This window comes from Malaclemys terrapin, chromosome 13, assembly GCF_027887155.1.
Source record: "Malaclemys terrapin pileata isolate rMalTer1 chromosome 13, rMalTer1.hap1, whole genome shotgun sequence".
NCBI classification, from domain to species: domain Eukaryota; kingdom Metazoa; phylum Chordata; order Testudines; family Emydidae; genus Malaclemys; species Malaclemys terrapin.
The window spans coordinates 40,583,333-40,706,511 of record NC_071517.1 but is presented as its reverse complement, the minus strand read 5'-3'; the positions used below and the strand labels follow the sequence as shown (position 1 = coordinate 40,706,511).

The following is a 123,179-nucleotide window of genomic DNA, read 5'->3' as shown; positions in this document are numbered from 1 at the left end:
TGTTCACACAGGGAAGCAGCAGGGTGGATTTGATTTAAATCACTAGTCAGGAAGACTCGATTTAATCATGGTTTTCTACATAAAAATGTATTCTTGTTGGCTGTTATAATCTTAATACATATTCTTCACAACCAGGGCCAGTGGAAGGATGTTTCGCGCCCTATGTGAAACTTCCACTTTGCACCCCCCCGTCCCTGAGCCCCCTGTCCTGAGGCGCCCTCTCCCCGTGGCAGCTCCCCTCCGCCGCCTTGAGGCGCCCCCCCCCCGTGGCAGCTCCGCCCTGAGGCATGCCCCTGCGGCAGCTCCCCACCTCCCACCCTTAGGCACCCCCCCGCCCCAGCTCACCCCTGCCCCGCCTCCTCCCCGAGCACACCGTCGCTGCTTCACTTCTCCTGCCTCCCAGGCTTGCGGCGCCAATGAGCTTATGCACCGCAAGCCTGGGAGGCTGGAGAAGTGAAGCAGCCACAGCGTGCTCGGGGAGGAGGTGGGGTAGGGGTGAGCTGGGGCGGGGAGTTCCTCTGCGTGCCGCCCGCCCCGCCTCCTCCCCGAGCACACAGTCGCTGCTTCACTTCTCCCACCTCCCAGGCTTGCGGTGCCTGAGCTGATTGGGGAGGAGGTGGGGCGCGGAGTTCCCCTACATGCCGCCCCACCCCCCTTGCTGCAGGCGGCCCTCTCCGTGCTCCACTGCCCCAGCTCCCTCCGCCTAAATGCCAGCAGCGACTGGGGTGGCCAAAGATCCGGCTGCCACGGTCGCTGCCGAAGAAAATGGCACCCCCCAAATCCTAGTGCCCTAGCGGTCGCCTAAATGGTTGCACCGGCCCTGTTCACAAAGAGAGATAGCTGTAGGTTTCATTTTTAGAAGGTACACACTGTACATTTTTAAACAGTGATTTATTTTGAAAACTTTTCAGATGAGTTTTACAGCTATATCAGACAATGAATGTTTGGTTATTTCATTACCAAAGGTAATTGAAGCAGATATTTATGAAGTCATTAGGAGTGAACTATCTCCAATTCAACAGGTTAATCATTAATAGTTGGAGGATTTTCTTGCCATGCTGTATTAGGAGGAGAACATCACCAGACAGACATTTAAATTGTTTTATTTAACTAAAACAACAACGTTCTGTATTCTGGATTTGTTTCTTCAACAGCAAACGTATAATATTTTAACAGAAAAGCGAATGTCCCTCTCTTCTCACATTTGTCTCCAGACTTCTCCTCGTCCAGATCTGTTCTGCCTCCAACCGTCTTGTATTCATTTGAAACTTTGCAATTTTGGAGAGCTGTAAGGGATTAACTCTGTACACAAATTTGCAGAGGGACAATAGAGGTGAGGTCTGTTATTTCTCACCTCTATATTTTAATTTATTTTAAAACATTTTTACTGTTAACAAGCATGTTACCTTTGGAGACACAAAGCCACAGTTTGAGAACTGGCAAACTAAGCATCTCTGATGGTATCTTCTAGACTGAGCACTGAGTCCCATTGGGTAAATAGAGAGATTAACCTAAGTAATCTATATAGAAGCCTGTGGAACCGAATACGACTGGGTCCTTAATGCATGAACTAGAGGAACTCATTTACAAAACTTTTTTTAAACATGACATGTCTATATTGTCTCATACTATAGAATTGGAATTTATAATCCCTATTCCATGATGAGAGATCTTTGAGCTACAATATATCTTAATTAAAACTATCTTTAGATAAAATAGTTTTTGAGGAAAAAAATTATCAAAAAAATCCAATTTAAATAACAAAAATCTGATTTTCTTGATTTTTTTTTTTAAATCATTGATTTTTATTGACCCTGGGAAGCAGTGTAAAACATGCCCTGGGATGGAGAATTAAGCAGTTCAGCAGTCCAGATTGTACCCTGGGGAATGTCTCACACCCGCTGTCTCCTCGGACCATTGCGCCTTCATCATCCTGAGCCTGAAAGGGAAGCTAAGCTGGACAAACCAAAGAAGAGGAACCAGCCGACATCCTCAACTCCACCGACGTTGGTTTTGGCTAAATCCTGAACTCCCCCTGGCATGGGAGACTTGAGGTTCTGCTGCCAGCCTTCCCCTCATGCGTCTGTTTCCTTCCTAATGGTCAGGGGTGCAAGTAACTTAAAGGACTTAGCCCAGGGGTGAGCAAACTTTTTGGCCCGAGGGCCACATGAGGGTTGTAAAATTGTATGGAGGGCGAGGTAGGGAAAACTGTGCCTCCGCAAACAGCCTGGCCCCGCCCCCTATGCACTCCCTCCCACTTCCCACCTCCTGACTGCCCCCCTCAGAATCCCAAACCCCATCCAACCACCCCCACTCCTTGTCTCCTGACCACCCCCTCCGGAGACTCCCCACCCTAACTGCGCCGCCCAAAACCCTCCCGCCCAACCCCCCTTGCTCCCTGTCCCCTGAGAGCCCCAACCCCTATCCATCCCCCTATCCCCTGACGGCCCCACGGGACTCCCACTCCCCATCCAACCCCCCCTGTTCCCTGACTGCCCCCCGGGAGGTGCTGCCACTTATCCCACCCCACGTCCCTGTCTCCCCTACCATGCTACTCAGAGCAGTGTGTCTGGCTCCACACAGATCTAGACACACTGCTCTGCGGAAGCGCACAGCTCCACCCCCAGAGCGCTGCCCACGCGGTCAGACTTTGTTTGTCATCAGGCAATCCACACAGGAGAGAGACCCCACAAGTGCTTGGAATGTGGGAAAAGTTTCATACGAAGGACAGACCTTGTTTATCATCAGGCAATCCACACAGGAGGGAGACCCCACAAGTGCTTGGACTATGGGAAAAGTTTCACATGGAGATCAGCCTAGGTTAAACATCAGAGAATCCACACAGGAGAGAGATCCCAATAAGAGCTTGGATTGTGGGAAAATTTTCAGACAGACATCACACCTCATTAAACATGGGAGAATCCATACAGGATCTAAACTTCTGTGACACATGACAAGAAAGGATTAAGGAACTTGCATGTAATTGACTCAGATCAGGCCTTGTTACACATCAGGCAAGCCAAAGAGGACAGAGACTTTATTAATGCTTGGGATGTGGGAACAGCTTCAGTAACAGCAGAAATCTTAATAATCATTGAAGAATGCACATAGAAGAGAGACGCTATAAATGTCTGGACTGCGGGAATGGTTTCCATTGGAAATCAGCCCTTAATAAGAAAAGGGGGAGTCAGATGGCACCTTAAAGACTAACAGATTTATTTCGGCATAAGCTTTCATGGGTAAAAAAAAAACCACTTCTTCAGTGAAAATTACAGATAGAGGCATAAATATACTGGCCCATGAGGAGAAGGGAGTTACCTTACAAGTGGAGAACCAGTGTTGACAAGGCCAATTCAGTCAGGGTGGATGTGGTCCACTCTCAATGACTGATGAGGAGGGGTCAATACCAAGAGAGGGAAAATTGCTTTTGTAGTGAGCCAGCCACTCCCAGTCCCTATTGAGGCCCAAATTGACCGTGTTAAGTTGCAAATGAATTGTAGCTCTGCAGTTTCTCTGAAGTCTGTTTCTGAAGTTTTTTGGTTGAAGGATGGCTACTTTTAAATCTGTTATTGAATGTCCAGGGAGATTGAAGTGTTTTCCTACTGGCTTTTGTATGTTACCAATCCTGATTTGTGTCCATTTATTCTTTTACGTAGAGACTGTCCGGTTTGGCCAATGTACATGGCAGAGGGGCATTGCTGGCACATGATGACATATATTATGTTAGTAGATGTGCACCTGAATGTGCCCCTGATAGTGTGGCTGATATGGTTGGGTCCTGTGATGGTGTCGCTAGAGTAGATATGGGGACAGAGTTGGCAACGGGGTTTGTTGCAGGGATTGGTTCCTGGGTTAGTGTTTCTGTGGTGTGGTGTGTAGTTGCTGGTGAGTATTTGCTTCAGATTAGGGGCTGTCTGTAAGCGAGGACTGGTCTGCCTCCCAAGATCTGGATGGAAGCTGGAGGCAGGTAGGTAAACTTTGCGGTCAGTAGGTTTCCGGTATAGGGTGGTGTTTATGTGACCATCACTTATTTGCTGTGGTGTCCAGGATCTCTTGTGTGGACTAGTCCAGGCTGAGGTGGATGGTGGGGTGGAAATCGTTGAAATCCTGGTGGAATTCTTCAAGGGCCTCCTTCCCATGGGTCCATATGATGAAGATGTCATCAATGTAGCACAAGTAGAGGAGGGGGCTCTAAGGGATGAGAGCCGAGGAAGCGTTGTTCTAAGTTGGCCATAAAATGTTGGCATGCTGTGGGGCCATATGGATACCCGCTGACTTGAAGGTATAAGTTGTCTCCAAATCTGAAATGGTTGTTGGTGAGGACAAAGTCACAAAGCTCAGCCAGCAGGTGTGCTGTGGCCTCATCAGGGATACTTTTCCTGGCAGTTTGTAGCCCATCGTCATGTGTCATATTGGTGTAGGGAGCTTCTACATCCATGGTGGCCAGGATGGTGTTTTCAGGAAGATCACCAATGCATTGTAGTTTCCTCAGGAAGTCGGTGGTGTCTTGAAGATAGTGTTACCGAAATATCAGGTCCACCTAGCTGAGAGCCAATAACAGCCGGACAGGGATAAGGAAGACTTGCTTTATTCTGCAGAAGAAGAGAGAGCTTTGCACCTTGGTACAAAAACTCTGTCTTACACACATTTTCCAGATCCTTTATACACATTCAGACCAAGGTCCTTGCAGTGTTAACACTTGATTGGTGGTGGTCAGACCCGTGCTTTTGCTATCTGGTCAGTGAAAACCAGCTTGGGACCAGCTCCAACTACCTTAAGGCCTTGAAGGGAAAACAGTTGAAAAGTTCAGGCTACTGTGTACTTGAAGTGTCTGCTTCCCCCTAATGGCCACTGGTTGACATAAAGGCTGCTCTGTTAAGGGGGGGTGACTAGTAACTTTCACAGTCCCCCCTTCGAGCCTGACAAATTCAAAAATTGTCAGGCCCATTACGCAATTTGCAATCAAGCTGGAGGGACAGATACTGGGTTTTCTTATGGACAGCAGAGCTTTTGATCATAGCATTACATAGGCATTTGGCACATTGTATCATTGTCCAAATAACACATAGAAAAAAAGAAAGAAAAGAATCCATTTAACAATTGTTCGAAAGAGCCCCGTAAACCAGGACCCAAGGTCTAGAAGCAGGTTCTCAAAACTAAAGGTGTGATCAAGAGATACAGCATGGAAAACAACAGCAGCATTCTTAATGGCTTGTAAATCCTGCTCAATTAAGCCAGAATGATTAACATAGAAACAATATTTTCCCCTGATGCGAGCACAAGTTCCCCCCTAATTGGTTCATATGCTTGGAAGGAGCATTGAGAATGTTTGCACTTCCACCCAGAAAGTTTCCAAGTATGTCTCCATGGCCACAGATCAGATGGTACTCCTGATGTGTCTGTAAGGGCAGTGGGCCAAGCCTGATGCTCTAGATCATTCCGAATGGCCATTAGCTGGTCATTCAGGAAATCCTGAATTTCTGAACATGCTAGATCCCACTGCAATGCCTTCCCAGCCTCAGTGATATTCAATACCGTTTCTGTCAGCAACTTCTGGGTCATAGAACTAAGGGCGGAGATAATCTGTAACTCACCAATTCCAGCCTGTACCTGGGTTAGCTGTGCCCCAATTTCTCATCATGTTTTGGTTCTTAAAAATATTCCAAACTGCTGCTGCACTATTGGCCCCATCTCATAGGGATCCGGTCAAGTCACTTTTCTTTCTAGAGGAAATAACTCAAGCCCTCTGTTGTGCTAATCTAATGGCAGCCCCCTGTGAGCAATTTGGGTATGTAGAGGTGATCTGGAAATTGGATAAGGGTAATGAAAATTTAACAGTCCCTAGTGTAGTGTTAATCACAGTTCATTGATATCCTAATACATTTCTTTTTGGTGTAGTACTATACCACATTCCCAAGCATGGGTCCCACAAGTTTCTTCCTGCCAGTGTATAATTCTTTGTTTCTTCACCAGGGTCAGTTCTTAATGTCTCTTGTAGGCAGGAATCCCTGGACTTTGGTGGTTCCAATGAAGCAAGTGTTCCTTCTTCTCTTTTCCTGAAACAGTCATGGTTCAGCATTATACAGGGGAGAGGTTACTAGCACATCACCCTGTAATGGTTTTGCGTCTTCTAACAAAATTCAAAGGCACAGTAGGTCTGTTAGTGGACAAGGGAGAGGTTACTAGCACTTCACCTTGTCTTTTTTTCCTTTTTCCTGCTGTCCAGAAGACACAGCAGAGCTAGAAGGAGGAATAGGCTTATCAGTCGGAGAGCCCTCCCGAGGTGGAGGGGTCTTTTTACAGTGAGAAGCATGGGTCCAGGTAGGCAGTCCTTGGCACTTCACAGCAGTGTTGGTGGTTAACAGCACTTGGAAAGGGCCTTTCCAGCATGGAGCCAAAGCAGTCTTTTGTTGATGGACTTTACATAGACTCAGTCTCCTTGTTTCAATGAACAGCAGGGCTGCTAGGGTCTTTGGGTAGCACTTCTTTTATCTGTGAGAAAAGAAACCTAACGCATTTCATTAATGCCTGGCAGTGTTTTGCAGATCTCATAGTTGCTTGGGCACATTCAGGCCCCCCTGTTCTTGGCTGTCAGCCAAGTCTTAGCTGTGGGCATTGTCCTGGGATGGGGCCAGCATCTTATCTTTGGACTGAGCTTGCTAGTTATTTTTTTCCAGTTAACTCGTTCTGTTCTTTTTCCTTCTCCCCTTCTTGGGTTCTTTTAACCTACAAAGGAAACTTCCAGTCTTCATTCATACACCTTTTCCCAACAATGAACACATACACATTGCTATTATACAGTACATTAGTCTTATTATTCAATGTATGCCATGTACACCCTTCCAGTAAAAGAACTTTATTACAGAGCTTTGGAGCAACAAACCAGGACAAGCACACCCACTTTTGAGGAGTCCACTCGGTACAACCTCTGGTGTCCAATAGCTTTCCTCCCTCCCCAGCCCTCTGGCTAGAAATCTGAGGTAGCCAGAAGGATCCCATGGGCAATATGGGGAATGGGTTAACCTTCCATGTCCTTGCTTCCAAAGACTGTTGGTATGCAAATTTTAACAACAATTTTGGCCATAGAACACAAAAATAATTCCTATTGTGCCAGTAAATGCATGGTACGTTGAATGCTATTCAGCTGGCATCCATTTTCTCTGATGATCTGAAAGACATAAGAACAGAGGTCTACCCCTTCTGAGCAGTCAGTCATTGCTTAAAATATTTCCTTTATATACACATACTCTTGTTGATTTAAGGCAAAACAGAATTACCCCATATTTCCTTGTATTTGTTTCATGGGCAGCCCAGGTTTCAGTGGCTTCTACCTTATTAGTTAGAAAATTGCATTAATACAGATGCTTTCTGGCTTGCTTCCAGATCCAAAGCTATCCACAGCTTAAAGATTCTTATTTAAAAAGAAAAGGACACAATTAACTTTCCCAGACTTTTGATTGCCTTTTACTTCTAACTCCTGCTTTCAAACACCCAGTGATCTGAAAAAGACAACACAACCTATATTGGTAGGTTTGCATTTCTTTTACCTCTGCTACAATATACACTGCACATGTTCTGGGGAAAATGCACCTCCTCTCCACAATTCAATTTCCACAACACTAGCCACATCAATTTCTACACAAGGTGTAACTCTTTCTTTTTGAACACCGGGTAAAGACCATTTACTTAACATATAATCTGAAGGGCTATCCTCAGAGGGTTTTACCAGAGACCCACCCATCTGCCTGCTGACACTCTAACAGAGAATTACACAGAAAACAGAGGGAATTATGGCCTAATAGGATCCTATTACAGGAATTTCTACTAATACTGACCGCTACAGGGGACGGGACAGAAGGATCCCAATTCGACCTCAAGGCTTCATCGCACGTGATGGCTTCCACTCTGAGGAATTACGAATAGGAGGCTCAGTTCCATCCACACACCTAACGCCCAAATGTATAAGACAGAAATTCATTAACCGGTTAACCAAAACCAGAACCAGATAGTGTCTCCTTATCCTATTAGGACTCACCTTATTGGAACACGAACCCCAGAGGCTGCGGTGAAGCAGAGAAAAGGGGCGAAACACCCCATTGCTGCCATTCCCAGTTCGCCGCAGCCGTCCGGAGTCCAATGTCCGAGCTAGGAGAGTCCCGGCGGAGTCACCAGTAACTGTTACCGAAATATCGGGTCCACCTAGCTGAGAGCCAATAACAGCCAGACAGGGATAAGGAAGAGTTGCTTTATTCTGCAGAAGAAAGGAGAGCTTTGCACCTTGATACAAAAACTCTGTCTTACACACATTTTACAGATTCTTTATACACATTCAGACCAAGGTCCTTGCAGTGTTAACACTTGATTGGTGGTGCTCAGACCCGTGCTTTTGCTATCTGGTCGGTGAAAACCGGCTTGGGACCAGCTCCAACTACCTTAAGGCCTTGAAGTAGGGTTACCATATTTCAACAATCAAAAAAGAGGACGGGAGGAGCCCCGCCCTAGCCCCGCCCCTGTCCTAGCCCCGCCCCTGTCCTGTCCTAGCCCCGCCCCTGCCCCTTCCACTCCCTCCCACTTCCTGCCCCCTCAGAACCCCCAACCCTCCCCCCCACTCCTTCTCCCCTAACTGCCCCCCAGAACCCCCCCCCACCTAAGCCTCCCTGTTCCTTATCCCCTAACTGCCCCTTCCTAAGACCCCTCTCCCTAACTGCCCCCCAGGACCCTACCCCCTACCTGTACCCTGACTGCCCAAAACCTTATCCACCCTCCCCCAGAAAGCCCGCCCCGAACTCCCGACCCCCCCCCGCTCCTTGTCCCCTGACAGCCCCCTCCTGGGACCCCCCACCTGTACTCTGCCCAAAACCTTACACCCCCAACCCCCAGACAGCCCCCCCCCGAACTCACTGACCCATCCAACCCTCCCCCCTGCTCCCTGTCTCTTGATTACCCCCTCCCCCAGAACCTCCCTGCCGCTTCTCTGGCCCCCGGCCCCCTTACTGTGCTGCAGAGCAGCGCGCTCGGCAGCGGGGGAGGGCAGCAGGGTCGGAGCTCCAGACGAACAGCCGGTGATGTGTGAATGCAGGGCGGGGGAAGGGAGGGGGAGGAGGGGGGGTGTCAAGTTTCAGGAGGGAGGAGGGGGAAGTGCAAGCAGGGCTCTGGCTCTGGCTGTTGGAGCACCGGCTGCTCTGTAAGCCGCGCGCACACTCTGCATGGGGGGGGGAGGAGGGGACGTCCGGACATTGACAAATTCCCCCCGGACGCTATTTTTAACCCGAAAAAGCCGGACATGTCCGGGGGAATCCGGACGAATGGTAACCCTACTTGAAGGGAAAACAGTTGAAAAGTTCAGGCTACTGTGTACTTGAAGTGTCTGCTTCCCCCTAATGGCCACTGGTTGACATAAAGGCTGCTCTGTTAAGGGGGGGGGGTCACTAGTAACTTTCACAATAGCTAGGAATGCTGCTAGCATAGGGTCTGAGGAGAGAGTCCACGTAGCCAGATAATCCTGCTGTAAGAGTGCCAATGCCTGAGATAATGGGGCGTCCAGGATTTCCAGGTTTATGGATCTTGGGTAGCAGATAGAATACCCCTGGTCAGGGTTCTAGGGGTGTGTCTGCGTAGATTTGTTCCCGTGCTATAGCAGGGAGTTTCTTGAGCAGTTGGTGTAGTTTCTTTTGGTACCTCTCAGTGGGATCAGAGGATAGTGGCCTGTAGAAAGTGGTGTTGGAGAGTTGCTTGGCAGCCTCCTGTTCATAATCCAACCTGTTCATGATGACTGCAGCACCTCCTTGTCAGCCCCTTTGATAAGAATGTCAGGCTTGTTTCTGAGGCCGTGGAAGGCATTGCGTTCTGTGCGGTTGAGGTTATGGGGCAAGTGATGCTGTTTGTTCACAATCTGAGCCTGTGCAAGTCTGTGGAAGCACTCTGTGTAGAAGTCCACTCTGTCATTTCGACCGTCAGAAGGAGTCCACGCAGAATTCTTCTTCTTGTATTGTTGATAGGAGGGTTCCTTTGGGTCAGTGCGCTGTTCAATGGCATGTTGAAAATATTCCTTGAGTCGGAGACGACAAAAGTAGGCTTCCAGATCACCACAGAATTGTATCATGTGCGGGTGGGTGGTGGGGCAGAAAGAGAGTCCCCGAGATAGGACAGACTCTTCTGCCGGGTTAAGTGTGTGTTTGGATAGATTAACAATATTGCTGGGTGAGTTAAGGGTACCCTTGTTGAAGCCCCCTGTGGCATGTAGGAGTTTAGATCGTTTACTGCCCTTAACAAGCATCAGAAAATAAACACAGGAGAGAGAACCCATAAGTGTTTGGACTGTGGGAAAGGTTTCACAGAGAGATCAGCACTTCTTACACATCAGACACTTCACACAGGAGAGGGTCCTCATAAGTTCTTGGACTGTGGGAAAGGTTTCATACTAAGCTCACAACGTATTAGACATCAGAGAATCCACACAAGAGCCAGACCTTATATATGCTTGGAATGTGGGGAAAATTGTAACTGTAGCTCAAAACTCACTCAACATGAGAAAACCCACATGTGAGAAAGACACTATAAATATTTTGAAAGTAGGAAAAGTTTAATTGGAGCTCTCGTCTTATTGCACACCTCACATTCCTTCTTAAGACAAACCTCAGAATTGCCTCGACTGTCGGAAATGTTTCCTGTAAAAGTCAGCCGTTATAACACATCAAAGGATCCACACAGGAGAGAGACCTCATCAGTGCTTGGACTGTGGGGAAAGCTTCATTCAGCGATCACCCCTTATTAAAAGTCAGAGAATCCCCAGAGGTATGAGAGAGCCTAGGAATAGCCGGACTGCAGAAAAAGATTCAATTTGACTTCACACCTCAGTGACCCACACAGAAGAGAGGCCTTGAATGCGGGGGAAGCATTAGGTGCTCCCAGAGTATCAAGCATCTAGAAATCTGTACAGGGAAGAAACCGCTGAGATGTTCTCAGTGCGGAAAACGCTCCAAGTGGAGCTAACACCATGTTGGACATCCGAGACACCCCCACGCAGCAGGGAAATTCTTTCAGGGCCCTGACTAGGCCATAGGAACAATCCCATTTCCTCGTTCCCACACACGTCAGGGGCTTTTGGCTCCCAAGCATCCAGCTGCCCATGACTGGGATGAGGATCCAGCAGCAGCCAAGCATCAGCTGGTCAGTGACCCACTGGCTCTGCCTGGTCTAAGCAAACCCCAGGCAGAGGAGGAGACGCCCCGATCAGCCCCTCCTCCCTGCTGCAGCCCTGGCTGATGGGCCACAGGTCGGGGAAGGGAGAGAAAGAAACACCACCAGCCCCTCCCTCTCCCTGGCTGAAGTTCCCCCCTCTCCCCACCCCTGCCAGCCAGGATCCCCCTGCCATGGAGATGAGGAGAAGGACACTTGGGCCAGACCCCACCTTCACTCTAGACACCTGTCCCCAACCCCCATCTTCCACCAGCCCCTGAGCTGGGCTTCCCCACTGACTTGAGCTGTTCCCTTTTGGGCAAGTGTCCCTGGGGGCTGGTAACTCCTCCCCTCCCCAAATCCCCCAGGGTGCTGGGCTCTGGGGGAATCAAATGTTAAGGGATCAGGACTTCGGGTTCTGAAGATGTCTCTGGGGATTGAATGGCTGGGGCTGGTGCAGCTTGATATCAGGGGGAACTGGGTGCGGGGGTATCGCGTGTTTGGGGATCATAGGATAAGCGCATTCAGACAGCACCACTGAGAGGCACTGATTCCCACAGGACCTTTTGTCAGAGGCCTGGAGATCCCACCTCTGCCTCCGCAGCATCAGCCTCTGAAGTTCTGGCTAGGCTAGGAGGTGTGGTCGGGATTAGCCAGCAGATCTCTGTGACCCTCCACCAGATTTCCTAGTGTAAACTCACTCTGAGCATCTTATGTGCTGTGACCAGTGTTGCCTCATTTTTTACATCCATGTGTGGAATGAATTTGGTTCTATGCACCAGTATGTGACACATCATCTCCATACTAGTTCATATGGGGGTGGGGCCAAGAGGTTTGGAGAGTGTGGGGGGACTCCGGGCTGGGACAGAGGGATGGTGTGCAGAGGGGTGAGGGCTCTGGCCAGGTGTGCAGACTGTGGGATGGGGCTGCAGATGAGGAGTTTGGGGTGCAGACTGCAGTGGGGAGAGGACTCCCCCCAGCCCTCTCTCACCACAGCTGCTTGGGACTGGGTGAGAGGCACCTCTCCCCAGCCGTGGCAGCTCCTGTGGCTGGGGTGAGGGAGGAGTTCCTCTCCCTAGCAGCTCCAGTGGACCTGGACCAAGCCTGGGGAGGGGCTCCTCTCCTTGCCTTCCTTCACGGCCCTCGATAGCCAGCTGGTCATGCCCTCCCCCTGTCCCACCGTGTCCTGCGTTGGCATGACAGAGAGTTGCCCCACTCACCCCACACTGATCCCTCTTGTGATAACCTCTGCACCCCATGTTCACCACTTGTGTAGGGTTATGATATTTTGTGTGCAAAGTGTGCCTGGTGAGGGATCATTGGAAAACTCATGATCTGCTGAATATTGTGCCGTTGAAATGCGTGTGACACCAGTGCATGTAGAATGGTGAGATTTTAATGTATGTTTGTTGCTAGGCTGACCATATTCCAGGTGCCCCAAAAGAGGACACTGATGGGGGGTGGGAGCTGATGGGGGGTTGTAGAGTTAGAGGTGCTGGAAGGGGTGCGGTGGGGATACTCATGAGGTGAGGGCAGTGTTGGCAGCTGTCACAGTGGCAGAGTGCTGGCAACAGCTGTCAGTCAGCGCCAACCTGCGGGACACTCCCCCAGGACTGGGAGTCTGGGCCTGGGTGAGTGGGATCTCGCAGCAATCAATCAGCTGTGGATGCAGGGCAATTGGCTAGTTGGGAAGGTGAATAATCAGGGATGTTTCTGAGTTTCAGCACTTGTGCTCTGCAAACACCCCCGGACATTTGTTGTTATGGCAAAACCCGTCAGCAGGCTCAAACAAGAGGATCTGTCCATAAGGACCCAGACATATGTCAAAGTTTTTGTTACTGAAATATGTCATAGTTCAAGGGATTGTCCCACTCAAAGTCCTGAGAGATGACAAAGGACCGACTGTGGGTGTTAGAAAACCCTTATCTGGCCGTCCATCACCAAGAGGAAGAAAGGGGTAAACAAAGAAATTTATAATTCACCTGAAGGATGCTTTGGAGCTCACACACACCAGGAAGTTGCCTGACCCCATGACTGTTGGCCCCTTACTGAAACTTAGTGCACAGGGGAGGGGTTGGTTGGCTTCTCCCAGTACCAAAAGACAGGAAGATGCAATGAGAAAAGAAAACCCTGAGGCAGGCAGGCCAATGAGGGAGTCAGGTGCCAGTTCTCTGTGTGAGCTGGAGCTGCCTGCCAGAGAAGGGCAGAGCTAAGGGGAGAGGAGCAGCCAGAGCTGGGTTGGAGGCAGAGGAGTAGAAGCACTGATGCAGAGGGGAGTTGGGTCTGGAGCAGTCTGGAGCTGGGTGTGGTGAACAGCTGGGGAGAGCGAGGGAGGGACCCTGGGCAGCGTGGGATGACATCATGTTTTCCTTTCCCCTTTCCCATTTTTTCCTTAATTTTTTTTTATTACTTGCTGTTTAATAAATCGTATTTGTTCTGAACTTTACGCAATGCTGAATAGCGGCATCGGGGATGCGTCCGGAGTGAAAAGAGCACCCCAGAGTGCGGATACGACATCCTAGCCTCTGTCCTGAGTGATCGCAACAAAATTGGGGCTGCAGACCCTGCAGGAATCTTGGGGCCAGCCTTGTCGGGGTTTCAGACACCAGAGTAGAAGGGGAGTCCTTGAAGTCAGGCAGGTCTCAAGGTAAAGGGAGTGGGAGCGAGGACTCAGCTCCTTTTGCTATTCGATTCTATCAGGGTGGTGTATAAGCCAGAAGAGTTCCCCACAATACTAAGACCGTTTCCCCTGCTTACCTCTGCATATTTATTGGTTTCTCGTAAAGTTAGTTAGGATTACAGGGGAAAGTGTCAGAGCAGCCACCAGTGAGAGTTGCTGGCCACACTCTGAGGCCACCACATTTGGTCGTGAGAATCCCTTGGCTAGATGCTCACGATGGGCCCTTCTGACCATAGAGCCTGTGAGTGGAACAGGAGCCGGACACAGAGATGCTGCAGCGCGGTGGGTTGATCGCTAGGACCCAGGAGCAGCTGGGAGGCGGCTCTGGGGGGAGCGATCGCTGGGCTCAGGCCCGGCAGCAGAAAGTGACTCGCAGCCGCTGCGGGGACTCTGGCTCCAGGCTCCTGGCGAGATCCCCGAGCCCCGGCGGCTGGTGCTGGGAGCCCGGAGCCCGGGCTGCAGCCGGGAGAGGGGAATCTCCAGCAGGGCCCTTCCCGCTGCTCCCCAGGAGCCTCTCCCAGGGCAGAGCCCCCAGCCCGGCCAGGCCCCTTCCCGGCCCGGCCCGGCCCCTGCCCCAGGGGGCCCCGCTCGGAGGAAAGGTGAGAGAGACCCGCCCGCCGAACACCCGAGGTGCAGGGGGAGGAGGATAAAGAGGGGCAGGGGGTGAGGGCAGGCTGGGGGGGGGGCGCAGGAGGCGGGTGCTGGGGATGCGGGGGGCAGGTTGGGATGGGGGCGGGGGTGCACTGAAGGGAACATGGGGCGATGCGGTGGGATTGTGGGGCTGAGGGGAGCGATGCTGGAATTGGGGAAGATGTGAGTGGGGGGCACTGCGAGGGAAGGGGTGTGTGGGGAGACTGGCGGGGGACAGAGGCAAAAACCCATCCCCCCACACCCTGCTCCCAGTGTGTTATTGTCAGACACACCCGTGCTGGTGGGGTTTGTGTCTCATGAGTTTTGGGGTCGCCCAGGGCCCTGGTCTGATTTCTGGGCAGGATTCACATCTCAGCCACACCGGAGTCACTGCTGCTTTGGGCAGGCAGGGAGTGTGGATGGGCCAATGGGATCAGCCTCTGCCTGCCTGTCCCTGGGGGCTGCTGGGGAGTCCAGGGCAGCTCATTCTTTAGGTGATGCCATCAGAGGGCTCCTGCTGCTCCTAAGGGAGAGGAGTTTACACGGAAGTGTGGGAAAATCCCCCAAAGTGGCCCCTTTAGTTCTGCTTTTTTTCTAGCATTTGCTTCAGAGATACTGTTACTGGGAGGGTCTGAAGAGTTTGGGAGGGTATCACGGTGTTACATGGACTGAAGCCCCTTCTGTAACCTCCCCCATCGTCCCTCTTGCCCTGACAGGCTGAGGAATCACGTCCACGTTTTGCTCCAGATGGGCCCGTCTTCCATGAGACAGGGAAGGGAAATGTCTGTGATGGAGCCAGCTCAGGTAGGGGATTATCAGGGAGCTCCTGGGCAGGGGCAGGGAGGAGACAGGGTGTGATAAACCTGCTGATTTTCTGAGTGGGCCCATTGGTGATGGGGGAGGGGAGACGGGACATTCCCCCATTTCTCAAACAGGATATAACACCATTGCACAGGGCTGGGAGTGAGACCCCACTAGCCACAGGCTGCTGTGAAATATGAAGGGAAGCTGTTGGGATTCCTGTCTCTGGCTCAGAGCTCTGCTTCCCGTATCAGCCTGTGTCTCGCAGGTGTGTGGGAAATGAGGAGACCCTGCCCTGCTCCGTGTGCTGGGGGGAGACAAGTAGCTCTCACCTTCTCCCCATCCCCTGAAGCCTCCTGGCTGCTCTGAGCAGGGTGGGGGTGGGATTCTGCTACTCTGTCGCTCCCAGAGCTTCCATATCTTTATCTGTCCTCACAGATAACTAGTGGGATTGTGGCTGGAGCATCAGGTAATGAGTGGGGGCTTTTGGTGTTCCAGATGCCAGTGACCTTCGAGGAGGTGGCTGTGTATTTCACCCAGGGGCAGGGGGCTCTCCTGGACCCTGCTCAGAGAGCTCTCTACAGGGACGTCATGCAGGAGAACTACGAGACGGTGACCTCACTGGGTAAGGGATTCTTGTCCCCTCGGTTATTCGAAGTCGTGGGGTCTGCATGTCTAACTCTGTTCAGGTTCTTCCCTGGTCAGTTAGCTCAGAGGCGAATGGGTTCCATAATGCACAGCTGCCGTGTGAGAGAGACTTGCATCTCTGTGCCCTCTCCAGTGGGACATGGGTGTCAAAACACAATGGACAAGCTAAACCATCCCCACCCTCCAGCTTTCAAAGGGGCATAAATCCATCATTGTCCTGTCTGTGTTGTTTCACAGCTGCACAAACAATCCCTGTTCACCTCCCTCCTTGGGAATAGCTCCAGCCATGAGGAGGGCTCTGGGCTCTGCAGGTTTAGAAAGAGGCAGGGGTTTAAGTCCAGAGCTGTGTGTGAGTCAGCAAGGCCCCCAGAGTGCACAGATCTTGGGAAAGCCTGGTGAGGGTGTAGTAATAATTCAACTCACCTCCCCAGATAACTTCCTCTGCGCAAGAGACTCAGTGACCATTTTCCCGTCCTCTTGGATTCCACGTTCCTCCAGCAGAGCGCAGGGACAGGTTCCACTCACGGAATGTCCTTTCTGACAAATACTCCACCAGTGCTCCATGCACCCTAATCTGGTCTGATTTCACCCTCTGCACAGGATTCCCCCTTCCCAAACCTGAGCTGATCGCCCGGCTGGAACGAGGGGAAGAGCCCTGGGTTTCTGATCTCCAAGTCTGCGAGGAAAGAAGGCTTCTGAGAAGCACCCGTACAGGTGAGGACTGACACAGAAACCATCTAGGGAATGAAGGAAAAAGGTTAGGATCCCAAAATATGGTGTGAGTAAGCACCCTCAGTTCTTCCTCATCTCAGTCAGGACAGGGCTTCACTCATCAGATATAGCTCACGCCATTCCACCCAGCCTCTTCTCTGCAGGAGTTTGCTTCCCAGCTTTCCTTCCCTGTGAGTGTTTGGGTGGGATGTGGAGGCGGAGTCCCGTTGCTCAGTCTTTGTGTTGGGTTTTCCCTTTGTGCTATTCCTTTTTCTCCCGAGCACAATGACTCCTGTCTGGATTGTGTCTCTCCCAGCAGGTGCTGAGCGAGGGAGTGAGAATGAGGCGGGGAATCATCATGAGGAAGTTCCTGGGGAACTGGAACCACAGGGGACCTTTGTGAGAAGAGCTGAAGGGAATTTTTCCCAGTGCTTGGAGCAGGCAGAAGCCTGGGGAAGTTGGCACAGGTCAGAGAGGCTTCTGGGACACCTCCCAGGGAAGAAAGTGGATGAATCTGTTAACGGTGGGGGAGGAGAGGAGGATCCCACAGCGCCGCAGACAAATCCCAAGAAAGAGACACCCTGGCACTACCTTCAGTCTCTCGAGTGCGGGAAATGTTTCATATCAAAGACACAAATAATTAGACATCAGTTAAGCCACACAGGGGAGAGACCCCACAACTGCTTGGACTGTGGAAAAAGTTTAATAAGAAAGTCAAACCTTGTTAAACATCAGGCATTACAAACAGGAGCGAGACCCCACAAGTGCTTGGACTGTGGGAAAAGTTTCACAAGAAGGTCACACCTTGTTTATCATCAGGCAATCCACACAGGAGAGAGACCCCACAAGTGCTTGGACTGTGGGAAAAGTTTCATACAGGGGTCAGACCTTGTTAAACATCAGGCATTACACACAGGAAAGAGACCCCACAAATGCTTGGACTGTGGGAAAAGTTTCATACAGAGGTCACACCTAGTTCACCATCAGGCATTACACACAGGAGAGAGACCCCACAAGTGCTTGGACTGTGGGAAAAGTTTCATACAGAGGTCACACCTAGTTCGCCATCAGGCATTACACACAGGAGCGAGACCCCACAAGTGCTTGGACTGTGGGAAAAGTTTCATAAGAAGGTCACACCTTGTTAAACATCAGGCAATCCACACAGGAGAAAAACCCCACAAGTGCTTGGACTGTGGGAAAAGTTTCATACAGAGGTCACACCTAGTTCGCCATCAGGCATTACACACAGGAGCGAGACCCCACAAGTGCTTGGACTGTGGGAAAAGTTTCATAAGAAGGTCACACCTTGTTTATCATCAGGCAATCCACACAGGAGAGAGACCCCACAAGTGCTTGGACTGTGGGAAAAGTTTCATAGAGCGGTCAGACCTTGTTAAACATCAGGCAATCCACACAGGAGAAAAACCCCACAAGTGCTTGGACTGTGGGAAAAGTTTCATACAGAGGTCAGACCTTGTTAAACATCAGGGAATCCACACAGAAGAAAGACCCCACAAGTGCTTGGACTGTGGGAAAAGTTTCATACAGAGGTCACGCCTAGTTCGCCATCAGGCATTACACACAAGAGAGAGACCCCACAAGTGCTTGGACTGTGGGAAAAGTTTCATAGAGGGGTCAGACCTTGTTAAACATCAGGCAATCCACACAGGAGAAAGACCCCACAAGTGCTTGGACTGTGGGAAAAGTTTCATAAGAAGGTCACACCTTGTTCAACATCAGGCAATCCATACAGGAGAGAGACCCCACAAGTGCTTGGACTGCGGAAAGTGTTTCATATGGAGGTCTGACCTTATTAAACATGGAAGAATCCACACAGGATCTAAACTTCTGTGACACGTGTCAAGAAAGGTTTAAGCAACTTGCATGTAATTGACTCAGGGTCAACGTTTAGAGAGAGATTTTAAAAGTGTGTCCACCTTAGATAGCTAGAGATTGAAATGTAAATGTGTATTTTCAAAGACTTGGAAGAAGAGGGCAAGTCATGTCTGGGTAACCTAATTGCCTTCTATGACGAGATAACTGGCTCTGTGGATGAGGGAAAAGCAGTGGATGTGTTATTCCTTGATTTTAGCAAAGCTTTTATATGATCTCCTACAGAATTCTTGCCAGCAAGTTAAAGAAGTGTGGGCTGGATGAATGGACCATAAAGTGGATAGAAAGCTGGGTAGATCGACGGACTCAACTGGTAATGACCAATGGCTCCATGTCTAGTTGGCCGCCGGTATCAAGAGGAGTGCCCCAAGGGTCGATCCTGGGGCCGGTTTTGTTCAGTATCTTCATTAATCATCTGGAGGATGATGTGGACTGCACCCTCAGCAAGTTTGCAGATTACACTAAACTGGGAGAACTGGTAGATACGCTGGAGGGTAGGGATAGGATACAGAGGGACGTAGACAAATTAGAGAATTGGGCCAAAATAAATCTGATGAGGTTCAACAAGAACAAGTGCAGAGTCCTGCACTTAGGATGAAAGAATCCCATTCACTGCTACAGACTAGGGACCGACTGGCTAGGCAGCAGTTCTGCAGAAAAGGACCTAGGAGTTACAGTGGATGAGAAGCTGGATATAAGTCAACAGTGTGCCCTTGTTGCCAAGAAGGCTAATGGCATTTTGGGCTGTATAAGTAGGAACATTGCCAGCAGATCGAGGGACGTGATCGTTCCCCTCTATTCAACATTGGTGAGGCCTCATCTGGAGTATTGTGTACAGGTTTGGGCCTCACACTAAAAGAAGGATGTGGAACAATTGGAAAGAGTCCAGCGGAGGGCAACAAAAATGATTAGGGGGCTGGAGCACATGACTTATGAGGAAAGGCTGAGAGAACGGGGATTGTTTAGTCTACAGAAGAGAAGAATGATGGGATATCTGGTAGCTACTTTCAACTACCTGAAAGGGGGTTCCAAAGAGGATGGATCTAGACTGTTCTCAGTGGTACCAGATGACAGAACAAGGAGTAATGGTCTCCAGTTGCAGTGGGGATAGTTTAGGTTGGATATCAGGAAACACTTTTTCACTAGGAGGTTGGTGAAGCACTGGAATCGGTTACCTGGAGAGGTGGTGGAATCTCCTTTCTTAGAGGTTTTTAAGGTCAGGCTTGACAAAGCCCTGTCTGGGATGGTTTAGTTGGGGAGTGGTCCTGCTTTAAGCAGGGGGTTGGAGTAGATGACCTCCTGAGGTCCCTTCCAACCCTGATATTCTATGATTCTAAGAGGGGTAACTGTAGTAGTCTATGTTTAGCTATCCAAAGTGTTCCTGTATTCTGTTAAATCAGGGATCAATAATTCAGTGATTATGCCCATGTCCCATGCCACTTGCCCAATTCCAGCTCAGTCTCTTTGAATTCGCTGGGGGTAGGGGCTGAAGGATGGAGGGAAAGTTTATAGCTGAAATTTTGCAAGGTTAGTGTTAATCGGATCTGTTCCGCTTTCCTGCTCGGACATTTTCTCTGGGGATCCCAGAGACGGAAAGGAGCAGGTGTTACTATCTTGAGTCCGCATCCCCATGGTGACTCTCTACGCTATCAATTATGAAAATGTGGGCAGAGCATCCCAATGGAGGCACAGGAATGTGTCAGGGGAGGCACGATCTGTGTGGGTTGTTGGTTTTTTTTTTTTAAAGAGCACTGGCTTTCAGCCCCAGTTGGCTGGGGCTCATGAGGAAGGAACAGGCCTATCTGGGAGGTGGGGATAAATGCTCAGGCTCTCAAACCCAGGTGGAGCAGCAGCACAGAAGTCGGGGTGGCAATGGGGTGATAAGTCTGCTGTGAACAGCGATATTGAGGAATATCACTCTTCACGTGGCCACCCTAACTTCTGTGCTGCTGTTGGAGGCCTTCAGAGCTGTGCACATCGCCAATGACTACTCTGCCTTTAGAGCTGGGTGGTGATATATGTGCTTTTCAAGGTGGGGGCGTAAATGACCACAGACACCAAGGTGGGGGTGGCAATGAAACACATCTGAGAACCACTGGTCTACACTCTTATGGGCACCACGTTTATAAAATGATAAATCTTCTGCAAAGTATGGCTTGTGAGGTATCATGGGAAAAGTCATCATCTGCTGAATATTATTGTCCCATTAAAATGTGTCTATCAGCACTGTCCATGGAGCTCTGAGAGTTTGCTGTATGTTTGTTACATGCTGTAAAGCTGGAAAACGCCCACAGACGAGCTCCTCCGAGACAATGTCACCTGCACACCAGCTCGGTGCTACGTGGCCAGTAATTGCTCAGCCGGCCGTTCACCAGCTGTGGAGCTGGGAACAGGAGAGTTACAATTCTCCGGAAGGACGGCTGCACGCTCACTTAGGCCACAGACTGATTGTCGCCTGCCCCCCGACTGGGGGATGAACCTCAAAGAGGAGAGTGGTATAAAAGCACAAGGGAGAATTGCCTCCATTTTTACCTCTCCTCTCCCATCTTTACAGAAGGCAACAAGATGGCTTGAAAGGCAACAGGGGCCTTGGAGTGGGGAGGATGGACCAGGGCTGGAAGGAAATCCAGGCTGTGTACTAAAAACTATGAACTGCCTGCAACAGCAGGTGGGGTGAGAAAACGTGCTTGCTTCGTATTTTCCTTAGGCCTTGGCTACACTTGCAGATGTACAGCGCTGAGAGTTAAACCTGACTTTGTACAGCTGAGTAGGGAAAGCGCTGCAGTCTGTCCACACTGACAGCTGCCCAGCGCACTGTCGTGGCCACATTTGCAGCATTTGCTGCGCCATTGGGAGCGGTAGATTATGGGCAGCTATCCCACAGAGCACTTCTTCCCATTCTGGCGCCGTGGGTTGGGGGAAGGAGGCGTGGGTGCAGGGGATTCTGGGTCCGGTCCCAACGCCCCGTTATGCATCGCTTCGCATCCCAGAAATCCCTTTGTTTCCATCCACCTTTAGCGCCATCTTTCAACGGTTTCTGTGCAGCGTGATCTGTCTGCAGGAAATGGAGCCCGAACTGGTGAGGCGTATGCTGACTTATCTCATCAGCACGTTACGTTTGGCTGTCGAACTATTCCTTAAGATCCAAAGTGACAGTGAGAGTGAGGAGTCCGACGATGCTATCGAGCCGCGTAACGCGTACGACACAAAATTGCTTGTGTTATCCATGAACATGCTCAGCACCGTGGAACACCGCTTTTGGGCTCGGGAAACAAGCACCAAGTGGTGGGATCACATCGTCATGGATGTCTGGGATGACGAGCAGTGGCTGCAGAACTTTCGGATGAGAAAAGCCACTTTCATGGGACTGTGTGAGGATCTCGCTCCCACCCTGCGGCGCAAGGACACGAGATTGAGAGCTGCCCTGCCAGTAGAGAAGCGGGTGGCTATTGCAATCCGGAAGCTGGCAACTCCAGACTGCTACCGGTCGGTCGCAAACCAGTTTGGAGTGGGAAAGTCGACCGTTGGAATTGTGTTGATGCAAGTTTGCAAGGCCATTAATCGCATCCTACTTAGAAGAACCGTGACTCTGGGTAACGTGCAGGAAATAGTGGATGGCTTTGCACAAATGGGGTTCCCTAACTGTGGAGGGGCGATAGATGGGACACACATTCCTATTCTGGGACCACCCCACCTAGGATCCGAGTATGTTAATCGGAAGGGGTATTTCTCTATGGTTCTCCAGGTGCTTGTAAATCACCGTGGGCGTTTCATTGACATTAACACAGGCTGGCCCGGAAAGGTGCATGATGCACATATCTTTCGGAACACTTGGCTGTTCAGGAAGATGCAGGCCGGGACTTTTTTCCCAGAGCGGAAGATCAGGGTGGGGAAGTCGAAATGCCCATTGTGATCCTTGGAGATCCCACTTACCCGTTAATGCCATGGCTCATGAAACCCTACACAGGGAGCCTTGACAGCAGCAAGGAACGGTTCAACTACAGGCTGAGCCGGTGCCGAATGACTGTGGAGTGTGCCTTTGGCCGTTTAAAGGCCCGCTGACGATCTCTGTATGAGAAGCTGGACTTGGCCGAAAACAGCATCCCCGCGGTTATATCCGCGTGCTGTGCCCTCCATAATATTTGTGAAGGGAAGGGTGAAAGCTTCACTCAGGCATAGACCTCCGAGGTTCAATACTGGAGGCTGAATTTGCACAGCCAGAGGTCAGGGCTATTATAGTGTCCCAGCGCGGAGTTGCAAGGATTAGGGATGCCTTGAGGGAGCAATTTGAGGCTGAAAACCAGCAGTGATATCTGGTGCCCTGCATGGGAGTGAAGTGCAGTAGTTCCAATCTTTAGGAATCAGTGTTTGCTAAGCAGACAAGCAGACTTGCAGTGCCTGTTTATTTCCTGGGCTAAGGAGTCTTTTACTTTATGCAATAATAAAAAATGTTTTCAAAGCCAAAAAATCCATTTATTAAAAAGAAAACAAATTTATTTATTGAAAAGAAACAAGGGGGTGGAGTGGGGATCGGTACAATCACAGATTCGCATATGTCCTGTCTGGTGTGCTGTGCAGTGAGTGCTGCACTTCAGGACAGCTATCCTGCATGGTGATGGGGGTTGAGTGCAGAGGGTAAGGGTCGTGGTTTTCAGAGCTGCGTGGTGAAGATACTGGTGCTGGAGGCAGCTGGTGGTGTGAAAAACACAGAAGTTGGGGAAAGTGGGTTGGAGGTGACAGAGGGGCACAACGGAAAGGGTTTTGGGACAAGAGCTGTCGGGGGTGGGTCGCGTTTGCATTTCTGGTACTGCTCCTTCTGCATGGCTACGAGCTCCTGGATAGCGTGTGCTTGGCGCTCCAGGATGCTTATGAGACGATCCGTGCTTTGCTGCCAGTGCTCCATGCTTTGCCTCCAGTGCGCTACGTTTTCCTGGCGGATCCTGCTTCCTCTCTCCCTCCAGTTCTGTGCTTTCTCATTCTCTTTAATAGATTGCCGCATCACTTCTTGCAGCATGTCTTTGCTTTTTCGCCGTCTCTTCCTGAGTCTTTGCAGGCTTTGAGCAGGCGATAAAAGGGACGGCTGAGGTCTCAAGGTTGATGCAGCTGTATAGGCAAAATGCAACATTTAACAGAAGCAGCATTGTTTATACCAGACAGAGTAGTGATTCCCCCCGCACTTAAGGAGTAGAAAACACACAGGGTCTACACAATAGCATAATTTTCCCGTCCGAAACAGCACACATATCCCACGGGAGCCTCAAAATGGTGAGTAAGGGGGACTGATTGTTTCAGGGCTGGGCTGCACTGTCCTCTGGGTGTCTGTGCCTTGGGGAGAGCCAACAGCTTCAGGGGGCACCTAGACTGAACACTGTCCAAACATTTTCCACAGGAGTTCGTCCTGGACGATATCTCGCTGCTGAGGGTGACCTGGGAAGCAAGGGAGGGTCTTCTACTGCAATGCGGCTTCTGCCCTGGCCCATATGCAGCTTGCCTGTGTGCAGCAATGGTCCCCACGCCCCTTGCGGCACAGTGGCGCGGACACGTTAGCCTGGCTGGGACAAGGACCACGGTGGCTCTCCTGATAAACCTGCGCAAGCGCATTGCACGCGTTCTGGATGAGACATCCGAGGACGTTACCGAGGCCGATTACCGTGATGTGATAAACCACATCAATGCACTATTCTTCATCTAGGCATGCATGCCTAACCCTCCTCTCCCAAAGAGCCCGCACAGAAAAAATTCCTTCCCGGAAAAAAACCCGCTTACCGGGAACCTGCCCTTCTGTTTGTCCTCCACCAAGTACCGGCCGCTGCGACTGGCTACCTTCCTCCTGGCTCGAGAAGAGCTCCTGGCTGCATGGCTCCAGGGACTCTGGGGTGTCTCCATCCGCCCCACCACCCTCACTCCCATTTTCCTCCTCCTCCTCCCCCCCCACCGGCTCTGAAGTGTCCATGGAAGTGCTCGGAGTGGAGGTGGGGTTAACCCCAAGTATCGCATCCAGCTCTTTGTAGAATCGGCAGGTCACGGCGGGAGCACCCGAGCGGCCGTTTGTGTCGCGGGCTGCGGTAGGCACTCCGCAGCTCCTTCACTTTAATCCTGCACTGCAGGGCATCCCAGTCATGGCCCCTTTCCATCATGTCCTTTGATACTTCCCGAAGGTATCGGAATTCCTATGCTGGAGCCCAGCTGGGACTGGACAGCTTCCTGCCCCCATACACTGGTGAGGTCCAGCAAGTCGCCATTGCTCCATGCTGGGGCTCGCTTGGCGCGTGGAGGCATGGTCACCTGGAAAGATTCGCTGATAGCACTGCACGCCATGCCAGGCTGAGCAAACAGGAAGGGGATTTTTAAAATTCCCGGGGAATGTAAAGGGTGGGTCACATGATTGGTTACCTGAGGCCAGGGCAGTAGAGTTTGAACTGATGACCAGAGTGGCTAGAACAGGCTTTGTGGGATACTGCCGAATACTTCTGGAGGCCAGTCACAGCGCATTGGATGGCCACGCTGGCGCCGCAGCACTGCAGCAGCAGTGCAATAGACGCTATTCCTCTTGGGGAGGTGGAGTACATGCAGCGCTGCAACCACGGAGATACAGCGCTGCAAATGCCTTGCCAGTGTGGACGGGGAGTGAGTTACAGCGCTGGGAGCGGCTTTACAGCGCTGCAACTCGCAAGTGTACCAAGGACTTAGATTGGTAAAATTTAGGATTTAAAATGCATGTTTTAATTTTATAGTTTTATCCGGTTCTGACCTTTTACATCTTTCTCTCTTGTAATCCCTGAAAACCCCCTTGCTCCAGTTCATAAACTGGTTTTAGTGTTTTGTCTGGATCTGTGTGTTTTCATTGAAGCGTTTGGGGGATTTGACTGGAGAGAACAAGGCTATGGCCTAATCCGGCCCCTTTATGGGGGCGACCCACTAATTACTGAGTTTGTCCAGTGCAGTGGACAGACTGAGCAGTCCAAGATGCACATTCCCGGGGTGCAAGGCTGGGAATAGAGAACTGGCTGATGTTGCTGTGTTGGTTGGTACATTCCTGAGTGTCTGGCTGGTCGCACTCAGTGCAGTGCAGCCAGGAGTGACTTTGAAGGCTGGTGGCTGTGTGGGAGCAGAGCGTGGAGGGGTTTGTTGTTCACACAGGGAAGCAGCAGGGTGGATTTGATTTAAATCACTAGTCAGGAAGACTTGATTTAATCATGGTTTTCTACATAAAAATGTATTCTTGTTGGTTGTTATAACCTTAATACATATTCTTCACAACCAGGGCCAGTGGAAGGATGTTTCGCGCCCTATGTTAAACTTCCACTTTGCACCCCCCGTCCCTGAGCCCCCTGCCCTGAGGCGCTCTCTCCCCGTGGCAGCTCCCCTCCGCCGCCTTGAGGCGCCCCCCCCCCGCGGCACCTCCGCCCTGAGGCGTCCCCCTGCGGCAGCTCCCCACCTCCCACCCTGAGGCACCCCCCCGCCCCAGCTCACCCCTGCCCCGCCTCCTCCCCGAGCACACTGTCGCTGCTTCACTTCTCCCGCCTCCCAGGCTTGCGGCGCCAATGAGCTTATGCACCGCAAGCCTGGGAGGCTGGAGAAGTGAAGCAGCCACAGCGTGCTCGGGGAGGAGGTGGGGTAGGGGTGAGCTGGGGCGGGGAGTTCCTCTGCGTGCCGCCCGCCCCGCCTCCTCCCCGAGCACACAGTCGCTGCTTCACTTCTCCCACCTCCCAGGCTTGCGGTGCCTAAGCTGATTGGGGAGGAGGTGGGGCGGGGAGTTCCCCTACATGCCGCCCCACCCCCTTTCTGCAGGCGGCCCTCTCCGCGCTCCACTGCCCCAGCTCCCTCTGCCTAAATGCCAGCAGCGACTGGGGCGGCCAAAGACCCGGCTGCCACGGTCGCTGCCGAAGAAAATGGTGCCCCCGAAATCCTCGTGCCCTAGCGGTCGCCTAAATGGTTGCACCGGCCCCGTTCACAACGCAGAGATAGATGTAGGTTTCATTTTTAGAAGGTCCACACTGTACATTTGTAAACAGTGATTTATTTTGAAAACTTTTCAGATGAGTTTTACAGCTATATCCGACAATGAATGTTTGTTTGGTTATTTCATTACCAAAGGTAATTGAAGCAGATATTTATGAAGTCATTAGGAGTGAACTATCTCCAATTCAACAGGTTAATCATTAATAGTTGGAGGATTTTCTTGCCATGCTGTATTAGGAGGAAATCATCACCAGACAGACATTTAAATTGTTTTATTTAACTAAAACAACAACGTTCTGTATTCTGGATTTGTTTCTTCAACAGCAAACATATAATATTTTAACAGAAAAGCGAATGTCCCTCTCTTCTCACATTTGTCTCCAGACTTCTCCTCCTCCAGATGTGTTCTGCCTCCAACCGTCTGGTATTCATTGAACGTTTTTTTGTTTTTTTTTTGAAACTTTGCAATTTTGGAGAGCTGTAAGGGATTAACTCTGTACACAAATTTGCAGAGGGACAATAGAGGTGAGGTCTGTTATTTCTCACCTCTGTATTTTAATTTATTTTAAAACATTTTTACTGTTAACAAGCATGTTACCTTTGGAGACACAAAGCCACAGTTTGAGAACTGGCAAACTAAGCATCTCTGATGGTATCTTCTAGACTGAGCACTGAGTCCCATTGGGTAAATAGAGAGATTAACCTAAGTAATCTATACAGAAGCCTGTGGAACCCAATACGACTGGGTCCTTAATGCAAGAACTAGAGGAACTTATTTACAAAACTTTTTTTAAACATGACATGTCTATATTGTCTTATACTATAGAATTGGAATTTATAATCCCTATTCCATGATGAGAGATCTTTGAGCTATAATGTATCTTAATTAAATTATCTTTAGATAAAATGGTTTTTGAGGAAAAAATTATCAAAAAAATCCAATTTAAATAACAAAAATCTGATTTTCTTGATTTTTTTTTTAAATCATTGATTTTTATTGACCCTGGGAAGCAGTGTAAAACATGCCCTGGGATGGAGAAGTAAGCAGTTCAACAGTCCAGATTGTACCCTGGGGAATGTCTCACACCCGCTGTCTCCTCGGACCATTGCGCCTTCATCATCCTGAGCCTGAAAGGGAAGCTAAGCAGGACAAACCAAAGAAGAGGAACCAGCCGACATCCTCAACTCCACCGACGTTGGTTTTGGCTAAATCCTGAACTCCCCCTGGCATGGGAGACTTGAGGTTCTGCTACCAGCCTTCCCCTCATGCGTCTGTTTCCTTCCTAATGGTCAGGGGTGCAAGTAACTTAAAGGACTTAGCACAGGGGTGAGCAAACTTTTTGGCCCGAGGGCCACATGAGGGTTGTAAAATTGTATGGAGGGCGAGGTAGGGAAAACTGTGCCTCCGCAAACAGCCTGGCCCTGCCCCCTATCCACTCCCTCCCACTTCCCACCTCCTGACTGCCCCCCTCAGAATCCCAAACCCCATCCAACCACCCCCACTCCTTGTCTCCTGACCACCCCTTCCGGAGACTCCCCACCCTAACTATGCCACCCAGAACCCTCCCACCCAACCCCCCTTGCTCCCTGTCCCCTGACAGCCCCAACCCCTATCCATCCCCCTACCCCCTGACGGACACCCGGGACTCCCACACCCCATCCAACCCCCCCTGCTCCCTGACCGCCCCCTCTAGAGACCCACCCGCCCCTAACCACCACCCCGGAACCCCAACCATTATACAACCCACCCTGCTCCCTGTTCCCTGACTGCCCCCCGGGAGCTGCTGCCACTTATCCCACGGCACGTCCCTGTCTCCCCTACCATGCTACTCAGAGCAGCGTGTCTGGCTCCACGCAGATCTAGACACACTGCTCCGCGGAAGCGCACAGCTCCACCCCCAGAGCGCTGCCCACGCGGTCAGACCTTGTTTGTCATCAGGCAATCCACACAGGAGAGAGACCCCACAAGTGCTTGGAATGTGGGAAAAGTTTCATACGAAGGACAGACCTTCTTTATCATCAGGCAGTCCACACAGGAGAGAGACATCACAAGTGATTGGACTGTGGGAAAAGTTTCATAAAGAGGTCAAAGCTTGTTCAACATCAGGCAATCCACACAGGAGGGAGACCCCACAAGTGCTTGGACTATGGGAAAAGTTTCACATGGAGATCAGCCTAGGTTAAACATCAGAGGATCCACACAGGAGAGAGATCCCAATAAGAGCTTGGATTGTGGGAAAATTTTCAGACAGACATCACACCTCATTAAACATGGGAGAATCCATACAGGATCTAAACTTCTGTGACACATGACAAGAAAGGATTAAGGAACTTGCATGTAATTGACTCAGATCAGGCCTTGTTACACATCAGGCAAGCCAAAAAGGACAGAGACTTTATTAATGCTTGGGATGTGGGAACAGCTTCAGTAACAGCAGAAATCTTAATAATCATTGAAGAATGCACATAGAAGAGAGATGCTATAAATGTCTGGACTGCGGGAATGGTTTCCATTGGAAATCAGCCCTTAATAAGAAAATGGGGAGTCAGATGTCACCTTAAAGACTAACAGATTTATTTCGGCATAAGCTTTCATGGGTAAAAAAAAACACTTCTTCAGATGCATGGAGTGAAAATTACAGATAGAGGCATAAATATACTGGCCCATGAGGAGAAGGGAGTTACCTTACAAGTGGAGAACCAGTGTTGACAAGGCCAATTCAGTCAGGGTGGATGTGGTCCACTCTCAATGACTGATGAGGAGGGGTCAATACCAAGAGAGGGAAAATTGCTTTTGTAGTGAGCCAGCCACTCCCAGTCCTATTGAGGCCCAAATTGACCGTGTTAAGTTTGCAAATGAACTGTAGCTCTGCAGTTTCTCTCTGAAGTCTGTTTCTGAAGTTTTTTGGTTGAAGGATGGCTACTTTTAAATCTGTTATTCAATGTCCAGGGAGATTGAAGTGTTCTCCTACTGGCTTTTGTATGTTACCAATCCTGATTTGTGTCCATTTATTCTTTTACGTAAAGACTGTCCGGTTTGGCCAATGTACATGGCAGAGGGGCATTGCTGGCACATGATGACATATATTACTTTAGTAGATGTGCACCTGAATGTGCCCCTGATAGTGTGGCTGATATGGTTGGGTCCTGTGATGGTGTCGCTAGAATAGATATGGGGACAGAGTTGGCAATGGGGTTTGTTGCAGGGATTGGTTCGTGGGTTAGTGTTTCTGTGGTGTGGTGTGTAGTTGCTGGTGAGTATTTGCTTCAGATTAGGGGCTGTCTGTATGCGAGGACTGGTCTGCCTCCCAAGATCTGGATGGAAGCTGGAGGCAGGTAGGTAAACTTTGCGGTCAGTAGGTTTCCGATATAGGGTGGTGTTTATGTGACCATCACTTATTTGCTGTGGTGTCCAGGATCTCTTGTGTGGACTAGTCCAGGCTGAGGTGGATGGTGGGGTGGAAATCGTTGAAATCCTGGTGGAATTCTTCAAAGGCCTCCTTCCCATGGGTCCATATGATGAAAATGTCATCAATGTAGCGCAAGTAGAGGAGGGGGCTCTAAGGGATGAGAGCCGAGGAAGCGTTGTTCTAAGTTGGCCATAAAATGTTGGCATGCTGTGGGGCCATATGTATACCCACTGACTTGAAGGTATAAGTTGTCCCCAAATCTGAAATGGTTGTGGGTGAGGACAAAGTCACAAAGCTCAGCCAGCAGGTGTGCTGTGGCCTCATCAGGGATACTGTTCCTGGCGGTTTGTAGCCCATCGTCATGTGTCATATTGGTGTAGGGAGCTTCTACATCCATGGTGGCCAGGATGGTGTTTTCAGGAAGATCACCAATTGTGACGAACTGGGCCTGTTCTTGCTGGGGTGTGTGAATGCTGACAGGCGAGTGTGGCTAGGATGGTCTGCATCGGGGGATGGGAGTCTGCCCGAGGGAACATACCTGAGCTTGTAACATGAGAACCCAGGAAGGGGTTGGAGGCCAGGTGACTCCGGGGCCCAGGAAACTGAACAAAGGCTGTGGGAGGGGTCGCTGAAGGCAGAGTGTGGGAAGCGAGCTGGAGAGATGGCTGGGAGGCAGAGATGGCTCTGACCCCCCAAAGGGGGGTGGGCTGGGATGCCCTGGGACCCCAAGCTGGACCTAACTGAGAGGTATCCTGTTGTCTGTGCCTGCAAGACCTGTCTTGGACTGTATTCCTGTCATCCAAATAAACCTTCTGCTTTACTGGCTGGCTGAGAGTCATGGTGAATCGCAGGAAGCCGGGGGTGCAGGGCCCTGAGTTCCCCAACACTCCGTGACAACTGGTGGCAGCGGCGGGATCTACTGCACCCCGTGGACGGCGCTTCCTGCAGTAAGTGACTGGGGAGCAGTAAAACGAAGGGGGATTGACGGGGACCAGGCGTGCTGAAGAGTGAGAGAGAGACGGTTATTACCCCTGGGAGTGTGTGACCAGCGAGAAGGACTTTTGCAGTAACAGGGTTCCCCGGGGGGATCGCAGCGAGTGGTCCCAGGGGCGGAGGAGTCTGCAGCTCGACCCTGGCAGAGAGGCGGTGACCTCGAGAAGGGCTGGCACACTAGGGGTCTCCCTGGGAACTGTGGGGAGCTGTGAGCACACAGGCCTGTGAGTGGCCAGCAGGAAGATGTATGCCAAGCGGCTTAAGAGCGACCTGGTGGAGCTGTGCAAGCAGAGGGGGCTGTGCATTGGGAGGCTCACCAAAGAACAGCTCATTGCCCAGCTGGAGGCGGAAGATCGCGCGAATGAACTGATCCCTGTGTCTCAGGGAAGCAGCCTGGCAAATGCAGCGCAGGCACCAGTGTCTGTCCCAGCTGGGAGTGGTCAGCCGGCTGCTGAGGGCTTCCCGAGACCCCTCCTTCCTATGCCTAGGGGAAGGGTGGGGAGGAGCCCAGCAAATACCGAAGGCGCCGTGACCCCCCCGGCCAGCAGGGGATCCCCCCGGCGAAGCCCGCCGGCCAGCAGAGGATCCTCCCGGCGACGTTCGGCATCCATGGAGCGGAACTGGCTGGAATGGGAGAAAGAGCTAAAACTGAGAGAGCTGGAGGATCGTGAACAACAGAGACAGCATGAACGGGAGGAGAAAGAGAGACAGCATCAGCGTGAACGGGAGGAGAAAGAGAGACAGCATCAGCATGAACGGGAGGAGAATGAGAGACAGCGTCAGCATGACCTGGAACTGGCGAGATTGAAGGGCAGCGAACCCCCGGCTGCGGTGAGTGAGGGGGGACCCAGGACTGCACGGAGCTTTGATAAGTGCATCCTGGCCCCACGCAAGGAGGGGGAGGACATGGATGACTTCCTGGAGGCCTTTGAGACGGCCTGCGAGCTGCACCGGGTTGATCCCGCGGACAGACTCCGGGTCCTTACCCCCTTACTGGACCCCAAATCCGTGGCATTGTACCGCCAACTGGGAGAGGCAGAGAAAGGGGACTACGAACTATTCAAAAAGGCCCTGCTACGAGAGTTTGGGCTGACTCCTGAGATGTACCGGGAAAGGTTCCGGAGTCAGGATAAAACCCCTGAGATCTCATATCTGCAACTAGCCGTCCGCATGGAAAGATACGCCAGCAAGTAGGCTGGTGGGGCCCAGACGAAGGAGGACCTGATTAAACTGCTGGTACTGGAGCAACTGTATGAGCGGTGCCCATCCGACCTGAGGCTGTGGTTGGTGGACAGAAAGCCAGAGAACCCGCGACACGCAGGGCAGCTGGCTGATGAGTTTGTAAAGAGCCGGTCAGGGGGTGACAGGGAGGAGCCCCAAAGGAACAGGCCCGCCGCGATGCAGAGAGAGAGTCGCCCTGGGACCTCCCAAAGGGGGAATATGGGGAATCCCCTCCCACGGGGAATGCCCAGCGTCAGGGACAACCGACCGGCTCGAGGGGACCCACGGGACATGAGCTGCTATTACTGCGGCCGAAGAGGCCACGTTCGGGCCCAGTGCCCCAAGCTCAAGGACAGACTGAGCAGACCGAACCCGCACCGGGTTAACTTGGTAGAGGCCCAGACGGACGAGGGGCAGGCTTCTCACGCAAGAGGGGCTGGCAGCTTATCAACTGCTCAAGAGAGAGAAGGGCCCCAGGCCAGCTTCTCTGGGGGGCCAGATGCTCCGGATTCAAAGTTCTCCGTTTACAGGGTTGGCGCGGGGCTGTCCCTGCGGAGCGAGTGCCTTGTTCCCCTGGAGGTGGATGGGAAGAAAGTTTATGGATACTGGAACACGGGCGCAGAGGTGACACTGGCCCAGCCCGAGGTGGTGGCCCCAGATCGGGTGGTGCCCAACACCTTCCTGACCCTGACCGGGGTGGGCGGGACCCCATTCAAGGTTCCCGTAGCGAGGGTACACCTGAAATGGGGGGCCAAGGAGGGCCCCAAGGACGTGGGAGTGCACCACCATTTGCCCACTGAGGTGTTGATGGGGGGGGACCTAGAGGACTGGCCAAGCAGCCCCCAGACCGCCTTACTTGTGACCCGCAGTCAGAGCCGGCGAGGGGCACTGCGCCCTGGCCTTGGGGGGGGTGCCTTGCCTGAGGCGCAGGACCCTAACCTGGTGGGGAGGGAACGCCCAGGGACACGGCTCAGGGAGGCTGCAGCTTCGGACCCAGCGGGCGAGAAAGAGCAGGTGGCCATCCCTGTCCCAGCTGCTGAGTTCCAGGCCGAGTTACAGAGAGATCCCTCCTTGCGGAAGATAAGGGACCTGGCCGACCTCAATGCGGTACAGACCATGGGACGAGGTGGCCGGAAAAGGTTCCTGTGGGAGAAGGGGTTCCTGTACCGAGAATGGGCTCCCCCAGGGAAAATGGAGTCGGGGGGATCAGGAGGAAGCTGGTGGTACCCGAGAAGTATCGCCGCCAGCTGCTGTGCCGGGCCCATGACATTCCTCTCTCAAGGCACCAGGGAACCTGGCGTACCCAGCAGAGGCTGCTACGGAGCTTTTACTGCCCTGGGGTCTTTGTTACTGTCCGACAGTACTGCGGATCCTGTGACCCCTGTCAGAGGGGGAGGAAGGCCTGGGACAAGGGGAAAACAGCTTTAGGACCCTTGCCCAGCATAGAGGAGCCTTTCCGGAGGGTGGCCAAGGTTAAAAGGGCGGCTCTAAACCAAGAGAGCCCAAAGCACAGACCTCCAGACTGGAGCGCTGGGAGAAGACCACAGCCCAGTTGGAGCCCTCGAGGTATGGGGGTGGGAAAAGGGCACAGGCCGCATAAACCTTCCCACATGCGAACTGCGAGTGCCATCAAGCACCCCCAACCTAAGGGGGGGCATGAAACTGGAGGGGCCTGGTGTAATTCTCACCAAGGAATGGGAGGGATGCGGGGGCATCCATGGGAACGGGGGTAGGTTCGAACTTCCCCAGGTCACTGGCTAAAGTGACCCTGCTCAGTTCGGTCTCGAAGGGGGGAGAGATGTGACGAACTGGGCCTGTTCTTGCTGGGGTGTGTGAATGCTGACAGGCGAGTGTGGCTAGGATGGTCTGCATCGGGGGATGGGAGTCTGCCCGAGGGAACATACCTGAGCTTGTAACATGAGAACCCAGGAAGGGGTTGGAGGCCAGGTGACTCCGGGGCCCGGGAAACTGAACAAAGGCTGTGGGAGGGGTCGCTGAAGGCAGAGTGTGGGAAGCGAGCTGGAGAGATGGCTGGGAGGCAAAGATGGCTCTGACCCCCCAAAGGGGGGTGGGCTGGGATGCCCTGGGACCCCAAGCTGGACCTAACTGAGAGGTATCCTGTTGTCTGTGCCTGCAAGACCTGTCTTGGACTGTATTCCTGTCATCCAAATAAACCTTCTGCTTTACTGGCTGGCTGAGAGTAATGGTGAATCGCAGGAAGCCGGGGGTGCAGGGCCCTGAGTTCCCCAACACTCCGTGACACCAATGCATTGTAGTTTCCTCAGGAAGTCGGTGGTGTCTTGAAGATAGTGTTACCGAAATATCAGGTCCACCTAGCTGAGAGCCAATAACAGCCGGACAGGGATAAGGAAGACTTGCTTTATTCTGCAGAAGAAGAGAGAGCTTTGCACCTTGGTACAAAAACTCTGTCTTACACACATTTTACAGATCCTTTATACACATTCAGACCAAGGTCCTTGCAGTGTTAACACTTGATTGGTGGTGGTCCGACCCGTGCTTTTGCTATCTGGTCGGTGAAAACCAGCTTGGGACCAGCTCCAACTACCTTAAGGCCTTGAAGGGAAAACAGTTGAAAAGTTCAGGCTACTGTGTACTTGAAGTGTCTGCTTCCCCCTAATGGCCACTGGTTGACATAAAGGCTGCTCTGTTAAGGGGGGGTGACTAGTAACTTTCACAGTCCCCCCTTCGAGCCTGACAAATTCAAAAATTGTCAGGCCTGTTACGCAATTTGCAATCAAGCTGGAGGGACAGATACTGGGTTTTCTTACGGACAGCAGAGCTTTTGATCATAGCATTACATAGGCATTTGGCACATTGTATCATTGTCCAAATAACACATAGAAAAAAAGAAAGAAAAGAATCCATTTAACAATTGTTCGAAAGAGCCCCGTAAACCATGACCCAAGGTCTAGAAGCAGATTCTCAAAACTAAAGGTGTGATCAAGAGATACAGCATGGAAAACAACAGCAGCATTCTTAATGGCTTGTAAATCCTGCTCAATTAAGCCAGAATGATTACATAGAAACAATATTTTTCCCCGATGCGAGCACAAGTCCCCCCCTAATTGGTTCATATGCTTGGAAGGAGCATTGAGAATGTTTGCACTTCCACCCAGAAAGTTTCCAAGTATGTCTCCATGGCCACAGATCAGATGGTACTCCTGATGTGTCTGTAAGGGCAGTGGGCCAAGCCTGATGCTCTAGATCATTCCGAATGGCCATTAGCTGGTCATTCAGGAAATCCTGAATTTCTGAACATGCTAGATCCCACTGCAATGCCTTCCCAGCCTCAGTGATATTCAATACCGTTTCTGTCAGCAACTTCTGGGTCATAGAACTAAGGGCGGAGATAATATGTAACTCACCAATTCCAGCCTGTACCTGGGTTAGCTGTGCCCCAATTTCTCATCATGTTTTGGTTCTTAAAAATATTCCAAACTGCTGCTGCACTATTGGCCCCATCTCATAGGGATCCGGTCAAGTCACTTTTCTTTCTAGAGGAAATAACCCAAGCCCTCTGTTGTGCTAATCTAATGGCAGCCCCCTGTGAGCAATTTGGGTATGTAGAGGTGATCTGGAAATTGGATAAGGGTAATGAAAATTTAACAGTCCCTAGTGTAGTGTTAATCACAGTTCATTGATATCCTAATACATTTCTTTTTTGTGTAGTACTATACCACATTCCCAAGCATGGGTTCCACAAGTTTCTTCCTGCCAGTGTATAATTCTTTGTTTCTTCACCAGGGTCAGTTCTTAATGTCTCTTGTAGGCAGGAATCCCTGGACTTTGGTAGTTCCAATGAAGCAAGTGTTCCTTCTTCTCTTTTCCTGAAACAGTCATGGTTCAGCATTATACAGGGGAGAGGTTACTAGCACATCACCCTGTAATGGTTTTGTGTCTTCTAAAAAAATTCAAAGGCACAGTAGGTCTGTCAGTGGATAAGGGAGAGGTTACTAGCACTTCACCTTGTCTTTTTTTCCTTTTTCCTGCTGTCCAGAAGGCACAGCAGAGCTAGAAGGAGAAATAGGCTTATCAGTCGGAGAGCCCTCCCGAGGTGGAGGGGTCTTTTTACAGTGAGAAGCATGGGTCCATTCCAGGTAGGCAGTCCTTGGCACTTCACAGCGGTGTTGGTGGTTAACAGCACTTAGAAAGGGCCTTTCCAGCATGGAGCCAAAGCAGTCTTTTGTTGATGGACTTTACATAGACTCAGTCTCCTTGTTTCAATGAACAGCAGGGCTGCTAGGGTCTTTGGGTAGCACTTCTTTTATCTGTGAGAAAAGAAACCTAACGCATTTCATTAATGCCTGGCAGTGTTTTGCAGATCTCATAGTTGCTTGGGCACATTCAGGCCCCCCTGTTCTTGGCTGTCAGCCAAGTCTTAGCTGTGGGCATTGTCCTGGGATGGGGCCAGCATCTTATCTTTGGACTGAGCTTGCTAGTTATTTTTTTCCAGTTAACTCGTTCTGTTCTTTTTCCTTCTCCCCTTCTTGGGTTCTTTTAACCTACAAAGGAAACTTCCAGTCTTCATTCATACACCTTTTCCCAACAATGAACACATACACATTGCTATTATACAGTACATTAGTCTTATTATTCAATGTATGCCATGTACACCCTTCCAGTAAAAGAACTTTATTACAGAGCTTTGGAGCAACAAACCAGGACAAGCACACCCACTTTTGAGGAGTCCACTCGGTACAACCTCTGGTGTCCAATAGCTTTCCTCCCTCCCCAGCCCTCTGGCTAGAAATCTGAGGTAGCCAGAAGGATCCCATGGGCAATATGGGGAATGGGTTAACCTTCCATGTCCTTGCTTCCAAAGACTGTTGGTATGCAAATTTTAACAACAATTTTGGCCATAGAACACAAAAATAATTCCTATTGTGCCAGTAAATGCATGGTACGTTGAATGCTATTCAGCTGGCATCCATTTTCTCTGATGATCTGAAAGACATAAGAACAGAGGTCTACCCCTTCTGAGCAGTCAGTCAAGGGTATGTCTGTGTAGATTTGTTCCCGTGCTATAGCAGGGAGTTTCTTGAGGAGTTGGTGTAGTTTCTTTTGGTATGTCTCAGTGGGATCGGAGGATAGTGGCCTGTAGAAAGTGGTGTTGGAGAGTTGCTTGGCAGCCTCCTGTTCATAATCCGACCTATTCATGATGACTGCAGCCCCTCCTTTGTCAGCCCCTTTGATTAGAATGTCAGGCTTGTTTCTGAGGCCGTGGAAGGCGTTGCGTTCTGTGCGGCTGAGGTTATGGGGCAAGTGATGCTGTTTGTTCACAATCTGAGCCTGTGCACGTCTGTGGAAGCACTCTGTGTAGAAGTCCACTCTGTCATTTCGACCGTCAGAAGGAGTCCACGTAGAATTCTTCTTCTCGTATTGTTGATAGGAGGGTTCCTTTGGGTCAGTGCGCTGTTCAGTGGTGTGTTGAAAATATTCCTTGAGTCGGAGACGACAAAAGTAGGCTTCCAGATCACCACAGAATTGTATCATGTGCGGGTGGGTGGTGGGGCAGAAAGAGAGTCCCCGAGATAGGACAGACTCTTCTGCTGGGTTAAGGGTGTGTTTGGATAGATTAACAATATTGGTGGGTGAGTTAAGGGTACCCTTGTTGAAGCCCCCTGTGGCGTGTAGGAGTTTAGATCGTTTACTGCCCTAAAGAGGCATCAGAAAATAAACACACGAGAGAGAACCCATAAGTGTTTGGACTGTGGGAAAGGTTTCACAGAGATCAGCACTTCTTACACATCAGACACTTCACACAGGAGAGGGTCCTCGTAAGTTCTTGGACTGTGGGAAAGGTTTCATACTAAGCTCACAACTTATTAGACATCAGAGAATCCACACAAGAGCCAGACCTTATATATGCTTGGAATGTGGGGAAAATTGTAACTGTAGCTCAAAACTCACTCAACATGAGAAAACCCACATGTGAGAAAGACACTATAAATATTTTGAAAGTAGGAAAAGTTTAATTGGAGCTCTCGTCTTATTGCACACCTCACATTCCTTCTTAAGACAAACCTCAGAATTGCCTCGACTGTCGGAAATGTTTCCTGTAGAAGTCAGCCGTTATAACACATCAAAGGATCCACACAGGAGAGAGACCTCATCAGTGCTTGGACTGTGGGGAAAGCTTCATTCAGCGATCACCCCTTATTAAAAGTCAGAGAATCCACAGAGGTACGAGAGAGCCTAGGAATAGCCGGACTGCAGAAAAAGATTCAATTTGACTTCACACCTCAGTGACCCACACAGCAGAGAGGCCTTGAATGCGGGGGAAGCATTAGGTGCTCCCGGAGTATCAAGCATCTAGAAATCTGTACAGGGAAGAAACCGCTGAGATGTTCTCAGTGCGGAAAACGCTTCAAGTGGAGCTAACACCATGTTGGACATCCGAGACTCCCCCACACAGCAGGGAAATTCTCTCAGGGCCCTGACTAGGCCATAGGAATAACCTCATTTCCTCGTTCCCACACACGTCAGGGGCTTTTGGCTCCCAAGCATCCAGCTGCCCATGACTGGGGTGAGGATCCAGCAGCAGCCAAGCATCAGCTGGTCAGTGACCCACTGGCTCTGCCTGGTCTAAGCAAACCCCAGGCAGAGGAGGAGACGCCCCGATCAGCCCCTCCCCCCTGCTGCAGCCCTGGCTGCTGAGCTGATGGGCCACAGGTCGGGGAAGGGAGAGAAAGAAACTCCACCAGCTGCTCCCTCTGCCTGGCTGAAGTTCCCCCCTCTCCCCATCCCTGCCAGCCAGGATCCCCCTGCCATGGAGATGAGGAGAAGGACACTTGGGCCAGACCCCACCTTCACTCTAGACACCTGTCCCCAACCCCCATCTTCCACCAGCCCCTGAGCTGGGCTTCCCCACTGACTTGAGCTGTTCCCTTTTGGGCAAGTGTCCCTGGGGGCTGGTAACTCCTCCCCTCCCCAAATCCCCCAAGGTGCTGGGCTCTGGGGGAATCAAATGTTAAGGGATCAGGACTTCGGGTTCTGAAGATGTCTCTGGGGATTGAATGGCTGGGGCTGGTGCAGCTTGATATCAGGGGGAACTGGGTGCGGGGGTATCACGTGTTTGGGGATCATAGGATAAACGCATTCAGACAGCACCACTGAGAGGCACTGATTCCCACAGGACCTTTTGTCAGAGGCCTGGAGATCCCACCTCTGCCTCCGCAGCATCAGCCTCTGAAGTTCTGGCTAGGCTAGGAGGTGAGGTCGGGATTAGCCAGCAGATCTCTGTGACCCTCCACCAGATTTCCTAGTGTAAACTCACTCTGAGCATCTTATGTGCTGTGACCAGTGTTGCCTCATTTTTTACATCCATGTGTGGAATGAATTTGGTTCTATGCACCCGTATGTGTGTAACCCTTCTGCCCATCTAAGTTGGCAGCAACAAGGGCCGGGTTCTGTATCTAGGGGTTCCGTTTCAATAACGCAATGCAAAACCGGCTCGAGCCCCCACCCAGTGACCTGGGACAATTACATACCACCCCCTGGGCGCCTCTAGGAGGCGATACTTCCCCTTTCGCAAGCACGGAGTCTGAGTGTAACAGAAAATGTTTAATAACATGAGGTAAACAACATCAGCATTAAATTGGAAAAACAACACAAACAGGCTTCATGAGCAAAAAACCCACCCCAGCAAATTGGGCTGTGTCCTTTCCCTTTGGTTCTTGAAACCAGCAACCCAAGAATCACCAAGGTCCCAAAAGTCCAACAACCCCAAAGTCTCTTGGGTCCAGCAACCCAAGGATCACCAAAGTCCCAAAAGTCCAACAACCCCCCAAAGTCTCTGTCCCTGGTCAGTGCAGCCCCAGAGTTCAAATGGGGGGTGGGGGGAGGAGGCACGCAGGGTGTTATGGGGCACCTTACATGATCCGAGACCGACTGGCTGCCTTTCTGTGGGTTTCCGCCGCAGCCTTCTCCACGAGCTGCTCTGCTCCACTCCACCAGCTGTCCTGTGAGCCGCTCCCGCCGTCCACGAACTGCTCTGGCAGCTGCTCCGCTCTGCTCACCGACCTGTGAGCCACTCAGCTCTGCTCCACTTCAGCTGTTCCTTGGGCCGCTCCCACAAGGCTCCGCTCTGCTCCTCCAGCCGCTCCGCTCTGCTCACCGCCCTGTGAGTCGCTCAGCTCCACTCCAACCGTCCCTGTGCGGCTCCAATCTGCTAGCTGCTCCACCAGCCGCTTAGTATCTTCAGGCTCCCCCACTAGTTAACACAGTCTCAGTGATCTCAGCTCTTAATAACTTTAGCTCTTTTGTGATTTCAGCTCTTAGCAATAGTACCCCAGTGCTAGTGCACCATTAAGCCAAAGTGAATTCAGCTGAGCTGCCTGTAACTAGACTCCTAATGGAATCAAAGTTAGCTCTGACATTCAACAGTGGAGAGAGGAGGTAGTGCAATTGGTGTTTCAAACCCTCAAAGAGAGCCCATATCATCAGATATAAATACCTGACCCCATCCTCTCTCAATTCACTGGGTTTGGTAACCCATGCCCCTTGTCAAGCAAGTGCTACTTAGGTAATGGTGAAGGACTCACTCAGTCCTTCTGTCATACAACAGTTCCACTGGCCTTGATTCACAGAATCAGGGTAACAAAACTTTATTCTTCCTGCCCCAATAATAGAGAAACTGGGTATCCCACACCAGCCAAAGTAACCACTTGGAGTTGCTGTTGTTTCAGGCCAGGCGAGTGGCTGTGCCTATGCAAACCAGATCAGCCCCTGGAGTTCTTTTCCACACTCGCCATAATTCACCACCAGATGTCAGGGTAGAGCTCATCCTGACTCTGCTTACATGTGCATCATCTCCATACTAGTTCATATGGGGGTGGGGCCAAGAGGTTTGGAGAGTGGGGGGGGGCTCCGGGCTGGGACAGAGGGATTTAAATTAATGGAGATATCCTATCTCCTGGAACTGGAAGGGACCTTGAAAGGTCATCGAGTCCAGACCCCTGCCTTCACTAGCAGGACCAAGTACTGATTTTGCCCCAGATCCCTAAGTGGCTTCTTCAAGGATTGAACTCACAACCCTGGGTTTAGCAGGCCAATGCTCAAACCACTGAGCTATCCCTCCAGGGGTGAGGGCTCTGGCCAGGTGTGCAGACTGTGGGATGGGGCTGCAGATGAGGAGTTTGGGGTGCAGACTGCGGTGGGGAGAGGACTCCTCCCAGCCCTCTCTCACCACAGCTGCTTGGGACTGGGTGAGAGGCACCTCTCCCCAGCCGTGGCAGCTCCTGTGGCTGGGGCGAGGGAGGAGTTCCTCTCCCCAGCAGCTCCAGTGGACCTGGACCAAGCCTGGGGAGGGGCTCCTCTCCTTGCTTTCCTTCACGGCCCTCGATAGCCAGCTGGTCACGCCCTCCCCCTGTCCCACCGTGTCCTGCGTTGGCATGACAGAGAGTTGCCCCACTCACCCCACACTGATCCCTCTTGTGATAACCTCTGCACCCCATGTTCACCACTTGTGTAGGGTTATGATATTTTGTGTGCAAAGTGTGCCTGGTGAGGGATCATTGGAAAACTCATGATCTGCTGAATATTGTGCCGTTGAAATGCGTGTGACACCAGTGCATGTAGAATGGTGAGATTTTAATGTATGTTTGTTGCTACGCTGACCATATTCCAGGTGCCCCAAAAGAAGACACTGATGGGGGGTGGGAGCTGATGGGGGGTGGGAACTGACGGGGGGTTGTAGAGTTAGAGGTGCTGGAGGGGGTGCGGTGGGGATACTCATGAGGTGAGGGCAGTGTTGGCAGCTGTCACAGTGGCAGAGTGCTGGCAACAGCTGTCAGTCAGCACCGACCTGCGGGACACTCCCCCAGGACTGGGAGTCTGGGCCTGGGTGGGTGGGATCTCGCAGCAATCAATCAGCTGTGGATGCAGGGCAATTGGCTAGTTGGGAAGGTGAATAATCAGGGATGTTTCTGAGTTTCAGCACTTGTGCTCTGCAAACACCCCCGGACATTTGTTGTTATGGCAAAACCCCTCAGCAGGCTCAAACAAGAGGATCTGTCCATAAAGACCAAGACATATGTCAAAGTTTTTGTTACTGAAATATGTCATAGTTCAAGGGATTGTCTCACTCAAAGTCCTGAGAGATGACAAAGGACCGACTATGGGTATTAGAAAACTCTTATCTGGCCGTCCATCACCAAGAGGAAGAAAGGGGTAAACAAAGAAATTTATAATTCACCTGAAGGATGCTTTGGAGCTCACACACACCAGGAAGTTGCCTGACCCCATGACTGTTGGCCCCTTAATGAAACTTAGTGCACAGGGGAGGGGTTGGTTGGCTTCTCCCAGTACCAAAAGACAGGAAGATCCAATGAAAAAAGAAAACCCTGAGGCAGGCAGGCCAATAAGGGAGTCAGGTGCCAGTTCTCTGTGTGAGCTGGAGCTGCCTACCAGAGAAGGGCAGAGCTAAGGGGAGAGGAGCAGCCAGAGCTGGGTTGGAGGCAGAGGAGTAGAAGCATTGATGCAGAGGGAAGCTGCGGCTGGAGCAGTCTGGAGCTGGGTGTGGTGAGCAGCTGGGGAGAGCGAGGGAGGGAACCTGGGCAGCGTGGGATGACATCATGTTTTCCTTTCCTCTTTCCCATTTTTTCCTTAATTTTTTTTTTATTACTTGCTGTTTAATAAATCGTATTTGTTCTGAACTTTACGCAATGCTGAATAGCGGCATTGGGGATGCGTCCGGAGTGAAAAGAGCACCCCAGAGTGCGGATACGACACCCTAGCCTCTGTCCTGAGTGATCGCAATAAAATTGGGGCTGCAGACCCTGCAGGAATCTTGGGGCCAGCCTTGTCGGGGTTTCAGACACCAGAGTGGAAGGGGAGTCCTTGAAGTCAGGCAGGTCTCAAGGTAAAGGGAGTGGGAGCGAGGACTCAGCTCCTTTTGCTATTCGATTCTATCAGCGTGGTGTATAAGCCAGAAGAGTTCCCCACAATACTAAGACCGTTTCCCCTGCTTACCTCTGCATATTTATTGGTTTCTCGTAAAGTGATTTAGGATTACAGGGGAAAGTGTCAGAGCGGCCACCAGTGAAAGTTGCTGGCCACACTCTGAGGCCACCAAATTTGGTCGTGAGAATCCCTGGGCTAGTTGCTCATGATGGGCCCTTCTGACCTTAGAGCCTGTGAGTGGAACAGGAGCCGGACACAGAGATGCTGCAGAGCGATGGGTTGATCGCTAGGACCCAGGAGCAGCTGGGAGGCGGCTCTGGGGGGAGCGATCGCTGGGCTCAGGCCCGGCAGCAGGAAGTGACTCGCAGCCGCTGCGGGGACTCTGGCTCCAGGCTCCTGGCGAGATCCCCGAGCCCCGGCGGCTGGTGCTGGGAGCCCGGAGCCCGGGCTGCAGCCGGGAGAGGGGAATCTCCAGCAGGGCCCTTCCCGCTGCTCCCCAGGAGCCTCTCCCAGGGCAGAGCCCCCAGCCCGGCCAGGCCCCTTCCCGGCCCGGCCCCTGCCCCAGGGGGCCCCGCTCGGAGGGAAGGTGAGAGAGACCCGCCCCCAGAACACCCGAGCTGCAGGGGGAGGAGGATAAAGAGGGGCGGGGGGTGAGGGCAGGTGGGGGGAGCGGGGTGGGGGCAGGAGGCGGGCGCTGGGGATGCGGGGGGCAGGCTGGGATTGGGGCGGGGGTTCAGTGAAGGGAAGATGGGGCGATGCGGGGAGATTGTGGGGCTGAGGGGAGCGAGGCTGGAATTGGGGAAGATGTGAGTGGGGGGCACTGCGAGGGAAGGGGTGTGTGGGGAGACTGGCGGGGGACAGAGGCAAAAACCCAGTCCCCCCACACCCTGCTCCCAGTGTGTTATTGTCAGACACACCCGTGCTGGTGGGGTCTGTGTCTCCTGAGTTTTGCGGTCGCCCAGGGCCCTGGTCTGATTTCTGGGCAGGATTCGCATCTCAGCCACACCGGAGTCACTGCTGCTTTGGGCAGGCAGGGAGTGTGGATGGGCCAATGGGATCAGCCTCTGCCTGCCTGTCCCTGGGGGCTGCTGGGGGAGTCCAGGGCAGCTCATTCTTTAGGTGATGCCACCAGAGGGCTCCTGCTGCTCCTAAGGGAGAGGAGTTTACATGGAAGTGTGTGAAAATCTCCCAAAGTGGCCCCTTTAGTTCTGCTTTTTTTCTAGCATTTGGCTTAGAGATACTGTTACTGGGAGGGTCTGAAGAGTCTGGGAGGGAATCACGGTGTTACATGGACTGAAGCCCCTTCTGTAACCTCCCCCATCACCCTTCTTGCCCTGACAGGCTGAGGAATCACGTCCACGTTTTTCTCCAGATGGGCCCGTCTTCCATGAGACAGGGAACGGAAATGTCTGTGATGGAGCCAGCTCAGGTAGGGGATTATCAGGGAGCTCCTGGGCAGGGGCAGGGAGGAGACAGGGTGTGATAAACCTGCTGATTTTCTGAGTGGGCCCATTGGTGATGGGGGAGGGGAGATGGGACATTCCCCCATTTCTCAAACAGGATATAACACCATTGCACAGGGCTGGGAGTGAGACCCCACTAGCCACAGGCTGCTGTGAAATATGAAGGGAAGCTGTTGGGATTCCTGTCCCTGGCTCAGAGCTCTGCTTCCCGTATCAGCCTGTGTCTCGCAGATGTGTGGGAAATGAGGAGACCCTGCCCTGCTCCGTGTGCTGGGGGGAGACAAGTAGCTCTCACCTTCTCCCCATCCCCTGAAGGCTCCTGGCTGCTCTGAGCAGGGTGGGGGTGGGATTCTGCGACTCTGTCGCTCCCAGAGCTTCCATTTCTTTATCCTTCCTCCTGCATGACTAGTGGGATTGTGGCTGAAGCATCAGGTAATGAGTGGGGGCTTTTGGTGTTCCAGATGCCGGTGACCTTCGAGGAGGTGGCTGTGTATTTCACTCAGGGGCAGGGGGCTCTCCTGGACCCTGCTCAGAGAGCCCTCTACAGGGACGTCATGCAGGAGAACTACGAGACGGTGACCTCACTGGGTAAGGGATTCTTCTCCCCTCAGTTATTCGAAGTCGTGGGGTCTGCATGTCTAACTCTGGTCAGGTTCTTCCCTGGTCAGTTAGCTCAGAGGCGAATGGGTTCCATAATGCACAGCTGCCGTGTGAGAGAGACTTGCATCTCTGTGCCCTCTCCAGTGGGACATGGGTGTCAAAACACAATGGATAAGCTAAACCATCCCCACCCTCCAGCTTTCAAAGGGGCATAAATCCATCATTGTCCTGTCTGTGTTGTTTCACAGCTGCACAAACAATCCCTGTTCACCTCCCTCCTTGGGAATAGCTCCAGCCATGAGGAGGGCTCTGGGCTCGGCAGGTTTAGAAAGAGGCAGGGGTTTAAGTCCAGAGCTGTGTGTGAGTCAGCAAGGCCCCCAGAGTGCACAGATCTTGGGAAAGCCTAGTGAGGGTGTAGTAATCATTCAACTCACCTCCCCAGACAACTTCCTCTGCGCAAGGGACTCCGTGACCATTTTCCCGTCCTCTTGGCTTCCACATTCCTCCAGCAGAGCGCAGGGACAGGTTCCACTCACGGAATGTCCTTTCTGACAAATACTCCACCAGTGCTCCATGCACCCTAATCTGGTCTGATTTCACCCTCTGCACAGGATTCCCCCTTCCCAAACCTGAGCTGATCGCCCGGCTGGAACGAGGGGAGGAGCCCTGGGTGTCCGATCTCCAAGTCTGCGAGGAAAGAAGGCTTCCGAGAAGCACCCGTACAGGTGAGGACTGACACAGAAACCATCTAGGGAATGAAGGAAAAAGCTGAGAATCCCAGAATATGGTGTGAGTAAGCACCCTCAGTTCTTCCTCATCTCAGTCAGGATAGGGCTTCAGTCATCAGATATAGCTCACGCCATTCCACCCAGCCTCTAATCTGCAGGAGTTTGCTTTGCAGCTTTCCTTCTCTGTGAATGTTTGGGTGGGATGTGGAGGCGGAGTCCCGTTGCTCAGTCTTTGTGTTGGGTTTTCCCTTTGTGCTATTCCTCTTTCTCCCCAGCACAATGACTCCTGTCTGGATTGTGTCTCTCCCAGCAGGTGCTGAGCGAGGGAGTGAGAATGAGGCGGGGAATCATCATGAGGAAGTTCCTGGGGAAGTGGAACCGCAGGGGACCTTTGTGGGAAGAGCTGAAGGGAATTTTTCCCAGTGCTTGGAGCAGGCAGAAGCCTGGGGAAGTTGGCATAGGTCAGAGAGGCTTCTGGGACACCTCCCAGGGAAGAAAGTGGATGAATCTGTTTACGGTGGGGGAGGAGAGGAGGATCCCACAGCGCCGCAGACAAATCCCAAGAAAGAGCCACCCTGGCACTACCTTCAGTCTCTCGAGTGCGGGAAATGTTTCATATCAAAGACACAAATAATTAGACATCAGTTAAGCCACACAGGGGAGAGACCCCACAACTGCTTGGACTGTGGGAAAAGTTTCACAGAGAGGGCAAACCTTTTTCAACATCAGGCATTACAAACAGGAGCGAGACCCCACAAGTGCTTGGACTGTGGGAAAAGTTTCATAAGAAGGTCACACCTTGTTTATCATCAGGCAATCCACACAGGAGAGAGACCCCACAAGTGCTTGGATTGTGGGAAAAGTTTCATAGAGCGGTCAAACCTTGTTTATCATCAGGCAATCCACACAGGAGTAAGACCCCACAAGTGCTTGGACTGTGGGAAAAGTTTCATACAGAGGTCAGACCTTGTTAAACATCAGGCATTACACACAGGAGAGAGACCCCACAAGTGCTTGGACTGTGGGAAAAGTTTCATACAGAGGTCACACCTAGTTCACCATCAGGCATTACACACAGGAGCGAGACCCCACAAGTGCTTGGACTGTGGGAAAAGTTTCATACAGAGGTCACACCTAATTCGCCATCAGGCATTACACACAGGAGCGAGACCCCACAAGTGCTTGGACTGTGGGAAAAGTTTCATAGAGCGGTCAAACCTTGTTAAACATCAGGCAATCCACACAGGGGAGAGACCCCACAAGTGCTTGGACTGTGGGAAAAGTTTCATAAGAAGGTCACACCTTGTTTATCATCAGGCAATCCACACAGGAGAGAGATCCCACAAGTGCTTGCACTGTGGGAAAAGTTTCATAGAGCGGTCAGACCTTGTTAAACATCAGGCAATCCACACAGGCGAAAAGCCCCACAAGTGCTTGGACTGTGGGAAAAGTTTCATACAGAGGTCAGACCTTGTTAAACATCAGGCATTACACACAGGAGAGAGACCCCACAAGTGCTTGGACTGTGGGAAAAGTTTCAGACAGAGGTCACACCTAGTTCGCCATCAGGCATTACACACAGGAGAGAGACCCCACAAGTGCTTGGACTGTGGGAAAAGTTTCATAGAGCGGTCAGACCTTGTTAAACATCAGGCAATCCACACAGAAGAGAGACCCCACAAGTGCTTGGACTGTGGGAAAAGTTTCATACAGAGGTCACGCCTAGTTCGCCATCAGGCATTACACACAGGAGAGAGACCCCACAAGTGCTTGGACTGTGGGAAAAGTTTCATAGAGCGGTCAGACCTTGTTAAACATCAGGCAATCCACGCAGGAGAAAAACCCCACAAGTGCTTGGACTGTGGGAAAAGTTATTTACAAAGATCAAGCCTTGTTCAACATCAGGCAATCCACACAGAAGAGAGACCCCACAAGTGCTTGGACTGTGGGAAAAGTTTCATAAGAAGGTCACACCTAATTCGCCATCAGGCATTACACACAGGAGCGAGACCCCACAAGTGCTTGGACTGTGGGAAAAGTTTCATACAGAGGTCACACCTAATTCGCCATCAGGCATTACACACAGGAGCGAGACCCCACAAGTGCTTGGACTGTGGGAAAAGTTTCATAAGAAGGTCACACCTTGTTCAACATCAGGCAATCCATACAGGAGAGAGACCCCACAAGTGCTTGGACTGCGGAAAGTGTTTCATATGGAGGTCTGACCTTATTAAACATGGAAGAATCCACACAGGATCTAAACTTCTGTGACACGTGTCAAGAAAGGTTTAAGCAACTTGCATGTAATTGACTCAGGGTCAACGTTTAGAGAGAGATTTTAAAAGTGTGTCCACCTTAGATAGCTAGAGATTGAAATGTAAATGTGTATTTTCAAAGACTTGGAAGAAGAGGGCAAGTCATGTCTGAGTAACCTAATTGCCTTCTATGACGAGAAAGCTGGCTCTGTGGATGAGGGAAAAGCAGTGGATGTTTTATTCCTTGATTTTAGCAAAGCTTTTATATGATCTCCTACAGAATTCTTGCCAGCAAGTTAAAGAAGTGTGGCCTGGATGAATGGGCCATAAAGTGGATAGAAAGCTGGGTAGATCGACTGGCTCAACTGGTAGTGACCAATGGCTCCATGTCTAGTTGGCAGCTGGTATCAAGAGGAGTGCCCCAAGGGTCGATCCTGTGGCCGGTTTTGTTCAGTATCTTCATTAATCATCTGGAGGATGATGTGGACTGCACCCTCAGCAAGTTTGCCGATGACACTAAACTGGGAGAACTGGTAGATACGCTGGAGGGTAGGGATAGGATACAGAGGGACGTAGACAAATTAGAGGATTGGGCCAAAATAAATCTGATGAGGTTCAACAAGAACAAGTGCAGAGTCCTGCACTTAGGATGAAAGAATCCCATTCACTGCTACAGACTAGGGACCGACTGGCTAGGCAGCAGTTCTGCAGAAAAGGACCTAGGAGTTACAGTGGATGAGAAGCTGGATATAAGTCAACAGTGTGCCCTTGTTGCCAAGAAGGCTAACGGCATTTTGGGCTGTATAAGTAGGAACATTGCCAGCAAATCAAGGGACGTGATCGTTCCCCTCTATTCAACATTGGTGAGGCCTCATCTGGAGTATTGTGTTCAGGTTTGGGCCCCACACTAAAAGAAGGATGTGGAAAAATTGGAAAGAGTCCAGCGGAGGGCAACAAAAATGATTAGGGGGCTGGAGCACGTGACTTATGAGGAAAGGCTGAGAGAACGGGGATTGTTTAGTCTACGGAAGAGAAGAATGATGGGATATCTGGTAGCTACTTTCAACTACCTGAAAGTGGGTTCCAAAGAGGATGGATCTAGACTGTTCTCAGTGGTACCAGATGACAGAACAAGGAGCAATGGTCTCCAGTTGCAGTGGGGATAGTTTAGGTTGGATATCAGGAAACACTTTTTCACTAGGAGGGTGGTGAAGCACTGGAATCGGTTACCTGGAGAGGTGGTGCAATCTCCTTTCTTAGAGGTTTTTAAGGTCAGGCTTGACAAAGCCCTGTCTGGGATGGTTTAGTTGGGGAGTGGTCCTGCTTTAAGCAGGGGGTTGGAGTAGATGACCTCCTGAGGTCCCTTCCAACCCTGATATTCTATGATTCTAAGAGGGGTAACTGTAGTAGTCTATGTTTAGCTATCCAAAGTGTTCCTGTATTCTGTTAAATCAGGGATCAATAATTCAGTGATTATGCCCATGTCCCATGCCACTTGCCCAATTCCAGCTCAGTCTCTTTGAATTCGCTGGGGGTAGGGGCTGAAGGATGGAGGGAAAGTTTATAGCTGAAATTTTGCAAGGTTAGTGTTAATCGGATCTGTTCCGCTTTCCTGCTCGGACATTTTCTCTGCGGATCCCAGAGACGGAAAGGAGCAGGTGTTACTATCTTGAGTCCGCATCCCCATGGTGACTCTCTACACTATCAATTATCAAAATGTGGGCAGAGCATCCCAATGGAGGCACAGGAATGTGTCAGGGGAGGCGCGATCAGTGTGGGTTGTTGGTTTTTTTTTTTTAAAGAGCACTGGCTTTCAGCCCCAGTTGGCTGGGGCTCATGAGGAAGGAACAGGCCTATCTGGGAGGTGGGGATAAATGCTCAGGCTCTCAAACCCAGGTGGAGCAGCAGCACAGAAGTCGGGGTGGCAATGGGGTGATAAGTCTGCTGTGAACAGCGATATTGAGGAATATCACTCTTCACGTGGCCACCCTAACTTCTGTGCTGCTGTTGGAGGCCTTCAGAGCTGTGCACATCGCCAATGACTACTCTGCCTTTAGAGCTGGGTGGTGATATATGTGCTTTTCAAGGTGGGGGCGTAAATGACCACAGACACCAAGGTGGGGGTGGCAATGAAACACATCTGAGAACCACTGGTCTACACTCTTATGGGCACCACGTTTATAAAATGATAAATCTTCCCCAAAGTATGGCTTGTGAGGTATCATGGGAAAAGTCATCATCTGCTGAATATTATTGTCCCATTAAAATGTGTCTATCAGCACTGTCCATGGAGCTCTGAGAGTTTGCTGTATGTTTGTTACATGCTGTAAAGCTGGAAAACGCCCACAGACGAGCTCCTCAGAGACAATGTCACCTGCACACCAGCTAGGTGCTACGTGGCCAGTAATTGCTCAGCCGGCCGTTCACCAGCTGTGGAGCTGGGAACAGGAGAGTTACAATTCTCCGGAAGGACGGCTGCACGCTCACTTAGGCCACAGACTGATTGTCGCCTGCCCCCCGGCTGGGGGGTGAACCTCAAAGAGGAGAGTGGTATAAAAGCACAAGGGAGAATTGCCTCCATTTTTACCTCTCCTCTCCCATCTTTACAGAAGGCAACAAGATGGCTTGAAAGGCAACAGGGAGGGTGGATCAAGGCTGGAAGGAAATCCAGCTTGGGTTTAAGAACTGTGAACTGCCTGCAACAGCGGGTGGGATGCGAAAACCTGCTTGCTTCACATTTTCCTTAGTTTGGTATAATTTAGGTTTTAAAATGCATGTTTTAATTTTATAGTTTTAACCGTTTCTGACCTTTAACATCTTTCTCCCTTGTAATCCCTGAAAACCCCCTTGCTCCAGTTACTAAACTGGTTTTAGTGTTTTGTCTGGACCTGTGTGTTTTCATTGAAGCGTTTGGGGGATTTGACTGGAGAGAACAAGGCTATGGCCTAATCCGGCCCCTTTATGGGGGCGACCCACTAATTACTGAGTTTGTCCAGTGCAGTGGACAGACTGAGCAGTCCAAGATGCACATTCCCGGGGTGCAAGGCTGGGAATAGAGAACTGGCTGATGTTGCTGTGTCGTTTGGTACATTCCTGAGTGTCTGGCTGGTCGCACTCAGTGCAGTGCAGCCAGGAGTGACTTTGAAGGCTGGTGGCTGTGTGTGAGCAGAGCGTGGTGGGGGTTGTTGTTCACACAGGGAAGCAGCCGGGTGGATATGATTTAAATCACTAGTCAGGAAGACTCAATTTAATCATGGTTTTCTACGTAAAAATGTATTCTTGTTGGTTGTTATAACCTTAATACATATTCTTCACAACCAGGGCCGGTAGAAGGATGTTTCGCGCCCTATGTGAAACTTCCACTTTGCACCCCCCCGTCCCTGAGCCCCCACCCTGGAACGACCCCCCTCCCTGCAGCTCTCCCCTTCCGCCCTGAGGCTCCCCGCACAGCAGCTCCGCCCTGAGGCACCCCCCCACCCCAGCTCACCCCTGCCCCACCTCCTCCCTGAGCCCGCCGTGCCTGCTTCACTTCTCCCGCCTCCCAGGCTTGCGGCACCAATCAGCTTAGGCTCCACAAGCCTGGGAGGCAGGAGAAGTGAAGAAACCACAGCATGCTTGGGGAGGAGGTGGGGCAGGGGTGAGCTGGGGCGGGGAGTTCCCCTGCGTGTCGCCCCACCCCGCTTGCTGCAGGCGGCCCTCCCCGCTCTCCACTGCCTCAGGTCCCTCCACTTAAATGCCAGCGGCGACTGGGGCTGCTGAAGATGCGTCCGCCGTGGTTGATGCTGAAGGAAATGGTGCCCCCCAAATCCTAGCACACTAGGCGACCACCTACATGGCCTAAACGATTCCACCGGCCCCGTTCACAATGCAGAGATAGATGTAGGTTTCATTTCTAGAAGGTACACACTATACATTTTTAAACAGTGATTTATTTTGAAAACTTTTCAGATTGTCTGATATAGCTGTAAAACTAATGAATGTTTGTTTGGTTATTTCATTACCAAAGGTAATTGAAGCAGATATTTATGAAGTCATTAGGAGGTGAACTATTTAACTAAAACAACAACGTTCAGTATTCTGGATTTGTTTCTTCAACAGCAAACATATAATATTTTAACAGAAAAGTGTATGTCCCTCTCTTCTCACATTTGTCTCCAGACTTCTCCTTCTCCAGATCTATTCTGCCTCCAACAGTCTTGTATTCATTGAACTTTTTGAAACTTTGCAAGTTTGGAGAGCGGTAAGGGATTAACTCTTTGTACACTAATTTGCAGAGGAACAATAGAGGTGAGGTCTGTTATTTCTCACCTCTACATATTAATTTATTTTAAAACATTTTTACTGTTAACAAGTATGTTACCTTTGGAGACACAAAGACAAAGTTTGAGAACTGGCAAACTAAGCATCTCTCATGGTATCTTCTAGACTGAGCACTGAGTCCCATAGGGTAGATAGAAAGATTTACCTAAGTAATCTATACAGAAGCCTGTGGATCCCCATAAGACTGGGTCCTTAATGCATGAACTACAGGAACTCATTTACAAAAGTTTTCTTAAACATGACATGTCTATATTGTCTCATACTATAGAATTAGAATGTATAATCCCTATTCTATGATGAGAGATCTTTGAGCTATAATGTATCTTTTTCTTTAGATAAAATGTTTTTTGAGGAAAAAAATTATCAAAATAATCCGAATTAAATAAAAAAAATCTGATTTTCTTGATTTTTTTTTTAAATCATTGATTTTTATTCACTCTGGGAAGCAGTGTAAAACATGCCCTGGGATGGAGAATTAAGTAGTTCAACAGTCCAGATTGTACCCTGGGAAATGTCTCACACCCGCTGTCTCCTGGCACCATTGTGCCTTCATCATCCTGATCCTGAAAGGCAAGTTACGCAGGGCAAACCAGAGAAGAGGAACCAGCCAACATCCTCAACTCCACCGACGTTGGTTTTGGCTAAATCCTGAACTCCCCCTGGCATGGCAGACTTGAGGTTCTGCTGCCAACCTTCCCCTCATGCATCTGTTTCCTTCCCAATGGTCAGGGGTGAAAGTAACTTAAAGGACTTAGCAAAGGGCTGAGCAAACTTTTGGGCTCGAGGGCCACATGAGGGTTGTAAAATTGTATGGAGGACCAGATAGGGAAGGCTGTTCCTCCGCAAACAGCTTGGCCCCGCCCCCTATCCGCCCTCTCCCACTTCCCAGCCCTTGACTGCCCCCCCTCAAAATCCCCAACCCCATCCAACCCACCCCCACTCCTTGTCTCGTAACCACCCTCTCCGGAGACCCCCACCCTAACTGCGCCGCCCAGAAACCTCCCACCCAACCCCCCTTGCTCCCTGTCCAATGACAGCCCTATCCCCGCCCACCCTCTGACAGACTCCCAGGACTCCCACGTGCCATCCAACCCCCCCTGCTCCCTGACCGCCCCCTCCAGAGACCCACCCGCCCCTAACCACCACCCCGGAACCCCAACCGCTATGCAACCCACTCTGCTCCCTGTTCCCTGATTACCCCCGGTGAGCTGCTGCCACTTATCCAACCCCACGGCCCTGTCTCCCCTACCATGCTACTGAGAGCAGCGTGTCTGGCTCCGCAAGGATCTAGACACACTGCTCCGCGGAAGCGCACAGCCCCACCCCCAGAGCACTGCCCACACGGTCAGACTTTGTCATCAGGCAATCCACACAGGAGAGAGACCCCACAAGTGCTTGGACTGTGGGAAAAGTTTCATGTGAAGGACAGACCTTGTTTATCATCAGGCAATCCACACAGGAGAGAGACCTCACAAGTGCTTGGACTGTGGGAAAAGTTTTATACAAAAGTTTTTTGGTTGAAGGATGGCTACTTTTAAATCTGTTATTGAATGTTCAGGGATATTGAAAAAAGGAATAGAGGGTCCTGTGGCACCGTTGGGACTAACAGAAGTACTGGGAGCATAAGCTTTTGTGGGCAAACCTTGCATCTGAAGAAGTGAGGTTCTTACCCACGAAAGCTTATGCTCCCAGTACTTCTGTTAGTCCCAAAGGTGCCACAGGACCCTCTGTTGCTTTTTACAGATTCAGACTAACACGGCTACCCCTCTGATACAGGGATATTGAAGTGTTCTCCTACTGGCTTTTGTATGTTACCATTCCTGATTTGTGTCCATTTATTCTTTTACGTAGAGACTGTCCGGTTTGGCCAATGTACATGGCAGAGGGGCATTGCTGGCACATGATGGCATATATTATGTTAGTAGATGTGCACCTGAATGTGCCCCTGATAGTGTGGCTGATATGGCTGGGTCCTATGATGGTGTCGCTAGAGTAGATATGGGGACAGAGTTGGCAACGGGGTTTGTTGCAGGGATTGGTTCCTGGGTTAGTGTTTCTGTGGTGTGGTGTGTAATTGCTGGTGAGTATTTGCTTCAGATTGGGAGCTGTCTGTAAGCGAGGACTGGCTTGCCTCCCAAGGTCTGGAGAGAAGCTGGAGGCAGGTAGGTAAGTATAGCGGTCAATAGGTTTCTGGTATAGGGTGGTGTTTATGTGACCATCACTTATTTGCTGTGGTATCCAGGATCTATTGTGTGGACTGGTCCAGGCTGAGGTCGATGGTGGGGTGGAAATTGTTGAAATCCTGGTGAGGGAGGGTTTCCTCTCCCCAGCAACTCCATTGGATCTGGGCCAAGCCTGCAGAGGGGCTCCTCTCCGTGCCTGCCTTCACAGCCCTCGATAGCCAGCCAGTCATGCCCTCCCCATGTCCTGCAGTGTCCTGCATTGGGATGACAGAGAGTTTCTGTGCCCCACTCGCCCCACATGGATCCCTCTTCTGATAACCTCTGCACCCCATGTTCACCACTTGTGTATAAAGAAGAACAGGAGGACTTGTGGCACCTTAGAGACTAACAAATTTATTAGAGCATAAGCTTTAAGTGGGCTGTAGTCCACGAAAGCTTATGCTCTAATAAATTTGTTAGTCTCTAAGGTGCCACAAGTCCTCCTGTTCTTCTTTTTGCGGATACAGACTAACACGGCTGCTACTCTGAAACCTTTCACTTGTGTATGGTTATGATATTTTGTGTGCAAAGTGTGCCTGGTGAGGGATCATTGGAAAACTCATGATCTGCTGAATATTGTGCCGTTGAAATGCGTGTGACACCAGTGCATGTAGAATGGTGGGGTGGCAGCTGACAGGGGATGTAGAGTTAGGGGTGCTGGGGTGACCGTTCCCACCGCTTACCTCTGTGAATATTTATTGGTTTCTCATAAAGTGAGTTAGGATTATGGGGGAAAGTGTCACAGCTGCCACTAGTAAGAGTTGCTGGCCACAGTCTGAGGTCGTGAGAATCCCTGGGCTAGATGCTCATGATGGACCCTTCTGACCGTAGAGCCTGTGAGTGGAACAGGAGCCGGACACAGAGATGCTGCAGCGCGGTGGGTTGATCGCTAGGACCCAGGAGCAGCTGGGAGGCGGCTCTGGGGGGAGCGATCGCTGGGCTCAGGCCCGGCAGCAGGAAGTGACTCGCAGCCGCTGCGGGGACTCTGGCTCCAGGCTCCTGGCGAGATCCCCGAGCCCCGGCGGCTGGTGCTGGGAGCCCGGAGCCCGGGCTGCAGCCGGGAGAGGGGAATCTCCAGCAGGGCCCTTCCCGCTGCTCCCCAGGAGCCTCTCCCAGGGCAGAGCCCCCAGCCCGGCCAGGCCCCTTCCCGGCCCGGCCCCTGCCCCAGGGGGCCCCGCTCGGAGGGAAGGTGAGAGAGACTCGCCCCCCTCACTCCCGGCACACCCGGGCTGCAGGGGGAGGAGGGCACAGGAGGCGGGTGCTGGCGATGCGGGGGGCAGGCTGTGATGGGGGCTGGGGTGCACTGAAGGGAAGATGGAGGGATCGAGGGGATTGTGGGGTGGAGAGGAGCGAGGCTGGAATGGGGGAAGATGTGAGTCGGGGGCACTGCGAGGGAAGGGTGTGTGTGGGGAGACTGGCGGTGGACAGAGGCAAAAACCCAGCCCCCTACACCACACCCTGCTACCAGTGTGTTATTGTCAGACACACCCGTGTTGGTTGGGTCTGTGCAGGGCCGGCTCTAGGTTTTTTGCCGCCCCAAGCGAAAAAAAGTGTGGCTGCCCCCACCCCAGAGCTCCCTCCCTGCACCCTTCCGCTGCCCCAGCCCTGGGCTCTCCCACCCACCCGCACCCACTGCCATCCCAGCCCTGGGCTCTCCCCCCTCACCACGTGCGGCCCGAGCTCTGGGCTCTCCTCCCCCATCCGCACCCCCTGCCATCCCAGCCCTGGGTTCTCCCCGCCCCTCCACCTGCACCCTCCTTCCGCCCCAGCCTTGGATCACTGGTAACTCGCTCCCAGGGTGGGTCATTCAGCAGGAATTTTGGATGTTCACAGAACACAGACAGGATTGGTTCCCATATGGTTACAGAACTGCACTAACGTGGAACCATTTTCAGCTTGTGTGATTGGAGGATATCAGGATGCATATTATAAGCCTGTTCTCCATCAATGAGGAAAAGTTGAGGTGCCTTTATTATTCTTTTGTTCCACTCTTTGTTTCTATGGGGAACTTGCCAATGCGATATCACTGTCTTCCTTTCAAACAAATAAAACTAAAAAAAAAGGCAATGGCTGTTGAAAATAGCAATTCCAGTCCTAAAATCCACTGAGAAGCATTTCTTGCTCAATTTTATCCTACTTTTTCTACAGCAAGTTGCAGTGGATCAGTATATTTGATTTGGGAGAATTAAAGTAACAGCTGCGCAAAATGAGCTTGAGCACTCCTGAATGTTGAGGTGTTCAAATCTGGAAGGCAGGTGCTAGATTCCCTTTCTGAATATTAGCTAAATCTGGAAAGGAAGAGTCAATTTCTGCTTCCATGGCTCAGTGGAAGTGGAAATCCTCCTACGTGCCTGATACTGTATCTAAAGCTGCCCAGTCTAGCAGAGCCTCCCCTCCCTTACTTTTCATTTTAAATTCTAGTGGGATCCACGTACCTCCCTTGCTAGGCTTCAGATAGACAGGGGCACTGTCCATTTAGGCCACCCAATTCCTTCTTTGGGGGCTGCAAGGTGAGGTCACACCCGTATCCCTAATCCAGTCTGGGGAAGTCTTCTGAAGGGAATATCTGGGCCAAAGCTTTTTTCTACTCCTTGGGCACACTTGTTCCCCATTCACAGTGCCACCTGGCTCTAGCAATGAGCTCTCCCTTCACAACAAGCTGCAGGATGAGGTTTCAGCTACCATACTCCGTCCCCCTCCCTTTCCTGTTAATAGTGGCCAAGGGAATGCTGGGAAATGTAGTTCTTTCCCTGCTCCAGGGCTGGCTCTATAGGCAGGGAGCTAACCAAGGAACTACAGCTCCCAGGGCCCCCTGTTGGCTCTCAGCTCCCAGGCTGGATCCCTGCCCACTGCTGCCCCTGAAAATGGGCTGCCCCAAATAGGTGCTTGCTTTGCTGGTGCCTAGAACCACCCCTGGTCTGTATCTCATGAGTTTTGGGGTCTCCCAGGGCCCTGATCTGATTTCTGGGCAGGATTCACATCTCAGCCACACCGGAGTCACTGCTGCTTTGGGAGGCAGGGAGTGTGGATGGGTCAATGGGATCAGCCTCTGCCTGCCTGTCCCTGGGGGCTGCTGGGGGAGTCCAGGGCAGCTCATTCTTTAGGTGATGCCACCAGAGAGCTCCTGCTGCTCCTAAGGGAGAGGAGTTTACACGGCAGAGTGGGGAAATCTCCCAAAGTGGTTCCTTTAGTTCTGCTTTTTTTTCTAGCATTTGGCTCAGAGATACTGTTACTGGGAGGGTCTGAAGAGGCTGGGGGGAACCGGGGTGTGACATGGACTGAAGCCCTTTCTGTAACCTCCCCCATCGCCCCTCTTGCCCTGAAAGGCTGAGGAATGACGTCCACCTTTTGCTCCAGATTGGCCCATCTTCCAGGAGACAGGGAAGGGAAATGTTTGTGATGGAGCCAGCTCAGGTAGGGGATTTTCAGGGGCAGGGAGGAGACAAGATGTGATAAACCTGCTGATTTTCTGAGTGGGCCCATTGGTGACAGCGAGGGGAGACGGGACATTCCCCCATTTCTCAAACAGGATACAACCCCCTTGCACAGGGCTGGGAACATTTTCAAGGCTCCCAGTGCTGGAGTGAGACCCCACTAGACTGAGGCTGCTGTGAATTATGAAGGGAAGCTGTTGGGTTTCCTGTCCCTGGCTCAGAGCTCTGCTTCCCATATCAGCCTGTGGCTGGCAGGCGTGTGGGAAATGAGAAGACCCTGCCCTGCTCCGTGTGCTGTGGGGGGACAAGGAGCTCTCACCTTCTCCCCACACCCTGAAGCCTCCTGGCTGCTCTGAGCAGCGTGGGGGTGGGATTCTGCTACTCTGACCCTCCCAGAACTTCAATTTCTTTATCCTTCCTCCTGCGTGACTAATGGGATTGTGGCTGCGGCAGCAGGTGCTGAGTGGGGGACTCTTTTTCTTTCAGATGCCGGTGAGCTTTGAGGAGGTGGCTGTGTATTTCACCGAGGGGCAGGGGGCTCTGATTGACCCCGCTCAGAGAGCCCTCTACAGGGACGTCATGCAGGAGAACTACGAGACGGTGACCTCGCTGGGTAAGGGATTCCCGTTCCCTCAGATACTAGAAGCAGGGTGACTAGATCATAGAATCATAGAATATCAGAGTTGGAAGGGACCTCAAGAGGTCATCTAGTCCAACCCCCTGCTCAAAGCAGGACCAATTCCCAGCTAAATCATCCCAGCCAGGGCTTTGTCAAGCCGGGCCTTAAAAACCTCCAAGGAAGGAGACTCCACCACCTCCCTCGGTAACGCATTCCAGTGTTTCACCACCCTCCTAGTGAAATAGTTTTTCCTGATATCCAACCTGGACCTGCCCCACTGCAACTTGAGACCATTGCTCCTTGTTCTGTCATCTGCCACCACTGAGAACAGCCGAGCTCCATCCTCTTTGGAACCTCCCTTCAGGTAGTTGAAGGCTGCTATCAAATCCCCCCTCATTCTTCTCTTCTGGAGACTAAACAATCCCAGTTCTCTCAGCCTCTCCTCATAAGTCATGTGCTCCAGACCCCTAATCATTTTTGTTGCCCTCCGCTGGACTCTTTCCAATTTTTCCACATCCTTCTTGTAGTGTGGGGCCCAAAACTGGACACAGTATTCCAGATGAGGCCTCACCAATGTCGAATAAAGGGGAACGATCACGTTCCTCGATCTGCTGGCAATGCCCCTACTTATACTGCCCAAAATGCCGTTAGCCTTCTTGGCAACAAGAGCACATTGTTGACTCATATCCAGCTTCTCGTCCACTGTGACCCCTAGGTCCTTTTCAGCAGAACTGCTACCTAGCCATTCGGTCCCTAGTCTGTAGCAGTGCATGGCATTCTTCCGTCCTAAGTGCAGGACTCTGCACTTGTCCTTGTTGAACCTCATCAGGTTTTTTTCTGCCCAATCCTCTAATTTGTCTAGGTCCCTCTGTATCCGATCCCTACCCTCTAGTGTATCTGCCACGCCTCCTAGTTTAGTGTCATCTGCAAACTTGCTGAGAGTGCTGTCCACACCATCCTCCAGATCATTAATAAAGATATTAAACAAAACCGGCCCCAGGACCGACCCTTGGGGCACTCCACTTGAAACCGGCTGCCAACTAGACATGGAGCCATTGATCACTACCCGTTGAGCCCGACGATCTAGCCAGCTTTCTATCCACCTTACAGTCCATTCATCCAGCCCATACTTCTTTAACTTGGTGGCACGAATACTGTGGGAGACAGTATCAAAAGCTTTGCTAAAGTCAAGAAATAACACATCCACTGCTTTCCCCTCATCCACAGAGCCAGTTATCTCATCATAGAAGGCAATTAGGTTAGTCAGGCACGACTTCCCCTTCGTGAATCCATGCTGCCTGTTCCTGATCACTTTCCTCTCCTCTAAATGTTTCATAATCGATTCCTTGAGGACCTGCTCCATGATTTTTCCAGGGACTGAGGTGAGGCTGACTGGCCTGTAGTTCCCCGGATCCTCCTCCTTCCCTTTTTTAAAGATGGGCACTACATTAGCCTTTTTCCAGTCATCTGGGACCTCCCCCGATCGCCATGAGTTTTCAAAAATAATGGCTAATGGCTCTCCAATCTCACCCGCCAACTCCTTTAGCACCCTCGGATGCAGCGCATCCGGCCCCATGGACTTGTGCACGTCCAGTTTTTCTAAATAGTCCTGAACCACTTCTTTCTCCACAGAGGGTTGGTCACCTTCTCCCCATGCTGTACTGCCCAGTGCAGCAATCTGGGAGCTGACCTTGTGCGTGAAGACAGAGGCAAAAAAATCATTGAGTACATTAGCTTTTTCCACATCCTCGGTCACTAGGTTGCCTCCCTCATTCAGTAAGGGGCCCACACTTTCCTTGATTTTCTTCTTGTTGCTAACATACCTGAAGAAACCCTTCTTGTTACTCTTAACATCTCTTGCTAACTGCAACTCCAAGTGTGATTTGGCCTTCCTGATTTCACTCCTGCACGCCTGAGCAATATTTTTATACTCCTCCCTGGTCATTTGTCCAATCTTCCACTTCTTATAAGCCTCTTTTTTGCGTTTAAGATCAGCAAGGATTTCACTGTTTAGCCAAGCTGGTCGCCTGCCATATTTACTATTCTTTCTACACATCGGGATGGTTTGTTCCTGCAACCTCAATAAGGATTCTTTAAAATACAGCCAGCTCTCCTGGACCCCTTTGCCCTTCATGTTATTCTCCCAGGGGATCCTGCCCATCTGTTCCCTGAGGGAGTCAAAGTCTGCATTTCTGAAGTCCAGGGTCCGTATTCTGCTGCTCTCCTTTCTTCCTTGAGAGATGAGAGAGGTGAAATATCGGGACGTGTGGGGGAGCAAAAAAAACCAAAAAACAAGCTGGCGGTGAAGCAAAACACAAAAAAACGCCGGAGCACAGGAAAAATTGGTGGGAGCTGAGAACCCACCGGCAGCTCCACGCCCTGCCCACCCGCCACACCAGCTTGCCTCCATTCCGTCTCCACCTCCCCCCTCAAGGAGGGAGGGGGCAGCACGCAGAGCCCCTCCCCCAGCCAGAGGGACCCGCCAGGGGGCCAGGTGAGTCCCAGCAGTGCTAGACTTCCTGGAGGGGCTCCCAGGAAGCATCCAGGAGGCAGGTCCTGTCCCTCTGGCTCCTAAGGTCGCTCGGGTCGGGTCTAGGGGGGCGAGGGTGGGTGGGCTCTCTGCCGGCTGCCGGCGCCTACAAGCCCCATCCCCGCAGCACGCAGCGGAGACCTCCTCACCGCCTCTGTGCGTGCCTGGGGAGTGGGGCTACAGCACTCTGTAGGCTCCTGCCGGCCGGCGGGCAAGCGCCAGGAGTTCAGCTGCGCTTCCCCAGGCGCAGGAAGAAGAGGTGAGTGGTGCCGGCTTGCAACCTCCACCAGATGGTCCCCCGATATCAGGAACTAGTGCGTCCCGACCGATATAAGGTCGGGACACGGGACAAATACCCTAAAATCGGGACTGTCCTGATAATATCCGACGTCTGGTCAGCCTAACTAGAAGCCGTGGGGTCTCCATGTCTGAATCTGGTCATGTTCTTCCCATGTCAGTTAGATCAGAGGCGAGTGGTTCCATAATGCACAGCTGCCCTGTGAGAGAGACTTGGATCTCCATGCGCTTTCCAGTGGGACATGGGTGTCAAAACCCAATGGACAAGCTAAACCATCCCCACCCCTCCAGCTTTCAAAGGGGCATAAATCCAGCATTGTCCTGACTGTGTTGTTTCTCGGCTTCACACACAAACCCTGTTCACCTCCCTCCTTGGGAATAGCTCCAGCCATGGGGAGGGCTCTGGGCTCTGCAGGTTTAGAAAGAAGCAGGGGTTTAAGTGCAGAGCTGTGTGTGAGTCAGCAAGGCCCCCAGAGCGCACAGATCCTGGGAATGCCTAGTGAGGGTGTAGTAATAATTCAACTCACCTCCCCAGACAACTTCCTCTGCACAAGGGGGCTCAGTGACCGTTTCCCCATCCTCTTGCATTCCACGTTCCTCCAGCAGAGCGCAGGGACAGGTTCCACTCACGGAATATCCTTTCTGTCAAATACTCCACCAATGTTCCAAGCACCCTGATCTGGTCTGATTTCACCCTCTGCACAGGATTTCCCATTCCCAAACCTGAGCTCATCTCCCGGCTGGAACGAGGGGAAGAGCCGTGGGTACCCGATCTCCAGGCCTGCGAGGAAAGAAGGCTTCTGAGATGCACCCGTACAGGTGAGGACTGACACAGAAACCTTCTGGGGGATGAAGGAAAAAGTTGACAATCCCAAAATATGGTGTGAGTAAGCGCCCTCAGTTCTTCCTCATCTCAGCCAGGACAGGGCTGCAGTCATCAGACATAGCTCACGCCATTCCAATCTGCCTATTAGCTGCAGGAGTTTGCTTCCCAGCTTTCCTTCCCTGTGAGTGTTTGGGTGGGATTTGAAGGCGGAGTCCAATTGCTCATTGTTTGTGTTGGGTTTTCCCTCGGTACTATTCCTCGTTCTCACCAGCACAATGACTCCTGTCTGGATTGTCTGTCTCCCAGCAGGTGGTGAGCGAGGGAGTGAGAATGAGGAGGGGAATCATCATGAGGAAGTTCCCGCGGAAGTGGAAATGCAGGGAACCTTTGTGGGAAGAGCTGAAGGGAATTTTTCCCAGTGCTTAGAGCAGGAAGAAGGCTGGGGAAACTGGCACAGGTCAGAGAGGCTTCTGGAAAACCACGCAGGGAAGAAAGTGGATGAATCTATTAGCGGTACAGGAGGAGACAAGGATCCCAGAGTGCAGCAGACAAATCCCAAGGAAGAGACACCCGGTCACTACCCTCAGTGTGGGAAAGAATTCATTGTGAGATCACAGCTTGTGACACATGAGACAATCTACACTGGAGAGAAACCCCTTCAATGCTTGGACCATGGGGAAAGCTTCAATAAGCTCTCAGATCTTAATAACCGTGAGACAAGCCACACTGGAGAGAAACCCTCTCAATCCCTCGAGTGGGGGAAATGTTTCATTTCGAACACAGAAATAATGAGACATCAGTTGAGCCAGACAAGGGAGAGACCCCATAAGTGCTTGGACTGTGGGAAAAGTTTCATAAGAAAGTCACACCTTGTTAAACATGAGGCAATCCACACAGGAGAGAGACCCCACAAGTGCTTGGACTGTGGGAAAAGTTTCATACAGAGGTCAAACCTAGTTCGTCATCAGGCAATCCACACAGGAGAAAGACCCCACAAGTGCTTGGACTGTGGGAAAAGTTTCAAAAGAAGGTCAGACCTTGTTCAACATCAGGCAAACCACACAGGAGAGAGACCCCACAAGTGCTTGGACTGTGGGAAAAGTTTCAAAAGAAGGTCAGTCCTTGTTAAACATCAGTCAATCCACACAGGAGAAAGACCCCAGAAGTGCTTGGACTGTGGGAAAAGTTTCATACAGAGGTCAAACCTAGTTCGTCATCAGGCAATCCACACAGGAGAGAGACCCCACAAGTGCTTGAACTGTGGGAAAAGTTTCATAAGAAAGTCACGCCTAGTTCATCATCAAGCAATCCACACAGGAGAGAGACCCCATAAGTGCTTGAACTGTGGGAAAAGTTTCATAAGAAAGTCACACCTAGTTCATCATCAGGCAATCCATACAGGAGAGAGACCCCACCAGTGCTTGGACTGTGGGAAAAGTTTTATACAGAGAGCACATCTTGTTCGACATCAGGCAATCCACACAGAAGAAAGACCCCACAAGTGCTTTGAATGTGGGAAAATTTTCATACAGAGGGCACACCTTGTTCAACATCAGGCATTACACACAGGAGAGAGACCCCACAAGTGCTTGGACTGTGAGAAAAGTTTCATAAGAAGGTTACAGCTTGTTAAACATCAGGCATTACACACAGGAGAGAGACCACACAAGTGCTTGGATTATGGGAAAAGTTTCACAGTGAGGTCAAACTTTGTTCAACATCAGTCATTACACACAGGAGAGAGACCCCACAAGTGCTTGGATTGTGGGAAAAGTTTTATACAGATGTCACACCTTGTTCAACATCAATCAATCCACACAGGAGAGAATCCAGAGGTGCTTGGACTGCGGGAAAAGTTTCATATAGAGGTCTAGCCTCATTAAACATGGAAGAATCCACACAGGATCTAAACTTCTGTGACACGTGGCAAGAAAGATTAAGCAACTTGTATGTAATTGACTCAGGGTCAACATTTAGAGAGAGATTTTAACAGTGTGTCAACCTTAGATACGCTAGAGTTTGAAATGTAAATGTGTATTTTTAAAGACTTGGAAGAAGAGGGCAAGTCATGTCGAAATAACTAATTGCCTTCTATGATGAGAAAAACTGGCTCTGTCGATGAGGGCAGAGCAGTGGATGTGTTATTCCTTGATTTTAGCAAAACTTTTGATATGATCTCCTAAAGTATTCTTGCCAGCAAGTTAAAGAAGTATTGGCTAGATGAATGGACCATAAAGTGGATAGAAAGCTGGCTAGATCGTCAGGTTCAATGGGTATGATCAATGGCTCCATGTTTAGTTGGCAGCCGGTATCAAGTGCGTGTCCCAGGGGTCGGTCCTGGGAACGGTTTTGTTCAGTATCTTCAATAATGATCAGGCAGATGATGTGGACTGCACCCTCAGCAAGTTTGCAGATGACACTAAACTGGGAGGAGTGGTAGATACGCTGGAGGGTAGGGATATGATACAGAGGGACATAGAGAAATTAGAGGATTGGGCCAAAATAAATCTGATGAGGTTCAACAAGGACAAGTGGAGAGTCCTGCACTTAGGATGAAAGAATCCCATTCACTGCTACAGACTAGGGACCGAATGGCTAGGCAGCAGTTCTGCAGAAAAGGACTTAGGATTTACGGTGGATGAGAAGCTGGATATATCAACAGTGTGCCCTTGTTGCCGAGAAGGCTAACGGCATTTTGGGCTGTACAAGTAGGGGCGTTGCCAGCAGATCAAGGGATGTGATCGTTCCCCTCTATTCAACATTGGTGAGGCCTCATCTGGAGTACTGTGTCCAGTTTTGGGCCCGCACTACAAGAAGGATGTGGGAAAGTTTGAAAGAGTACAGCAGAGGGCAACAAAAATGATAAGGGGGCACATGATTTACGAGGAGAGGCTGAAAGAACGGGGATTGTTCACTCTATAGAAGAGAAGAATGATGGGGGATTTGATAGCAGCTTTCAACTACTGGAAAGAGGGTTCCAAAGAGGATGGATCTAGATTCTTCTCAGTGGTACCAGATGACAGAAAAAGGAGTAATGGTCTCCAGTTGCAGTGGGGAAAGTTTAGGTTGGATATGAGGAAACACTATTTCATTAGGAGAGTGGTGAAGCCCTGGAATGGGTTACCTAGGGAGGTGGTGGAATCTCCTTCCTTAGAGGTTTTTAAGGTCAGGCTTGACAAAGCCCTGGATGGGATGATTTAGTTGGGGATTGGTCCTGCTTTAAGCAGGGGGTTCGACTAGATGACCTCCGGAGGTCCCTTCCATCTCTAATATTCTATGATTCTAAGAGGGGTAACTGTAGTAGTCTATGTTGAGCTATCCAAAGGGTTCCCGTATTCTATTATTTCAGGTTTCAGAGTAGCAGCCGTGTTATTCTGTATCCGCAAAAAGAAGAACAGGAGTACTTGTGGCACCTTAGAGACTAACAAATTAATGGACACAAATCTGACATCAGGAATCAAAATACTCAAAAACCAGTGGAAGAAGACTTTAACCTGTCTGGTCATTCAGTGACAGACCTGCGGGTGGCTATATTACAACAGAAAAACTTCAAAAACAGACTCCAACGAGAGACTGCTGAGCTAGAATTGATATGCAAACTAGACACAATCAACTCCGGTTTGAATAAGGACTGGGAATGGCTGAGCCATTACAAACATTGAATCTATCTCCCCTTGTAAGTATTCTCACACTTCTTAACTGTCTGTACTGGGCTAGCTTGATTATCACTTCAAAAGTTTTTTTTCTCTTAATTAATTGGCCTCTCAGAGTTGGTAAGACAACTCCCACCTGTTCATGCTCTCTGTATGTGTGTATATATATCTCCTCAATATATGTTCCATACTATATGCATCCGAAGAAGTGGGCTGTAGTCCACGAAAGCTTATGCTCTAATAAATTTGTTAGTCTCTAAGGTGCCACAAGCACTCCTGTTCTATTATTTCAGGGATCAATAATTCAGCCATTATAACCGTCGCCCGTGCCACCTGCCCTATTCTAGCTCAGTCTCATTGAATTCGCTGGGGGTAGGGCTGAAGGAGGGAATGTTTATAGCTGAAATCACCAAAATGTGTTTTGCCAGGTTAATGTTAATCGGATCTGTTCCGCTCTCCTTCTCGGACATTCTCTCTGGGGATCCCGGAGACAGAAAGGAGCTGGTGTTACCATCTTGGCTACCAATCCCCACGGTGACTCTCTACACTAGCAATTCTCCAAGTGTGGGCAGAGCCTCCCAATGAAGGCACAGGAATGTGTCAAGGGAGGCGTGAACAGTGTGGGTTGTTTGGGTTTTTTTAAAGAGCACTGGCTGTCAGCCCCAGTTGGCTGCGGCTCATGAGGAAGGAACAGGCCTAGCTGGGAGTTGTGGATCAATGCTCAGGCTCTCAAACCCAGGTGCAGCAGCAGCACAGAAGTAAGAGTGGCAATGGGGTGATAAGTGTTGTGAACAGCGATATTGATGAATATTATTTTTCAGGTGGCCACCCTAACTTCTGTGCTGCTATTGGAGGTCTTCAGAGCTGTGCACATTGCCAGCAACTACTCTGCCTTTAGAGCTGGGTGGTGATATATTTGCTTTTGAGGGTGGGGGCGTAAATGACTACAGACACCAAGTGGGAGAGGGCGGCAATGAAACACATCTCAGAACCACTGGTCTACACTCTTATGGGCACCACGTTTATAAAATGATAAATCTTCCCCAAAGTATGTCTTGTGAGGCATCATAGGAAAAGTCATCACCTGCTGAATATTAGTGTCCCATTAAAATGTGTCTATCAGCACTGTCCATGGAGCTCTGAGAGTTTGCTGTATGTTTGTTACATGCTGTAAAGCTGGAAAACGCCCACAGACGAGCTCCTCAGAGACAATGTCACCTGCACACCAGCTCGGTGCTACGTGGCCAGTAATTGCTCAGCCGGCCGTTCACCAGCTGTGGAGCTGGGAACAGGAGAGTTACAATTCTCCGGAAGGACGGCTGCACGCTCACTTAGGCCACAGACTGATTGTCGCCTGCCCCCCGGCTGGGGGATGAACCTCAAAGAGGAGAGTGGTATAAAAGCACAAGGGAGAATTGCCTCTATTTTTACCTCTCCTCTCCCATCTTTACAGAAGGCAACAAGATGGCTTGAAAGGCAACAGGGAGGGTGGATCAAGGCTGGAAGGAAATCCAGCTTGGATTTAAGAACTGTGAACTGCCTGCAACAGCGGGTGGGGTGAGAAAACCTGCTTGCTTCTCATTTTCCTTAGTTTGGTATAATTTAGGTTTTAAAATGCATGTTTTAATTTTATAGTTTTAACCGTTTCTGACCTTTAACATCTTTCTCTCTTGTAATCCCTGAAAACCCCCTTGCTCCAGTTACTAAACTGGTTTTAGTGTTTTGTCTGGACCTGTGTGTTTTCATTGAAGCGTTTGGGGGATTTGACTGGAGAGAACAAGGCTATGGCCTAATCCGGCCCCTTTATGGGGACGACCCACTAATTACTGAGTTTGTCCAGTGCAGTGGACAGACTGAGCAGTCCAAGATGCACATTCCCGGGGTGCAAGGCTGGGAATAGAGAACTGGCTGATGTTGCTGTGTCGTTTGGTACATTCCTGAGTGTCTGGCTGGTCGCACTCAGTGCAGTGCAGCCAGGAGTGACTTTGAAGGCTGGTGGCTGTGTGTGAGCAGAGCGTGGAGGGGTTTGTTGTTCACACAGGGAAGCAGCCGGGTGGATATGATTTAAATCACTAGTCAGGAAGACTCAATTTAATCATGGTGTTCTACATAAAAATATATTCTTGTTGGTTGTTATAACCTTAATACATATTCTTCACAACCAGGGCTGGTGGAAGGATGTTTTGCGCCCTATGTGAAACTTCCACTTTGTGCCCCCCCGTCCCTGAGCCCCCACCCTGGAACGCCCCCCCCCTCCCTGCAGCTCTCCCCTTCCGCCCTGAGGCTCCCCGCACGGCAGCTCCGCCCTGAGGCTCCCCACCCTGTGGCAGCTCCCCACTCCACACCCTGAGGCACCCCCCCACCCCAGCTCACCCCTGCCCCACCTCCTCCCCGAGCACACCATCGCCGCTTCACTTCTCCCACCTCCCAGGCTTGCAGTGCCTAAGCTGATTGGCGCCACAAGCCTGGGACAAATTATACCAGCTCACCCCTGCTTCACCTCCTCCCTGAGCCCGCCGTGCCTGTTTCACTTCTCCCGCCTCCCAGGCTTGCGGCACCAATCAACTTAGGCTCCACAAGCCTGGGAGGCGGGAGAAGTGAAGAAACCACAGCGTGCTTGGGGAGGAGGTGGGGCAGGGGTGAGCTGGGGCGGGGAGTTCCCCTGCGTGCCGCCCCACCCCGCTTGCTGCAGGCGGCCCTCCCCGCTCTCCATTGCCTCAGGTCCCTTCACCTAAATGCCAGCAGCGACTGCGGCTGCTGAAGATCCAGATGCCACGGTTGCTGCTGAAGAAAATGGTGCCCACCAAATCCTAGCACCCTAGGCTACCGCCTACATGGCCTAAATGATTCCACCGGCCCCGTTCACAATGCAGAGATAGCTGTAGGTTTCATTTTTAGAAGGCACACACTGTACATTTTTAAACAGTGATTTATTTTGAAAACTTTTCAGATTAGTTTTACAGCTATATCAGACAATGAATGTTTGTTTGGTTATTTCATTACCAAAGGTAATTGAAGCAGATATTTATGAAGTCATTAGGAGGTGAACTATTTAACTAAAACAACAATGTTCAGTATTCTGGATTTGTTTCTTCAACAGCAAACATATAATATTTTAACAGAAAAGTGTATGTCCCTCTCTTCTCACATTTGTCTCCAGACTTCTCCTTCTCCAGATCTATTCTGCCTCCAACAGTCTTGTATTCATTGTACTTCTTGAAAATTTGCAAGTTTGGAGAGCGGTAAGGGATTAACTCTTTGTACACTAATTTGCAGAGGGACAATAGAGGTGAGGTCTGTTATTTCTCACCTCTACATATTAATTTATTTTAAAACATTTTTACTGTTAACAAGTATGTTACCTTTGGAGACACAAAGACAAAGTTTGAGAACTGGCAAACTAAGCATCTCTCATGGTATCTTCTAGACTGAGCACTGAGTCCCATAGGGTAGATAGAAAGATTTACCTAAGTAATCTATACAGAAGCCTGTGGATCCCCATAAGACTGGGTCCTTAATGCATGAACTACAGGAACTCATTTACAAAAGTTTTCTTAAACATGACATGTCTATATTGTCTCATACTATAGAATTAGAATGTATAATCCCTATTCTATGATGAGAAATCTTTGAGCTATAATGTATCTTTACCTTTAGATAAAATGGTTTTTGAGGAAAAAAATTATCAAAAAGAAAAACGATTTAAATAAAAAAAAATCTGATTTTCTTGATTTTCTTTTTTAAATCATTGATTTTTATTCACTCTGGGAAGCAGTGTAAAACATGCCCTGGGATGGAGAATTAAGCAGTTCAGCAGTCCAGATGGTACCCTGGGGAATGTCTCACACCTGCTGTCTCCTGGCACCATTGTGCCTTCATCATCCTGATCCTGAAAGGCAAGTTACGCAGGGCAAACCAGAGAAGAGGAACCAGCCGACATCCTCAACTCCACCGACGTTGGTTTTGGCTAAATCCTGAACTCCCCCTGGCATGGGAGACTTGTTCTGCTGCCAGCCTTCCCCTCATGCATCTGTTTCCTTCCCAATGGTCAGGGGTGAAAGTAACTTAAAGGACTTAGCCCAAGGGTGAGCAAACTTTTGGGCTCGAGGGCCACATGAGAGTTGTAAAATTGTATGGAGGACCAGATAGGGAAGGCTGTGCCTCCGTAAACAGCTTGGCCCCGCCCCCTATCCGCCCCCTCCAACTTCCCAGCCCCTGACTGCCCCCCCTCAGAATCTCCAACCCACCCCCACTCCTTGTTTCTTGACCACCCTCTCCGGAGACCCCCACCCTAACTGCCCCACCCAGAACCCTCCCGCCCAACCCCCCTTGCTCCCTGTCCAATGACAGCCCCATCCCCTATCCACCCCCTGCCCCCTGACAGACTCCCGGGACTCCCACGCCCCATCCAACCCCCTCTGCTCCCTGACTGCCCCCTCCAGAGACCCCCCCCCCAACCACCACCCCGGAACCCCAACCGCTATGCAACCCACCCTGCTCCCTGTTCCCTGATTGCCCCCCGGGAGCTGCTGCCACTTATCCAACCCCACATCCCTGTCTCCCCTACCATGCTACTCAGAGCAGCGTGTCTGGCTCCGCGCCGATCTAGACACACTGCTCCGCGGAAGTGCACAGCCCCATCCCCAGAGCGCTGGCCACACGGTCAGCCTTGTTTGTCATCAGGCAATCCACACAGGAGAGAGACCCCACAAGTGCTTGGACTGTGGGAAAAGTTTCAAAGAGAGATCACAGCTTGTTAAATATCAGATAATCAAAACAGTAGAGAGACTCCACAAGTGCTTGGACTGTGGGAAAAGTTTCATACAGAAGTTTTTTGGTTGAAGGATAGCTACTTTTAAATCTGTTGTTGAATGTCCAGGGATATTGAAGTGTTCTCTTACTGGCTTTTGTATGTTACCAATCCTGATTTGTGTCCATTTATTCTTTTACATAGAGACTGTCCGGTTTGGCCAATGTACATGGCAGAGGGGCATTGCTGGCACATGATGGCATATATTACGTTAGTAGATGTGCAACTGAATGTGCCCCTGATAGTGTGGCTGATATGGTTGGGTCCTATGATGGTGTAGCTAGAGTAGATATGGGGACAGAGTTGGCAACGGGGTTTGTTGCAGGGATTGGTTCCTGGGTTAGTGTTTCTGTGGTGTGTAGTTGCTGGTGAGTATTTGCTTTAGATTGGGGGCTGTCTATAAGCAAGGACTGGCCTGACTCCCAAGGTCTGGATGGAAGCTGGAGGCAGGTAGGTAAGTATAGCGGTCAGTAGGTTTCCGGTATAGGGTGGTGTTTATGTGACCCGCACTTATTTGCTATGGTGTCCAGGATCTCTTGTGTGGACTGGTATAGGCTGAGGTCAGTGGTGTGGTGGAAATCGTTGAAATCCTGGTGAGGGAGGGGTTCCTCTCCCCAGGAACTCCAGTGGACCAGGGCCAAGCCTGCAGAGGGGCTCCTCTCCCTGCCTGCCTTCACGGCCCTCGATAGCCAACAGGTCCCGCCCTCCCCATGTCGCACCCTGTCCTGCGTTGAGAGTTTCTTTGCCCCACTCACCCCACACGGATCCCTCTTGTGATACCCTCTGCACCCCATGTTCACCACTTGTGTAGGGTTATGATATTTTGTGTGCATAGTGTGCCTGGTGAGGGATCATTGGTAAACTCATGATCTGCTGAATATTGTGCCGTTGAAATGCATGTGACACCAGTGCATATAGAATGGTGAGATTTTAATGTATGTTTGTTGCTAGCCTGACCATATGCCAGGTGCCCCAAAAGAGGACACTAATGGGGGGTGGCAGCTGATAGAGTGTGTAGAGTTAGGAGTGCTGGAGGGGGTGCTGTGGGGGTACTCATGAGGTGAGGGCAGTGTTGGCTGCTGTCACAGTGGCAGGGCGCTGGCAGCAGCTGTCAGTCAGCGTCGACGTGCGGGATGCCTCCCCTCCCCTCAGGGCTGGGAGTCTGGGCCTGGGTGAGTGGGATCTGGCAGCAATCAATCAGCTATGGATGCAGGGCAATTGGATAGTTGGGAAGGTGACTAATCAGGGATGTTTCTGAGCTTCAGCCCTTGTGCTCTGCAAACACCCCCGGACATTTGCTGTTATGGCAAAACCTGCTCAGCAGGCTCAAAGACGAGGATCTGTCTATAAAGACCCAGACATATGTCAAAGTTTTTGTTACAGAAATATGTCATAGTTCTGGGGATTCTCCCACTCAAACTCCTCAGAGATGACAAAGGACTGACTGTGGGTGTTAGAAACCCCTTATCTGGCTGTCCATCACCAAGAGGAAGAAAGGGGTAAACAAAGAAATTTATAATTCACCTGAAGGATGCTTTGGAGCTCACACACACCATGAAGTTGCCTGACCCCATGACTGTTGGCCCCTTACTGAAACTTAGTGGGGGGATTTTGGTTGGTTTCTCCCAGTACCAAAAGACAGGAAGGGCCAATGAGAAATGAAAACCCTGAGACTAGTCCCCAGGGCGAATGGAGAGAGGCCAAGGCACTAGGTCAACCTCGTTGACAGGGCTGGCAGGCCAATGAAGGAGTCAGGTGCCAATTCTCTGTGTGAGCTGGAGCTGCCTGCCAGAGAAGGGCAGAGCTAAGGGGAGAGGAGCATCTAGACCTGGGTTGGAGGCAGAGGAGTAGAAGCACTGATGCAGAGGGAAGCTGGGTCTGGAGCAGTCTGGTGCTGGGTGTGGTGAACAGCTGGGGAGAGCGAGGGGGGACCCTGGGCAGCGTGGGATGACATAATGTTTTCTATTCCTCTTTCCCATTTTTTCCTTAATTTTTTTAATTACTTGCTGTTTAATAAATCGTATTTGTTCTGAACTCTATGCAGTGCTGAATAGCGACATCAGGGATGCGTCCGGAGTGAAGAGAGGACCCCAGAGTGGGGATACAACACCCTAGCCTCTGTCCTGAGTGATCACAACAAAATTGGGGATGAAGACCCTGCAGGAATCTTGGGGCCAGCCTTGTCAGGGTTTCAGACACCGGAGTGGGAGGGGAGTCCGGGAGGTCAGTCAGGTCTCCAGGTAAAGGGAGCGAGGACTCAGCTCCTTTTGCTATTCCATACAATCAGGGTGGTGTATAAGCCAGAAAAGTTCCCCACAATAGTAAGACCATTCCCCCCACTTACCTCACTGCATATTTATTGGTTTCTCGTAAAGTTAGTTAGGATTATAGGGGAAACTGTCTCAGCGGCCACTAGTAAGAGTTCCCGGCCACACTCTGAGGGCACCACATTTGGTTGTGAGAATCCCTGGGCTAGATGCTCATGATGGGCCCTTCTGATCATAGAGCCTGTGAGTGGAACAGGAGCCGGACACAGAGATGCTGCAGCGCGCTGGGTTGATCGCTAGGACCCAGGAGCAGCTGGGAGGCGGCTCTGGGGGGAGCGATCGCTGGGCTCAGGCCCGGCAGCAGGAAGTGACTCGCAGCCGCTGCGGGGACTCTGGCTCCAGGCTCCTGGCGAGATCCCCGAGCCCCGGCGGCTGGTGCTGGGAGCCCGGAGCCCGGGCTGCAGCCGGGAGAGGGGAATCTCCAGCAGGGCCCTTCCCGCTGCTCCCCAGGAGCCTCTCCCAGGGCAGAGCCCCCAGCCCGGCCAGGCCCCTTCCCGGCCCGGCCCCTGCCCCAGGGGGCCCCGCTCGGAGGGAAGGTGAGAGAGACCCGCCCCCCCCCCGTCACCCCCGGGCTGCAGAGGGAGGAGGGAGCAGGAGGCGGGTGCTGGCGATGCGGGGGGCAGGCTGTGATGGGGGCTGGGGTGCACTGAAGGGAAGATGGAGGGATCGAGGGGATTGTGGGGTGGAGAGGAGCGTGGCTGGAATGGGGGAAGATGTGAGTCGGGGGCACTGCGAGGGAAGGGTGTGTGTGGGGAGACTGGCGGTGGACAGAGGCAAAAACCCAGCCCCCTACACCACACCCTGCTACCAGTGTGTTATTGTCAGACACACCCGTGTTGGTTGGGTCTGTGCAGGGCCGGCTCTAGGTTTTTTGCCGCCCCAAGCGAAAAAAAGTGTGGCTGCCCCCACCCCAGAGCTCCCTCCCTGCACCCTTCCGCTGCCCCAGCCCTGGGCTCTCCCACCCACCCGCACCCACTGCCATCCCAGCCCTGGGCTCTCCCCCCTCACCACGTGCGGCCCGAGCTCTGGGCTCTCCTCCCCCATCCGCACCCCCTGCCATCCCAGCCCTGGGTTCTCCCCGCCCCTCCACCTGCACCCTCCTTCCGCCCCAGCCTTGGATCACTGGTAACTCGCTCCCAGGGTGGGTCATTCAGCAGGAATTTTGGATGTTCACAGAACACAGACAGGATTGGTTCCCATATGGTTACAGCCCCCCACACCCACACCCTGCTCCCAGTGTGTTATTGTCAGACGCACCCGTGCTCGTGTGGTCAGTGCAGGGCCGGCTCTAGGTTTTTTGCCGCCCCAAGGAAAAAAATGTGGCTGCCCCCACCACAGAGCCCTGGGCTCCCCCCCTGCACCCTTCTGCTGCCCCAGCCCTGGGGTCTCCCCCCCACCACGTGCAGCCCGAGCTCAGGGCTCCTCTTTTTCCCCCGCACCAGTGCCCGCCCACCCACACACCCCTTCCTGCCCCAGCCCTGGGCTCTTCCCTCCATCCACCTGCACCCTCCTTCCGCCCCAGCCCTGGATCACTGGTAACTTGCTGCCAGGGTGGGTCATTCAGCAATTTTGGATGTTCACAGAACACAGACAGGATTGGTTCCCATATGGTTACAGAACTGCAGTAAAGTGGAACCATTTTCAGCTTGTGTGATTGGAGGATATCTGGATGCATATTATAAGCCTGTTCCCCATCAAAGAGGAAAAGTTGAAGTGTCTTTATTATTCTTTTGTTCCACTCTTTGTTTCTGTGGGGAATTTGCCAATGCAATGTCACTGTCTTCCTTTCAAACAAATTAAACTAAAAAAAAAAAAAAAAAGGCAATTGCTGTTGAAAATAGCAATTCCAGTCCTAAAAACCACGGGGAAGCATTTCTTGCTCAATTTTATCCTACTTTTTCTACAGCAAGTTACAGTGGATCAGTATATTTGATTTGGGAGAATTGAAGTAACAGCTGCCCAAATTGAGTTTGAGCACTCCTGAATTTCGAGGTGTTCAAATCTGGAAGGCAGGTGCTAGATTCCCTTTCTGAATATTAGCTAAATCCGGAAAGGAAAAGTCAATTTCTGCTTCCATGGCTCAGAAGTGGAAATCCTCCTACGGGCCTGATACTGTATCTGAAGCTGCCCAGGTCCTCTAGCAGAGCCTCCCCTCCCTTACTTTTCATTTTAAATTCTAGTGGGATCCACGTACCTCCCTTGCTAGGCTTCAGATAGAGAGGTGCACTGTCCATTTAGTCCACCCAATTCCTTCTTTGGGGGCTGCAAGGTGAGGTCACACCCGTATCCCTAATCCAGTCTGGGGAAGTCTTCTGAAGGGAATATCTGGGCCAAAGCTTTTTTCTACTCCTTGGGCACACTTGTTCCCCATTCACAGGGCCACCCGGCTCTAGCAATGAGCTCTCCCTTCACAACAAGCTGCAGTATGAGATTTCAGCTACCATACTCCGTCCCCCTCCCTTTCCTGTTAATAGCGGCCAAGGGAATGCTGGGAAATGTAGTTCTTTCCCTTCTCTAGGGCTGGCTCTATAGGCAGGGAACTAACCAAGGAACAACAGCTCCCAGGGCCCCCTGTTGGCTCTCAGCTCCCAGGCTGGATCCCTGCCCGCTGGTGTCCCTGCAAATGGGCTGCCCCAAGCAGGTGCTTGCTTTGCTGGTGCCTAGAGCCGCCCCTGGGTCTGTGTCTCATGAGTTTTGGGGTCGCCCAGGGTCCTGATCTGATTTCTGGGCAGGATTCACATCTCAGCCACACCGGAGTCACTGCTGCTTTGGGCAGGCAAGGAGTGTGGATGGGCCAATAGGATCAGCCTCTGCCTGCCTGTCCCTGGGGGCTGCTGGGGGAGTCCAGGGCAGCTCATTCTTTAGGTGATACCATCACAGAGCTCCTGCTGCTCCTAAGGGAGAGGAGTTTACACGGCAGTGTGGGGAAATCCCCCAAAGTGGCCCCTTTAGTTCTGCTTTTTTTCCTAGCATTTGGCTCAGAGATACTGTTACTGGGATGGTCTGAAGAGTCTGGGGGTAATCGGGGTGTGACATGGACTGAAGCCCTTTCTGTAACCTCCCCCATCACCCCTCTCGCCCCAACAGGCTGAGGAATCACGTCCACGTTTTGCTCCAGATGGGCCGGTCTTCCAGGAAAGAGGGAAGGGAAATGTCTGTGATGGAGCCAGCTCAGGTAGGGGATTATCAGGGGCAGGGAGGAGACAGGATGTGATAAACCTGCTGTTTTTCTGAGTGGGCCCATTGGTGACGGGGGAGGGGAGACGGGACATTCCCCCATTTCTCAAACAGGATACAACCCCCTTGCACAGGGCTGGGAACATTTTCAAGGCTCCCAGTGCTGGAGTGAGACCCCACTAGCCTGAGGCTGCTGTGAATTATGAAGGGAAGTTGTCGGGTTTCCTGTCCCTGTCCCTGGCTTAGGGCTCTGCTTCCCATATTAGCCTGTGGCTGCCACGTGTGTGGGAAATGAAACGACCCTGCCCTGCTCTGTGTGCTGGGGTGGACAAGGAGCTCTGACCTTCTCCCCAGGCACTGAAGCCTCCTGGCTGCTCTCAGCAGGGTGGGGGTGGGATTCTGCTACTCTGGCCCTCCCAGAGCTTCCATTTCTTTATCCTTCCTCCCACGTTACTAGTGGGATTGTTGCTGGGGCAGCAAGTACTGAGTGGGGGACTTTTGTTGTTTCAGTTACCAGTGACGTTCGAGGAGGTGGCTGTGTATTTCACCCAGGGGCAGGGGGCTCTGCTGGAACCCGCTCAGAGAGCCCTCTACAGGGACGTCATGCAGGAGAACTACGAGACGGTGACCTCGCTGGGTAAGGGATTCCCGTTCCTTCAGATACTAGAAGTAGGGTGACTGGATGAGAGAGGTGAAATATCAGGACACGGGGAGGGAGCCAAACAAAAAACAAAAAACAAGCCGGCGGTGAAGGAAAACAAAAAAAACCGCCGGAGCACAGGAAAAATTGGTGGGGGCTGAGAACCCACCGGCGCCTCCACGCCCCGTCCCGCCCGCACCAGATTGCCTCCGTTCCGTCTCCACCACCCACCTCGGGGAGGGAGGTGGGCAGCACACAGAGCCCCTCCCCCAGCCAGAGGGACCCGCCAGGGGGGCCAGTTGAGTCCCAGCAGTGCTAGCCTTACCTGGAGCGGCTCCCAGGAAGCATCCAGCAGGCAGGTCCCGTCCCTCTGGCTCCTAAGGTCGAGCGGGTCAGGAATGGTCGAAGGGGGTGGGTGGGCTTGCTGCCGGCGTCTACAAGCCCCACACCCCAGCACTCAGCATAGACCTCCTCACTGCCTCTGTGCGTGCCTGGGGAGTGGGGCTACAGCACTCTGCAGGCTCATGCCGGCCGGCGGGGAAGAGCCAGGTGTTCATTTGTGCTTCCCCAGGCCCAGGAAGAAGATGTGAGTGGCGACGGCTTTCGTCCTCCACCAGACGGTCCCCTGATATCAGGACATAGTGCGTCCCAGCCGATGTAAGGTCGGGACATGGGACAAATACCCTAAAATCGGGACTGTGCTGATAATATCGGGTCGTCTGGTCACCCTAACTAGAAGCCGTGGGGTCTGCGTGTCTGAATCTGGTCAGATTCTTCCTTGGTCAGTTAGATCAGAGGCGAGTGGTTCCATAATGCACAGCTGCCGTATGAGAGAGACTTGCATCTCTGTGCCCTCTCCAGTGGGACATGGGTGTCAAAATCCAATGGACAAGCTAAACCATCCCCACCCCTCCAGCTTTCAAAGGGGCATAAATCCAGCATTGTCCTGACTGTGTTGTTTCTCGGCTTCACGCACAAACCCTGTTCACCTCCCTCCTTGGGAATAGCTCCAGCCATGGGGAGTGCTCTGGGCTCTGCAGGTTTAGAAAGAAGCAGGGGTTTAAGTGCAGAGCTGTGTGAGAGTCAGCAAGGCCCCCAGAGTGCACAATCCTGGGAACGCCTAGTGAGAGTGTAGTAATAATTCAATTCACCTCCCCAGACAACTCCCTCTGCACAAGGGGGCTCACTGACCATTTCCCCATCCTCTTGGATTAACCGCTCTTCCAGCAGAGCACAGGGACAGGTTGCACTCACGGAATGTTCTTTCTGACAAATACTCCACCAATGCTCCATGCACCGTGATCTGGTCTGATTTCACCCTCTGCACAGGATTTCCAATTCCCAAACCTGAGCTCATCTCCCGGCTGGAACGAGGGGAAGAGCCGTGGGTGCCCGATCTCCAGGCCTGCAAAGAAAGAAGGCTTCCGAGATGCACCCATACAGGTGAGGACTGACACAGAAACAATCTAGGGAATGAAAGAAGTTGAGAATCCCAAAATATGGTGTGAGTAAGCACCCTCAGTTCTTCCTCATCTCAGCTGGGACAGGGCTGCAGTCATCAGATATAGCTCAAGCCATTCTATCGAGCCTCTTAGCTGCAGGAGTTTGCTTCCCAGCTTTCCTTCCCTGTGAGTGTTTGGGTGGGATGTGGTGGCAGAGTGCAATTACTCACTCTTTGTGTTGGGTTTTTCCTCGGTGCTATTCCTCATTCTCCCCAGCACAATGACTCCTGTCTGGATTGTGTCTCTCCCAGTAGGTGCTGAGCGAGAGAGTGAGAATCAGCAGGGGAATCATCATGAGGAAGTTCCCGGGGAAGTGGAACTGCAGGGGACCTTTGTAGGAAGAGCTGAAGGGAATTTTTCCCAGTGCTTGGAGCAGGAAGAAGGCTGGGGTAACTGGCACAGGTCAGAGAGGCTTCTGGAAAACCACGCAGGGAAGAGAGTGGATGAATCTATTAACGCTGGGGGAGGAGGCAAGGATCCCAGAGCGCAGCAGACAAATCCCAAGGAAGAGACACCCGGGCACTACCCTCAGTTTGCGAAAGAATTCATTGTGAGATCACAGCTTGTGACACATCAGAAAATCTATACTGGAGGGAAACCCCCTCAATGCTTGGACGATGGGGAAAGTTTTAATAAGCTCTCAGATCTTAATAACTATGGGAGCAGCCACACTGAAGAGAAACCCGCTCAATCCCTCCAGTGGGGGAAATGTTTCATTTCGAAGACACATATAATTAGACATCAGTTAAGCCACACAAGGGAGAGACCCCATAAGTGCTTGGACTGTGGGAAAAGATTCATAAGAAAGTCAAACCTTGTTAAACATCAGGCAATCCACAGAGGAGAGAGACCCCACAAGTGCTTGGACTGTGGGAAAAGTTTCATACAGAAGTCAAACCTAGTTCGTCATCAGGCAATCCACACAGGAGAAAGATGCCACAAGTGCTTGGACTGTGGGAAAAGTTTCATAAGAAGGTCAGACCTTGTTAAACATCAGGCATTACACACAGGAGCGAGACCCCACAGGTGCTTAGACTGTGGGAAAAGTTTCATACAGAGGTTAGAGCTTGTTAAACATCAGGCAATCCACACAGGAGAGAGACCCCACAAGTGCTTGGACTGTGGGAAACTTTTCATACAGAGGTCACACCTAGTTCGTCATCAGGCAATCCACACAGGAGAGAGACTCCACAAGTGCTTGGACTGTGGGAAAAGTTTCAAAAGAAGGTCACACCTAGTTCGTCATCAGGCAATCCACACAGGAGAGAGACTCCACAAGTGCTTGGACTGTGGGAAAAGTTTCAAAAGAAGGTCACACCTAGTTCGTCATCAGGCAATCCACACAGGAGAGAGACCCCACAAGTGCTTGGACTGTGGGAAAAGTTTCATAAGAAGGTCACACCTTGTTAAACATCAGGCATTACACACAGGAGCGAAACCCCATAAGTGCTTGGACTGTGGGAAAAGTTTCATACAAAGGTCAGACCTTGTTCATCATCAGGCAATCCACACAGGAGAAAGACCCCACAAGTGCTTGGACTGTGGGAAAAGTTTCATAAGAAAGTCAAACCTTGTTAAACATCAGGCAATCCACACAGGAGAAAGACCTTACAAGTGCTTGAACTGTGGGAAAAGTTTCATAAGAAAGTCAAACCTTGTTCAACATCAGGCAATCCACACAGGAGAGAGACCTCACAAGTGCTTGGACTGTGGGAAAAGTTTCATGAAAAGGTCAGACCTTGTTAAACATCAGGCATTACACACAGGAGCGAGACCCCACAGGTGCTTAGACTGTGGGAAAAGTTTCATACAGAGGTTAGAGCTTGTTAAACATCAGGCAATCCACACAGGAGAGAGACCCCACAGGTGCTTGGACTGTGGGAAACTTTTCATACAGAGGTCACACCTAGTTCGTCATCAGGCAATCCACACAGGAGAGAGACTCCACAAGTGCTTGGACTGTGGGAAAAGTTTCAAAAGAAGGTCACACCTAGTTCGTCATCAGGCAATCCACACAGGAGAGAGACTCCACAAGTGCTTGGACTGTGGGAAAAGTTTCAAAAGAAGGTCACACCTAGTTCGTCATCAGGCAATCCACACAGGAGAGAGACCCCACAAGTGCTTGGACTGTGGGAAAAGTTTCAAAAGAAGGTCACACCTTGTTAAACATCAGGCAGTCCACACAGGAGAGAGACCCCACAAGTGCTTGGACTGTGGGAAAAGTTTTATAGAAAGGACAGAACTTGTTAAACATCAGGCTTTACACACAGGAGAACGACCTCACAAGTGCTTGAACTGTGGAAAAAGTTTCATAAGAAGGTCACACCTTGTTAAACATCAGGCAATCCACACAGGAGAGAGACCACACAAGTGCTTGGACTGTGGAAAAAGTTTTATAAGAAAGTCAAACCTTGTTCAACATCAGTCAATCCACACAGGAGAGAAACCCCACAAGTGCTTGGACTGTGGGAAAAGTTTCATGAAAAGGTCATACCTTATTAAACATCGGGCTATCCACACAGGAGAGAGACCCCACAAGTGCTTGAACTGTGGGAGAAGTTTCATAAGAAGGTCACACCTTTTTTATCATCAGGCATTACACACAGGAGAGAGACCCCACAAGTGCTTGGAGTGTGGGAAAAGCTTCAGAAGAAAGTCAAAACTTGTTCAACATCAGACAATCCACACAGGAGAGAAACCTCACAAGTGCTTGGACTGTGGGAAAAGTTTCACAGAAAGGTCAAACCTTCGTAAACATCAGGCAATCCACACAGTAGAGAGCCCCACAGGTGCTTGGACTGTGGGAAAAGTTTCATACAGAGTTCAGAGATAGTTCGTCATCAGGCAGTCCACACAGGAGAGAGACCACACTATGGGAAAAGTTTCATAAGAAGGTCACACCTTCTTTATCATCAGGCACTCCACACGGGAGAGAGAGCCCACAAGTGCTTGGACTGTGGGAAAAGTTTTATACAGATGTCACACCTTGTTCAACATCAGTCAATCCACACAGGAGAGACTCCAGAGGTGCTTGGACTGCTGGAAATGTTTCATATAGAGGTCTAGCCTCATTACACATGGAAGAATCCATACAGGATCTAAACGTCTGTGACACATGGCAAGAAAGGGTTAAGCAACTTGTATGTAATTGACTCAGAGTCAACATTTAGAGAGAGATTTTAACAGTGTTTCTGCCTTAGATAAGCTAGAGTTTGAAATGTAAATGTGTATTTTTAAAGACTTGGAAGAAGAGGGCAAGTCATGTCTGAGTAACCTAATTGCCTTCTATGATGAGATAACTGGTTCTGTGGATGAGGGGAGAGCAGTAGATGTGTTATTCCTTGATTTTAGCAAAGCTTTTGATATGATCTCCTACAGTATTCTTGCCAGCAAGTTAAAGAAGTATGGGCTGGATGAATGGACCATAAAGTGTATAGAAAGCTGGCTAGATCATCGGGTTCAATGGGTAGTGATCAATGGCTCCATGTCTAGTTGGCAGCCGGTATCAAGTGGCGTGTCCCAGTGGTCGGTCCTGGGGCCGGTTTTGTTCAGTATCTTCATTAATGATCTGGAGGATGATGTGGACTGCACCCTCAGAAAGTTTGCAGATGACACTAAACTGGGAGGAGTGGTAGATATGCTGTAGGGTAGGGATATGATACAGAGGGACGTAGACAAATTAGAGAATTAGGCCAAAATAAATCTGATGAGGTTCAACAAGGACAAGTGGAGAGTCCTGCACTTAGGATCAAAGAATCCCATTCATTGCTACAGACGAGGGACCGAATGGCTAGGCAGCATTTCTGCAGGTTTATGGTGGATGAGAAGCTGGATATAAATCAACAGTCTGCCTTTGTTGCCAAGAAGGCTAAGGGCATTTTGGGCTGTTAAAGTAGGGGCATTGCCAGCAGATCGAGGGATGTGATCGTTCCCCTCTATTCAAGATTGGTGAGGCCTCATCTGGAGTATTGTGTCCAGTTTTGGTCCCCATACTACAAGAAGGATGTGGAAAAGTTGGAAGTCCAGCGGAGGGCAACGAAAATGATTAGGGGGCTGGAGCACATGACTTACGAGGAGAGGCTGAGAGAACGGGGATTGTTTAGTCTATAGAAGAGAAGAATGATGGGGGATTTGGTAGTTGCTTTCAACTACCGGAAAGGGGGTTCCAAAGAGGATGGATCTAGACTGTTCTCAGTGGTACCAGATGACAGAACAAGGAGTAATGGTGTATAGTTGCAGTGGGGAAAGTTTAGGTTGGATATGAGGAAACACTGTTTCCCTTTCTGGGATGATTTAGTTGGGGATTGGTCCTGCTTTAAGCAGGGGGTTCGACTAGATGACCTCCGGAGTTCCCTTCCAACCCTGATATTCTATGATTCTAAGAGGGGTAACTGTAGTAGTCTATGTTTAGCTATCCAAAGGGTTCCTGTATTCTGTTATTTCAGGGATCAATAATTCAGCCATTATAACCGTCGCCCGTGCCACCTGCCCTATTCTAGCTCAGTCTCATTGAATTCGCTGGGGGTAGCGGGTGAAGGATGGAGGGAATGTTTATAGCTGAAATCACCAAAATGTGTTTTGCCAGGTTAATGTCAATGGGATCTGTTCTGCTCTCCTGCTCGGACATTCTCTCTGGGGATCCCGGAGACGGAAAGGAGCAGATGTTACGTTCTTGGCTACCAATCCCCACGGTGACTCTATGCACTAGTAATTCTCCAAGTGTGGGTAGAGCTCCCAATGAAGGCACAGGAATGTGTCAGGGGAGGCGTGATCAGTGTGGGTTGTTTGGTTTTTTTTTAAAGAGCACTGGCTGTCAGCCCCAGTTGGCTGCGGCTCATGAGGAAGGAACAGGCCTAGCTGGGAGTTGTGGATCAATGCTCAGGCTCTCAAACCCAGGTGCAGCAGCAGCACAGAAGTAAGAGTGGCAATGGGGTGATAAGTGTTGTGAACAGCGATATTGACGAATATCACTTTTCACGTGGCCACCCTAACTTCTGTGCTGCTATTGGAGGTCTTCAGAGCTGTGCACATTGCTAGCGACTACTCTGCCTTTAGAGCTCGATGGTGATATATGTGCTTTTGAGGGTGGAGGGGTAAATGACCACAGACACAAAGAAGGCGGGTGGTGATGAAACACATCTGAGAACCACTGGTCTACACTCTTATGGGCACCACGTTTACAAAATGATAATTCTTCTCCAAAGTATGTCTTGTGCGGTATCCTAGGAAAAGTCATCACCTGCTGAATATTATTGTCCCATTAAAATGTGTCTATCAGCACTGTCCATGGAGCTCTGAGAGTTTGCTGTATGTTTGTTACATGCTGTAAAGCTGGAAAACGCCCACAGACGAGCTCCTCCTAGACAATGGCACATGCACACCAGCTAGGTGCTACGTGGCCAGTAATTGCTCAGCCGGCCATTCACCAGCTGTGGAGCTGGGAACAGGAGAGTTACAATTCACCAGAAGGACGGCTGGATGCTCACTTAGGCCACAGACTGATTGTCGCCTGCCCCCCGACTGGGGGATGAACCTCAAAGAGGAGAGTGGTATAAAAGCACAAGGGAGAATTGCCTCCATTTTTACCTCTCCTCTCCCATCTTTACAGAAGGAAGCAAAATGGCTTGAAAGGGAACAGGGACCTTGGACTGGGGAGGGTGTAAGGAAATCCAGCTTGGGTTTAAGAACTGTGAACTGCCTGCAACAGCGGGCGGGATGCGAAAACCTGCTTGCTTCTCATTTTCCTTAAATTGGTAAAATTTAGGATTTAAAATTCAAGTTTTAATTTTATAGTTTTAACCGGTTCTGACCTTTTACATCTTTCTCCCTTGTAATCCCTAAAAACCCCCTTGCTCCAGTTAATAAACTGGTTTTAGTGTTTTGTCTGGACCTGTGTGTTTTCATTGAAGTGTTTGGGGGATTTGACTGGAGAGAACAAGGCTGTGTCCTAATCCGGCCCCTTTATGGGGGTGACCCACTAATTACTGAGTTTTTCCATCACCGTGAACAGACCGAGCAGTCCAAGATGCACATTCCCGGGGTGTAAGGGATGGAGAATTAAGCAGTTCAACAGTCCAGATTGTACCTTGTGGAATGTCTCACACCCGCTGTCTCCTGGCACAATTGTGCCTTCATCATCCTGATCCTGAAAGGCAAACGAAGGAGGGCAAACCAGAGAAGAGGAACCAGCCGACATCCTCAACTCCACCGACTTTGGTTTTGGCTAAATTCTGAACTCCCCCTGGCATGTTAGACTTGAGGTTCTGCTGCCAGCCATCCCCTCACGCATCTGTTTCCTTCCTAATGGTCAGGGGTGCAAGTAACTTAAAGGACTTAGCCCAGGGGTGAGCAACATTTTTGGCCCAAGGGCAACATGAGGATTATAAAATTGTATGGAGGGCCAGGTAGGGAAGGCTGTGTCTCTGCAAACAGCCTGGCCCTGCCCCCTATCTGCCCCCTCCCACTTTCCACCCCCTGACTGCCCCCTTCAGAATCGCCAACAGTGACCTCGCTGGGTAAGGGATTCCTGTCCCCTCAGATATTAGAAGTAGGGTGACATAGATGTCTCGGTGAATTACCCAATCCCACATGCATCCTCCCTTTGGACCCGGCAGGATTCGGTATGTGGGAGCCCACACCCCCTCAACCAGTCCATATGCTTGGAAGGAGCACTGAGAACATCCGCACCTCCATTCAGATAGTCTCCAAGTATGTCTCCATGGCCACAGATCAGATGGTACTCCTGATGTGTCTGTAAGGGCAGTGGGCCAAGCCTGATACTCTAGATCATTCCGAATGGCCATTAGCTGGTCATTCAAGAAATCCTGAATTTTTGAACATGCTAGATCCCACTGCAATGCCTTCCCAGCCTTAGTGATATTCAATACCATCTCTGTCAGCAACTTCTGGGTCATAGAACTAAGGGCGGAGATAATATGTAACTCACCAACTCCAGCCTGTACCTGGGTTAGTTGTGCCCCAATTTCTCATCATGTTTTGGTTCTTAAAAATATTCCAAACTGCTGCTGCACTATTGGCCCCATCTCATAGGGATCCGGTCAAGTCACTTTTCTTTCTAGAGGAAATAACTCAAGCCCTCTGTTGTGCTAATCTAATGGCAGCCCCCTGTGAGCAATTTGGGTATGTAGAGGTGATCTGGAAATTGGATAAGGGTAATGAAAATTTAACAGTCCCTAGTGTAGTGTTAATCACAGTTCATTGATATCCTAATACATTTCTTTTTGGTGTAGTACTATACCACATTCCCAAGCATGGGTTCCACAAGTTTCTTCCTGCCAGTGTATAATTCTTTGTTTCTTCACCAGGGTCAGTTCTTAATGTCTCTTGTAGGCAGGAATCCCTGGACTTTGGTGGTTCCAATGAAGCAAGTGTTCCTTCTTCTCTTTTCCTGAAACAGTCATGGTTCAGCATTATACAGGGGAGAGGTTACTAGCACATCACCCTGTAATGGTTTTGTGTCTTCTAAAAAAATTCAAAGGCACAGTAGGTCTGTCAGTGGATAAGGGAGAGGTTACTAGCACTTCACCTTGTCTTTTTTTCCTTTTTCCTGCTGTCCAGAAGGCACAGCAGAGCTAGAAGGAGAAATAGGCTTATCAGTCGGAGAGCCCTCCCGAGGTGGAGGGGTCTTTTTACAGTGAGAAGCATGGGTCCATTCCAGGTAGGCAGTCCTTGGCACTTCACAGCGGTGTTGGTGGTTAACAGCACTTAGAAAGGGCCTTTCCAGCATGGAGCCAAAGCAGTCTTTTGTTGATGGACTTTACATAGACTCAGTCTCCTTGTTTCAATGAACAGCAGGGCTGCTAGGGTCTTTGGGTAGCACTTCTTTTATCTGTGAGAAAAGAAACCTAACGCATTTCATTAATGCCTGGCAGTGTTTTGCAGATCTCATAGTTGCTTGGGCACATTCAGGCCCCCCTGTTCTTGGCTGTCAGCCAAGTCTTAGCTGTGGGCATTGTCCTGGGATGGGGCCAGCATCTTATCTTTGGACTGAGCTTGCTAGCTATTTTTTTTCCAGTTAACTCGTTCTGTTCTTTTTCCTTCTCCCCTTCTTGGGTTCTTTTAACCTACAAAGGAAACTTCCAGTCTTCATTCATACACCTTTTCCCAACAATGAACACATACACATTGCTATTATACAGTACATTAGTCTTATTATTCAATGTATGCCATGTACACCCTTCCAGTAAAAGAACTTTATTACAGAGCTATGGAGTAACAAACCAGGACAAGCACACCCACCTTTGAGGAGTCCACTCGGTACAACCTCTGGTGTCCAATAGCTTTCCTCCCTCCCCAGCCCTCTGGCTAGAAATCTGAGGTAGCCAGAAGGATCCCATGGGCAATATGGGGAATGGGTTAACCTTCCATGTCCTTGCTTCCAAAGACTGTTGGTGTGCAAATTTTAACAATTTTGGCCATAGAACACAAAAATAATTCCTATTGTGCCAGTAAATGCATGGTACGTTGAATGCTATTCAGCTGGCATCCATTTTCTCTGATGATCTGAAAGACAAAACAACACAGGTCTACCCCTTCTGAGCAGTCAGTCAAGGGTATGTCTGTGTAGATTTGTTCCCGTGCTATAGCAGGGAGTTTCTTGAGGAGTTGGTGTAGTTTCTTTTGGTATGTCTCAGTGGGATCGGAGGATAGTGGCCTGTAGAAAGTGGTGTTGGAGAGTTGCTTGGCAGCCTCCTGTTCATAATCCGACCTATTCATGATGACTGCAGCCCCTCCTTTGTCAGCCCCTTTGATTAGAATGTCAGGCTTGTTTCTGAGGCCGTGGAAGGCGTTGCGTTCTGTGCGGCTGAGGTTATGGGGCAAGTGATGCTGTTTGTTCACAATCTGAGCCTGTGCACGTCTGTGGAAGCACTCTGTGTAGAAGTCCACTCTGTCATTTCGACCGTCAGAAGGAGTCCACGTAGAATTCTTCTTCTCGTATTGTTGATAGGAGGGTTCCTTTGGGTCAGTGCGCTGTTCAGTGGTGTGTTGAAAATATTCCTTGAGTCGGAGACGACAAAAGTAGGCTTCCAGATCACCACAGAATTGTATCATGTGCGGGCGGGTGGTGGGGCAGAAAGAGAGTCCCCGAGATAGGACAGACTCTTCTGCTGGGTTAAGGGTGTGTTTGGATAGATTAACAATATTGGTGGGTGAGTTAAGGGTACCCTTGTTGAAGCCCCCTGTGGCGTGTAGGAGTTTAGATCGTTTACTGCCCTTAATAAGCATCAGAAAATAAACACACGAGAGAGAACCCATAAGTGTTTGGACTGTGGGAAAGGTTTCACAGAGATCAGCACTTCTTACACATCAGACACTTCACACAGGAGAGGGACCTCGTAAGTTCTTGGACTGTGGGAAAGGTTTCATACTAAGCTCACAACTTATTAGACATCAGAGAATCCACACAAGAGCCAGACCTTATATATGCTTGGAATGTGGGGAAAATTGTAACTGTAGCTCAAAACTCACTCAACATGAAAAAACCCACATGTGAGAAAGACACTATAAATATTTTGAAAGTAGGAAAAGTTTAATTGGAGCTCTCGTCTTATTGCACACCTCACATTCCTTCTTAAGACAAACCTCAGAATTGCCTCGACTGTCGGAAATGTTTCCTGTAAAAGTCAGCCGTTATAACACATCAAAGGATCCACACAGGAGAGAGACCTCATCAGTGCTTGGACTGTGGGGAAAGCTTCATTCAGCGATCACCCCTCATTAAAAGTCAGAGAATCCACAGAGGTACGAGAGAGCCTAGGAATAGCCGGACTGCAGAAAAAGATTCAATTTGACTTCACACCTCAGTGACCCACACAGCAGAGAGGCCTTGAATGCGGGGGAAGCATTAGGTGCTCCCGGAGTATCAAGCATCTAGAAATCTGTACAGGGAAGAAACCGCTGAGATGTTCTCAGTGCGGAAAACGCTTCAAGTGGAGCTAACACCATGTTGGACATCCGAGACTCCCCCACACAGCAGGGAAATTCTCTCAGGGCCCTGACTAGGCCATAGGAATAACCCCATTTCCTCGTTCCCACACACGTCAGGGGCTTTTGGCTCCCAAGCATCCAGCTGCCCATGACTGGGGTGAGGATCCAGCAGCAGCCAAGCATCAGCTGGTCAGTGACCCACTGGCTCTGCCTGGTCTAAGCAAACCCCAGGCAGAGGAGGAGACGCCCCGATCAGCCCCTCCCCCCTGCTGCAGCCCTGGCTGCTGAGCTGATGGGCCACAGGTCGGGGAAGGGAGAGAAAGAAACTCCACCAGCTGCTCCCTCTGCCTGGCTGAAGTTCCCCCCTCTCCCCACCCCTGCCAGCCAGGATCCCTCTGCCATGGAGATGAGGAGAAGGACACTTGGGCCAGACCCCACCTTCACTCTAGACACCTGTCCCCAACCCCCATCTTCCACCAGCCCCTGAGCTGGGCTTCCCCACTGACTTGAGCTGTTCCCTTTTGGGCAAGTGTCCCTGGGGGCTGGTAACTCCTCCCCTCCCCAAATCCCCCAAGGTGCTGGGCTCTGGGGGAATCAAATGTTAAGGGATCAGGACTTCGGGTTCTGAAGATGTCTCTGGGGATTGAATGGCTGGGGCTGGTGCAGCTTGATATCAGGGGGAACTGGGTGCGGGGGTATCACGTGTTTGGGGATCATAGGATAAACGCATTCAGACAGCACCACTGAGAGGCACTGATTCCCACAGGACCTTTTGTCAGAGGCCTGGAGATCCCACCTCTGCCTCCGCAGCATCAGCCTCTGAAGTTCTGGCTAGGCTAGGAGGTGAGGTCGGGATTAGCCAGCAGATCTCTGTGACCCTCCACCAGATTTCCTAGTGTAAACTCACTCTGAGCATCTTATGTGCTGTGACCAGTGTTGCCTCATTTTTTACATCCATGTGTGGAATGAATTTGGTTCTATGCACCTGTATGTGTGTAACCCTTCTGCCCATCTAAGTTGGCAGCAACAAGGGCCGGGTTCTGTATCTAGGGGTTCCGTTTCAATAACGCAATGCAAAACCGGCTCGAGCCCCCACCCAGTGACCTGGGACAATTACATACCACCCCCTGGGCGCCTCTAGGAGGCGATACTTCCCCTTTCGCAAGCACGGAGTCTGAGTGTAACAGAAAATGTTTAATAACATGAGGTAAACAACATCAGCATTAAATTGGAAAAACAACACAAACAGGCTTCATGAGCAAAAAACCCACCCCAGCAAATTGGGCTGTGTCCTTTCCCTTTGGTTCTTGAAACCAGCAACCCAAGAATCACCAAGGTCCCAAAAGTCCAACAACCCCAAAGTCTCTTGGGTCCAGCAACCCAAGGATCACCAAAGTCCCAAAAGTCCAACAACCCCCCAAAGTCTCTGTCCCTGGTCAGTGCAGCCCCAGAGTTCAAGTGGGGGGAGGAGGCACGCAGGGTGTTATGGGGCACCTTACGTGATCCGAGACCGACTGGCTGCCTTTCTGTGGGTTTCCGCCGCAGCCTTCTCCACGAGCTGCTCTGCTCCACTCCACCAGCTGTCCTGTGAGCCGCTCCCGCCGTCCACGAACTGCTCTGGCAGCTGCTCCGCTCTGCTCACCGACCTGTGAGCCACTCAGCTCTGCTCCACTTCAGCTGTTCCTTGGGCCGCTCCCACAAGGCTCCGCTCTGCTCCTCCAGCCGCTCTGCTCTGCTCACCGCCCTGTGAGTCGCTCAGCTCCACTCCAACCGTCCCTGTGCGGCTCCACTCTGCTAGCTGCTCCACCAGCCGCTTAGTAGCTTCAGGCTCCCCCACTAGTTAACACAGTCTCAGTGATCTCAGCTCTTAATAACTTTAGCTCTTTTGTGATTTCAGCTCTTAGCAATAGTACCCCAGTGCTAGTGCACCATTAGTCCAAAGTGAATTCAGCTGAGCTGCCTGTAACTAGACTCCTAATAGAATCAAAGTTAGCTCTGACATTCAACAGTGGAGAGAGGAGGTAGTGCAATTGGTGTTTCAAACCCTCAAAGAGAGCCCATATCATCAGATATAAATACCTGACCCCATCCTTTCTCAATTCACTGGGTTTGGTAACCCATGCCCCTTGTCAAGCAAGTGCTACTTAGGTAATGGTGAAGGACTCACTCAGTCCTTCTGTCATACAACAGTTCCACTGGCCTTGATTCACAGAATCAGGGTAACAAAACTTTATTCTTCCTGCCCCAATAATAGAGAAACTGGGGATCCCACACCAGCCAAAGTAACCACTTGGAGTTGCTGTTGTTTCATGCCAGGCGAGTGGCTGTGCCTATGCAAACCAGATCAGCCCCTGGAGTTCTTTTCCACACTCGCCATAATTCACCACCAGATGTCAGGGTAGAGCTCATTCTGACTCTGCTTACATGTGCATCATCTCCATACTAGTTCATATGGGGGTGGGGCCAAGAGGTTTGGAGAGTGTGGGGGGGGCTCCGGGCTGGGAGAGAGGGATTTAAATTAATGGAGATATCCTATCTCCTAGAACTGGAAGGGACCTTGAAAGGTCATCGAGTCCAGACCCCTGCCTTCACTAGCAGGACCAAGTACTGATTTTGCCCCAGATCCCTAAGTGGCTTCTTCAAGGATTGAACTCACAACCCTGGGTTTAGCAGGCCAATGCTCAAACCACTGAGCTATCCCTCCAGGGGTGAGGGCTCTGGCCAGGTGTGCAGACTGTGGGATGGGGCTGCAGATGAGGAGTTTGGGGTGCAGACTGCGGTGGGGAGAGGACTCCTCCCAGCCCTCTCTCACCACAGCTGCTTGGGACTGGGTGAGAGGCACCTCTCCCCAGCCGTGGCAGCTCCTGTGGCTGGGGCGAGGGAGGAGTTCCTCTCCCCAGCAGCTCCAGTGGACCTGGACCAAGCCTGGGGAGGGGCTCCTCTCCTTGCTTTCCTTCACGGCCCTCGATAGCCAGCTGGTCACGCCCTCCCCCTGTCCCACCGTGTCCTGCGTTGGCATGACAGAGAGTTGCCCCACTCACCCCACACTGATCCCTCTTGTGATAACCTCTGCACCCCATGTTCACCACTTGTGTAGGGTTATGATATTTTGTGTGCAAAGTGTGCCTGGTGAGGGATCATTGGAAAACTCATGATCTGCTGAATATTGTGCCGTTGAAATGCGTGTGACACCAGTGCATGTAGAATGGTGAGATTTTAATGTATGTTTGTTGCTACGCTGACCATATTCCAGGTGCCCCAAAAGAGGACACTGATGGGGGGTGGGAGCTGATGGGGGGTGGGAACTGACGGGGGGTTGTAGAGTTAGAGGTGCTGGAGGGGGTGCGGTGGGGATACTCATGAGGTGAGGGCAGTGTTGGCAGCTGTCACAGTGGCAGAGTGCTGGCAACAGCTGTCAGTCAGCACCGACCTGCGGGACACTCCCCCAGGACTGGGAGTCTGGGCCTGGGTGGGTGGGATCTCGCAGCAATCAATCAGCTGTGGATGCAGGGCAATTGGCTAGTTGGGAAGGTGAATAATCAGGGATGTTTCTGAGTTTCAGCACTTGTGCTCTGCAAACACCCCCGGACATTTGTTGTTATGGCAAAACCCCTCAGCAGGCTCAAACAAGAGGATCTGTCCATAAAGACCAAGACATATGTCAAAGTTTTTGTTACTGAAATATGTCATAGTTCAAGGGATTGTCTCACTCAAAGTCCTGAGAGATGACAAAGGACCGACTATGGGTATTAGAAAACTCTTATCTGGCCGTCCATCACCAAGAGGAAGAAAGGGGTAAACAAAGAAATTTATAATTCACCTGAAGGATGCTTTGGAGCTCACACACACCAGGAAGTTGCCTGACCCCATGACTGTTGGCCCCTTAATGAAACTTAGTGCACAGGGGAGGGGTTGGTTGGCTTCTCCCAGTACCAAAAGACAGGAAGATCCAATGAAAAAAGAAAACCCTGAGGCAGGCAGGCCAATAAGGGAGTCAGGTGCCAGTTCTCTGTGTGAGCTGGAGCTGCCTACCAGAGAAGGGCAGAGCTAAGGGGAGAGGAGCAGCCAGAGCTGGGTTGGAGGCAGAGGAGTAGAAGCACTGATGCAGAGGGAAGCTGTGGCTGGAGCAGTCTGGAGCTGGGTGTGGTGAGCAGCTGGGGAGAGCGAGGGAGGGACCCTGGGCAGCGTGGGATGACATCATGTTTTCCTTTCCTCTTTCCCATTTTTTCCTTAATTTTTTTTTTATTACTTGCTGTTTAATAAATCGTATTTGTTCTGAACTTTACGCAATGCTGAATAGCGGCATTGGGGATGCGTCCGGAGTGAAAAGAGCACCCCAGAGTGCGGATACGACATCCTAGCCTCTGTCCTGAGTGATCGCAATAAAATTGGGGCTGCAGACCCTGCAGGAATCTTGGGGCCAGCCTTGTTGGGGTTTCAGACACCAGAGTGGAAGGGGAGTCCTTGAAGTCAGGCAGGTCTCAAGGTAAAGGGAGTGGGAGCGAGGACTCAGCTCCTTTTGCTATTCGATTCTATCAGCGTGGTGTATAAGCCAGAAGAGTTCCCCAAAATACTAAGACCGTTTCCCCTGCTTACCTCTGCATATTTATTGGTTTCTCGTAAAGTTAGTTAGGATGTTAGGGGAAAGTGTCAGAGCGGCCACTAGTAAGAGTTGCTGGCCACACTCTGAGGCCACCAAATTTGGTTGTGAGAATCCCTGGGCTAGATGTTCATGATGGGTCCTTCTGATCATAGAGCCTGTGAGTGGAACAGGAGCCGGACACAGAGATGCTGCAGCGCGGTGGGTTGATCGCTAGGACCCAGGAGCAGCTGGGAGGCGGCTCTCGGGGGAGCGATCGCTGGGCTCAGGCCCGGCAGCAGGAAGTGACTCGCAGCCGCTGCGGGGACTCTGGCTCCAGGCTCCTGGCGAGATCCCCGAGCCCCGGCGGCTGGTGCTGGGAGCCCGGAGCCCGGGCTGCAGCCGGGAGAGGGGAATCTCCAGCAGGGCCCTTCCCGCTGCTCCCCAGGAGCCTCTCCCAGGGCAGAGCCCCCAGCCCGGCCAGGCCCCTGCCCCAGGGGGCCCCGCTCGGAGGGAAGGTGAGAGAGACCCGCCCCCCCCGTCACCCCCGGGCTGCAGGGGGAGGAGGATAAAGAGGGGCGGGGGGTGAGGGCAGGCTGGGGGTGGGGGCAGGAGGCGGTTGCTGGGGATGCGGGGGGCAGGCTGGGATGGGGGCGGGGGTGCACTGAAGGGAACATGGGGCGATGCGGGGAGATTGTGGGGCTGAGGGGAGCGAGGCTGGAATTGGGGAAGATGTGAGTGGGGGGCACTGCGAGGGAAGGAGGGGTGTGGGGAGACTGGCGGGGGACAGAGGCAAAAACCCATCCCCCCACACCCACACCCACACCCTGCTCCCAGTGTGTTATTGTCAGACACACCCGTGCTGGTGGGGTCTGTGTCTCATGAGTTTTGGGGTCGCCCAGGGCCCTGGTGTGATTTCTGGGCAGGATTCACATCTCAGCCACACCGGAGTCACTGCTGCTTTGGGCAGGCAGGGAGTGTGGATGGGCCAATGGGATCAGCCTCTGCCTGCCTGTCCCTGGGGGCTGCTGGGGGAGTCCAGGGCAGCTCATTCTTTAGGTGATGCCACCAGAGGGCTCCTGCTGCTCCTAAGGGAGAGGAGTTTACATGGAAGTGTGTGAAAATCTCCCAAAGTGGCCCCTTTAGTTCTGCTTTTTTTCTAGCATTTGGCTCAGAGATACTGTTACTGGGAGGGTCTGAAGAGTCTGGGAGGGAATCACGGTGTTACATGGACTGAAGCCCCTTCTGTAAACTCCCCCATCACCCTTCTTGCCCTGACAGGCTGAGGAATCACGTCCACGTTTTTCTCCAGATGGGCCCGTCTTCCATGAGACAGGGAACGGAAATGTCTGTGATGGAGCCAGCTCAGGTAGGGGATTATCAGGGAGCTCCTGGGCAGGGGCAGGGAGGAGACAGGGTGTGATAAACCTGCTGATTTTCTGAGTGGGCCCATTGGTGATGGGGGAGGGGAGATGGGACATTCCCCCATTTCTCAAACAGGATATAACACCATTGCACAGGGCTGGGAGTGAGACCCCACTAGCCACAGGCTGCTGTGAAATATGAAGGGAAGCTGTTGGGATTCCTGTCCCTGGCTCAGAGCTCTGCTTCCCGTATCAGCCTGTGTCTCGCAGGTGTGTGGGAAATGAGGAGACCCTGCCCTGCTCCGTGTGCTGGGGGGAGACAAGTAGCTCTCACCTTCTCCCCATCCCCTGAAGCCTCCTGGCTGCTCTGAGCAGGGTGGGGGTGGGATTCTGCTACTCTGTCGCTCCCAGAGCTTCCATTTCTTTATCTGTCCTCACACATGACTAGTGGGATTGTGGCTGAAGCATCAGGTAATGAGTGGGGGCTTTTGGTGTTCCAGATGCCGGTGACCTTCGAGGAGGTGGCTGTGTATTTCACTCAGGGGCAGGGGGCTCTCCTGGACCCTGCTCAGAGAGCCCTCTACAGGGACGTCATGCAGGAGAACTACGAGACGGTGACCTCACTGGGTAAGGGATTCTTCTCCCCTCAGTTATTCGAAGTCGTGGGGTCTGCATGTCTAACTCTGGTCAGGTTCTTCCCTGGTCAGTTAGCTCAGAGGCGAATGGGTTCCATAATGCACAGCTGCCGTGTGAGAGAGACTTGCATCTCTGTGCCCTCTCCAGTGGGACATGGGTGTCAAAACACAATGGATAAGCTAAACCATCCCCACCCTCCAGCTTTCAAAGGGGCATAAATCCATCATTGTCCTGTCTGTGTTGTTTCACAGCTGCACAAACAATCCCTGTTCACCTCCCTCCTTGGGAATAGCTCCAGCCATGAGGAGGGCTCTGGGCTCGGCAGGTTTAGAAAGAGGCAGGGGTTTAAGTCCAGAGCTGTGTGTGAGTCAGCAAGGCCCCCAGAGTGCACAGATCTTGGGAAAGCCTAGTGAGGGTGTAGTAATCATTCAACTCACCTCCCCAGACAACTTCCTCTGCGCAAGGGACTCCGTGACCATTTTCCCGTCCTCTTGGCTTCCACGTTCCTCCAGCAGAGCGCAGGGACAGGTTCCACTCACGGAATGTCCTTTCTGACAAATACTCCACCAGTGCTCCATGCACCCTAATCTGGTCTGATTTCACCCTCTGCACAGGATTCCCCCTTCCCAAACCTGAGCTGATTGCCCGGCTGGAACGAGGGGAGGAGCCCTGGGTGTCCGATCTCCAAGTCTGCGAGGAAAGAAGGCTTCCGAGAAGCACCCGTACAGGTGAGGACTGACACAGAAACCATCTAGGGAATGAAGGAAAAAGCTGAGAATCCCAGAATATGGTGTGAGTAAGCGCCCTCAGTTCTTCCTCATCTCAGTCAGGACAGGGCTTCAGTCATCAGATATAGCTCACGCCATTCCACCCAGCCTCTAATCTGCAGGAGTTTGCTTTGCAGCTTTCCTTCTCTGTGAATGTTTGGGTGGGATGTGGAGGCGGAGTCCCGTTGCTCAGTCTTTGTGTTGGGTTTTCCCTTTGTGCTATTCCTCTTTCTCCCCAGCACAATGACTCCTGTCTGGATTGTGTCTCTCCCAGCAGGTGCTGAGCGAGGGAGTGAGAATGAGGCGGGGAATCATCATGAGGAAGTTCCTGGGGAAGTGGAACCGCAGGGGACCTTTGTGGGAAGAGCTGAAGGGAATTTTTCCCAGTGCTTGGAGCAGGCAGAAGCCTGGGGAAGTTGGCATAGGTCAGAGAGGCTTCTGGGACACCTCCCAGGGAAGAAAGTGGATGAATCTGTTTACGGTGGGGGAGGAGAGGAGGATCCCAGAGCGCCGCAGACAAATCCCAAGAAAGAGCCACCCTGGCACTACCTTCAGTCTCTCGAGTGCGGGAAATGTTTCATATCAAAGACACAAATAATTAGACATCAGTTAAGCCACACAGGGGAGAGACCCCACAACTGCTTGGACTGTGGGAAAAGTTTCACAGAGAGGGCAAACCTTTTTCAACATCAGGCATTACAAACAGGAGCGAGACCCCACAAGTGCTTGGACTGTGGGAAAAGTTTCATAAGAAGGTCACACCTTGTTTATCATCAGGCAATCCACACAGGAGAGAGACCCCACAAGTGCTTGGATTGTGGGAAAAGTTTCATAGAGCGGTCAAACCTTGTTTATCATCAGGCAATCCACACAGGAGTAAGACCCCACAAGTGCTTGGACTGTGGGAAAAGTTTCATACAGAGGTCAGACCTTGTTAAACATCAGGCATTACACACAGGAGAGAGACCCCACAAGTGCTTGGACTGTGGGAAAAGTTTCATACAGCGGTCACACCTTGTTACACATCAGGCAATCCACACAGGAGAGAGACCCCACAAGTGTGTGGACTGTGGGAAAAGTTTCATAGAGAGATCAAACCTTGTTCAACATCGGGCAATCCACACAGAAGAAAGACCCCACAAGTGCTTCGACTGTGGGAAAATTTTCATACAGAGGGCACACCTTTTTCAACATCAGGCAATCCACACAGGAGAGAGACCCCACAAGTGCTTGGACTGTGGGAGAAGTTTCATAAGAAGGTCACACCTTGTTTATCATCAGGCATTACACACAGGAGACAGACCCCACAAGTGCTTAGACTGTGAAAAATGTTTCATAACAAGGTCACAACTAGTTCGCCATCAGGCAATCCACACAGGGGTGAGACCACACAGGAACTTGGACTTAGGGGAAAGTTTTATACAAAGATCAAACCTTGTTCAACATCAGGCAATCCACACAGGAGAGAGACCTCACAAGTGCTTGGACTGTGGGAAAAGTTTCATACAGAGGGCACACCTTATTGAACATCAGGCAATCCACACAGGAGAGAGGCCTCACAAGTGCTTGGACTGTGGCAAAAGTTTCATAAAAAAGTCAAATCTTGTTCAACATCAGGCAATCCACACAGGAGAGAAACCCCACAAGTGCTTGGAGTGTGGGAAAAGCTTCCGAAGAAAGTCAAAACTTGTTGAACATCATGCAATCCACACAGGAGAGAGACCCCACAAGTGCTTGGACTGTGGGAAAAGTTTCATACAAAGATCTGACCTTGTTAAACATCAGGCAATCCACACAGGAGCCAGACCTCACAACTGCTTAGACTGTGGGAAAAGTTTCATACAAAGGTCCGACCTTGTTAAACATCAGGCAATCCACACAGGAGAGAGACCCCACAAGTGCTTGGAGTGTGGGAAAAGCTTCAGAAGAAAGTCAAAACTTGTTCAACATCAGACAATCCACACAGGAGAGAAACCTCACAAGTGCTTGGACTGTGGGAAAAGTTTCACAGAAAGGTCAAACCTTCGTAAACATCAGGCAATCCACACAGTAGAGAGCCCCACAGGTGCTTGGACTGTGGGAAAAGTTTCATACAGAGTTCAGAGATAGTTCGTCATCAGGCAGTCCACACAGGAGAGAGACCACACTATGGGAAAAGTTTCATAAGAAGGTCACACCTTCTTTATCATCAGGCACTCCACACGGGAGAGAGAGCCCACAAGTGCTTGGACTGTGGGAAAAGTTTTATACAGATGTCACACCTTGTTCAACATCAGTCAATCCACACAGGAGAGACTCCAGAGGTGCTTGGACTGCTGGAAATGTTTCATATAGAGGTCTAGCCTCATTACACATGGAAGAATCCATACAGGATCTAAACGTCTGTGACACATGGCAAGAAAGGGTTAAGCAACTTGTATGTAATTGACTCAGAGTCAACATTTAGAGAGAGATTTTAACAGTGTTTCTGCCTTAGATAAGCTAGAGTTTGAAATGTAAATGTGTATTTTTAAAGACTTGGAAGAAGAGGGCAAGTCATGTCTGAGTAACCTAATTGCCTTCTATGATGAGATAACTGGTTCTGTGGATGAGGGGAGAGCAGTAGATGTGTTATTCCTTGATTTTAGCAAAGCTTTTGATATGATCTCCTACAGTATTCTTGCCAGCAAGTTAAAGAAGTATGGGCTGGATGAATGGACCATAAAGTGTATAGAAAGCTGGCTAGATCATCGGGTTCAATGGGTAGTGATCAATGGCTCCATGTCTAGTTGGCAGCCGGTATCAAGTGGCGTGTCCCAGTGGTCGGTCCTGGGGCCGGTTTTGTTCAGTATCTTCATTAATGATCTGGAGGATGATGTGGACTGCACCCTCAGAAAGTTTGCAGATGACACTAAACTGGGAGGAGTGGTAGATATGCTGTAGGGTAGGGATATGATACAGAGGGACGTAGACAAATTAGAGAATTAGGCCAAAATAAATCTGATGAGGTTCAACAAGGACAAGTGGAGAGTCCTGCACTTAGGATCAAAGAATCCCATTCATTGCTACAGACGAGGGACCGAATGGCTAGGCAGCATTTCTGCAGGTTTATGGTGGATGAGAAGCTGGATATAAATCAACAGTCTGCCTTTGTTGCCAAGAAGGCTAAGGGCATTTTGGGCTGTTAAAGTAGGGGCATTGCCAGCAGATCGAGGGATGTGATCGTTCCCCTCTATTCAAGATTGGTGAGGCCTCATCTGGAGTATTGTGTCCAGTTTTGGTCCCCATACTACAAGAAGGATGTGGAAAAGTTGGAAGTCCAGCGGAGGGCAACGAAAATGATTAGGGGGCTGGAGCACATGACTTACGAGGAGAGGCTGAGAGAACGGGGATTGTTTAGTCTATAGAAGAGAAGAATGATGGGGGATTTGGTAGTTGCTTTCAACTACCGGAAAGGGGGTTCCAAAGAGGATGGATCTAGACTGTTCTCAGTGGTACCAGATGACAGAACAAGGAGTAATGGTGTATAGTTGCAGTGGGGAAAGTTTAGGTTGGATATGAGGAAACACTGTTTCCCTTTCTGGGATGATTTAGTTGGGGATTGGTCCTGCTTTAAGCAGGGGGTTCGACTAGATGACCTCCGGAGTTCCCTTCCAACCCTGATATTCTATGATTCTAAGAGGGGTAACTGTAGTAGTCTATGTTTAGCTATCCAAAGGGTTCCTGTATTCTGTTATTTCAGGGATCAATAATTCAGCCATTATAACCGTCGCCCGTGCCACCTGCCCTATTCTAGCTCAGTCTCATTGAATTCGCTGGGGGTAGCGGGTGAAGGATGGAGGGAATGTTTATAGCTGAAATCACCAAAATGTGTTTTGCCAGGTTAATGTCAATGGGATCTGTTCTGCTCTCCTGCTCGGACATTCTCTCTGGGGATCCCGGAGACGGAAAGGAGCAGATGTTACGTTCTTGGCTACCAATCCCCACGGTGACTCTATGCACTAGTAATTCTCCAAGTGTGGGTAGAGCTCCCAATGAAGGCACAGGAATGTGTCAGGGGAGGCGTGATCAGTGTGGGTTGTTTGGTTTTTTTTTAAAGAGCACTGGCTGTCAGCCCCAGTTGGCTGCGGCTCATGAGGAAGGAACAGGCCTAGCTGGGAGTTGTGGATCAATGCTCAGGCTCTCAAACCCAGGTGCAGCAGCAGCACAGAAGTAAGAGTGGCAATGGGGTGATAAGTGTTGTGAACAGCGATATTGACGAATATCACTTTTCACGTGGCCACCCTAACTTCTGTGCTGCTATTGGAGGTCTTCAGAGCTGTGCACATTGCTAGCGACTACTCTGCCTTTAGAGCTCGATGGTGATATATGTGCTTTTGAGGGTGGAGGGGTAAATGACCACAGACACAAAGAAGGCGGGTGGTGATGAAACACATCTGAGAACCACTGGTCTACACTCTTATGGGCACCACGTTTACAAAATGATAATTCTTCTCCAAAGTATGTCTTGTGCGGTATCCTAGGAAAAGTCATCACCTGCTGAATATTATTGTCCCATTAAAATGTGTCTATCAGCACTGTCCATGGAGCTCTGAGAGTTTGCTGTATGTTTGTTACATGCTGTAAAGCTGGAAAACGCCCACAGACGAGCTCCTCCTAGACAATGGCACATGCACACCAGTTAGGTGCTACGTGGCCAGTAATTGCTCAGCCGGCCATTCACCAGCTGTGGAGCTGGGAACAGGAGAGTTACAATTCACCAGAAGGACGGCTGGATGCTCACTTAGGCCACAGACTGATTGTCGCCTGCCCCCCGACTGGGGGATGAACCTCAAAGAGGAGAGTGGTATAAAAGCACAAGGGAGAATTGCCTCCATTTTTACCTCTCCTCTCCCATCTTTACAGAAGGAAGCAAAATGGCTTGAAAGGGAACAGGGACCTTGGACTGGGGAGGGTGTAAGGAAATCCAGCTTGGGTTTAAGAACTGTGAACTGCCTGCAACAGCGGGCGGGATGCGAAAACCTGCTTGCTTCTCATTTTCCTTAAATTGGTAAAATTTAGGATTTAAAATTCAAGTTTTAATTTTATAGTTTTAACCGGTTCTGACCTTTTACATCTTTCTCCCTTGTAATCCCTAAAAACCCCCTTGCTCCAGTTAATAAACTGGTTTTAGTGTTTTGTCTGGACCTGTGTGTTTTCATTGAAGTGTTTGGGGGATTTGACTGGAGAGAACAAGGCTGTGTCCTAATCCGGCCCCTTTATGGGGGTGACCCACTAATTACTGAGTTTTTCCATCACCGTGAACAGACCGAGCAGTCCAAGATGCACATTCCCGGGGTGTAAGGGATGGAGAATTAAGCAGTTCAACAGTCCAGATTGTACCTTGTGGAATGTCTCACACCCGCTGTCTCCTGGCACAATTGTGCCTTCATCATCCTGATCCTGAAAGGCAAACGAAGGAGGGCAAACCAGAGAAGAGGAACCAGCCGACATCCTCAACTCCACCGACTTTGGTTTTGGCTAAATTCTGAACTCCCCCTGGCATGTTAGACTTGAGGTTCTGCTGCCAGCCATCCCCTCACGCATCTGTTTCCTTCCTAATGGTCAGGGGTGCAAGTAACTTAAAGGACTTAGCCCAGGGGTGAGCAACATTTTTGGCCCAAGGGCAACATGAGGATTATAAAATTGTATGGAGGGCCAGGTAGGGAAGGCTGTGTCTCTGCAAACAGCCTGGCCCTGCCCCCTATCTGCCCCCTCCCACTTTCCACCCCCTGACTGCCCCCTTCAGAATCGCCAACAGTGACCTCGCTGGGTAAGGGATTCCTGTCCCCTCAGATATTAGAAGTAGGGTGACATAGATGTCTCGGTGAATTACCCAATCCCACATGCATCCTCCCTTTGGACCCGGCAGGATTCGGTATGTGGGAGCCCACACCCCCTCAACCAGTCCATATGCTTGGAAGGAGCACTGAGAACATCCGCACCTCCATTCAGATAGTCTCCAAGTATGTCTCCATGGCCACAGATCAGATGGTACTCCTGATGTGTCTGTAAGGGCAGTGGGCCAAGCCTGATACTCTAGATCATTCCGAATGGCCATTAGCTGGTCATTCAAGAAATCCTGAATTTTTGAACATGCTAGATCCCACTGCAATGCCTTCCCAGCCTTAGTGATATTCAGTACCATCTCTGTCAGCAACTTCTGGGTCATAGAACTAAGGGCGGAGATAATATGTAACTCACCAACTCCAGCCTGTACCTGGGTTAGTTGTGCCCCAATTTCTCATCATGTTTTGGTTCTTAAAAATATTCCAAACTGCTGCTGCACTATTGGCCCCATCTCATAGGGATCCGGTCAAGTCACTTTTCTTTCTAGAGGAAATAACTCAAGCCCTCTGTTGTGCTAATCTAATGGCAGCCCCCTGTGAGCAATTTGGGTATGTAGAGGTGATCTGGAAATTGGATAAGGGTAATGAAAATTTAACAGTCCCTAGTGTAGTGTTAATCACAGTTCATTGATATCCTAATACATTTCTTTTTGGTGTAGTACTATACCACATTCCCAAGCATGGGTTCCACAAGTTTCTTCCTGCCAGTGTATAATTCTTTGTTTCTTCACCAGGGTCAGTTCTTAATGTCTCTTGTAGGCAGGAATCCCTGGACTTTGGTGGTTCCAATGAAGCAAGTGTTCCTTCTTCTCTTTTCCTGAAACAGTCATGGTTCAGCATTATACAGGGGAGAGGTTACTAGCACATCACCCTGTAATGGTTTTGTGTCTTCTAAAAAAATTCAAAGGCACAGTAGGTCTGTCAGTGGATAAGGGAGAGGTTACTAGCACTTCACCTTGTCTTTTTTTCCTTTTTCCTGCTGTCCAGAAGGCACAGCAGAGCTAGAAGGAGAAATAGGCTTATCAGTCGGAGAGCCCTCCCGAGGTGGAGGGGTCTTTTTACAGTGAGAAGCATGGGTCCATTCCAGGTAGGCAGTCCTTGGCACTTCACAGCGGTGTTGGTGGTTAACAGCACTTAGAAAGGGCCTTTCCAGCATGGAGCCAAAGCAGTCTTTTGTTGATGGACTTTACATAGACTCAGTCTCCTTGTTTCAATGAACAGCAGGGCTGCTAGGGTCTTTGGGTAGCACTTCTTTTATCTGTGAGAAAAGAAACCTAACGCATTTCATTAATGCCTGGCAGTGTTTTGCAGATCTCATAGTTGCTTGGGCACATTCAGGCCCCCCTGTTCTTGGCTGTCAGCCAAGTCTTAGCTGTGGGCATTGTCCTGGGATGGGGCCAGCATCTTATCTTTGGACTGAGCTTGCTAGCTATTTTTTTTCCAGTTAACTCGTTCTGTTCTTTTTCCTTCTCCCCTTCTTGGGTTCTTTTAACCTACAAAGGAAACTTCCAGTCTTCATTCATACACCTTTTCCCAACAATGAACACATACACATTGCTATTATACAGTACATTAGTCTTATTATTCAATGTATGCCATGTACACCCTTCCAGTAAAAGAACTTTATTACAGAGCTTTGGAGCAACAAACCAGGACAAGCACACCCACTTTTGAGGAGTCCACTCGGTACAACCTCTGGTGTCCAATAGCTTTCCTCCCTCCCCAGCCCTCTGGCTAGAAATCTGAGGTAGCCAGAAGGATCCCATGGGCAATATGGGGAATGGGTTAACCTTCCATGTCCTTGCTTCCAAAGACTGTTGGTGTGCAAATTTTAACAATTTTGGCCATAGAACACAAAAATAATTCCTATTGTGCCAGTAAATGCATGGTACGTTGAATGCTATTCAGCTGGCATCCATTTTCTCTGATGATCTGAAAGACAAAACAACACAGGTCTACCCCTTCTGAGCAGTCAGTCAAGGGTATGTCTGTGTAGATTTGTTCCCGTGCTATAGCAGGGAGTTTCTTGAGGAGTTGGTGTAGTTTCTTTTGGTATGTCTCAGTGGGATCGGAGGATAGTGGCCTGTAGAAAGTGGTGTTGGAGAGTTGCTTGGCAGCCTCCTGTTCATAATCCGACCTATTCATGATGACTGCAGCCCCTCCTTTGTCAGCCCCTTTGATTAGAATGTCAGGCTTGTTTCTGAGGCCGTGGAAGGCGTTGCGTTCTGTGCGGCTGAGGTTATGGGGCAAGTGATGCTGTTTGTTCACAATCTGAGCCTGTGCACGTCTGTGGAAGCACTCTGTGTAGAAGTCCACTCTGTCATTTCGACCGTCAGAAGGAGTCCACGTAGAATTCTTCTTCTCGTATTGTTGATAGGAGGGTTCCTTTGGGTCAGTGCGCTGTTCAGTGGTGTGTTGAAAATATTCCTTGAGTCGGAGACGACAAAAGTAGGCTTCCAGATCACCACAGAATTGTATCATGTGCGGGCGGGTGGTGGGGCAGAAAGAGAGTCCCCGAGATAGGACAGACTCTTCTGCTGGGTTAAGGGTGTGTTTGGATAGATTAACAATATTGGTGGGTGAGTTAAGGGTACCCTTGTTGAAGCCCCCTGTGGCGTGTAGGAGTTTAGATCGTTTACTGCCCTTAATAAGCATCAGAAAATAAACACACGAGAGAGAACCCATAAGTGTTTGGACTGTGGGAAAGGTTTCACAGAGATCAGCACTTCTTACACATCAGACACTTCACACAGGAGAGGGACCTCGTAAGTTCTTGGACTGTGGGAAAGGTTTCATACTAAGCTCACAACTTATTAGACATCAGAGAATCCACACAAGAGCCAGACCTTATATATGCTTGGAATGTGGGGAAAATTGTAACTGTAGCTCAAAACTCACTCAACATGAAAAAACCCACATGTGAGAAAGACACTATAAATATTTTGAAAGTAGGAAAAGTTTAATTGGAGCTCTCGTCTTATTGCACACCTCACATTCCTTCTTAAGACAAACCTCAGAATTGCCTCGACTGTCGGAAATGTTTCCTGTAAAAGTCAGCCGTTATAACACATCAAAGGATCCACACAGGAGAGAGACCTCATCAGTGCTTGGACTGTGGGGAAAGCTTCATTCAGCGATCACCCCTCATTAAAAGTCAGAGAATCCACAGAGGTACGAGAGAGCCTAGGAATAGCCGGACTGCAGAAAAAGATTCAATTTGACTTCACACCTCAGTGACCCACACAGCAGAGAGGCCTTGAATGCGGGGGAAGCATTAGGTGCTCCCGGAGTATCAAGCATCTAGAAATCTGTACAGGGAAGAAACCGCTGAGATGTTCTCAGTGCGGAAAACGCTTCAAGTGGAGCTAACACCATGTTGGACATCCGAGACTCCCCCACACAGCAGGGAAATTCTCTCAGGGCCCTGACTAGGCCATAGGAATAACCCCATTTCCTCGTTCCCACACACGTCAGGGGCTTTTGGCTCCCAAGCATCCAGCTGCCCATGACTGGGGTGAGGATCCAGCAGCAGCCAAGCATCAGCTGGTCAGTGACCCACTGGCTCTGCCTGGTCTAAGCAAACCCCAGGCAGAGGAGGAGACGCCCCGATCAGCCCCTCCCCCCTGCTGCAGCCCTGGCTGCTGAGCTGATGGGCCACAGGTCGGGGAAGGGAGAGAAAGAAACTCCACCAGCTGCTCCCTCTGCCTGGCTGAAGTTCCCCCCTCTCCCCACCCCTGCCAGCCAGGATCCCCCTGCCATGGAGATGAGGAGAAGGACACTTGGGCCAGACCCCACCTTCACTCTAGACACCTGTCCCCAACCCCCATCTTCCACCAGCCCCTGAGCTGGGCTTCCCCACTGACTTGAGCTGTTCCCTTTTGGGCAAGTGTCCCTGGGGGCTGGTAACTCCTCCCCTCCCCAAATCCCCCAAGGTGCTGGGCTCTGGGGGAATCAAATGTTAAGGGATCAGGACTTCGGGTTCTGAAGATGTCTCTGGGGATTGAATGGCTGGGGCTGGTGCAGCTTGATATCAGGGGGAACTGGGTGCGGGGGTATCACGTGTTTGGGGATCATAGGATAAACGCATTCAGACAGCACCACTGAGAGGCACTGATTCCCACAGGACCTTTTGTCAGAGGCCTGGAGATCCCACCTCTGCCTCCGCAGCATCAGCCTCTGAAGTTCTGGCTAGGCTAGGAGGTGAGGTCGGGATTAGCCAGCAGATCTCTGTGACCCTCCACCAGATTTCCTAGTGTAAACTCACTCTGAGCATCTTATGTGCTGTGACCAGTGTTGCCTCATTTTTTACATCCATGTGTGGAATGAATTTGGTTCTATGCACCTGTATGTGTGTAACCCTTCTGCCCATCTAAGTTGGCAGCAACAAGGGCCGGGTTCTGTATCTAGGGGTTCCGTTTCAATAACGCAATGCAAAACCGGCTCGAGCCCCCACCCAGTGACCTGGGACAATTACATACCACCCCCTGGGCGCCTCTAGGAGGCGATACTTCCCCTTTCGCAAGCACGGAGTCTGAGTGTAACAGAAAATGTTTAATAACATGAGGTAAACAACATCAGCATTAAATTGGAAAAACAACACAAACAGGCTTCATGAGCAAAAAACCCACCCCAGCAAATTGGGCTGTGTCCTTTCCCTTTGGTTCTTGAAACCAGCAACCCAAGAATCACCAAGGTCCCAAAAGTCCAACAACCCCAAAGTCTCTTGGGTCCAGCAACCCAAGGATCACCAAAGTCCCAAAAGTCCAACAACCCCCCAAAGTCTCTGTCCCTGGTCAGTGCAGCCCCAGAGTTCAAGTGGGGGGTGGAGGCACGCAGGGTGTTATGGGGCACCTTACGTGATCCGAGACCGACTGGCTGCCTTTCTGTGGGTTTCCGCCGCAGCCTTCTCCACGAGCTGCTCTGCTCCACTCCACCAGCTGTCCTGTGAGCCGCTCCCGCCGTCCACGAACTGCTCTGGCAGCTGCTCCGCTCTGCTCACCGACCTGTGAGCCACTCAGCTCTGCTCCACTTCAGCTGTTCCTTGGGCCGCTCCCACAAGGCTCCGCTCTGCTCCTCCAGCCGCTCTGCTCTGCTCACCGCCCTGTGAGTCGCTCAGCTCCACTCCAACCGTCCCTGTGCGGCTCCACTCTGCTAGCTGCTCCACCAGCCGCTTAGTAGCTTCAGGCTCCCCCACTAGTTAACACAGTCTCAGTGATCTCAGCTCTTAATAACTTTAGCTCTTTTGTGATTTCAGCTCTTAGCAATAGTACCCCAGTGCTAGTGCACCATTAGTCCAAAGTGAATTCAGCTGAGCTGCCTGTAACTAGACTCCTAATAGAATCAAAGTTAGCTCTGACATTCAACAGTGGAGAGAGGAGGTAGTGGAATTGGTGTTTCAAACCCTCAAAGAGAGCCCATATCATCAGATATAAATACCTGACCCCATCCTTTCTCAATTCACTGGGTTTGGTAACCCATGCCCCTTGTCAAGCAAGTGCTACTTAGGTAATGGTGAAGGACTCACTCAGTCCTTCTGTCATACAACAGTTCCACTGGCCTTGATTCACAGAATCAGGGTAACAAAACTTTATTCTTCCTGCCCCAATAATAGAGAAACTGGGGATCCCACACCAGCCAAAGTAACCACTTGGAGTTGCTGTTGTTTCATGCCAGGCGAGTGGCTGTGCCTATGCAAACCAGATCAGCCCCTGGAGTTCTTTTCCACACTCGCCATAATTCACCACCAGATGTCAGGGTAGAGCTCATTCTGACTCTGCTTACATGTGCATCATCTCCATACTAGTTCATATGGGGGTGGGGCCAAGAGGTTTGGAGAGTGTGGGGGGGGCTCCGGGCTGGGAGAGAGGGATTTAAATTAATGGAGATATCCTATCTCCTAGAACTGGAAGGGACCTTGAAAGGTCATCGAGTCCAGACCCCTGCCTTCACTAGCAGGACCAAGTACTGATTTTGCCCCAGATCCCTAAGTGGCTTCTTCAAGGATTGAACTCACAACCCTGGGTTTAGCAGGCCAATGCTCAAACCACTGAGCTATCCCTCCAGGGGTGAGGGCTCTGGCCAGGTGTGCAGACTGTGGGATGGGGCTGCAGATGAGGAGTTTGGGGTGCAGACTGCGGTGGGGAGAGGACTCCTCCCAGCCCTCTCTCACCACAGCTGCTTGGGACTGGGTGAGAGGCACCTCTCCCCAGCCGTGGCAGCTCCTGTGGCTGGGGCGAGGGAGGAGTTCCTCTCCCCAGCAGCTCCAGTGGACCTGGACCAAGCCTGGGGAGGGGCTCCTCTCCTTGCTTTCCTTCACGGCCCTCGATAGCCAGCTGGTCACGCCCTCCCCCTGTCCCACCGTGTCCTGCGTTGGCATGACAGAGAGTTGCCCCACTCACCCCACACTGATCCCTCTTGTGATAACCTCTGCACCCCATGTTCACCACTTGTGTAGGGTTATGATATTTTGTGTGCAAAGTGTGCCTGGTGAGGGATCATTGGAAAACTCATGATCTGCTGAATATTGTGCCGTTGAAATGCGTGTGACACCAGTGCATGTAGAATGGTGAGATTTTAATGTATGTTTGTTGCTACGCTGACCATATTCCAGGTGCCCCAAAAGAGGACACTGATGGGGGGTGGGAGCTGATGGGGGGTGGGAACTGACGGGGGGTTGTAGAGTTAGAGGTGCTGGAGGGGGTGCGGTGGGGATACTCATGAGGTGAGGGCAGTGTTGGCAGCTGTCACAGTGGCAGAGTGCTGGCAACAGCTGTCAGTCAGCACCGACCTGCGGGACACTCCCCCAGGACTGGGAGTCTGGGCCTGGGTGGGTGGGATCTCGCAGCAATCAATCAGCTGTGGATGCAGGGCAATTGGCTAGTTGGGAAGGTGAATAATCAGGGATGTTTCTGAGTTTCAGCACTTGTGCTCTGCAAACACCCCCGGACATTTGTTGTTATGGCAAAACCCCTCAGCAGGCTCAAACAAGAGGATCTGTCCATAAAGACCAAGACATATGTCAAAGTTTTTGTTCCTGAAATATGTCATAGTTCAAGGGATTGTCCCACTCAAAGTCCTGAGAGATGACAAAGGACCGACTATGGGTATTAGAAAACTCTTATCTGGCCGTCCATCACCAAGAGGAAGAAAGGGGTAAACAAAGAAATTTATAATTCACCTGAAGGATGCTTTGGAGCTCACACACACCAGGAAGTTGCCTGACCCCATGACTGTTGGCCCCTTAATGAAACTTAGTGCACAGGGGAGGGGTTGGTTGGCTTCTCCCAGTACCAAAAGACAGGAAGATCCAATGAAAAAAGAAAACCCTGAGGCAGGCAGGCCAATAAGGGAGTCAGGTGCCAGTTCTCTGTGTGAGCTGGAGCTGCCTACCAGAGAAGGGCAGAGCTAAGGGGAGAGGAGCAGCCAGAGCTGGGTTGGAGGCAGAGGAGTAGAAGCACTGATGCAGAGGGAAGCTGTGGCTGGAGCAGTCTGGAGCTGGGTGTGGTGAGCAGCTGGGGAGAGCGAGGGAGGGACCCTGGGCAGCGTGGGATGACATCATGTTTTCCTTTCCTCTTTCCCATTTTTTCCTTAATTTTTTTTTTATTACTTGCTGTTTAATAAATCGTATTTGTTCTGAACTTTACGCAATGCTGAATAGCGGCATTGGGGATGCGTCCGGAGTGAAAAGAGCACCCCAGAGTGCGGATACGACATCCTAGCCTCTGTCCTGAGTGATCGCAATAAAATTGGGGCTGCAGACCCTGCAGGAATCTTGGGGCCAGCCTTGTTGGGGTTTCAGACACCAGAGTGGAAGGGGAGTCCTTGAAGTCAGGCAGGTCTCAAGGTAAAGGGAGTGGGAGCGAGGACTCAGCTCCTTTTGCTATTCGATTCTATCAGCGTGGTGTATAAGCCAGAAGAGTTCCCCACAATACTAAGACCGTTTCCCCTGCTTACCTCTGCATATTTATTGGTTTCTCGTAAAGTTAGTTAGGATTACAGGGGAAAGTGTCAGAGCAGCCACCAGTGAGAGTTGCTGGCCACACTCTGAGGCCACCACATTTGGTCGTGAGAATCCCTTGGCTAGATGCTCACGATGGGCCCTTCTGACCATAGAGCCTGTGAGTGGAACAGGAGCCGGACACAGAGATGCTGCAGCGCGATGGGTTGATCGCTAGGACCCAGGAGCAGCTGGGAGGCGGCTCTGGGGGGAGCGATCGCTGGGCTCAGGCCCGGCAGCAGAAAGTGACTCGCAGCCGCTGCGGGGACTCTGGCTCCAGGCTCCTGGCGAGATCCCCGAGCCCCGGCGGCTGGTGCTGGGAGCCCGGAGCCCGGGCTGCAGCCGGGAGAGGGGAATCTCCAGCAGGGCCCTTCCCGCTGCTCCAGGAGCCTCTCCCAGGGCAGAGCCCCCAGCCCGGCCAGGCCCCTTCCCGGCCCGGCCCCTGCCCCAGGGGGCCCCGCTCGGAGGGAAGGTGAGAGAGACCCGCCCCCCCCCGTCACCCCCGGGCTGCAGGGGGAGGAGGATAAAGAGGGGCGGGGGGTGAGGGCAGGCTGGGGGTGGGGGCAGGAGGCGGGTGCTGGGGATGCGGGGGGCAGGCTGGGATGGGGGCGGGGATGCACTGAAGGGAACATGGGGCGATGCGGGGAGATTGTGGGACTGAGGGGAGCGAGGCTGGAATTGGGGAAGATGTGAGTGGGGGGCACTGCGAGGGAAGGAGGGGTGTGGGGAGACTGGCGGGGGACAGAGGCAAAAACCCATCCCCCCACACCCACACCCACACCCTGCTCCCAGTGTGTTATTGTCAGACACACCCGTGCTGGTGGGGTCTGTGTCTCATGAGTTTTGGGGTCGCCCAGGGCCCTGGTGTGATTTCTGGGCAGGATTCACATCTCAGCCACACCGGAGTCACTGCTGCTTTGGGCAGGCAGGGAGTGTGGATGGGCCAATGGGATCAGCCTCTGCCTGCCTGTCCCTGGGGGCTGCTGGGGGAGTCCAGGGCAGCTCATTCTTTAGGTGATGCCACCAGAGGGCTCCTGCTGCTCCTAAGGGAGAGGAGTTTACATGGAAGTGTGTGAAAATCTCCCAAAGTGGCCCCTTTAGTTCTGCTTTTTTTCTAGCATTTGGCTCAGAGATACTGTTACTGGGAGGGTCTGAAGAGTCTGGGAGGGAATCACGGTGTTACATGGACTGAAGCCCCTTCTGTAAACTCCCCCATCACCCTTCTTGCCCTGACAGGCTGAGGAATCACGTCCACGTTTTTCTCCAGATGGGCCCGTCTTCCATGAGACAGGGAACGGAAATGTCTGTGATGGAGCCAGCTCAGGTAGGGGATTATCAGGGAGCTCCTGGGCAGGGGCAGGGAGGAGACAGGGTGTGATAAACCTGCTGATATTCTGAGTGGGCCCATTGGTGATGGGGGAGGGGAGATGGGACATTCCCCCATTTCTCAAACAGGATATAACACCATTGCACAGGGCTGGGAGTGAGACCCCACTAGCCACAGGCTGCTGTGAAATATGAAGGGAAGCTGTTGGGATTCCTGTCCCTGGCTCAGAGCTCTGCTTCCCGTATCAGCCTGTGTCTCGCAGGTGTGTGGGAAATGAGGAGACCCTGCCCTGCTCCGTGTGCTGGGGGGAGACAAGTAGCTCTCACCTTCTCCCCATCCCCTGAAGCCTCCTGGCTGCTCTGAGCAGGGTGGGGGTGGGATTCTGCTACTCTGTCGCTCCCAGAGCTTCCATTTCTTTATCTGTCCTCACACATGACTAGTGGGATTGTGGCTGAAGCATCAGGTAATGAGTGGGGGCTTTTGGTGTTCCAGATGCCGGTGACCTTCGAGGAGGTGGCTGTGTATTTCACTCAGGGGCAGGGGGCTCTCCTGGACCCTGCTCAGAGAGCCCTCTACAGGGACGTCATGCAGGAGAACTACGAGACGGTGACCTCACTGGGTAAGGGATTCTTCTCCCCTCAGTTATTCGAAGTCGTGGGGTCTGCATGTCTAACTCTGGTCAGGTTCTTCCCTGGTCAGTTAGCTCAGAGGCGAATGGGTTCCATAATGCACAGCTGCCGTGTGAGAGAGACTTGCATCTCTGTGCCCTCTCCAGTGGGACATGGGTGTCAAAACACAATGGATAAGCTAAACCATCCCCACCCTCCAGCTTTCAAAGGGGCATAAATCCATCATTGTCCTGTCTGTGTTGTTTCACAGCTGCACAAACAATCCCTGTTCACCTCCCTCCTTGGGAATAGCTCCAGCCATGAGGAGGGCTCTGGGCTCGGCAGGTTTAGAAAGAGGCAGGGGTTTAAGTCCAGAGCTGTGTGTGAGTCAGCAAGGCCCCCAGAGTGCACAGATCTTGGGAAAGCCTAGTGAGGGTGTAGTAATCATTCAACTCACCTCCCCAGACAACTTCCTCTGCGCAAGGGACTCCGTGACCATTTTCCCGTCCTCTTGGCTTCCACGTTCCTCCAGCAGAGCGCAGGGACAGGTTCCACTCACGGAATGTCCTTTCTGACAAATACTCCACCAGTGCTCCATGCACCCTAATCTGGTCTGATTTCACCCTCTGCACAGGATTCCCCCTTCCCAAACCTGAGCTGATTGCCCGGCTGGAACGAGGGGAGGAGCCCTGGGTGTCCGATCTCCAAGTCTGCGAGGAAAGAAGGCTTCCGAGAAGCACCCGTACAGGTGAGGACTGACACAGAAACCATCTAGGGAATGAAGGAAAAAGCTGAGAATCCCAGAATATGGTGTGAGTAAGCGCCCTCAGTTCTTCCTCATCTCAGTCAGGACAGGGCTTCAGTCATCAGATATAGCTCACGCCATTCCACCCAGCCTCTAATCTGCAGGAGTTTGCTTTGCAGCTTTCCTTCTCTGTGAATGTTTGGGTGGGATGTGGAGGCGGAGTCCCGTTGCTCAGTCTTTGTGTTGGGTTTTCCCTTTGTGCTATTCCTCTTTCTCCCCAGCACAATGACTCCTGTCTGGATTGTGTCTCTCCCAGCAGGTGCTGAGCGAGGGAGTGAGAATGAGGCGGGGAATCATCATGAGGAAGTTCCTGGGGAAGTGGAACCGCAGGGGACCTTTGTGGGAAGAGCTGAAGGGAATTTTTCCCAGTGCTTGGAGCAGGCAGAAGCCTGGGGAAGTTGGCATAGGTCAGAGAGGCTTCTGGGACACCTCCCAGGGAAGAAAGTGGATGAATCTGTTTACGGTGGGGGAGGAGAGGAGGATCCCAGAGCGCCGCAGACAAATCCCAAGAAAGAGCCACCCTGGCACTACCTTCAGTCTCTCGAGTGCGGGAAATGTTTCATATCAAAGACACAAATAATTAGACATCAGTTAAGCCACACAGGGGAGAGACCCCACAACTGCTTGGACTGTGGGAAAAGTTTCACAGAGAGGGCAAACCTTTTTCAACATCAGGCATTACAAACAGGAGCGAGACCCCACAAGTGCTTGGACTGTGGGAAAAGTTTCATAAGAAGGTCACACCTTGTTTATCATCAGGCAATCCACACAGGAGAGAGACCCCACAAGTGCTTGGATTGTGGGAAAAGTTTCATAGAGCGGTCAAACCTTGTTTATCATCAGGCAATCCACACAGGAGTAAGACCCCACAAGTGCTTGGACTGTGGGAAAAGTTTCATACAGAGGTCAGACCTTGTTAAACATCAGGCATTACACACAGGAGAGAGACCCCACAAGTGCTTGGACTGTGGGAAAAGATTCATAGAGCGGTCAAACCTTGTTAAACATCAGGCAATCCACACAGGGGAGAGACCCCACAAGTGCTTGGACTGTGGGAAAAGTTTCATAAGAAGGTCACACCTTGTTTATCATCAGGCAATCCACACAGGAGAGAGACCCCACAAGTGCTTGGACTGTGGGAAAAGTTTCATAGAGCGGTCAGACCTTGTTAAACATCAGGCAATCCACGCAGGAGAAAAACCCCACAAGTGCTTGGACTGTGGGAAAAGTTATTTACAAAGATCAAGCCTTGTTCAACATCAGGCAATCCACACAGAAGAGAGACCCCACAAGTGCTTGGACTGTGGGAAAAGTTTCATAAGAAGGTCACACCTAATTCGCCATCAGGCATTTCACACAGGAGAGAGACCCCACAAGTGCTTGGACTCTGGGAAAAGTTTCAGACAGAGGTCACACCTAGTTCGCCATCAGGCATTACACACAGGAGAGAGACCCCACAAGTGCTTGGACTGTGGGAAAAGTTTCATAGAGCGGTCAGACCTTGTTAAACATCAGGCAATCCACACAGAAGAGAGACCCCACAAGTGCTTGGACTGTGGGAAAAGTTTCATACAGAGGTCACGCCTAGTTCGCCATCAGGCATTACACACAGGAGCGAGACCCCACAAGTGCTTGGACTGTGGGAAAAGTTTCATACAGAGGTCACACCTAATTCGCCATCAGGCATTACACACAGGAGCGAGACCCCACAAGTGCTTGGACTGTGGGAAAAGTTTCATAAGAAGGTCACACCTTGTTCAACATCAGGCAATCCATACAGGAGAGAGACCCCACAAGTGCTTGGACTGCGGAAAGTGTTTCATATGGAGGTCTGACCTTATTAAACATGGAAGAATCCACACAGGATCTAAACTTCTGTGACACGTGTCAAGAAAGGTTTAAGCAACTTGCATGTAATTGACTCAGGGTCAACGTTTAGAGAGAGATTTTAAAAGTGTGTCCACCTTAGATAGCTAGAGATTGAAATGTAAATGTGTATTTTCAAAGACTTGGAAGAAGAGGGCAAGTCATGTCTGAGTAACCTAATTGCCTTCTATGACGAGAAAGCTGGCTCTGTGGATGAGGGAAAAGCAGTGGATGTTTTATTCCTTGATTTTAGCAAAGCTTTTATATGATCTCCTACAGAATTCTTGCCAGCAAGTTAAAGAAGTGTGGCCTGGATGAATGGGCCATAAAGTGGATAGAAAGCTGGGTAGATCGACTGGCTCAACTGGTAGTGACCAATGGCTCCATGTCTAGTTGGCAGCTGGTATCAAGAGGAGTGCCCCAAGGGTCGATCCTGTGGCCGGTTTTGTTCAGTATCTTCATTAATCATCTGGAGGATGATGTGGACTGCACCCTCAGCAAGTTTGCCGATGACACTAAACTGGGAGAACTGGTAGATACGCTGGAGGGTAGGGATAGGATACAGAGGGACGTAGACAAATTAGAGGATTGGGCCAAAATAAATCTGATGAGGTTCAACAAGAACAAGTGCAGAGTCCTGCACTTAGGATGAAAGAATCCCATTCACTGCTACAGACTAGGGACCGACTGGCTAGGCAGCATTTCTGCAGAAAAGGACCTAGGAGTTACAGTGGATGAGAAGCTGGATATAAGTCAACAGTGTGCCCTTGTTGCCAAGAAGGCTAACGGCATTTTGGGCTGTATAAGTAGGAACATTGCCAGCAAATCAAGGGACGTGATCGTTCCCCTCTATTCAACATTGGTGAGGCCTCATCTGGAGTATTGTGTTCAGGTTTGGGCCCCACACTAAAAGAAGGATGTGGAAAAATTGGAAAGAGTCCAGCGGAGGGCAACAAAAATGATTAGGGGGCTGGAGCACGTGACTTATGAGGAAAGGCTGAGAGAACGGGGATTGTTTAGTCTACGGAAGAGAAGAATGATGGGATATCTGGTAGCTACTTTCAACTACCTGAAAGTGGGTTCCAAAGAGGATGGATCTAGACTGTTCTCAGTGGTACCAGATGACAGAACAAGGAGCAATGGTCTCCAGTTGCAGTGGGGATAGTTTAGGTTGGATATCAGGAAACACTTTTTCACTAGGAGGGTGGTGAAGCACTGGAATCGGTTACCTGGAGAGGTGGTGCAATCTCCTTTCTTAGAGGTTTTTAAGGTCAGGCTTGACAAAGCCCTGTCTGGGATGGTTTAGTTGGGGAGTGGTCCTGCTTTAAGCAGGGGGTTGGAGTAGATGACCTCCTGAGGTCCCTTCCAACCCTGATATTCTATGATTCTAAGAGGGGTAACTGTAGTAGTCTATGTTTAGCTATCCAAAGTGTTCCTGTATTCTGTTAAATCAGGGATCAATAATTCAGTGATTATGCCCATGTCCCATGCCACTTGCCCAATTCCAGCTCAGTCTCTTTGAATTCGCTGGGGGTAGGGGCTGAAGGATGGAGGGAAAGTTTATAGCTGAAATTTTGCAAGGTTAGTGTTAATCGGATCTGTTCCGCTTTCCTGCTCGGACATTTTCTCTGGGGATCCCAGAGACGGAAAGGAGCAGGTGTTACTATCTTGAGTCCGCATCCCCATGGTGACTCTCTACACTATCAATTATCAAAATGTGGGCAGAGCATCCCAATGGAGGCACAGGAATGTGTCAGGGGAGGCGCGATCAGTGTGGGTTGTTGGGTTTTTTTTTTTAAAGAGCACTGGCTTTCAGCCCCAGTTGGCTGGGGCTCATGAGGAAGGAACAGGCCTATCTGGGAGGTGGGGATAAATGCTCAGGCTCTCAAACCCAGGTGGAGCAGCAGCACAGAAGTCGGGGTGGCAATGGGGTGATAAGTCTGCTGTGAACAGCGATATTGAGGAATATCACTCTTCACGTGGCCACCCTAACTTCTGTGCTGCTGTTGGAGGCCTTCAGAGCTGTGCACATCGCCAATGACTACTCTGCCTTTAGAGCTGGGTGGTGATATATGTGCTTTTCAAGGTGGGGGCGTAAATGACCACAGACACCAAGGTGGGGGTGGCAATGAAACACATCTGAGAACCACTGGTCTACACTCTTATGGGCACCACGTTTATAAAATGATAAATCTTCTGCAAAGTATGGCTTGTGAGGTATCATGGGAAAAGTCATCATCTGCTGAATATTATTGTCCCATTAAAATGTGTCTATCAGCACTGTCCATGGAGCTCTGAGAGTTTGCTGTATGTTTGTTACATGCTGTAAAGCTGGAAAACGCCCACAGACGAGCTCCTCCGAGACAATGTCACCTGCACACCAGCTCGGTGCTACGTGGCCAGTAATTGCTCAGCCGGCCGTTCACCAGCTGTGGAGCTGGGAACAGGAGAGTTACAATTCTCCGGAAGGACGGCTGCACGCTCACTTAGGCCACAGACTGATTGTCGCCTGCCCCCCGACTGGGGGATGAACCTCAAAGAGGAGAGTGGTATAAAAGCACAAGGGAGAATTGCCTCCATTTTTACCTCTCCTCTCCCATCTTTACAGAAGGCAACAAGATGGCTTGAAAGGCAACAGGGGCCTTGGAGTGGGGAGGATGGACCAGGGCTGGAAGGAAATCCAGGCTGTGTACTAAAAACTATGAACTGCCTGCAACAGCAGGTGGGGTGAGAAAACGTGCTTGCTTCGTATTTTCCTTAGGCCTTGGCTACACTTGCAGATGTACAGCGCTGAGAGTTAAACCTGACTTTGTACAGCTGAGTAGGGAAAGCGCTGCAGTCTGTCCACACTGACAGCTGCCCAGCGCACTGTCGTGGCCACATTTGCAGCATTTGCTGCGCCATTGGGAGCGGTAGATTATGGGCAGCTATCCCACAGAGCACTTCTTCCCATTCTGGCGCCGTGGGTTGGGGGAAGGAGGCGTGGGTGCAGGGGATTCTGGGTCCGGTCCCAACGCCCCGTTATGCATCGCTTCGCATCCCAGAAATCCCTTTGTTTCCATCCACCTTTAGCGCCATCTTTCAACGGTTTCTGTGCAGCGTGATCTGTCTGCAGGAAATGGAGCCCGAACTGGTGAGGCGTATGCTGACTTATCTCATCAGCACGTTACGTTTGGCTGTCGAACTATTCCTTAAGATCCAAAGTGACAGTGAGAGTGAGGAGTCCGACGATGCTATCGAGCCGCGTAACGCGTACGACACAAAATTGCTTGTGTTATCCATGAACATGCTCAGCACCGTGGAACACCGCTTTTGGGCTCGGGAAACAAGCACCAAGTGGTGGGATCACATCGTCATGGATGTCTGGGATGACGAGCAGTGGCTGCAGAACTTTCGGATGAGAAAAGCCACTTTCATGGGACTGTGTGAGGATCTCGCTCCCACCCTGCGGCGCAAGGACACGAGATTGAGAGCTGCCCTGCCAGTAGAGAAGCGGGTGGCTATTGCAATCCGGAAGCTGGCAACTCCAGACTGCTACCGGTCGGTCGCAAACCAGTTTGGAGTGGGAAAGTCGACCGTTGGAATTGTGTTGATGCAAGTTTGCAAGGCCATTAATCGCATCCTACTTAGAAGAACCGTGACTCTGGGTAACGTGCAGGAAATAGTGGATGGCTTTGCACAAATGGGGTTCCCTAACTGTGGAGGGGCGATAGATGGGACACACATTCCTATTCTGGGACCACCCCACCTAGGATCCGAGTATGTTAATCGGAAGGGGTATTTCTCTATGGTTCTCCAGGTGCTTGTAAATCACCGTGGGCGTTTCATTGACATTAACACAGGCTGGCCCGGAAAGGTGCATGATGCACATATCTTTCGGAACACTTGGCTGTTCAGGAAGATGCAGGCCGGGACTTTTTTCCCAGAGCGGAAGATCAGGGTGGGGAAGTCGAAATGCCCATTGTGATCCTTGGAGATCCCACTTACCCGTTAATGCCATGGCTCATGAAACCCTACACAGGGAGCCTTGACAGCAGCAAGGAACGGTTCAACTACAGGCTGAGCCGGTGCCGAATGACTGTGGAGTGTGCCTTTGGCCGTTTAAAGGCCCGCTGACGATCTCTGTATGAGAAGCTGGACTTGGCCGAAAACAGCATCCCCGCGGTTATATCCGCGTGCTGTGCCCTCCATAATATTTGTGAAGGGAAGGGTGAAAGCTTCACTCAGGCATAGACCTCCGAGGTTCAATACTGGAGGCTGAATTTGCACAGCCAGAGGTCAGGGCTATTATAGTGTCCCAGCGCGGAGTTGCAAGGATTAGGGATGCCTTGAGGGAGCAATTTGAGGCTGAAAACCAGCAGTGATATCTGGTGCCCTGCATGGGAGTGAAGTGCAGTAGTTCCAATCTTTAGGAATCAGTGTTTGCTAAGCAGACAAGCAGACTTGCAGTGCCTGTTTATTTCCTGGGCTAAGGAGTCTTTTACTTTATGCAATAATAAAAAATGTTTTCAAAGCCAAAAAATCCATTTATTAAAAAGAAAACAAATTTATTTATTGAAAAGAAACAAGGGGGTGGAGTGGGGATCGGTACAATCACAGATTCGCATATGTCCTGTCTGGTGTGCTGTGCAGTGAGTGCTGCACTTCAGGACAGCTATCCTGCATGGTGATGGGGGTTGAGTGCAGAGGGTAAGGGTCGTGGTTTTCAGAGCTGCGTGGTGAAGATACTGGTGCTGGAGGCAGCTGGTGGTGTGAAAAACACAGAAGTTGGGGAAAGTGGGTTGGAGGTGACAGAGGGGCACAACGGAAAGGGTTTTGGGACAAGAGCTGTCGGGGGTGGGTCGCGTTTGCATTTCTGGTACTGCTCCTTCTGCATGGCTACGAGCTCCTGGATAGCGTGTGCTTGGCGCTCCAGGATGCTTATGAGACGATCCGTGCTTTGCTGCCAGTGCTCCATGCTTTGCCTCCAGTGCGCTACGTTTTCCTGGCGGATCCTGCTTCCTCTCTCCCTCCAGTTCTGTGCTTTCTCATTCTCTTTAATAGATTGCCGCATCACTTCTTGCAGCATGTCTTTGCTTTTTCGCCGTCTCTTCCTGAGTCTTTGCAGGCTTTGAGCAGGCGATAAAAGGGACGGCTGAGGTCTCAAGGTTGATGCAGCTGTATAGGCAAAATGCAACATTTAACAGAAGCAGCATTGTTTATACCAGACAGAGTAGTGATTCCCCCCGCACTTAAGGAGTAGAAAACACACAGGGTCTACACAATAGCATAATTTTCCCGTCCGAAACAGCACACATATCCCACGGGAGCCTCAAAATGGTGAGTAAGGGGGACTGATTGTTTCAGGGCTGGGCTGCACTGTCCTCTGGGTGTCTGTGCCTTGGGGAGAGCCAACAGCTTCAGGGGGCACCTAGACTGAACACTGTCCAAACATTTTCCACAGGAGTTCGTCCTGGACGATATCTCGCTGCTGAGGGTGACCTGGGAAGCAAGGGAGGGTCTTCTACTGCAATGCGGCTTCTGCCCTGGCCCATATGCAGCTTGCCTGTGTGCAGCAATGGTCCCCACGCCCCTTGCGGCACAGTGGCGCGGACACGTTAGCCTGGCTGGGACAAGGACCACGGTGGCTCTCCTGATAAACCTGCGCAAGCGCATTGCACGCGTTCTGGATGAGACATCCGAGGACGTTACCGAGGCCGATTACCGTGATGTGATAAACCACATCAATGCACTATTCTTCATCTAGGCATGCATGCCTAACCCTCCTCTCCCAAAGAGCCCGCACAGAAAAAATTCCTTCCCGGAAAAAAACCCGCTTACCGGGAACCTGCCCTTCTGTTTGTCCTCCACCAAGTACCGGCCGCTGCGACTGGCTACCTTCCTCCTGGCTCGAGAAGAGCTCCTGGCTGCATGGCTCCAGGGACTCTGGGGTGTCTCCATCCGCCCCACCACCCTCACTCCCATTTTCCTCCTCCTCCTCCCCCCCCACCGGCTCTGAAGTGTCCATGGAAGTGCTCGGAGTGGAGGTGGGGTTAACCCCAAGTATCGCATCCAGCTCTTTGTAGAATCGGCAGGTCACGGCGGGAGCACCCGAGCGGCCGTTTGTGTCGCGGGCTGCGGTAGGCACTCCGCAGCTCCTTCACTTTAATCCTGCACTGCAGGGCATCCCAGTCATGGCCCCTTTCCATCATGTCCTTTGATACTTCCCGAAGGTATCGGAATTCCTATGCTGGAGCCCAGCTGGGACTGGACAGCTTCCTGCCCCCATACACTGGTGAGGTCCAGCAAGTCGCCATTGCTCCATGCTGGGGCTCGCTTGGCGCGTGGAGGCATGGTCACCTGGAAAGATTCGCTGATAGCACTGCACGCCATGCCAGGCTGAGCAAACAGGAAGGGGATTTTTAAAATTCCCGGGGAATGTAAAGGGTGGGTCACATGATTGGTTACCTGAGGCCAGGGCAGTAGAGTTTGAACTGATGACCAGAGTGGCTAGAACAGGCTTTGTGGGATACTGCCGAATACTTCTGGAGGCCAGTCACAGCGCATTGGATGGCCACGCTGGCGCCGCAGCACTGCAGCAGCAGTGCAATAGACGCTATTCCTCTTGGGGAGGTGGAGTACATGCAGCGCTGCAACCACGGAGATACAGCGCTGCAAATGCCTTGCCAGTGTGGACGGGGAGTGAGTTACAGCGCTGGGAGCGGCTTTACAGCGCTGCAACTCGCAAGTGTACCAAGGACTTAGATTGGTAAAATTTAGGATTTAAAATGCATGTTTTAATTTTATAGTTTTATCCGGTTCTGACCTTTTACATCTTTCTCTCTTGTAATCCCTGAAAACCCCCTTGCTCCAGTTCATAAACTGGTTTTAGTGTTTTGTCTGGATCTGTGTGTTTTCATTGAAGCGTTTGGGGGATTTGACTGGAGAGAACAAGGCTATGGCCTAATCCGGCCCCTTTATGGGGGCGACCCACTAATTACTGAGTTTGTCCAGTGCAGTGGACAGACTGAGCAGTCCAAGATGCACATTCCCGGGGTGCAAGGCTGGGAATAGAGAACTGGCTGATGTTGCTGTGTTGGTTGGTACATTCCTGAGTGTCTGGCTGGTCGCACTCAGTGCAGTGCAGCCAGGAGTGACTTTGAAGGCTGGTGGCTGTGTGGGAGCAGAGCGTGGAGGGGTTTGTTGTTCACACAGGGAAGCAGCAGGGTGGATTTGATTTAAATCACTAGTCAGGAAGACTTGATTTAATCATGGTTTTCTACATAAAAATGTATTCTTGTTGGTTGTTATAACCTTAATACATATTCTTCACAACCAGGGCCAGTGGAAGGATGTTTCGCGCCCTATGTTAAACTTCCACTTTGCACCCCCCGTCCCTGAGCCCCCTGCCCTGAGGCGCTCTCTCCCCGTGGCAGCTCCCCTCCGCCGCCTTGAGGCGCCCCCCCCCCCGCGGCACCTCCGCCCTGAGGCGTCCCCCTGCGGCAGCTCCCCACCTCCCACCCTGAGGCACCCCCCCGCCCCAGCTCACCCCTGCCCCGCCTCCTCCCCGAGCACACTGTCGCTGCTTCACTTCTCCCGCCTCCCAGGCTTGCGGCGCCAATGAGCTTATGCACCGCAAGCCTGGGAGGCTGGAGAAGTGAAGCAGCCACAGCGTGCTCGGGGAGGAGGTGGGGTAGGGGTGAGCTGGGGCGGGGAGTTCCTCTGCGTGCCGCCCGCCCCGCCTCCTCCCCGAGCACACAGTCGCTGCTTCACTTCTCCCACCTCCCAGGCTTGCGGTGCCTAAGCTGATTGGGGAGGAGGTGGGGCGGGGAGTTCCCCTACATGCCGCCCCACCCCCTTTCTGCAGGCGGCCCTCTCCGCGCTCCACTGCCCCAGCTCCCTCTGCCTAAATGCCAGCAGCGACTGGGGCGGCCAAAGACCCGGCTGCCACGGTCGCTGCCGAAGAAAATGGTGCCCCCGAAATCCTCGTGCCCTAGCGGTCGCCTAAATGGTTGCACCGGCCCCGTTCACAACGCAGAGATAGATGTAGGTTTCATTTTTAGAAGGTCCACACTGTACATTTGTAAACAGTGATTTATTTTGAAAACTTTTCAGATGAGTTTTACAGCTATATCCGACAATGAATGTTTGTTTGGTTATTTCATTACCAAAGGTAATTGAAGCAGATATTTATGAAGTCATTAGGAGTGAACTATCTCCAATTCAACAGGTTAATCATTAATAGTTGGAGGATTTTCTTGCCATGCTGTATTAGGAGGAAATCATCACCAGACAGACATTTAAATTGTTTTATTTAACTAAAACAACAACGTTCAGTATTCTGGATTTGTTTCTTCAACAGCAAACATATAATATTTTAACAGAAAAGCGAATGTCCCTCTCTTCTCACATTTGTCTCCAGACTTCTCCTCCTCCAGATGTGTTCTGCCTCCAACCGTCTGGTATTCATTGAACGTTTTTTTGTTTTTTTTTTGAAACTTTGCAATTTTGGAGAGCTGTAAGGGATTAACTCTGTACACAAATTTGCAGAGGGACAATAGAGGTGAGGTCTGTTATTTCTCACCTCTGTATTTTAATTTATTTTAAAACATTTTTACTGTTAACAAGCATGTTACCTTTGGAGACACAAAGCCACAGTTTGAGAACTGGCAAACTAAGCATCTCTGATGGTATCTTCTAGACTGAGCACTGAGTCCCATTGGGTAAATAGAGAGATTAACCTAAGTAATCTATACAGAAGCCTGTGGAACCCAATACGACTGGGTCCTTAATGCAAGAACTAGAGGAACTTATTTACAAAACTTTTTTTAAACATGACATGTCTATATTGTCTTATACTATAGAATTGGAATTTATAATCCCTATTCCATGATGAGAGATCTTTGAGCTATAATGTATCTTAATTAAATTATCTTTAGATAAAATGGTTTTTGAGGAAAAAATTATCAAAAAAATCCAAT

General features: G+C 51.0%; 6 protein-coding genes across 7 annotated transcripts; all 6 read left to right on the top strand.

Annotated features, from left to right (window-relative positions):
* The first annotated feature begins 14,433 nt into the window (after positions 1-14,433).
* Positions 14,434-66,264, top strand: LOC128848230 (zinc finger protein 436-like). Its single transcript, XM_054048085.1, has 4 exons — positions 14,434-14,457; positions 58,562-58,688; positions 62,227-62,340; positions 62,654-66,264. The coding sequence occupies exons 2-4, from the start codon at positions 58,562-58,564 to the stop codon at positions 64,219-64,221; spliced, it is 1,809 nt and encodes a 602-aa protein (XP_053904060.1). The 5' UTR covers positions 14,434-14,457; the 3' UTR covers positions 64,222-66,264.
* LOC128848229 (zinc finger protein 436-like) lies at positions 15,230-20,775 on the top strand. 2 transcript variants are annotated; one of them, XM_054048083.1, is made up of 4 exons: positions 15,230-15,292; positions 15,788-15,914; positions 16,538-16,651; positions 16,968-20,775. In XM_054048083.1, the coding sequence occupies exons 1-4, from the start codon at positions 15,236-15,238 to the stop codon at positions 18,503-18,505; spliced, it is 1,836 nt and encodes a 611-aa protein (XP_053904058.1). In that variant the 5' UTR covers positions 15,230-15,235; the 3' UTR covers positions 18,506-20,775. The 2 variants fall into 2 exon arrangements, with proteins under 2 accessions (XP_053904058.1, XP_053904057.1); XM_054048082.1 differs by having other exon boundaries at positions 16,965-20,775.
* Positions 43,350-50,986, top strand: LOC128848228 (zinc finger protein 436-like). Its single transcript, XM_054048081.1, has 5 exons — positions 43,350-43,639; positions 44,395-44,482; positions 44,978-45,104; positions 45,728-45,841; positions 46,158-50,986. Exons 2-5 carry the CDS (start codon positions 44,426-44,428, stop codon positions 48,113-48,115), a joined length of 2,256 nt encoding a protein of 751 aa, XP_053904056.1. The 5' UTR covers positions 43,350-43,639; positions 44,395-44,425; the 3' UTR covers positions 48,116-50,986.
* Positions 66,265-78,676: 12,412 nt separating the features above from the next.
* Positions 78,677-81,289, top strand: LOC128847380 (zinc finger protein 850-like). The gene has a single exon (XM_054046770.1). The coding sequence runs from the start codon at positions 78,677-78,679 to the stop codon at positions 81,287-81,289; it is 2,613 nt and encodes an 870-aa protein (XP_053902745.1).
* A 12,369-nt stretch (positions 81,290-93,658) lies between these two features.
* Positions 93,659-97,859, top strand: LOC128847379 (zinc finger protein 189-like). The gene is made up of 5 exons (XM_054046769.1): positions 93,659-93,717; positions 94,265-94,352; positions 94,848-94,974; positions 95,598-95,711; positions 96,028-97,859. Exons 1-5 carry the CDS (start codon positions 93,659-93,661, stop codon positions 97,857-97,859), a joined length of 2,220 nt encoding a protein of 739 aa, XP_053902744.1.
* Positions 97,860-109,881: 12,022 nt separating this feature from the next.
* Positions 109,882-114,913, top strand: LOC128847378 (zinc finger protein 436-like). Its single transcript, XM_054046768.1, has 5 exons — positions 109,882-110,085; positions 110,850-110,937; positions 111,433-111,559; positions 112,183-112,296; positions 112,613-114,913. The coding sequence occupies exons 2-5, from the start codon at positions 110,881-110,883 to the stop codon at positions 114,232-114,234; spliced, it is 1,920 nt and encodes a 639-aa protein (XP_053902743.1). The 5' UTR covers positions 109,882-110,085; positions 110,850-110,880; the 3' UTR covers positions 114,235-114,913.
* The last annotated feature ends 8,266 nt before the right edge of the window (positions 114,914-123,179 follow it).

Excerpts from the sequence above, each read along its gene's own strand:
- LOC128848228 (XM_054048081.1), top strand. The coding sequence starts at position 44,426 with ATGGGCCCGTCTTCCATGAGACAGGGAACGGAAATGTCTGTGATGGAG. Across the intron at positions 44,483-44,977 it reads CTGTGATGGAGCCAGCTCAG|ATGCCGGTGACCTTCGAGGA; the intron begins GTAGGGGATTAT and ends TTGGTGTTCCAG. Across the intron at positions 45,105-45,727 it reads CGAGACGGTGACCTCACTGG|GATTCCCCCTTCCCAAACCT; the intron begins GTAAGGGATTCT and ends CCCTCTGCACAG.
- LOC128847379 (XM_054046769.1), top strand. The coding sequence starts at position 93,659 with ATGGGGCGATGCGGGGAGATTGTGGGGCTGAGGGGAGCGAGGCTGGAA. Across the intron at positions 93,718-94,264 it reads AGGCTGGAATTGGGGAAGAT|GCTGAGGAATCACGTCCACG; the intron begins GTGAGTGGGGGG and ends TTGCCCTGACAG. Across the intron at positions 95,712-96,027 it reads TCCGAGAAGCACCCGTACAG|GTGCTGAGCGAGGGAGTGAG; the intron begins GTGAGGACTGAC and ends CTCTCCCAGCAG.
- LOC128848230 (XM_054048085.1), top strand. The coding sequence starts at position 58,562 with ATGCCGGTGAGCTTTGAGGAGGTGGCTGTGTATTTCACCGAGGGGCAG. Across the intron at positions 58,689-62,226 it reads CGAGACGGTGACCTCGCTGG|GATTTCCCATTCCCAAACCT; the intron begins GTAAGGGATTCC and ends CCCTCTGCACAG. Across the intron at positions 62,341-62,653 it reads TCTGAGATGCACCCGTACAG|CAGGTGGTGAGCGAGGGAGT; the intron begins GTGAGGACTGAC and ends TCTGTCTCCCAG.
- LOC128847378 (XM_054046768.1), top strand. The coding sequence starts at position 110,881 with ATGGGCCCGTCTTCCATGAGACAGGGAACGGAAATGTCTGTGATGGAG. Across the intron at positions 110,938-111,432 it reads CTGTGATGGAGCCAGCTCAG|ATGCCGGTGACCTTCGAGGA; the intron begins GTAGGGGATTAT and ends TTGGTGTTCCAG. Across the intron at positions 111,560-112,182 it reads CGAGACGGTGACCTCACTGG|GATTCCCCCTTCCCAAACCT; the intron begins GTAAGGGATTCT and ends CCCTCTGCACAG.
- LOC128847380 (XM_054046770.1), top strand. The coding sequence starts at position 78,677 with ATGACTCCTGTCTGGATTGTGTCTCTCCCAGTAGGTGCTGAGCGAGAG.
- LOC128848229 (XM_054048082.1), top strand. The coding sequence starts at position 15,236 with ATGGGCCCGTCTTCCATGAGACAGGGAAGGGAAATGTCTGTGATGGAG. Across the intron at positions 15,915-16,537 it reads CGAGACGGTGACCTCACTGG|GATTCCCCCTTCCCAAACCT; the intron begins GTAAGGGATTCT and ends CCCTCTGCACAG. Across the intron at positions 16,652-16,964 it reads TCTGAGAAGCACCCGTACAG|CAGGTGCTGAGCGAGGGAGT; the intron begins GTGAGGACTGAC and ends TGTCTCTCCCAG.